At 33.3% G+C, this 108,105-nt stretch overlaps 4 protein-coding genes and 1 long non-coding RNA gene across 8 annotated transcripts; 2 read left to right on the top strand and 3 right to left on the bottom strand.

Annotated features, from left to right (window-relative positions):
* The first annotated feature begins 16,137 nt into the window (after positions 1 to 16,137).
* Positions 16,138 to 26,554, top strand: LOC147063760 (uncharacterized). The gene is made up of 5 exons (XM_085959328.1): positions 16,138 to 16,351; positions 17,252 to 17,386; positions 19,435 to 19,584; positions 24,056 to 24,168; positions 26,434 to 26,554. Exons 1-5 carry the CDS (start codon positions 16,211 to 16,213, stop codon positions 26,552 to 26,554), a joined length of 660 nt encoding a protein of 219 aa, XP_085815454.1. The 5' UTR covers positions 16,138 to 16,210.
* A 1,697-nt stretch (positions 26,555 to 28,251) lies between these two features.
* LOC147063759 (uncharacterized) lies at positions 28,252 to 29,665 on the bottom strand. Its single transcript, XM_085959345.1, has one exon. It carries the CDS (start codon positions 29,473 to 29,475, stop codon positions 28,366 to 28,368), a length of 1,110 nt encoding a protein of 369 aa, XP_085815471.1. The 5' UTR covers positions 29,476 to 29,665; the 3' UTR covers positions 28,252 to 28,365.
* A 15,538-nt stretch (positions 29,666 to 45,203) lies between these two features.
* LOC147063758 (uncharacterized) lies at positions 45,204 to 47,433 on the bottom strand. 4 transcript variants are annotated; one of them, XM_085959352.1, is made up of 4 exons: positions 47,289 to 47,433; positions 46,709 to 46,826; positions 46,477 to 46,620; positions 45,204 to 46,263 (listed from the first exon to the last, which is right to left on the bottom strand). In XM_085959352.1, exons 1-4 carry the CDS (start codon positions 47,297 to 47,299, stop codon positions 46,216 to 46,218), a joined length of 321 nt encoding a protein of 106 aa, XP_085815478.1. In that variant the 5' UTR covers positions 47,300 to 47,433; the 3' UTR covers positions 45,204 to 46,215. The 4 variants fall into 4 exon arrangements, 2 of the variants coding, with proteins under 2 accessions (XP_085815478.1, XP_085815479.1); XR_015072038.1 differs by having other exon boundaries at positions 45,205 to 46,263; positions 46,715 to 46,826; positions 47,210 to 47,433; XM_085959353.1 differs by having other exon boundaries at positions 45,209 to 46,263; positions 46,715 to 46,826.
* Positions 47,434 to 66,824: 19,391 nt separating this feature from the next.
* On the bottom strand, positions 66,825 to 75,593 carry LOC147063757 (uncharacterized). The gene is made up of 3 exons (XR_015072039.1): positions 75,360 to 75,593; positions 74,903 to 75,052; positions 66,825 to 70,359 (listed from the first exon to the last, which is right to left on the bottom strand). It is a non-coding gene; the product is annotated as an uncharacterized LOC147063757 (long non-coding RNA).
* A 409-nt stretch (positions 75,594 to 76,002) lies between these two features.
* LOC147063756 (uncharacterized) lies at positions 76,003 to 92,811 on the top strand. Its single transcript, XM_085959351.1, has 5 exons — positions 76,003 to 76,209; positions 76,478 to 76,630; positions 87,940 to 88,216; positions 89,853 to 90,005; positions 91,288 to 92,811. Exons 3-5 carry the CDS (start codon positions 88,100 to 88,102, stop codon positions 91,324 to 91,326), a joined length of 309 nt encoding a protein of 102 aa, XP_085815477.1. The 5' UTR covers positions 76,003 to 76,209; positions 76,478 to 76,630; positions 87,940 to 88,099; the 3' UTR covers positions 91,327 to 92,811.
* Positions 92,812 to 108,105: the final 15,294 nt, after the last annotated feature.

Below are 108,105 nucleotides of genomic sequence, written 5' to 3'. Positions count from 1 at the left end.
ATATCAATAATAATACTGCAGAAAGGCGAAACCCGGGTCGCAAAAAACGGATCAAATAGAATAATATAAAACTTAAATCCATTAGAATTTAAATTCAAACTCCATCAAGTACCTACCTTCGGTCGATAGTATTAATATAATAATATACAGTCAAATTGTAGACGCATATTTTTTTGATAGTTGCCTAACTGAGAAGGTAGTCTGTCAGGGATGTGTTTTATCTCCCCATTTATTCAATAATATGGAGGGCATATAATGCAGAAATCCCTAAATCCAATGGAAAGGCAGAATAACAATTGGTGGCCAGAAAATAAATAACTAATTATGATTCGCAGATAATACATAAATCGCTGCTGATGAAAGAGAATTCTCAGAGCTGCTACAGAAGAGTAAGAGTCACAAATACGGCCTCCTTATTAATTATTGGAATAAGACCAAGTCAATGGTTGTCGATCGGGCTAACCTTCTACCAACATCAAGTATATTCTAAAACTTAGAAACAGTGGACGAGTTTGTATATCAGGTATCGACCATTCGTGGAAAAACCGGATGTGAAGCGGAAATAAGAAGACGCATACAGATTGTGAAAAATGCAATGACACGTCTATAATATGGATGGATCGGGGAATTTCAATTCCTACAAAAATTATGCATGTGCAAATATTAGTGTTCACCAGATTGTTATACGGTGGCGAATCATGGACCCTGAAGGGAAGGGAGCGGAGGGCAATTGATGCCTTCGAGATGTGGTGTTGGCACCGAATGCTTCGTATTTATTGGACAAAACACAGGACGAACCAGTTAACCTTTCCCTTACCATGGTAAAAAAATTACGCCCGTTACCATGCCGTCCACTCAGTGGACCGCTAGAAATTTGGCATTTTAAGGCATTTTAAAAGCTAATTGATTGCTTCAAAAGGTAAAGTATGTTTTTAAATACTATTTAGTCATCGTTTAACATGTTATTCTGTGTATATCACATGCAATTATCTTATAATCGTGTATAATAATCGGACATCAATAAATGTACGTCATAACCAAACCACGGTGTGTCTCGATCTGTTTTAAATGGAACAACGAACACACGCTGTCATTTCACGGAGAGTGGGGATGGCTAATTCATCCGAAGCGGACGAGGGTGTTGTCAGGTAGAATAACACGTGTGCAGGCGTTCGTTATTACGTTCGCCACATAAAATAATAGATACCTAGCATATTATGAAATAATATTGGCTTCGATATATTTTAATGAACACATTAAGTTTTATTGCTTACATTTTGTCCAATATATAGTGGACAAAAACATATATCTAAATATATATCAAACTTAAAATTTTATGAAAACCTTTTTAGGGCTTCTGAAACTAGGCGCTTCACTTAAAGAGTTAAAAAATACCAACAACATGACGTGTAATAATAATATGTATTTTATATTTAACGAAAAGAGAAGTATGAATGAAAAAGTGTGCACAAAATTGTAGGATTGCCCAAAGCGTACCGAAACTATTATGGTTTTATTTCGGCCTGGGTTTATCTGATTTTTAAAAACTATATAACACCATATTATGTAAATTATTGTAGTATTAGTTCAATAAAAACAAATAGGTACGTATGACTCACAATGCACTATTTATGTCGGATCTTAACAGTCTACCTCCACACTTCACCACTGAGAAATAATATAATAGTATATTATTATGTATATACCTACATCAGATTGAGTATGATAATATTTATTTATATAATAATATTATTTGGTAAGTACTTATGAAATTAGAATGATTCAGTAATCTTAATATGAATTTCTTGTACCTACATACAATCCACCGATATTATGGACATATTATTATATATAGTTAATAATAATATATAATATTATAACACAATATCATGTAAACACAACAGGTTCACTATGATTATTTATTTACATATTAGGTATGTAAGTAGGTACCTACTTTATAATTTTATTATTGGTACTTGTAAAATTAAAAAATAAAAATGCTGCAAACACTATAAAATATTTTTTGCAACTGTGTGTCTACTTCATAAACAAAAGAAACTCCACGTGTACTACCTAGTTGCACTTAAATTGCATTTGCTGACTCATTATTATTTTCGGATGAAAGCTATTATTAGTGATTTACGACGACAATACAATTTATTACGGTTCAACCATGGACCAACAAAATAATGTCTCATTTATAATCTTTTATAATTAAAAAAAACTAATATAGGTAGGTATTAGTAATATCGTCAAAAAAAGGATATTTTAGAATATCGTATTAACCGCACCGCACCGCAATAATTTACAAAGCTACAGTTAACTATAGATACAAATATATTATTATTGATGCTAGTCATTAGAACATACCTACATTTTCTGTAGCTGTCTGATTTCAATGCAGGTATTTATTTAAACGGGTTTAATATTTGGGTTTGAATACAACATTTGAATGGGTAGGTACATCAATATTATGAAATTTATCGCATTGTATTATTTTCCTAAAATTCTAAAACAGAATGAAATAATATTACCCTTGCCAATATTTAACATACTGCATTGCCTAATATGATAATAGTATAAACATGTAGAACATGTGAATACGCCACGCCACATGCTGTGCTGTTTTTATTTAGCCCGCTCGAGAATTTTTTTCAATTGCCTATGTCCCACAAACTGATGTAATCTTTACAAACCTTGTAGCAAGGGTCTGTATTCTAAATCCGGGAAAAAAGGTTTTATGACTTGACTAGACAATGTTCAATAGCATTGGATCCTTTTCGTTAATTGTTTATGAATAAACGCCACATGTAGCGAACTTAACACGGTAAAATGAACACTAATAACATTGCGTTAAGGGTTGCTTTGGCGTTTATCGTCAGATGTATTTGAACAATGTATACTTCAAGGTTCGATATATTATGGGAGGCTATAACTGATTGCATTATTCACAGAATTATGTTGAACAAAGACATACATTTCTATCTCTGACTAACAAATGACATTTTAAAATAGTGTCTCATGTTTACATTACTATTATGCGCGTTTCTCTAACGTATATCTTTCTAGATAGCCCTATCACTGTCTTATCAAAATATTGATTAGACTTTCGAAAAATGATTAATTTTACATATAAAACATTCAATTCAACCACCTATATATTTTTCTTTTTATGCCTAAATATTTTATCTACAAATAGCTAAAAGTAGACGTTTATATACATAATAATAAGTGGGGTATCTATGATTTAAGGTCATTTCTAAACTGCGAGACCATCGTGGCAACGGGAGTGTTAATCATCCAGAGACTGCAAAAGGAACGGCTCTTGAAAATATTTCTGAGACGCATCCTGAAGTTTTTTGGACATTTTGTCCGGCGCAGACCAGACAACTTGGTGAGAATGGTGGTTTTGGGTGGCCTCCAGAGAAGAGCTGGAGTGACCAAATAGAGGGGCTGACTGGGGGCACCATTCATTCTGCTCTGAGAGCCTTGGTAGCCCTAAGGATGACGGTATTCAAAGGTAATCCACCATCCTCAGCCATGAGATACAACCGAGAAGATGTGTGACAGATGTGTCACCAAGTGTTGCTTATAGGGAAAAATACGCATGGAAGAAGTCACCAAAGTACTTCGGTGACTTTTTCCATAACACAAATATCTTTTCTTTGTACTTGGTGAATTTTTTGTATTTGTAATTTTTAACATAAAACGTATCTATAGTTAGAATTTTGGTGATTTTTTCTAAGATAGAGTTAAAAATTGCAAGATTTTCTGCATAAATAACTCATTTTGAGCAAAAACTGTATTTGGTGAGTTCTTCCTTGAGGGCGACGATTTATAACTTTTAATACCTAATCTTTTTGCATTGTATAAAATTATTCTGCATGCGTAATATTTTGATATCGCGCGAGAAAACTACAATAGTTCAGAGCGCTATGAGGTAGAGGAAGAAACCTCTGCAGTAAAAAAATCCATGTCTAGTGAGCGAGACACTCATCGGAATAAAATCAACTCCATATGTAATAAAAATATGTTATCGTATGAAGTTGTAATAAAAATTAAATGATCAGGTGGCTGCGTGTATCTAATGTAAATGATAAATTATAATTTTTGCTCGCAATAAAAGTACGTACATATTTAGTACATACTTATGTGGTAAATGAGTAGGATAAATGCGAAAAGTGCAATTGTAATAATGTAGATGTTGAGGTAGGTACTAATATTTTGTTAATTTAAAATTAACAATTATATCTTAAGTCTGTTAGCTAAGCCTTACAGACCGTTTTCAATTTGTAAAAAAATAAATTAAAACAGGTAATCTTTGGATTCCGTAAACTCACAAATATCGTGAAAATATCGTTTAGGTCTTAAACTTTATTGATGTCTTATATTGTGAACATATTTGTATAGATCGAACTAGTGTTTTCCCATTGAACGATGGAAAACAGTGCGGAAAATGTTGAGTATAAAAGACAACGTGAGTTTTAATTTCAATTCATTCCAGCGGCTACTGTAAGCTCGCGCGGTTATTTGTGGTAGGTATGATATTTTCGTACATATTAGCAATATATGCACTTTTTTAAATCATTAAACTCTACTTTTGTAATATTGTAATCCCGATATTTGAATCGGAAATTATTTACCTGATTTACGTTAAAACTACTAGTTGGACTTTTGCGATGATTATAAAATTAACCCCAACTGTAAATACCTGGAAAACCCTTGTTTTTAAGTAAGATGTTCATAATTTTCCGGAAAAGTGGAAAATGAACTGCTTTTCCGTGATTGGCCCGAGGATTTTGCTCCTGGTCTGGTGGAAGGACGTCATGTAACGTCATGTACGGCTATCTCCCGCTTTTTGCTTTAAACAATTAATATATATACAGCGACAGAGGGAAATGAGACCCTCATCGGCCTGTATAATTTTTTGATCAGATTTATTAACGATTCCCTAGATACTTAGTTAAATCCTAAGAAAGGAGAAGGGGGTCCTGTCCCTCTAAAGTCAAATTTTCAAAGAAATTACCGCCAGTCGCCTATATAAATTCGCATTTTTCTATACAAATCCAGTCGTCGACTCCTACGCCCATTTTCGCAAAGTTTTGCAGGCGATCGGTTTGAAAAATCTGTCGGAAAAGTTTTTCTTTATACGAAGTACTTGCAAATACGTCACGTGATATACGTAGTCGCTACCTACATACATACATATACATAAATATATGACGCCGCTGAAATTATTCATCTCGTGGATGAATACGTCATTAAGTACGTAGTTACTAAGTACCTAAAGGTACAGAGGAATAAATTAAAATAAAAATAAATACATAGTATATAGAATAATATTAAGTGACTAAAATAAGTTTATATAATAAATAAACATATTGAAATTATTTATAAATAAAAATATTATTAATAAGATAGGTACCAAATAAAATTAATTAGGTATAAAAATTGTTTTATTGAGGAATAATTAAATTAATAATTAACTATAATTACAAGAACTTTTAACTAAGTATAGATCCTTGATCCATATTACTAGTGTCATAATACGGCACGTGAGCTCGGTGACATTTAATTTAAATCACCAGCTGTTTTTTTGACGTTTCACGCAGTGGCCGTGAAACAATTTAAAATTAAATAAATAACATACCTATTACATTCTGACGTCATCCCCATATCTGGTGGCGTTTCTAAATCATTACAACGCAGTGTTGCTATGGTGTCTTAATAGATGTCGTTAAGAATTCGTACTTGACTACCCTTATCGACCCCGCGCTGAGCTAGCCTAAAGCAGGAGCTCTCAATCTGGTCTAGGGACAGGGCCGGTTGTGAATCTAACGCTCTTGCATCTTCACCAGGACCGTAGTATTGTCACTAGGTACTTACCTATTTGATAAACCCATGACCCCAACAAGGGGGGCTGACAGGGCTCTAGCCTGGTAGCCCGGTGAGACGAGTCGACCAGATAAGAGAGATAGACACACATCACAAATTTGCTTTATAGTAAATAAGTCGCCTGCGGCGCTATTTTTCTTCAGTTATATTAGATATTATTTAAAGTTCTGTGGTCGTACTGTTGTGTACACTAATAAGACATCACACCTATTTAATTTACAATGCTATTTGATTATAGCATCATACAAACTTTAAGCTTTTAAAGTAAACAATATAATATAATATAAACATTTATGCACCCACTTGACTGTGTCAACTTAAGAAATGTTCAAAGGGATCTCACAGTATTAAGGTCACCATCTAAAAGCAGTAAATTAACTAAAATAACGTCCTGAAACAAATGCACACCTGCAGTAATAAAGAAGATGATATATGTATCTCTTTATACAAATAGCACTTTAAAGTGCTATTAAGAAAATCTCTTAACAGATACATTTTTCTCACCCTCTTTTAAAATACTGACACGAGTTAAGAAATACATTTAAGTGATAATTATTAATATTGTTTACGAGCTCGTGCAATCTGTTCTCACCTTTTTGGGGTAAACACCTGCACCTAACTATGTTGATTTAAACAGATGCATCATTATGAAATTGCTCTCACGCTTTTGCAAGCGTTGCCAGCGTCATAAATAAACATCAAATTTTAAAGTGTGGCCATGTTATAACATGACACCTTAATAATTAAAATGGATGTATTAAAATATACAATAAAACACTAAACATACACATTATTAATTTTACAGCGTACCCCATTTGGAAAACGCTACTGTAGAGCTTCACACTGTCTTTATCCTTAGCGATAGGTAGGGAGGCCCCCCAAAGATCCTAGCCTGGGGGCCCGCTTCACAACGTTGAGCCCATGGATGAAACCAATTGCGTACGTATTTTTTTAGAATTAGTTTCCTTGTGCAGTCAATATGTCAATATATAATAAGGATGGTGTACATATGATTATTAATATTATTAGTTGATTAGTTTACAATAAAACAATCTTCAATAATTATTAGAATCGTATAATATAATTACAGCAAGTAGTTAAAAATAAAGACAAAAAATATAGATACTTAAGTAGGTACCTACCTACTCCAAGTAAAATATGCTTTGATACGACGCACCATTTAGTCACAAAAAATAATATATGTTTGTTCAATGTAATAACCGAGCAGTTTTAAAATAAATTATAGCGCGTGGGCTTTCGAATACTTTCTCTTCCACTCACCAGACGTCGTATACAGCACTGTCCGGGCGGCCCCACTATCAGGCGCACCAACCAAAGTGCGTCTTAGACGTTATCACACAGACGGCAGAGAAGGGGTCGCCTTTTTGACGAGGTACCTATAATATTAGAAAGCGATGGTTGGCCTTCAATTACGTGTGTCACTTGGAAAAAGTTGTAAGCAACAAAATATGACATGTAAGAAAACAACATTTATCTTATTTTTTGCATTTGGCTGCATGTGTTTTGTGAATAACGATGATGTCATAAGGGTACCATAGGGTTCGTAATAGAATGCATTGCAATAGAAAGCGAAGCTTGTTTATCTCTATTTAAATCTATCTTGTTTTTGTTAGTCTGTAAAATGTATAAAGGTAGATCGATAAATGCTGTTAGCCATTGCCGATCTAAAGATGGTGTTGTGCTAGCTCATTGTGGTTTCTCGTTAATCCGGCATTTTTTAACAACCAAATTCACATTAATGCAATTTTTCACGAGTATGTGTCATTTTATGATATTTGAGACCATTAATTTGTCTGAATTTTTTTAAACACACATCGCATTGATGTGGCGTTTCCCCAGTATGTGTCATTTTATGTTTTTTGAGATCACAACTTCGTATGAACCTTTTAAAACACACATCGCATTGATGTGGTTTTTCACCAGTGTGTGTCATTTTATGTCTTTTGAGTTTACTATATACGATGAACTTTTTAAAACACACATCGCATTGATGAGGTTTTTCACCAATGTGTGCCATTTCATGTGTTTTTAGATGATCAAATTTTAAGAATGTTTTAAAACACACATCGCACTGATGTGGGTTTTCATCAGTATGTGTAAATTTATGTGATTTTAATTGACCAATTTGCAGAAATTTTTTATAACACACATCGCATTGATGTGTTTTTTCACCAGTATGTGTCATTTGATGTGTTTTTAAATGACCAATTAGCAGAAATTTTTTAAAACACACATCGCATTGGTGTAGCTTTTCACCTGTATGCGTCATTTTATGTGATTTGAGATTACAAATTTGTGCGAATTTTTTTAAACACACATTACATTGATGTGGTTTTTCACCAGTATGTGTGATTTTATGTGATTTCAGAGAACTAATTTGTATGAATTTTTTAAAACACACATCGCATTGATATCTTTTCTCGAGAGTATGTGTCTTGTATGACTTAAGATGCTGAGACTTCATGCATGAAACATAGTGATGATTTAGATGTATTACAGTTTCAAACACTCCACAACAAACTTTGCAAATAAAGTTACGTGGATAATATGTTACTCTTCTCAACTTAATTCGAACCTCCTTTGGCAAGTATAATTTCTTAAATTCACGTTTGATGTTCAGTTTATCGATGGTGATTTCCGAATGCTGCATCATCATTTTTCTATTTTTATTAATTGCATGTGCTATTTTGTTGTAACCAAGGTTATTGTCAACCGTATCTTTTTCAACGATGTCCAATGGTTTACTCTGAAGAACTGCGAAATATTGCAGAGTGGAAATCTAAAAATGAATAAAAAAGAAAAGAATAAAAGAATGGGGCCAAAGCTCACGTTAAGGTCAATGGATATCCTTGTCGAACCATAATTATTATTTTGTTATTATTATGATCAGTGTTGCCATCTTTTCGTCACCGAATTATAAGACGCGGTTCAAGAAAATAATACCTATTTCGGCAAAACGTCATAATGATGAAAAAGATACGCTTTTAGCTTCTCGCCAAAAAAGAAAACTTTGAGATATTTTGAGACCCCTTTTTATTTAGGTACTTAACACCCACGGTGGCCGCGTTGCTTAAGCGTTGGACTATAACGCTATGGGTCCCTGGTTGGAATCCTCGGTCTGGCAAGTACACATATTGTTTTTCAACTTGTGTCTGTCAGGGTATGGATCTAATAGGTTGAGCAAGTTGCTGACATCCATTTCTCGTATAAAAAAAATCTGTTAAAATAAACCTCTACTCCGTAGAGGCCCATATGAATTTAATAAGGATCAGACATGGTCTAAAGAAAAGAAGAATATGGATTCATCCGAAAAAACGGTGATTTCAACAGGATGTGCCATACAGCGACCGCAATCATCGACTTATTTAAATCAAGATTTGGCAATAACTTGATATTGAGAAATGGAAATGTCAATTGGCATACGAGGTCGTGCGATTTGACATATCTGGATTATTTCCTGTGAGGCTTCGTGAAGTCACTGTAATATGCTGATAAACCATCAGCATTAAATGCATTAGAAGCCAACATTTCCAGTACTACCTATAGGACCATTAGTAATACAAGTATTTCAAATTGGGCGCCAGAATTTGCTTAATTGAGATTAGCTGCGGCGGCCAAATGCCCGAAATCATTTTCAAATGGTAATACAATGAAAGTATCAATTTTTCAAAAAATAAATATTTAAATTTAACTTGTACATTTTTTTTAAATTTCAACTTCCATCGGATTTAAAAAACCAACCTTTGTAATTAAACATACCTGGTCTAATGGCTTGTATTGTAGATTAGAGCAGCCATGTTGAATTATTTCAGCATTAATTTGGTGGATTGCATTCTCAACGAATTCTTCTTTGATGATAACTCCCTCTTCATCATTCTCATACTTAATATTCATCAGACCGTTTTCACACTTCTGAAAATAACAACATTATTAATATATATTTAACAGTATTCTTATTACGATAAGCCAGAAAAGGTCTCTCAGAGCTCTTCCTTCAATAATTGGTCACCTATGTATGACTTAATTTGGCAGGTGAATGTATAATCACCGAACGACATTCCAATGTTATGGGAGATCCGACCAAATAGTGTACTCTACTGGTCATACTTATTTGTTTTAGTTGAATTAAAAGTACATTTTACAGATGGCTTGGTAAGTTTTTTAAAATGCATAAAGCCTTGCCTATGCCGAACCGTAATTATTAATAAAAAATATTCTTCGATCTATAGATCATGTAATAACATAATATTATGGGTTGGTTTCGCAGGGTTTTTTTTAAACTAACTAACACCATCAGTAAATTATTGATTAATTAATTGAACAAATATTATGTATAACTGACAAAGTTTTGCGTGTACTATTTATGTCGGATATTAGCAGCGTATGTACACCCTTCGCCGCTGGATGACACTTATTGCGTATTACAAATAAAATATATATATTTTTTTGACCATGTCCGATCCTAATAAGATCATATGGACCTCCACAGAGTAGAGGTTGTATTAACAGATTTTGTTTTTTACGAGAAATGGATGTCAGCCACTTGCTCAACTTATTAGGTCCAAACCCTGACTCACATACAAATTGAAAAACAATATGTGTGCTGCCAGACCCAGGATTCGAACCTGGGACCCACGGCGTGATATTCCAACGTTTAAGCCACCGTTTAAGTTAATAACTTCAATTGTAATGGCTAAATATATTAGAAGAATTGAAGGAAGAAAAGAGGAAAACCTAGCTAAAGATAACGTGTTCAGACTTGTCTCGAAGCTTGTTTGGTATTTAGTGAGAGGTGGTGGGGGTCGCTACTTGACCGAAAAAATAGAAGAAAATGGATTGACTCGACTATATGATTTTACTAAATAATTACTCGACTAAATTTCTGTCCATACGTCATGTTTAGTTACTAAATTAGTCGCCACCCGACTAAGTTGCTCGACTAATACAAACCGGCCTTTAATTTGAGAGATACAATTATTATTTGTCCTTGTCGTGTTACTATACTCGCAGATTTAAATACAATATAATAGGTATGTTCCATTGAAATTCAATCAAAAAAATCAAAACGGACAGTTGGATTTAGAACCATTTGGCAAAATTTCCACGGGAACGCGATTTCTGAATACCTACTAATTAGTGTTGCCGATATTCAAAATTAATTCAATAACTTATTTGTCTCTAAAACAGTAACACATTTATTGAAATGTCAACTTGTTATGAAATTTGAACCTATAGCTAGGCGTCTACAATAACACAAATTTAACTGTCGTATTCATTAATTTTAAATGTACAAAATATAAATAATGCTTCATGAATATTGTGACTCTGACGACAATCGAACCTAAATTGATAAACTTCGTTAGGTAATATAAAACCGGGTTGATTTAACACAGTTTGTAGTTTAGAATCTCTGTTACAAAATATAAATAAAATGAAAATAAATTATTGGTCTGACATGATAACATGGGTGGTTACCTAATGATATTAAATCGAACTATTTGAATAGAAAATATGGCTGGAATTTTGGGATAATAAGACCAAAAGCGATTTTTTGTTCGCGTACCTATGGTAACTTATGAATAATTTGTAGGTATTGATTATTAAGATATACCTAATTCAAGTGAACTATGGTGTAAATGTCTAAAATATTAATATGAGCATCTCACGATATTTAAATGCCGAATAAGGCTTTTCATCACTTTAACGTTAACAGATCGTCATTAGTCTATTTAGGTATCGTAAGAATTGGTTTGACGTTTCATTCCAAATCATTTCTGACAGTTTGGAATGGTTTGATTTTCAATGGAACACTGAACCAAACGTCAAATCTCAAACCGTATCCGGTTTACTTTCTACCCACCTAAAACAAGTTAATGCGCTCACACAAACGAAACAGCTTAGGTATTTAACAAAAAAATAACGTACAAACTATGGAGTGATCGTGGGTTTCAAATGTGATATGAAAAAATCTTAATAAATAGTCATCAGCTTCTTAAGCACACACAGGTTCAACGATCAAATACTAAACTAATGCAAGTACTTATATGAAGGTAAGTACTTAAGTACCTAACCTCAATGAAGAAGTGACATAGAGTTATAGTTATAGCTGATCCAGAATTGAGATATAATGAAATTCAGTTGCCGACCTTCGACAGAAGACGTCAAGGAGGAGATGAAATCTTTACATCTAAATCGGACATACCTGTTGTACTGGTCTGTATTCTGAATGCGAGCATCCTGGTTGAGGATCTTCATCATAAAATGGATGTACTGTATCTTCGACAAGCTCGCACTTGACGTCAACAGATCTGTTGTAGTCAGTGTCAGGTTTTGCAGGGTACTGAAAGGAACATAATACAATACGATCACATTATAATATAAATAGTAAAGCCCATGTATGGTTATATATTTGTTATTTGTAGGAGAATTGGAGTACCTATAATATGTTATTACTTACTATTAAAGAGAAGTTAGCGTACTTTTCCTTCACAGAGATAAAAAATAATCACCTACCCATGCAATGCTTATTATTTTAATATAAAAAATTTAATATATTATGCTATGATATTATGATAGTTAAATAAAATCACGAAATGTGTTTGACAGTTAGCTGTATGCGTTTAACCCTTTTCTTGGCAATGTATCCTATAGTATACGCTGTATACATTAATTTTTATTTCCAACTTCCCAATCGGTAATGTAAGTGTTATGTGATAATATACTGGTATTGACTCTTGTTTTAGCCAAATCGTGTAACTACTGCCATCTACATTTTCTCCATTTAATGTTTCTTGACATTCAAAGTGACACATCTTTCAAAATGGCGAGAAATCTTGGCAACATGTTTCCTGCTGCTGTAAGTTTATATTATATTTATATAACTATAAGATATTTCTTCAAAAAATGGGATAAATTTAGTTGCATAGGTTATGTGGAATGTTGTAAATGTATTTTGTAATCAAAATATGAATTAGATCTAGCTTGTATTTCGCTGTGAAGTTATATGTATCTTCAGGGATACAATGCCAAGTTACGGTATCAAAAATTAGTACCTATGTTTTTTTATAATATATGTATAATTATTATTAGGTATATTATACTTATTATTATATGCTTATATATTTCTTGTTTATTTGCAGTCATCAAGAACTCAACTAATTATGACACTAGTACCTATACTAGGAGCTGATTCTGATATTGAAAGTGATGAAAGTGATGACGAACCTACCACCCCTCTTGCTTATATTCATGAAAAATATCAATAAACAAGGAGTTGCCCGAGAAATTTTGAGTATGCAACTGAAACAATCGATAATTCAGCAGTCGCTCAAGAAATTACAGTTATAGCTGATAATTCTAACATTGATGTAAGTGTTCAGGAATCGGGAACAACTTCACCAGCCAAAAGAACTGCAACAAGTACAGCTCGTGGAAGGCATTCTGTAAAACGTGCCGAGAAAATGAACTTGTCATGGGCTGATGATCACTTCCAATCAAAAGTAGAAGTTAATGAAAATAGTTTTACTATGCCAGACGATATAAAAACACCTTTGAAATATTTTCAATTATTTTTCACAGAAAACATTTATGATATTATAGTAGAAAATACTAACTTGTATTCGACACAACATTCCGGCACTTGTATAAATACAAATGTATTAGAAATTCGAGACTTCTTGGCTGTCGAACTATACATGGGAATTGTAAAGCTACCTGCTTACACGGATTGCTGGTCCCAAGATATGAGGTATGATAGAATAGCCAATATGCTACTCAAACGCTATCAAGCTTTACGACGGTTCGTTCACTTTATGAATAACGAAAAAGCCGATTTGAACGATATAAAGTAAGACCCTTACTAACAATTATACGACATAATTGTATATAATAGAAAAGGGGACCAAGAATTCGATAGACAAAATGATGATACCCTACAAAGGAACAAGAGTAGGTTCAAGACGCCAATATGTAAAAAACAAGCCGAAAAAATGGGGTTTCAAAATGTGTGTTGGATCAGGAGTGAATAAATAATGGTTGGCTTCTTTATCGCCGAGAACTAGAGTTGCTATAAAATGGAAAGGTCAAACCGTTACCACTTAAAAAATTTAGAATGAAAGTTGCCAATGCCCTGCTCCTCAAAAACAGGATGAAGCGCGGACGTCCTAGTACAGATGTCATAAGAACACCACCAAATAAAATAAGAAATCCTGTGAAACCACGACCAGACGATGATATTAGACTGGATACTATCGCTCATTTTCCAGAACACCGACAGAAAGGCAGATGCAGATATTGCAAATCTGGACAAACATCGGTATTTTACACCAAGTGCAATGTTAGATTGTGTTTTACTGAAAAAAGATATTGTTTTTTAATGTATCATACCCAATAACTCATGTATATTTAGATGTGTTTTTAAATTCTATTATTTGTTAATTTTATTATTAATTATTACTTTATATTAATGTGTGACTACTTGGCAATGTATCTTATAGGATACAGTCGTAAATAAGGAAAATGGAAAATCAATATTTTTTTTTAACCTGCTTCCTTGTTTCACACGCCACTTTGACATACAAACACACCAAGAAATATTTTTTTTTACGCAACACTAGTCTTGCCAAGATAAGGGTTAAAAACGCAGTATCTTTTAATAAGATACACATATCTAGCAGCATAGGTAGATTAATAATGCTTGTACACGTGCATCGATTTATTTGCAGCAATCTTGAGTATTTTAAACTGTCGTGACAATAGTTGTTTAAACGTAAAAGTGCTGTCTCTCTCCAATCTCATTTATGAAGAGTGAGCGAGACGCGATCTTATCATTTCACGGTAAGACTTCGGTTCACCTCAAAATGAGCGGTGAAGTTTGTTTTTTTGTCGCCAGGTTCGCCACTATCGTTCTACTGCGCTGGCGCAGATTTGTCGCATACAAATTCAGAAGCTTCCGAACTCTTTTGATTGATGCATGCAATATTGTAACATGCATGTCAATACGTGCATTTTCTTGTTATGGCCGCGATAATACGTACTGTCAGCAGTAAATCCATGCACGTGTAAACGAGTTATACGCCTAGCATGTAATTACATAATGATGAACAATTATTACTGAAATAAAATAATAATTTTCTACTGAATTGAATGTTAGGGTGTCATTGATAAACAAAATTAGAAAACATTTTTAAATAGTTTGTAAAATATAAAAACATACTATAGGTACTCCATACTGGTGTTTTGCAGTGGTATTTGACAGATTCTTAAAAAAAACTAACCTCAAACTTGTAACGTGAATCATCAGCATTCTTTTGCTTTATGGTGGAGGCGTCCGGGACGTTTGGGTTCGTAATTATTGGTACTTCAAACCAAGGCTGCACTTCCTCATCAGGATCGCGCTTGATAATAGTATCCATGCTTCAATATTTGGGCTTTGGTCTGCGTATATTACTCTACGGCCCTGCTCAGTGCCAGAAAGGAAAATGAAGGGTCCTCGTTCGTGTTGCCATAATCATGAAAATAATATTTTGTGAAACGAAGTATACCTACATGAAATACCTACATAAAATCAGATAATATTATTTTAATAGAGTTATTTATTTTTTTATTCATTTCTTTATCATTTATTCAAAAATTTATTCATATTGTTTATTAATTTTATTGTTAGATTCCTAAGAAAGGTTAATTATTATATCCTATATGTATACTATAGTAATTTTGCCGCCAAAAGTGACGTCCCTGGAGAAAATGCCGCTCCGGGGCATTAATATAATTATTATAGTATACATATAGGATATAATAATTAACCATAGGAATCTTAAAATTATTAAACAATAAGAATAAATTTGTGTACTGCTAAGCATAATTTTATTTTATAAAAATAACCGTTGAAAATATAAAGCCACGTGTTCAACAGAGAAAGACTTTTCATTTTTTATTTAATTTTGTGATTCCTGGGTTCAGCCAAAATCTTGAGAAGAAGCCAGTAGAACCCTGAAAATCTCAGTTGGTACTTATTATTTAATTATTTAACATGAATAATAAAATTATTCAAATGATTTTAACAACAACCACTTACATTGATTTTTTTGATATAATATTATATCAATGATTGTACCTAACTCTATTGAAATAATATTATCTGATTTTATGTAGGTATCTCATGTAGGTATACTTCGTTTCACAAAATATTTTTTTCTTCATTATGGCAACACGAACGAGGACGCTTTATTTTCCTTTCTGGCACTGAGCAGGGCCGTAGATTAATATACGCAGACCAAAGCCCAAATATTAAAGCATGGATGGTACTATTATCAAGCGCGATCCTGATGAGGAAGTGCAGCCTTGGTTTGAAGTACCAATAATTACGAACCCAAACGTCCCGGACGCCTCCACCATAAAACAAGAGAATGCTGATGATTCAGGTTACAAGTTTGAGGTTAGTTTTTTTAAGAATCGGTCAAATACTTAACTACTGCAAAACACCAGTATGGCGTAGGTACCTATAGTATGTTTTTATATTTTACAAACTATTTAAAAATGTTTTCCCTTTTTGTTTAATCAATGACACTCTAACATTCAATTCAGCAGCAAGTATTATTTTATTTTAGTAATAATTGTTCATCATTATGTAAGTACATGTGCACGTGCATGGATTTACTGCTGACAGTACGTATTATCGCGGCCATAACAAGAAAATGCACGTATTGTCATGCAAGTTGCAATATTGCGTGCATCAATCAAAAAAGTTCGGAAGCTTCTGAATTTTTATGCGACAAATCTGCGCCAGCGCAGAAGAACGATAGTGGCGAACCTGCCGGCAAAAAACAAACTTCAGCGCTCATTTTGAGGTGTACCGATTTTTTTTTACCGTGAAATGATAACATCGCGTCTCGCTTACCCTTGATGAATGAGTTTGGAGAGAGACAGCACTTTGTCACGACAGTTTAAAATGCTAACGATTGCTGCAAATAAATTCATGCACGTGCACAGGTGCTATTAATCTACATATACTGCTAGATATATGTATCTTACTAAAAGATACTGTGTTTTTAAACGAATATAGCTGACTGTCAAACACATTTCGTGATTTTTTTTGACTTTTTTTATTATTTCATAGCATATTATAACTACTCAAATTTTTGTGTTAAAATAATAAACATTGCATAGGTAGATAATTATTTTTTAACTCTGTTAAGGAAATGCACGCTAACTTGTCTATAATAACATAATATTATACTCCAATTCTCCTACAGATATCAGAAATATTACGATTCATGGGCTACCTATACTATTTATATTATAATGACGTGATCGTATAGTATTATGTTCCTTTCAGTATCCTGCAAAACCTGAGACTGACTACAGGTCCGTTGACGTCAAGCGCCAGCTCGTCGAAGATATAGTACACCCCTTTTATGATGAAGATCCTCAAACAGGATGCTCGTATTCAGATTACAGTCTAGTTCAACAGGTATGTCCGATTTTACATGTAAAGACTTCATCTCCTCGGTGACGTATTCTGTCGAAGGTCGGCAATCGATTGCATTCTATCTCAATTCTGGATCAGCTATGAGCCTAATGCAGAATTCGTACTTAAGGTAAAATTGGTAAGTAACCGAAAACCATCTGGTAACTATAGACTATAGAGTTAAGAAATCCTTAACCATAGACTACTTTGGTTATGATCGCGCCCCCTTCTGTATTATCATTTACCACTGACAGCTGCTGTCAAAATAAATTCTCGTATCTATAAAACAGTCCATACACTCAAATTCGTTTAACAATTGATTGATCTCAATATGGATACCTATTGATAGTGTTAATTCGCTTGCCATGTACCTACATGTAGAATATGCATGTGCACAGTTTGCAGTTATTGCGAACAATGATGTACGCATGGTAGAATACGCGCAAAATGCCGATAATGGACAATCTCGAAAATAGAGAACAAAGATCTTTTGTTTTCGATTGAAACACAATTCTTACAATAATATTATAGTGTGAATAATCGTCCACAGTATTAGGTAGGTAGTATATATTATTATAATGTTACGAGTATGTACAATTTCATAACATGTCGACAAAAGAGTACCTAATTGAAAAAGATTAGGTGCCTAGGTACGTTGGTAGGTATACGATATTTTAATTACCTATTGCAAATTAAAACTGTTGAACAACTATTAAATGTCCGTGACATTTAATTCGACATACTTTCCGTTACTTTCGTTGATTCTGTACATGACTTAATTTAAGGTTCGTATCTTTCAACCTGAACGAAACAAATCTAACTAAACCATAGACAATATATGTATAAATTGTATGAGTAGAAAGTAGACCGGACATGGTTTGAGATTTGACGTTTGGTTCAGTGTATCATTAACAATCAAACCGTTCTCGGACCATCAGAAAAGGTTTGACATGAAACGTCAAACCAATTCGGACGATCCATAGACTAATGATGATCTGTCAAAGTGATGATAGGCATTATTCACATTTATAAATCGTTAGATATTCATATTAATACTATAGACATTTACACCATAGGAGTTCACTTGAATTTTGTATATAATAGATTAATAATCAATACCTATTATTCATAACTAACCATACGCGAACAAGAAGCCGTTTTTCGTCTTATTATCCCAAATTCCAGCCATATTTTCTATGCAAAGAGTTCGATTTAATTATTATCATGTCAGACCAAGAATTTATTTTCATTTTATTTAGGTATATTTTGTAACGGAGATTCTAAACTACAAACTGTGTTTTAATTTATAAGTACTGGAAACACTAATTAGTCGTCAAAAAAGCGTTCCCATGGACATTCTGCCAAACGGTGACCGGACAAAACAGATCATGAAAAAACAGAACAGTGACAAAACTGAACAGCCAGGGGAAAAAAAGAAACATAATTTTTTATGGAATCTATTTATTAATTAAATTTTAAACGAAATATATAATATACTTACTTATATTTATAAATATTTCACAACAAAAAAAAATTTTTTAAGTGAAATTATCAAGGCACAATATATACTTTAATTTTTTTTTACAATACCGTTATTTTGAACATATTGCATTTTTTTATATACTTATAGAGTTATATAAAATTGTATAATGTAATCACTGCATGTCGGCCATTCGGCGTAAATTACTCAATTTGTTTGTTTCATTTTGACAAATTACCTCCCATTATCCATAAAGTATAATTTTATTATCAACACTAATGACGTGTGCGTTAGTGTTATAAAAAACTCAAACATTACGAGTAACTTCAACATAACATTAAGGTGCATGTTGGACATGATGCTTCACGACTTTAAAACGTATTATTCCTGAGACAGACAAACGTACCTACGCCATGTGGTCCAGCTAAACTGGTGAGATGGAATTGGGCCGGACTATCGCTCGTTGAGTTTACATTCATTTGCCAAATGCACTCATATATTGGCGGCCACTGATAGCAGTAGAAAGAGCTGTTTTACCGTTACATAATTTTAATAATGTTGTTATTTTCAGAATCGTGAAACCGCTCTGACTAATATAAAGTCTGAGAATTATGAAGAGGCAGTCAACATCAAAGTAGAATTTATTGACAACGCAATCCGCCAAACCGATAATCAGAATCCCCAATGTTCCTCTGATCCGCAATACAGGCCATTAGATCAGGTATGTTAAATTATAAAGATAGTCTTTTTAAGCCCATTCAAGTCAAAATGGATGTTTTGCTAGCGTTTTTCAATCGTGACTCTATTCATGTTGTTTTGCCAGTCTATACTAATCATTGATTAGTATGATTAATAATATGAGTGATTAGTAATCATAAATGTCAAGTCAGGGCAGTGTCAGATTAATTTGACAGTAAACCGTTTCGTAAGTTCTATTTAAAAAAAAAACAACCAGTCCTTATAATATTTAGGTACTTGATAAAACTCATTGCATCAATGCTATATGGGAGATTTTATTACTATTGAATTGAATAAACAAATCCTATTTTTTCTAGATTTCTATTCGGCAATGTTTCACACATAAACCACTGAACATCGTAAGAAAATATACAGTTATCAATAACCTGGCCACAAACAACATAACACCTGCATCCAATAAAATGGAAAATATAATACAGCATTCAGAGATAACTATAGATGAACAAAACGTTCAAGTTCTGTAATCGTACTTGCCAAAGGAGGTTCGAATTGTCTTGAGAAGAGTTACACATTTTCCACGTAACTTTATTTGCAATGATTGTTATGGAGTGTTTGAATCTGAAAATCATCTAAATAGTCATTATATTTCATGCACGAAGTCTCAGCATCCTGAGAAATACAAAACACATATTGGTAAAAAATCACATCAATGTGATTTATGTTTTAAAACATTCTCTCGAAGTAGTCATCTTAAAAATCATAAAAAACCACATCAATGCGATGTGTGTTTAAAAAAGTTTGCTCAAATCAGTACTCTCAAAACACATAAAATGATACACACTGGTGAAAAACCACTACATTGCGATGTGTGTTTTAAAAAGTTCATTGCAAATAAAGGTCTCAAACGACATAAATTGACACATATTGGTGAAAAACCACATCAGTGCGATGTGTGTTTTAAAAAATTTCTGCAATTTAGTTATCTCAAAATCCATAAAATGACACATTCTGGGGAAAAACCACATCAATGCAGTGTGTGTTTTAAAAAGTTCATTGCAAATAATGATCTTAAAAGACATAAAATGACACATACTGGTGAAAAACCGCATCAATGCGATGTGTGCTTAAAAAACTTTACTCAAATCAGTACTCTCAAAACACATAAAATGACACATACTGGTGAAAAACCACATCAATGCGATGTGTGTTTTAAGAAGTTTATTACAAATAGTGTTCTTAAAAAACATAAAAAGACACACATACTGATGAAAAACCGTATCGTGAGTCCTGTTTCAAATCTTGTAACTATACAAAATAATACCTTACTACCAAATCATTGAGATAAAAATTGCTTAACTAAAACTAACAGGATACGTGGCTTCAAAAATTAGAATGTCATACGACACACGAAATGAAACCTAATAAGAAAATAAATATTTGTGGTCATTGAAATATCATAATAGTGATACCACTTCAAGTATCACGTCCCAAAAAATGCGACTCTTCTCGATAAAAAGACGACCTAACCATTGCTATTAAGGATAATCTTCAACCTGACTAATGATTCCACAAACGACTCAGAAAGTGCCGCAAGAAAAATGAAGTCGTAATATTCCATACAAAAAAAAATCTGACATGTGCAAATGTGACTATTTGCAATGTTTTCATCGTAAAAAATCTCACGGAAAACGACTGAAGATGCTGTACCATTCCAAGCAAACTAAGAGATACGCGCCTAACTTTAAGTGGCCGATTTCGAGTTCGTAAGTTCGATATTAATTTAATAAACAAAAACCGATTGCCAAAGTAGCTTTATTTCGTGGAGCACTGATGAGCAGGTATTAAAAAGGCCAATGATTAAAATTTGTCGCAATTAGTACGTCGCCTTGTAGCATAAAAGATAAATGCGCGGACGGGGCGTAAACCCAAGAGATGGTGAGTTAGATCCCTGCCGGGGTGGTTTATTTTTTTCAAAAAAGATTTTTTCTCTTAGTTATAATATATTTTCTCAGAAGTGTTTTTCAAAATTATGTATGTTCAACATTTTTATTTATAATAATATTTCATTATGAGCATATGCGATGGACTGAGGGAAGTGGCGCGATTTTGTGATTTCTCTACTCTCTAATGCTGGGGTATTTCAGGGTGAAAGAAGAAGTAATTATAATTATTGCTGTTATATAGTATATACCACTGAATTCGCAAAATTTTAATTCTCTTATATAAGTATTAATGTAAAACGCAAACACGAAGAAACTAAAATGCCGTATGGTACAGTTTCTATGAGATATTTTTGTATGCGTTTTTATTATATTGTGATTTAAATTACCTATTTACTATGTATGCAATATTGAATACTGATATGAAAATTTCTAATATAATTATAACCAACATAATATAAACATAATACCTCGCTCTTTACTTGCATTCATTGTAGGTAAGTACATCACTCAAAAATAAATACGTGTATAACTTGAAATGTTTTTTATTTATATCGAATGTCATTTCAGTAGCTATGTTTATAACATTGTAGTTTGATTTTAAATAAATAAAAAGGATTGCGCTGCATAGAGAAAAAATAATAATTATGGTTTAATTAAAAACCACAAAAGAGATTGAGAAATAGAATTTCGAAGCGCAATATTATGCAGAGATATGAATGTGTGAGTCACATACGAAAATGAATCGCACATGATTGATGCGATATAGTGTATGTTCCAACCTTAAAATACACTAATATTGAATGAGTATCAGTGAATAAACCGGGAGCAGTGGTTGTCAGAACAAAGAACAAGCGTATTCTCGACAAGTGCTTAAGTTTTTCCCGTATTCTTCTACACCCGAGATCGGTTGCCTGTTACTCCACACCAGGAAGGTGTTTCAGTTCCCATTATTTGAGTTAGCTGTAAGAAACATAACGATAAAATAAAATGTATGTAATAATAAATGGTATCATTTAACAAATTCACAAGTACCTAATTATTTAATGTTATTCTTTACAATGTTTTTAGATACTTAATTATCTATTGTGTAATACAAAGTGAATCTTTGATTTTTTTCTCTTAAATTCTCAGAAAAAATATTTTGCAAATGTTTTCAAACATAATGTAGGTATGTTTAATATAATATTATATTGAATGTTACATTCTCAAATCTTATGTTTTATTCATTGAATAAAATTAAATAGGTTTATTCCATATTCTTCGACACTCTCGTTCGATTAGGTACCTGTTAGATTGATACTACACACCCGTTAGGTATTTCAGTTCTCTTTAATTCTGCGTTTCCTGATTTGCCCTTATCGATTTGTAAGGTTGGCAAGGTATTTCATCGGTATTGATAGGTATCTATAACATTTTGAAGCTTGAGAGTTCATAATATTATGACAGATCGATCACTTCACGGTGAAGAGAGGCGACTGGACTGTTTTTTGGATCTAATACGATAATACTGATAAAAGTACGATGAAATTAAATATGAGAATATCAGAGCACTTGGCAACACAAAGACTGGTTAGGATACTGCTACATTTGGCAAAGTAATGTAATTAATTTAGTGCTCAATTGAAATACAGTTAAAAAGAAATGCCAGCTAGTTTGTCGATAGAACATGAAAGAAATAGTAGGTACTTTTTAATCTCAAAGCGTATAGATTCGGCTTTTGGTGTAAGTACCTAAAAATAAGAAATATATAGAACCTTGTTACATATAAAGGGAGTATTTTTATAATGTCATGAATTGATATTAGGATGTAAGTGTAAAGAAATATTATAAAAATAAATGGTGAAAACAATATACGAAGTAAAGCTCATCCTGGTGTTTTTTTTATTTCTTGACCCGTGCTCCTTTATAGCACTAAATTACAAAGTTGAAACAAACAATTTATTTCACACCCCAAGTTAGTGCACACCAACACCCATAGCTAGCTTCGAACTTGAGGGTAGGTACATCAGTAGATACGTTACGTTATGGTCTATTGAGTCAAAGCCGATACGTTAAATTAGAAGAGGGTAAGGCTATCTGTGTGTGGCTGTAACGAGGACCATGAAGATATCCTGGGCTGATCACATTACTAATGTGAAGTTTTTAACAGCAGCAAATAAGACAAAATAACTTATAGGTAACTAAAACCATCATGCCACAGAAAATCTGTATATTTTGACCATATTATTTACCCCAATGAGAAGTAGATATTTGACTGCTACTCTTTTTTTCTGTTGCTCAGTTTATTGAGGAATGCATAGAATCAACCTCGTTTGTGTATGACCTACAACCAAGTAATAGTCGGTAGAGAAGTTTCCAAAGGCATTTAGATAGGTAGGTACTAACACCAACAGAACTGTCTGCGTTTAGCAGAATTGAAGAGAAAACAACATTTTTTCCGGTTTTCGTTCCGACAATAATATCGGGATTTCCGGTGTAGTGCCGGTTCAAAGCCCTGCTTTTGAGGCGCACTTGAATCAACATATTATTCAAATGCGTAAATGTCTGAAGGGGGGCATGACGCCAGGGGCAGGGGTGGTAAAGATTTCTAGGCAATCTGACGGTAAATTTGTCGTTGCTTGGGCCGGGGTGACTCCTTTTAAGGGAGATAATCTTGCCAGCAGGTAGGTTTTGTTTTAAATCTAAGGGACGTATTTACTTTTAAGATAATATTTATTTGTGGGACAGAGGCTGTGAACTAGCGGGGTCGAATAGTATGATTTAAATTATTAAAATATTTGATATTTAAATTATTACATTGGTTATTTAAATTTAGCAAGTAATGAACATGACAAATTATAAATTCAATACGTTCACATGACATAAACAGTAAGTGTAAACAATATTGAAATAAAAATACAGGGTGATATTTATTTATTTTATTTATTTATAAAAAAAGAGTATTACGGCATTACAGCTATTGGCCAATGCGCCATAATACATAATAAATACAAATGTATAAAAATATCTTAATTACAAATAACAATAAAAATAAAAAGGCAGCATGAGTAAATAATAATGAAATATGATAATTTATACAATTATAAATTTAACCTATTTAATACGTCCACAAATATTATAATATATTATAGTTAATAAAAAACAAATCAACCTTGATGGTGCCATCAAATAAGCTAACCGCACGATACACAGCATCATGAAACATAACATCTGTCCTGTGACGAGGTATCTTATATAAGTGAATAATAAGAGTACATGGAAGCACAACCGAGTGAACTAGATTGATAGACCATATCTTAAAAACACACAAAATACGCCCACCTAACTAACATCATGTAAGCGGAATATATCAATATCATATCGTCGGCTCATTATGCAAACCATCCACGCCCGTCTCATGCAAATGCTCAGGAGAGAGCTAAAACGTATTATTACATTTCTTTTATAAATAAAAAAAGTATTAAAATTATGATAATATATCAAAAAAGAATGAACTTTAATATCGTAGAAAAACCATTTTAACTCTCTCCTGAATATCCACACAAAACAAACACAGAAGCATGCATAGCAAGCTGACGATGTGCGATTTAATTGAACATAGTTATTGCCCTTTAAATTGGCATTACTAATGGCAAATAAGTTCTGCACCTTGGGAGAACAAACAAAGAATGCTTCCGATTCCTAACATTTACAACTTCGAGTCAGAATTATAATATTCAAATGTAAATATTTAATAGATTGCGTTCTTTAGAAACATTCTACCGTGGCACCATAGGCAATCCGCAGCAGTGGCGCACCCAGGGGGGGGGGGGCAAGGGGCCTTGGCCCCCCCCAAAACATTGAAATTGAAAGCCAATATATTAGACAAATAACAACACGGAAAAAAATGATTTGAAATTCTCCAGCACCCTCTTTCAACACAAACATTTCGAAAAACTAATGTCGGGTTTTTTTTGAAACTCAATATCTAATGGAAATATCAAAAAATTCTCGGTGTTCACCCGAATTCCGGAGTGGTGTACACCAGTGGCGCAGCCAGGGGGTGAGGGGGCAAGGAGCCCTGGCACCCCTAAACATGAAAATTATCAGAATGATTTTAAACATTGACATTGAAAGCCAATAAACTATACCTTTGAGCTTAGACAAATAAAAACACGGCAAAAAAATGATTTGTAATAATTCTCCAGCACTTTTTTTAGAAAAATTTCTTAGATTTTAATTTCTAACACAAAAATTTCGAAACACTTATGTCAGGTTTTTTTAGAAACCCAATACCTAAGGGAACTGTCAAAGTCCACCCGAATTCCGGACTGGTGTAGGTCATGGCTGGGGAGGGCTGACAGGGCTCTAGCCTGGGGCCCGGGACGTTTCGGGTTGACCAGATAAGTGAGATAAACACATATCATAAATTAGCTTTTAATAACATTTTCAATTAAGTACTTATATAATTGTGCAATATATTTTTTGATTATTACGTATCCATACTCGACAGCTCCATTATTAAAGTAGATGTATTAAAAATCGCCAATAATTCACTGTATAAGTACCCTTAATTTGAACTAAAACACAATTTGAAAAACGTTAATGTAGTGTTTCAGTAGCAGTTAGCGGTAGGTAGGGGGCCCACCAAATATTCTAGCCTGAGGGCCCGTTTCAGGATGTAGGGACCATGGTATAGGTACACCGAGTGCAATAGACAAAAGACAGATAAACGAGATATTAAGCTGTGAAGAAGAAAAAGAGCCTATGGGACTAATTTACATTCTCCTTCTTGGGCCCCCCCCAATAATAAATCCTGGGTGCGCCACTGATCCGCAGGTATAGTGATCAGTCACTGCTTAAGTTCTTGTACCTCGGTCATCTTTGTCATTCTCCCTTTTCTTTTTGTATTGACGGATCATTTGTTGATGTGTGAATCTCTGCGCCAGGATTGCCAGTGACTTCTCAATGCCCGACAAAATGGCCAGTAATGCCGTGCCACTAGATGATTATCCGATTGTCGATGCTGTAGTTGCCAGTGATGTTGCCATATTCACCACTGCTAATTAATTATATTAATAATAATATTAATTAATGCATTATTCTCCAAAATCATATCGTAACCTTCCCGATTCACGCTCAGCAATAAAAGACGAGGTGTCGCTGCTCTAAGGGACTGTAAAGGTGTGTCATTGAATTGCCGGATCGGAAGTTCGCCGGCCGAGTAATCATCATAGACTCTACGAGGTTGCAACGATGTGCTCTCAACCTGGAATCTTTTATATCTTCGAAATCCTCTCGGTTGCTAAATTCTGCCTGGTATTCAGGGGTAGGGAATTCAATCTCGAGCCAAAATTGTGATCTCGGGATTCGCATTTTTTCAACAGTTATTACAAAAATTTTATGTACAAAAATAACATTGATAAAATCAAGCAAAAATATTTATTGTTAATGTGTACGTTCAGTCTTATAATATTGTAATATAAATAATAATGTGAAAGTAAGACAGTTTTATTTATTTATGAAGAGATAACAAATACAAGTTCAATTAAAATAAAAAATAACATATTATGTTGACAATAAATACAATATAAAACATTTAAAGATTTAATTGTGTTATCGAACATAATAAAATTAATAATCGCGTAGCGAACGATACTGCATTGCAACCGAAAAGATACTTTCGTTGATGCCAAAATTAATGTGAGAAATTGCCAACAAGTGTGACGTTTCGGACCGCTAACCGACGTGGCTTCGGGCCTCTTGACCACTTCTGACTGCCCACGACGGAGGACTTAAGATGATTGACTAATATTATCCTTAATACTCTCATCTAAAATACAATGCATGGCGTTACACATATATGCCATTTCATTAAAAAATAGGTTTTATAATGATTATATCTAAATTCTTGTTTTACTAGGGGTATATTATAGTATTCTGTATTAACATTCCCCTTCATCGTTTACACAGCACAATTAATCACACACACTATCAAAATTATGACTAACATTTTATTACCTAAATACATATTTATTGATTTACAAAAAATAATCATTTTAAATCAACAAGGAATTTGGGCATACGTTTCGTTTACCCAAGTGACTATTGGATGAGGTGTAAAGTTTAGAACTTTAAATTGTTCCATTATGAACGCTAATGGAACAATTGCAACAACACTCCAGGGCTGTATCAATAAGTAATGTGAGACCCAATTATAACAAATAATCAAGGCTTGATACACACATTCGAAATTATGCGGAAAATGTTCCCTAGGATGACCCTATTCAGGAGGCACCCAATAATCACGTCATTTCGTCTACGTATCTATAATGTTCAAGGCAGAATCCATTTATGTACTAACCAAGAAATATCCAGAATATTTCATTGAATGAATGAACTCGAATGATGAAATTTTATGCTTTTTCAGATTACTGATCTGTCTACATTTATATAAGCATCCGTCACATTGGTGTGACTTCAAGCAGAATGTTCGTTTAATGTATTGTTAGATGACTCATTTAAGAACATTTTATAGGCAAGCGTCGCCTTCTAACAGCTTTTCTAGTGTATATCATTTTTTGAGATTCTGAAGCATGACAATACGTGCATTTATATGAATATATAAGGCATTGAAGTTGTATTTCACCAGTAAGTATGTGTCATTTTATGTCTTTTTAGATGACTGACTGACGATGTCGTTGATGTGGTTTTTCACCCGTGTCTGTCATTTTATGTCTTTTGAGTTTACCATTTGTGATGAACTTTTTAAAACACACATCGCATTAAAGTATTTTTTTACGCGTATGTGTCATTTGATGTATCTCTAAATTACAATTTAATTGAATTTTTTTAAAACACACATCGCATTTAAATAGTTTTTACCAGTTATGCGTCATTTTATGTCTTTTAAGTTTACTATTTGAAATAAACTTTTTTAAACACACATCGCATTGATGTGGTTTTTCACCAGTATGTGTCATTTTATGTGTTTTTAAATGATTATATCGCAGAAATTTTTTAAAACACACATCGCATTGATTTGGCTTTTCACCAGTGTGAATCATTTTATGTTTTTTGAGATCTTCATTTGAGGTGAACTTTTTAAAACAAACATCGCATTTATGTGGTTTTTCACCAGTATGGGTCATTTTATGTGTTTTTAAGCGATCAATACGCAGAAATTTTTTAAAACACACATCGCATTGATGTGGTTTTTCATCAGTGTGTGTCATTTTATGTTTTTTGAGATATCCGATGAAAGTAAATTGTTTAAAACATACATCGCATTGATGTGGTTTTTCAACAGTATGAGTCATTATATGACCATTAAGATGAGAAATTCGAGAGAATTGTTGAGAACATACATGACATTGATGTGGTTTTTCACCAGTATGTATCATTTTATGTATTTTGAGATCTCTAATTGAGACAAATTTTTTGAAACACACATCGCAATGATATGGTTTTTCACCAGTATGAGTCATTATGTGACCTTCAAGACGAGAAATTTGAGAGAATTGTTTAGAACATACATGACATTGATGTGGTTTTTCATTAGTGTGTGTCATTTTATGTTTTTTGAGATCACTATTTGAGACAATTTTTTTAAAACACACATCGCATTGATGAGGTTTATTACCAGTATGTGTAAATTTATGATTTTTAAGGTGGGCAATTCGAGAGAATTTTTTAAAACATACATCACATTGATGTGGTCTTTCACCAGTATGTGTCATTTTATGTTTTTTGAAATCACCAATTTGCCTTAAATTCTTTAAACAAACATCGCATTGATGTGGTTTTTCACCAGTGTGTGTCATTTTATGTATTTTGAGATAACCAATGTCCTGGAAATTCTTTAAACATACATCGCATTGATGTGGTTTTTCACCAGTGTGCATAATTTTATGTCTTTTCAGTTTACTATTTGCGTTGAACTTTTTAAAACACACATTACATTGATATGGTTTTTCACCGGTGTGTGTCATTTTATGTTGTTTAAGGTTACCAATTTGCAGAAAATTTTTAAAACACACATCGCACTGATGTGGTTTTTTACCAATATGTGTTTTATATAACTTAGGTTGCTGAGACGTGCATGAAATGTAGTGACTATTTAGATGATTTACAGATTCAAACACTCCATAACAATTATTGCAAATAAAGTTACATGGAAAATATGCAACTCTGCTCAACACAATTCGAACCACCTTTGGCAAGTATAATTTCGAAACTTCCTGTTTCACGTTTAGTACATCTATAGTTATCTCTGAATGCTGTATCATATTTTTCATTTTATTGGTTGAATCTGTTATGTTGTTATTGGTCAGGTTATTGTCAATTGTATCTTTTTTAACGACGTCCAATGGATTATATGTGAAAAATTGCGGGGAAGAAATCTACAAAAAGAATAGGGTTGGTATATTTAATTCAACAATATTAAAGCAAATAAAAATAATTTTTGTTTTAACAGTTGTAAATGCTAGGTCTTTTTTTTGCTTAGATATAACTTACAAAAGAGTTAACTGTCAAATCGTTGTGTGGTGTGTGACACCCGTTGACTTTATGACATTAATGATTGGATTAGTCTGGCAAAGCAACACGAATAGAATCACGTTGACAAATTTACCAAATCTACCTATAAATAATGTTGTCGATTCGCGCAACCTATAATTGCATTTTCTCGAGAAATTGCTCTTTAGTGATTTAGCTCATTGTAGCTTAACGGTTTTTGTTAGTATGGAAATATGCTGCATATGGCTTGAGACCGATCCTTAAAAATCCCTTGATTGCATTACCGGACAATATTTTTTCAAAATTAGACTGAAGATTGCGTTATGGAACATTGACCAATAATATTTTTGAAAATATAATGACAAGTATCCGGACGAAATATGCCATACCACAACAGCACTCATCGAATATAAAATTTAGGGGTAAGTTTGTTCCATAAATGGACCTGTTAATTGATCTCTAAAGTCATGCGATATGTTCTGTGGGGGTTTGTGAATTCACTGGCTGATGCCGATAGTTAACCAACAATTGGTGCATTGAAAGCCAACATTATTCGTGTTATACAACTGGCAGTGCACGAAAAAAGTGTTCTAAATTAGGTGACCAGTATATGCTTCGTTGAGAACAGATACGGTGGCAATATGCCCTAAACCATTTAAAAATGTTAATGCCATGCACGTGTCTTTCGAATTAAAAAAACTACCAAAATTAACTAGTGTTCTATTTTTACAATTTATTTATTTAAAGTTCTATCGGGCTAACAAAACAACCTTTATAAAAAATTGAACGAACCTATTCTAATAACATGTATTACTACTCCACAGCCCATAAATAAAACAAGTTCTCGCACGTATTTTAAATTACTTCATTAAGTAAGAGCCGTTTCAGACGAGATACTAGTATCTGGGCACTGCACATTTAATAAAAATTCAAATTTATTTTACAAAGAACATAACAATTTTTTAATTTAAAACGTTCATGATTGACATAAAATAAGTGTTACAAATGAAAATACAGAACAATGTGAATTAAAAATATAATGAGTAATAAAATAAGAAATAAAATAACAAAAATATAAAAGTATATGGAAGCACACAGAGTGAACTATCGATAGACACTATCTTAAAAATTTATATAATAACGTCCACCTAAATTCACTCCCACGTAAGTAAAATACATCAATATTCGAATCGATTTCATTAAACATGGTCATTGCCCTCTCAATTGGCATTACTAATGGCAGGTTAGTTTTGAACCTTGGGAGAACAAACAACGGATGCCCTCGACTCCGATCAGAGACACACAAGCCAGCACCACCCAGAATGTCAGAGTTTTCATTTACGCTTCGTATAAGTCGGGAAAACTATGTAGCTAAATAAAGATCCTTTCTTAATTTTAAGTTACAGTATGAAAGCATTCCTAAGAGAAAGACAGTCGGATAATATCCATCCATGCATCGAAAACTGGAACAATACTCGCGAGGCATTAGTAAACCATCTCCAATATAATATATTATCTATATCAAGTTAGAGTTGACGACAATCGTCCAAGGCGACAACTTTCATGAAGAGTTTCAAGTCATCAGCAAACAACATAAACACAAACATAGCATTTTTAATTACCAATTCTATGTCATTTATAAAAAACGTAAACAGCAATGGCCCTAAGTTTGAGCCCTGAGGCACACCAGAAAATGTTTTAAATGTCTGTGACTGATAGAGGCCGTATGTTTTCCACTCCGTGCCACTCTTATGAATAGGAGTATCCTTCGACATCTTCCATGCTTCCGGAAAGATACCCGTCTCCATTGTCAGATAAAATATATATGAAATTGGGCCCTTGACAAAGTCAATACAGCTCTTTAAAATAAATGTTGGAACATATTTTGCGGTCTCTTATTCTCAGTATTCTTCATTTTTTTAATAAAATCTAAACACGTCACCCTCATCAATTGACAAGATGTCAACGGATTGGGCACCGCATGATCGTTTTCTCTACATATATATGAACGCGACATACTTGCTACTCCGTCTAAACGCGACCATTCATGCAGCGTCTCGAGACAATGGTGTCGCGTGTGAAACGGCTCTAAGATTAAAACATGTATTGCTAATTCCAACCTTCAATATAAGACTGCACCGAGGGAAGAAAAATAACACATTATACAATTGAACGAACCTGATGTATTGGCCTGTATTCTGAATAAGAACAACCCGGTTTAGGATCTTCAACATCACATAATGGGTCTATTACATCTTCAATAGTCTCGCGCTTGATGACGGATAGTTGATCATCCGTCTCAGGTTTTATATTAGAGAGGTCCGCTAAAAGATACTGAAAGAAACCTTATGGTTAACACAATAAAACCACTTTCACTTGAATGAGTAATTATAGTCAAAATGAATTAGAAGATAACCTGCCCTAACCTAAATCACAAATATATCGTAGCTGTCAAAATGTATACTTAATCGAGTTATTTTTTAAATCAACGTTTAATATCATTGTGTCTCTACGGAGTTTATAAAAAAGCAGCATATTATAATAATATATTAATCGTTGTTAGTCACAATACAGAGTAATTGTAAAAGAAATCAGTTCCCCAAAACTAACCTCAAAATTGCAACTTGAAACGTCGGCATTCTCCTGCTTTACGTGAGTGCGAACTTCCGGGCTGATTGGGTGGCTAGTCTGCGTATCAAACAAAAGCTTGCCTTCTGTATCAGATTGTTCTCCATCACATTCTCGCTTTACGTCCATTTTATGGTAAAAATGGGTAAACATGTCAGGAAGAACGTGACAGATAGGATCCATTCAAGGTACCTACATTAATTTAAGTGTTGCCGCAATACGTAATCATTTATTATGTATGGCCGAAATACTGAATAGTCTATACCGTGGAAGCGATTAAACAATACACTGTGCTTTATTAGATTTATGTTTTGTACTATTCTTTTTGAGTAGGTAGTTTTTTACCACTCGGGTTTTGCCTTTCGATATTTTCAAGCACTACACGTATTCACCAATGGCAAATAAACACTAACAGCGTAGGTAGGTATACTGTCACACCTATGACTATTGGGACTCTCCCGATAGTCTTAATTACCTACGTAATTATTAGGTGTAACCGTGTCATCTGACCATAGACTAATGTACGGTTGCGGAGGCATCGTCTTAAACGGGCTCGGCTGCCCGCCGCGCATGAAGATGGTGGAGATATTCGCATACCCGTGCCTTTTAGTGAGAAGTGCCTGTGGTATGATTACCCAGAAAGTGTACCCAAGGACGTGGTAAAGGGAGGACTTACGAGGAGAACTCTGTCATCTCCGTCATGCCACCGCATGGCGGAACCATGTAACTATGTATTCATCATTGTCATCATGTGTTGTGTAGGGTAGGATTCATTGCTGGTGACGGAGATACTCATGTGAGGGTCTCCGTCCATTTATCTTCTTTATAAACTTATGCATATCATCGCTGGACCAATCTCTTGCATTAAATGTTTCCGCGTCACAGCGATCTAACTATATTCTTCTTTCAATTATCAACCTAGATTCCCACCAAACACATGGTCTTTTGCAGCTGTTTCCCTCCCAAAGAAAAGCTTGCTGGCGTCCACCCTGTTGGACGGAGGTACCTTAAAGGTTGGATGAAACATGCAAGCCTAACTCCTAACTCTATGTGAGTCTGGGAATCCACGCCATGGGAGATGCTTCCCGGCGTGGGTTTAGCTGCTCTGAATAGCGGCAGGATCCACTCCCTTTGATAAAGAGAATCTCATGCTCTACACCGGAAGGTGGCAAAGGCAGGTGGACGTGAGAGCGAGTTCGGCACGGGCAGCACCAGAATTATAAGTCCGACACTAGGTAAAGTCATTAACCCTCATTTAACAACATTCTTTACATATGAGTAGGTATCAGTCTCGTATGTAGGTAAGTATTTATCTTATTAACATTCTGTAGGAGAACCTTCAGTCTTTTTATGTGACAGTATGCTCATATAGATGTACGCAACTGAGTTATCTTAAAATCCATGAAATGACACACACAGGTGAATAACCTCATAAATGCAAGGTATGCCCATATAGATGCTCGAAACTGGACAATCTTAAAAACCATGAAATGACACACACCGGTGAAAAACGTCATAAATGCAAGGTATGCCCATATAGATGCTCGAAACTGGACAATCTTAAAAACCATGAAATGACACACACCGGTGAAAAACAAGATAAATGCAAGGTGTGCCCATATTGCTGTTCGTTACTAAGTAATCTTAAAAACCATAAAATGACACACACAAATTATTTTTGCAACCCTCTGAAAATATTTGATGCCAATGTCTATCAATACGAACCTATGTAATGTTTTTATTAATTAGTGTCAAGCATTATACATATATATTTATAAGCTATTTTTTGAAGTTTTATTAACTAATTACCTCACATATCATGTTAGATTATCTTACCATATAATTACAACATATTGGAACATAAGATGGCAAAACATGATAACTTGGAAAATCTTTTTTATACCAAACGTGGAGAATCAAAACTTTGAAATACTTATTATATATCTTAAACTCATTTTGAATAGATCATTACATTATATTATTTTCAAAAGACAAATTCACCAGAAAGTTTCAAACAATCTCAAAATTTAAAAAAGCTCTCCTGCACAATTAACAAAAGTGCATATATCAGGTTTTGCCATCTGAACACTGAATTTATAAAATGAAGTTATTATTTATTACAATTATTTTCTTCGGTAATTATGCTAAACATGGCGTATTATACTTATAAATTACAGTATTTTCTTAATGCTAATTTCCTCAAGGCATACATCTCAACCACGCAGCACGATCGGTCCATCCCTTACATACTTTATTAGTTACTTCGTTCATATTAAGTAATGAATTGCTTTTTTAAAACTAATATGACTAAACATTTTATTTCTTATATACCTATTTTATATAAAATAAACCCGTTACGTTTTGAGATTATTGATTTGCATTCGTCATCTCGCGTATTCTTACATTTTTTTAGATCTTTGTTCATGTGTTCATTCGTGTTACTTTTACACACCGGGCGAAGGACTTTAAGAAGGGCGAAGGATAAAACATTTACGTAGTTGAGCAGGGAATCAGATCAAGTGTTTTATTTAATCGTTTATAGAGATCAGGGTAATGGTTTATTTAATATTTAAAAACACCAAGAAAATCCTGTTGATGACAGGTAGGTGTCACTAGGTACCTATAAAGTCAAGGGTCACAATAACAAAATATTACAAAAAAAATATGAATTGTTTAAGTAGAATGAATAGGTAGTTGAATAGATCATTATAATTATTATAAACAATACAAATAGGTACCTATTACAATCAAAAGGTGTAAAAACGTCAATTCTGACTCATTACCGAGTTACCGACTAAACACAGCTGATTCGGCTTCATCAGCTTAGGTTCGCTCTTCACAAGAAGCACGAACATATCCGAACTTGACTGGCATGTCGACAAACCTAAATTTTCGCCGTATTACGAATTGGAGATAGCCGCCGATAACAGTTTAATGTATGGAATGCCTTCCGTATTAATTTGGACGATGAAAATAATGGAAACGTACTAAAGTGATGACCGTTAAGAATATACCTGCTGGAAAGATACTTCTACGTTAATAATTTATTCAAAAAGAGAGTCTCCGATTTTAAAAGAAGATATAATGTCACACTTCTCTGGAGGCCTGGAGAGGCCGGAACCATTTCTGAGATGACTCATAGTAATGGTCGATAACGAGAAAAAAAAATCCGGTAACGTTGTTTGTCAGAACGCAAAAAAATGCAACGCTGTATTTGTGATGGGAGTCGCTTGTAGCGCTTCTCGCTGATAGCGAGATCAAAAGCGAAAAAGTTTAGGCTTCCAGAGATTGCAATTAATTGTAAACATAATATACATCGCGCGTTCCGAGAAATTGATAAAAAATGTAATAAATAGTAAAAGTATAAGACAAATGAAAATCGCCGTTTAAACCATTCCGAGGTATTTATTTGTTCACTCCAAAGTCTTAAATAACAGACGTTGACCAGCAACCAGCATACCGAGCAAATAAAGGGAATGCGTATTCTTCGCTCTGACGCGAAATGGCAATGACAACATCTTGTTGTCCCAGATAGATGTAGCTTTTCACCTGCTCGAGCTGAGTGCCATTGATGAGGATCTCTTTTTGGCCTGCAAAGCAGTTGAACATGACTTTCGTCTTTGTTACATTTATTTTCAATCCTACTTTGTTGCTTACTTCAGCGAGTTCCTGCATTCTGCTTTGGAGGTCTTCTGAGTCTTGCAAGAAATTTACTATGTCATCGGCAAAGCGCAGATGACTCAGGTATTTTCCATTTATGGGATCCCTTTGTCATTCCAGTCATGTTGCCTAAATAAGTCTTCAAGGGTAGCTGTAAATAATTTAGGTGAGATTATATCACCTTGTCGGACTCCTTTGCTGATAGGAAATCTGCGTGATGGTTTATGGAGATTGACAGATGCTGTTGCGCTACTGTATATATTATTGAAAATATTTATATAGCACCCAGGGATTCCTTGTTTTCTGAGTGCGTCGAATATTGAACATATATGTTCTTTGAGACTACTAATTCGCGAGCATCTAGTATATGAACATACATTACATTTATAAGGTTTTTCATCAGTATGTGTCATTTTATGTCTTTTAAGATTACTAGATATCGTACATCTATATGAACATAGTTTGCATCTATAAGGTTTTTTACCATTAATTGTCTGTTTATGTACTTTAACATTACTTTGTTGCGAGACTACTATGCTTTGATTTTGATCAGGAATCACGTCCATGTGCACCATTTTGTGAGTTTTTAGAGCATTTCCGCATCCGAAAACTGCGTTACAAATGCAGCAAATCAAATTACGTGAGAAATGGTTTACTCTTCTAAGAATAAGTCGAATTTCCTTCGGAGCACCTCGTTCTAAGATTTCTTGTTTAATGCTATTCTCATCTATCGTCACTTATGAATACTGTATCGTTCTCTCCTGGATGCCATCGTCTGAGAATATTTGACTCTCATCTGTATCGTGATGCCTCGTGAAAAATCCCTTGGTAGAAATCTAGAAAAATCGTAATAATCGATATCAATATTATCAATAATTATGAGTTATAATATTCAATTTATTTTTTTGACGCTTTTGTTTTTCAGCACTTTCAGACATTATTAAAAAGCGAAGTAAGAGTGAAATATTGTTACGGAAAGAAGAAGTGGGTCAAAACAATGCACTTATATGTATATATACATCATCTTAAAGAACAATAATTGTATCATGTTCTGTTCTAGTGTGTCGTTGGAGAGTGTGCACAGTGCCTGCCATGCTGAAAGGCAAAGCTAGAAAATTATATTCAAAATTCATCAAGCAACCTCGATCATTGACAGTATTTTAATATTCCATACATCAGAATTCCACATGATTTAATAAATTATTAACGACAGGTACTATTCCGGATGGGAGAAAATAATTCCCAGTAGAAACCTTTACGGTTGGTTTCAATATATCGTGAATATGGAACATGATTATTAAAAATATTATCACTATTATTAATGTGCAAATTTAATAAATTATAACGTTTGGCTTGCCTACTTTTGCGGTACACTTCGCTTTTGTCTATAAAGTATTGGTTGTTTAACGATAAAGAGTTATTTGAACACAAAATTCCATTAACTTTTATTTGTCTAGTCTGCAACAGATTAGGGTAAGGAGTCCAATCACTTATCCACACTAAAAATATACGCTGCATTCAAGGAGAAGTGAACCGAGACCAAAGAGATCTCTAATCTCTTTGACCGAGACTATCTTACTTTAGAGATGAATCTTTAACCACAGCACAAGACTACACTCATTAAAGATGGTATTTGTTTTTATAATATTAATAATTTATAACAAAGCACATGGGAGACTTCAAATTTTATGTCAGGAGAAATATTGCTAGTTTCATGACTACTTGGTGCGATTTGCATTAAATGTCATTTACCTTTCTGTTTGTTGTGATTTGACAACTATTTTTTTTGCTTAGATAGAACTTACGAAAGGGTTAACTGTCAGACCGAGCTGTGATACTGCGCATACTTTTTGACATTTATGAACAGTATTTAGACAGGCAACCATGAATAGAGTAACGATCGAGAACCGATTCCAAATTCTCAAAATAATCTTTGACTAAACGGATTGGTTAATAGACAAAATTGGCGTATATGGAGTCCAATCTAGGTGAGACCCTACAGACCCTATTACATCAAAATAAATGCACTGCTTTTTGCGGTTCACATGCTGGTGAAATCATCAAACTTTATTTAATAAAAAATTAAGCCGGCACTCGCGTTACGGTCAATGTAGATCATTAGGCACTGGACATTGATCAATGATATTTGTTGCTGTTGCATGTATCCATTGATGCGGATAAGATGTACTACCTACAAGCTGAAACTACGTAATTATAACTGCTACCGAGGATGTTATACGTAGTTCAAATTTCAAGTAATTGATGGTTAATAAGTTGCTGATCAGCAATCACGTCCGTGTGAATCAGTTTGTTACTTTAGAGCCTTTCCGCATCCAAAACAGCGTTCCGAATGCTGCAAATCACATCACAACATCACAGAAGTTCCGGTAAACGGAAGCCGCGACAGCCTCTATGCAAAGCATAAAAGGAGATCTGCGGAAACCCCTACAACTAGCCCGCCTCGACTTAGGCCGACGATTCTCCCTACAGACGGACGCCAGCGAATACGGAATGGGGGCTGTTCTCTTCCAAGATAGGGACGACGGCGATCGACACAACATTTTATACGCCAGCGGTTGCCTATCGGCAGTAAAACGCAACCTAACTTCGCCCTTTTTTTTAACAGAAAGTCCTTTTACCACCAAAATATCCACCAATATGTAGTCGTATAGATCTTATGTAGTGCACAATGATAGTGTTAATTTTAATTTTTATTGAAATAATACCCTTTTCATACTAAATAATACAATAAATCACTATTTTTTTATATAGAAGAAGTTACGGCACGATTCCCTAACTTCGCCCAATGTGTTTTAGTAGGTCCACTAAAAAAATATTGTCTTTGGATACTCGAGAAATTTATTAATAATTGACCTTAAGCAAATTCAGGTCTTATGCTAGACAATTTGACATATTTTAAAGAAATATCTACGTTGGCGAAGATAGGAATCACTTCAATGACAGTTTCATACAACCTACCAATTTACGCTAGGGCTGTCAAAACCCAAAGCATTATAGTATCATTTTTTTGTATTGATTTAGGTACATAGTATTTTTTTAATAATGGAAATATGAGAAAAATTGTTAACTGGTGATTCAAAGTGATGAATAGTTTTTAGTCTAAAAAGCATAAAAATAAAAAAACTTTGTGACAACCCTAAAGCCAGAGGAAGTGTAGGAACAAGTAGTTCACAAAACATAGCCTGACATTGCATACTCAAAGAATTGATGTTTTATTATAAATATCGGAAATCGCACGTTACATTTGGCAAGCAGGCTATATCACTATATTATGTTAAAAATATAAAGAACCTACCTCTACAAGATTCGTGGAAATCAGCAAAAGTTCAGAGGTATTCCGAAAAAATCTCTTCAAACCGGACTCCAAAAAACGGCACTAACACAAACACGGTGAAAATAATGGCGGTTTGAAAATTGTCTGGTCGTCGCTATAGGATTTGTTTCCCGAATAGACCAAATGTCAATTTTACAGGAGACGAAAAACAAATTTCATTGTCGTATATTTTAATATCAGTAGATGTATCAATCATTCTTTCTATACTGTAAGATTGCAACATTATCTAAGAATAGATTCCAAGAATAATATACTGGTATAAATCATTAAATGCACAGAAAATACGTTTTATTTACAAGTACTCACTGTGGATATACGGGAAATTTTTAGCGCTCTCTCAGAATAATGGATATTCGGGACAAAACTTGGACGTTCGGGATTTAAGACCGCCGCGCATTGCTGCACGGCCCACAGATTACTGAGTGGTCAAAAAGTACGCGCCTCAAATGTTATATTTATTTACATGATAATTGTTAATAATTACATCTACTATTTAAATACTTAATGATCGTAATTACCCAAGTTCGTATGTAATAATAACATGCGGCAATCGCTTTTTCGGTTTTTTTCGGATTAAGTAATAAAATAGTTTTTAAGTACTTAATTAAATATTTTTTTATTGAACGAATAATTCACAAGATTTAAGAATGTACCATTCCAATAATTGAACATACTTACATAATTTTTTTTTAATCACTTCTGAGAAAATATATTATACGGTACTACTTCAATTAATAACCGCCGTCACGGTCATTTCTCCAATATTTTATGATGGTAGGTACTTACTCGTACTTGCTAACAATTTTATATTAATGCTTTTTCCAAAAAAAAAAAAAAATCTATTTATATATATCTGTATATTATTATATCTATATATTTCTATAATTGACAATTAAACTTATTACAAACCACCAAATAAATATTATATAATATTTTCTATTTTAAGGAATAACAACACAAAATAATAGCATGTATAAATTAATTACCATTGGCTGCTAATAATATTAGGTAGGTACCAATATCCTAAGTAGTTACTAACATATATATTAAATTAAATTAACTATCAGGGCATTTAAAAATAAATAATAGCATCGCCCTTTATTTTCATAGAAATACCTAGATTAAAAGTATAATAAAGACAAACAATGTTTGATTAATAATAATTTGAAATAATAATTATTTTTTACATCATAGTAGCTGCCGGGTCATACTGTAGAATTCATATAACCGTTGGGATTTTGTGTCATTTATCAAAACAAAATGCAGTTATTTAGGTTAAAATACTCACTTCCACAACTCTACTGTAAGTTCAGGACGAACTGGTGATGTATCAGCTATAAATGATCTCTTCAGATTTGATGAATTCACTATTAAAACAATAGTAACGTTAAAAACAATATCAATAAGACGAAATTTGAAAGAAGTCTCCAGACGGCCGAAAAATATGAAAGTGGGCGTGATTGTTTTGAGCTAGACAGCGTGAATGTGGGAGCGAGATGCACGGCGTGAGCGCGGTTTGATTGGCTAAAGTCATATTCGGGAAATAAACACTCAGCCAGAGATATATTTCGACCGAAATTAACTTGGATATTCAGGTACGAATAGTTGGACATTCGGGAGAACACCACGGAGTAATTGTAACTTAACATGGCGTTATATCTCTGTTCCTAGATAAAAATATATTGTTTTTATTAATGATTTCGGTAGAGATCCATAAAAGAAATTGAACTGCATTAAAATGTCGATTTCGACATAAATGGATATTCAAGAAACAAATCCTATAGCGACGTGGTGACAGGACATATATTATCTTTAAAATCGCCTTAGTGGCTGAAAGTGGTACGATAGTAAAAACATGAGTTTTTAGTGTTTAATTGATTTAGGTGAAGTTAGGGACACTTGGCGAAATTAGGGGGTTTTACGGTACCACAGCAATGAACAGGAGGCCCTCGAGATCATCTGGGATAATAAACGTCACAGGGTCTGCCTAGAATGATGAGAGTTCACCCTGGTAACCGACAATAAGAGGCTTACTTGGCTCCAACAAGCGAAAGACCAAAGAGCGAAACTAACCCGATGGGCGATCCTATTTTTCTTTCACCAACACCCACTCTCAGAAATTCCATTTTTGTTTTTATTAATTTTTAAAAACTGCCGTTTTTGTTTCCAGACACCTCATAATCATTCTGCTTCTTGCATCTCACCATTTTAAATTTAGTTCGTCTAAGACAATACACGTTCGGTATAGCAATAAATGTTGGGAACTTTGAAAAGCTTGGTATCAAAGTGGGATATAAGCCATTTTCAAAAATTTACAGTAGACACAAACATGGGTGTTAAGTGTCAGTTTTTCATATAAACTACCAATATTAAACTCAATAATCTATAATGAAAACTTCCTTTTTTGATATTTTTGATGGATTTTTTTAAAAGTGCACCACTTGCACTAACATAATCAATCAAAACACGAATTTAGTGGCACATAAGCCATTTACAAAAAAATACAGGAGACTCACAAACATGGGCATAAAGTGTCCGTTTTTCATATAAACTACAAACATTAAACTCAATCTATAATGAAAACTAGCGTTTTTGATACTTTTGGCGGATTTTTTGAAAAGAGCACCACTTGAACTACCATAATCAATCAAAACATTAATTTAGTGGGACGTGGTGCTTGTCCCACTTTGATATCAAGCTATTCTTATTATTTAATCTATGGTTGGTACCTACTTGTGCTTAAAATAAATAAAATTTGCTTGAAAATATTTTTAGTGTCTTTTTCCGGGAATAAATTGAATAGGAACCTATGTCTTAACCTAAACGTATTATTTGTATTTTTGTTGAATAATCGTGAATAATTTAGCTATTCCGCACGGGACAATCAATTTTTGCTTTTCGGGAAGTCCCACAAAAATCAAACGTCTGGATTTGCTGATCGTGATCCTGAAATTCGCCTAGGTCAGGGATGGCAAACCTATGGCACGCGAATGTTTCACTTTGGAGAGAAACGAAATATTACTATTTTATATATTTAAAAATGTTTTTTTTATAAAAAAGTTTTACAAATAAATATAATTATACTTAAGTACTTACTTATATAATATAAAACTTACTACAAAATAATAACGATATAGCCATGCGTATTTTCTTCGGTTTTTCATATTATGTTTAGGTACCCATGAGGAAACGGAAACGACGCATTTCATCCATAAATAATGACAAATCGCATTGTATAAAAAATTGCAGGCAAATCATTTAAAAGGATATACATTACTTTTAATGTAAATATACGATTGTCGTTAGGATCAGGGAATTAAAAATAAAAATATACAATCAACAAACCTTATGAAATTAATTATCGGCAGTCACTCAAATAATATAATAACTGCTTGTTATTTTTACTTCCAACATAATCTCTAAAAATGGAAAACCACTCAATGATAGAGAATATAATATGAAAGAAGAGTGGTTTAAATGCTTCCACCGATCTCTTTGAGTAATTTTAAGCCTCCCCCAAACCAAAGCGAATATTCGCGGCGAATATTCGCAGCGAATTATTCGCCAATCAAGCTCGTATTGGCTTACGGGACAGAGCACGCTTGCGCGACCGCCTTGCGTCTTGAGTGCGAATTTGCAGCGAATATTCGCTGCGATTTTCGGGAACTCTGTCGACAGCGAATTTATTCGCGGCGGACAATTTCGCCAAGGGAATTAGTAAAATCAAAATGGCGAAAACATTGAGCAGCTGATCGAGTTGGTCCGGAAATATCCAATCCTTTATGATTTCTCTGACAGTGACTACAAAACATAAGAAAGAAAGATAAGATATGGGATGAAATTGGCAGGGAAATTGTTGAAAATGGTATGAAGGTCGTCATAATAATATTATGTAGGTATCTTTGTCTAACCAAAGTATGTAAAGTTTTTTGACAGGATGAATACGCTATTATAAATAAATAACTTTAATCTAAGGTCCCGATATTTAAAAAATACAAATTATTAATTTGCGTCATGCACAGCCTTTAATAACAGAAACTTTATAACTTTGATTGTTAATGCACTGACAGTTCTTACTTATTGCGATCGTTTGACGTTTTGGTTTCGACTTTCGAGCAGTCATATCAATAATGTTACAATTAGGTATCATTTACAATACCTACTTCAATCATATTCGGTATCGGTCACGTAAATACCCATTTTATATTCGTTGATAATATTTTTTTAGGTTAGATAGGTAGTCTTTAAGATTGTTTTTTTGCATCTAACATTATGCAGCATAGCATTTCTATTGTAGCTAAAGATATAATATACCTACATATAGGTAGATAAGTAGGTACTCCATGTCGCCATTGTGGTATTTTGTAAGGTTTTAGACCAAAAACCTTACATACTACTTACTATCGGGTTATTTACAGTAGGACATACCTAGGTTGTGTTTGTTTTTTGATCTCAAGAGACCTCAATCACAAAAACGATATTATGTACCTATATACCTACTAGGTATATATTTCCTTCATTATGTATAGGTATATTGAGCTAATAAACTGGTTTTGCCCAGTGCCGACCGCGAACCAAGATAATATCTACATGTTCCATGTACCTACCTAACATAACCAATGTTTTCTGTTTCACATTAATTTTCATACCTACAAACATTTTAAACTTAATTGAGATGTTCTTAAACTTCTGTTCATGTAATATTATGTAGGTAGGTATATCTTGGTCTGCATTAGGCAATAAGATTAATAATTTTATGTGCATGTAAATATAAAGGTCAGGTACCTCCTCTAAGTACATAATATTATATTATCATCATGGATACCTACCTGAATGATGTTGGAGATATACTAATGCTTTGTGATGAATTTAATTTTAGCAAAGATCTTCAACCTTTCAACGTAGGTACAAAGCACCAGAAGAAATTAAAAATGAAACCCCCGGCATTAACAGGAATAAAATAATATTTCATCATAAACATCAGTCGGGGTCATTCCACTGCTAGATGAAAGCCTCTTCTAGCTCCTTCCACTATTTTCGGTCTCTAGTTCTTCGCTGCTACATACTTTTATTGTACTTCACGTGAACAAAGAGATCAACTAAGTGAAGTGTCAATCAACAAAAGTGGCATTTGTGCACAATGTTAATGAATTTTCCAAAACATTAAGTGTGATAATATAATATACAAGGATGAATAAGGCGTGGGCGAGGGCCAAGGTCCATTTTATGATTCCTCTATTGATGTACCTATTTTTATTAAGAAAAATGTTTGCCGTAGAATGGGGTGAATACTGAAAAGACCCTTTTTAAAATTTTTATTTTTCTGCTACACATTATTGGGACAAACATGAATGACTTAAAACCTGTTTCTATGGACATAATCATACCCTAAAATATTTTTCAACTACCATTTATTATCAAACAGCCAATTTTGTGTGATGTCTCTTTCTATCCAGCGTTGGGGTGATTATAGACATGGCAGGTGGATAGAATCGAATAATGGTAATTTCCTAATGTTAAAAATGTAATTAAGTACCTATTGTACATTACAAATTTATGTAGGTACATTTAAGTATGTAAATCAAAATCAAAAATATAAATTTAAATGTTATACAACACAGTATCATGTAAGTATTTAAAAAAACATATACTTACATAAACATCTATTTATCCAAGAATTGTTTGATACTTGAATCTGTATTTTATTTACCATATTCGATGGATGTATGTGGTGTATTTTGTAAAATATTTGGTACGTATTTATTATTTAACTAAGCGTATTTAATTTGCTACGTGACCTGTAGCTCTTTTATAATCACAAATTATTGTTGAATGTTCCGAAAATGAGTTTATGTGCCGAAACAGCTGTCAAGGTAAATGACTCAGTTAAAGTAGAATTAACAAAAATAACTATATTTCAAAACCATTATAATCCATCTACCATGTAAACACCATTTCAAGTAATAAAGAAATAAAAAGTCACCTAATTAAATAATATTATACTAGAAAAAATATACTATCTATATACCCACTTAATTTTCATTTAAAGTTGTAAAACGCCCGGTTACTAAATAGAGGAAGGACAGAGTCTTCTGGCACGACCGAATCACATTGGAACGGTGTTATTGTCATTTGAAAGTAACAATACTGACACCTAAATGAGTCGCCTGCACTGCCAGAATCATCTGAACCCTGTCTACCTATCTATGTACAATTTATTGTTATTTTTTTTCATATTTGTCCATTTTATTACAATATCGTGTTACTTTTAAAGCTCATTGTAATTCTAATAATTATATAAATATTTTTCTTGTATTCTGTGCAAAAATGATTATTAAAACTTTCTTAACCTAAACCAAGTATTTTTTATTGAATGATCCTGCAAAAATATTCAAGTACAGTTAAGTGACATATTTTGTTTCGGTGTATAAGCCATAAATAAATATACATAAATTATATTTAATATATACATGTATACTGTATGTATAGCCACGGTTGGTCTTGCACTTGTTGCTGTAGCTATGCGATCTGGTGTGGTCCATTATCCAAAAACACTCAATCACATCCCTGGTCAAACAGCGGGCAGCCGTGTAGTGAGTCTGGCTGGCCTATGGTGGCACTAGAATGATTTCAATATACACAGTCTGTTAATTTGAATATGTTTTCGACTGAAAGTTGTAAAAATATTAGAAATCAGGATTTAAATAATTAAAAAACTGTTTTATGCAAAATTTTGATTCCTTTGAAGTACCTATACAAAATACGGATGAATATAAACCAAACAAAAATATTTGTTACTGGTACTGCCATAGTAAAGTAAAGTTTAACATACTTCCCTAATAGAACAAAATTCCCAATTCTTGTCGTTCTGTAGATGTTTCATTTCAGTTTTTACCAACGATCCATTAAATATGAATTGGTCATAAACACTCAAAGGAAATCTGGCACTCACTGCCAGAATGTCCATGTCAGATACCTGCATAAAAATAAATGTCATGTTATGATATTATACGTAATGAATATGAATGTATCAGAAACAACATAGATTTTATTACGAATTTTACATTTACAGAAAATTTCCTGCGCTCATTTTTGAAAGTCTCCAAGTATGACGGGTATATTTGCACATGGGTGCAGTTAATGCACCCAATGATTTTCGGGAAACCTGCCCTTTCTTGAAGTCTGAAATTAAAAAATATTTTTACCGACACAAAATAATATTCCCGTTAAATTCTTATTGAGTAGGTAATTTACTTGTGTCTATGCGCAGTTACTCTAGTTACATGACATGTACATTGTAATATTGTATAAATTGATCAGAGGGTATCAACACAACACTAAAGACTGTCAGCGCTGTATGGCGACTGTATGTAAGTATTACTAAGCACTGCTATTATACGAGTAGCATCGGACACGTTTCCTATGCATCTGCTTACTGATGCCTGGCTCATTGCGCAGAAGACTTGGCCTACCCGTTTTTGGTACGCTCCCTCTGCGTAGAAACGCAAAATAGTCAAAACCTACAATTCAAATAACGGAGACATGTTATTTCAATAGCATATTACCTTCAAATCCTGTTAACCCTTCATGGTAAATGCTTATTTATAATATGTGCAGTTATGAAACTGAGTAAATCTATCTTACCTATGAGCCATGGCAATCTTGCCCTGTCATAAAGTAAGGTTATATTAAATGTCGATGTAATTTGTCGCACGCCATCTCATTATATCTTCAGCGTGTAATAAGCATTCAGAAGACGTGTACATTTTGTCAACACACAACTGTCACTTTGACATTCGTATATGTATTTCGTCTATGGCTGCATCCAATGCTGCCACCTTGTTTCAGATAATTAAAATACACTTTACGCAAAGTGGGTAAAAGTTGTAGCAATTCTGAAAGCGCTATAGTGTACGTATATTTTTCATATTTAATTCATAAAAATTATAGAACATTTGGCGTAAAATATTAATATTATTTACAATTTTAAATCTGGCGCGTAAATAAAATTATTTAGTTTATGGCTGCGTCACTGACGCTTTGGTGTGGGGCCAAACGCGAAATTCGCATCAAATCCAAGCGGTAGCGACAGCGACAGCGAGGGCGTTGCGAATTCGCTGCGAATATTCGCTTTGGTTTGGGGGACGCTTTAAACAAGGGAAAAAATATACAAAGCATCAAAAATATGCTTTCGGGTAGAGATACGCTGAAAGACAAAATATTTATAACTCAATTGTAATTTTGAAACCTTTTTAATAGAACTCTTAAATACTATTTCTTTAGAAAACTAAAAAAAAAATCACCAAAAAAATGCTTGGCACGTCAGACGGTCGAAAAATATTATTTGGGAAATTTTGGCACGCGTACGTAAAAAGGTTCGCCATCCCTGACCTAGGTTTTATATTATGCTTCTGCGTAATATTATAAAAATTAGCTCGTTTTTGCATTTAGTAGCTAATTATTCAATGAATCATTGCGTTATTAATTTCATACGAGTGACGTAAAAAATTACACATTATATAGGTAGGTATAATACTATAGCAAAGAAATTACTTATTAATTTTTGATCATTCAAAGACACTAATTCCTGTTTCAGACGGGACACCGGTGTCGCGCTCGTATATAATAAGGAGGTCTTTGTATTCGAATAAAAGGGTATTTGTATTATGTTATTACGCCCCGAGTTAATGAGTCAAAGCGTGTACGGTACACTTTTCCGTCGGCCGCTTCATTCTCAAACCGCCGATACACATGTTTTTATGATTGCAGCCAGTTTAATGTTTTAATTTATATCGCGAAATTATGCGTTGACTCATTAGCTCTGGGCGTTCATAAACATAATACAAAGTCCCCTTTATTCGAATACAAAGACCTCCTTATTATATACGAGCGCGACACCGGTGTCCCGTCTGAAACCGGGGTAAGCGACGTTTGGTGAACTTAACATAACTTAGGTACCTTGACGTGTACCTATAACAGAAAAAAACGTACATGTCAGTTTACTGGAAGGCAGGCGGGAACACCGGCAATTTACATTACTGAGTACCTACTTCAAAATGCTGTATAATTATTCAAGAATGATAACCTAAAGCTATCCTAAGATAATCCAACAAATAATCCAGTAATCGGCTCGGCTATTTTCATTTTATTCGCCGCTGGCTTCCACTAAATAATTGACAAAAACCGTTAAAGTCAATATTATCATTGTGTTCAAAATAATAGAAACAAATTCCACGACGTCGGTTAGTAATCGAAGTAATAGTAAATAGTTACCTACTTTGATTTAAGAAACAAAAATCGATTGCCAAAGAAGCTTGATTTGGAAGAGCGCTGATGAGTAGGTATTATAATTGAACAATAGTTAAAATTTGTCGTAATTAGTATGTCACGCCGTAGCATATTGGTTAAATGCGACGGATGGGGCGTATACCCGGGAGATGCAGGGTTTGATTCCCGGCCGGGGTGGCTTACTTTTTTTCAAAAAAGATTTTTTCTATTGGTTATAATATATACTCTCTCAGAAAGTATTTTTCTAAATTATATATGTTCAATAGAAACCAATGTCATTATTGTGTTTATACGGTTCAATATAGCAAGATGTCGACGGCCCCAGGAAAAACCATGATAAGTCTAAAATCATAAATGTTCAGGAGAGCGAAAAAACTAAAATATTTACGCTATTAAATTCATCATATAAAATGAGTAAGTTTTTTCTTATCTTATTTAAGTAAATCAGATAGACCATTTTATGGTCTATATTCCTATCAAAATTTAATGGTGATTCATTAATTACAGCTGAGATAATGTCCAAAAATCGTTTTTATTTGGATTAATATTACGCACTTTATATTTTGACTCGATTCAACATGCTTTTGCGCGGACGAAATAGATTACTGACTCCGCATAACACATTCATATTCTGAGATAGAAACCTTATTTTACGTCGCATTTTTCTTACTCCATACGATTTTATTAATTACAACTATAGTTATAACGCTCTTTTACGGAAAAATTGACATTGCGGAATATTTAACTCGAAATAGTACAGCGTGTCTATAAAATCTTAACAAGGGATATAGGGACATATTGATATATATATATTTTTATACGGAGTTTTTATAATTTAAATGTATTTAAGTATGACTTTTTATGTTTTTTTGCAAATTATTATTGATATTTTTATAAATAATCAGAATATGTACATTACGAAATAATAAACATTCAGGAAAAATGTTTATAATGGAATAATAAAGAAGTTATGAGGAAATTAGTACATAACACTACTTACTACAACATCAATAAAATATCTATTTTTTATACCTACTTCGTAACAAATTTTTCATTAAAAATATAGAATAGATAGAAAAAAACAATGTAATGTTAATGGTCATGTATATCGCTAGAACAATTTTAATTTAATTAATATTCAGTACAATTATCGAAACCAGAGAGATAATATATTTCATTAAATAAATCATTATAAGTTCGTTAATGGTTTACATAAAGGATATACTGAGTGAATTAAATTAGTAATTATCACTTTAGAACACACATAATTATTATTGTTCAATACAAAAATACAAAAATATTAAATAACTAGTGGAATATAATATTATACATAACAATTTGGCACAAATGTACCTACCAAAGCATCGAAATGTAGGAAAAAATATATTTAAGTAGGTTTATTAGTTTCAAAAATTTTAATACTAATAAACTTAAGGAAAGTGTTATTTATAACCTAATAATTATTATTTAAAGACAGCTGAATTCACTTTAGTTATCAAATTAATAAAATGTTCATCAGCAGAAGTTAAATTCATATAAAATTTATACTAGGCTTGTATTACATACACATTCTATAATCACGATTAGGTAATTACCTATCTAAAATAACATTGATACAACATTATGTAGTTCTGCTGTAGCAAGAGTGATGTGTGATGTGATAACCTTTTCAGTACCTACCTTCTATTCACTTTTTTCAATTCAATTTTTGCAACATAATATCTTTCTGTAATTGATCTTGTAAAATTGTAATTAAAAGCTTATAAATACTGATACAGTGATCATATTAACTTTCGTTTTGTTTTTCTAATGTTTATTGTTGATATGAGTTTAATTATCGATTAGTAAACATAGTTGAATTATATTTAATTGTCAACATAAATCATGAAACATCAGTATAAGTACGTCTTAATTGAACTCAGTTATGTTAATTAATACGAGGTGTCATGATTGCAATAATTTATTTGGAAAGATAAAATAAATATGTACCTCCCCAACATTGTAATATTTAGTTTAAAATTTAAATAATCGTGGTACGAATCTGCATTTTTCTAAACGGTTGGCTTTTAACTAGTATTTTCTTTAAATGATACATTATATTGTTATCTAATCTAATCAATTACGTAGAGTTTTATTAAATACTTTCTCAAAAAAACATAGTTTAATATCAATTATCATTCATAGCACTTTATTTAACTTACTATTTTGATCGATCTATATAACTCCGACCGATTTAACTTAGATAAAAAATAGTAATTACTATTTATGCTAGTTTTCATATTTTAAAACAATCATATTCAATAAATTAATACGAGGTAAGTATATATGAGAGTAGGTACTAGATTTTTCAAAACCAATTGATATTTTGTTTGATATTATACCTACCGGGGATACCACAATATGTTAATCCCATCTCATAAATATTATTTATCTAAATTCTAGACAACAATAAATGATTCATAAACTGACTATTATACACGTTTTTCGGCAAAATTCTATTGAAAATAATAGATAAAATAAGTTTTCAAAAAACCCGGCTAATCTTTTCTTTTAGGTGACCGACATGTAATAATAATTTATAATCCACAGAGCTCGTTTTCGAGAAACATTCAATGTACAAAGTAATAATAATATATACCCTTTTATATTATTGCAAACATAAAATTAACACGTCGGACGTATTTAAGTTTTACAATGAGCTTAAGTTGGTCCCAATGTGTACAAATCAATTAGTAAGCCTTTCGGAAATTCTCACCATTTGAAAGAGTAATAAAAATGATTTTTTCACTTTCTTAAGTCATAAATATTATTCCGTAATTAGTAAGAATTTTACTAAGAGAATAATAAAATAAACTCTCTTGTATTTGCTAGCTAGATAAGTCCCTCCTTTTAAATAATAAAATATTTTGTAATTTAAACATGAAAATACTGCCTAGTTGTTATTATCGATGTACAAGACTAATTTAATCAAAATGTGTCATACTATACCGAAAATAAAATAATTTTTTGAAGTTAAAACATAATATTATAGGTATAAGCATCTGCCTATAACATCGTGGGTTCCGAGTTTGAATCATGGGTCTGAAAAATAGATACAAATTGTTTTTCAATTCGTGGTCGGAGTCAGAGTACGTACCTAATAGGTTGAGCAAGTGGCTGACATCCATTTCTCGTAAAAACAAAACCTGTTCTCCAATCTGTGGGGGGCCTCATTATGATCGGACATAATCGGATATTTTAGGTGGGTACATTTTTAATTGCAAAACAATTTGTTTTCTAGTGATAGGTAATAATATTTAATTAAAATATGTCGTTTTCTGCTGGGTATTTATTTAAATTAAGTTTATTTATAATTAAGTACATACTTTTTTTACTCATCTAAATAATTGAAACAGTGAATTATTATAATGATATATCCATATCGTTTTCTATTGGATATTTGTTTAATATCAAATAATATAACAATTTCAAACTTAAACATTACCTACAACATTGTTTTTTGGGTATCTAAGTAGAATAGTAATTAACCGAAAATAGTCGAAGAAAGCTTGTGGAGGTCTTTATTTTGCGGTGGATTGAAATTGGCTGATGAATCAATATAATGAATAATCAATATTTAAACATTATTACTGTGTCCTAGTATAGTAAAAGTACCTACCTATATTAGTACAAAATAATTCTTTTCTATTTTGTTTGTTTTATATTCAATAATATAATATTTTGATAATAAAACACTAGTACTAGTGACTAGTGAGTAGCTTTTTAACTAAAACTGCATTTACCTACTGCAAATTCCAATATTTTCCGAAGATAAACCAATATATATTTCAAAACTAATGTGATACGTCAATATAAACCATGCCGTATATTAGGATCTCCGTTAAAGACTGTTATTGCAAGTATAACAACCTTCTTACTCGTAAAATAAAACGCAGTACACTTGTTTTATTGATATATGACTATACTCCTCGGATATTTATGTGAACACAAATTTGGTCGATGCGATATGTAGATATAGAGCACCATTGTCGAAAACCTAACTTTGTCAATTTTTATGCTAGAGACCTGAAATTTTTACAGGACATGCACAAAAAATATGATATTATAAAAAGCTAATAAAACTTAAAACGCTATTTTCAGACTTATCATGGTTTTTCTAGGGCACGTCGATGTATAGGTATACAAGATGTATATTTTGTAATAGGCGAAGTTGTGGTTCTGATTTATCTTCGTTTTCATTCACTTTTTATTGATAAACTTTGGTCAGGGTTGTGAATAAAACTAATATAATAATATACCTAGAATAAATTTTATTATTATTAAAACTGTGAAGGATGGGTCGATAGGGGAACGGGGGCTCGAACTTCGTATGTCTGTCGAACTCTATTTTCTGATAATAATAATGAATTAGGTAGGTACCTACCATTAATTACCAGCTTTAGACTAGGTAGGTAGGTAGGTACTTATTTTTTAATTATTTTATATGGTGAATCATTCAATTGATTTGAACAAGAGCTGCTTTGATTTTTTTAATCTATATTAATGATTGTACCTACTAAACTCTTTAAAATTATCTAATTATAAGTAACTGATGTATACTTTGTTTCACAAAATATTATTTTCTCGATTATGGCAACACCAATGAGGACGCTTCATTTTTCATTTTCCTTTCCGGCACTGAGCCTGGCCATAAATTAATATACGCAGACCAAAGCCCAAATATTGAAGCATGGATACTATTATCAAGCGCGATCCTGATGAGGAAGTGCAGTCTTGGTTTGAAGTACCAATAATTATGAACCCAAACGTCCCGGACGCCTCCACCATAAAGCAAGAGAATGCTGATGATTCAGGTTACAAGTTTGAGGTTAGTTTTTTTAAGAATCTGTCAAATACTACCTACTGCAAAACACCAGTATGGAGTAGGTATATTAACATGTTTCCATATTTTACAAACTATTTAGAAAGGTTTTCAAACTTTGTTTAATCAATTACCCTCCAACATTAAATTCGAGAGCAATTATTATTTTATTTTAGTAATAATTGTTCACGCTAGACTAAGGCAATCCTCTCACGCAGAAACTAAAATCCGACAAACTAGTTGCTGATGGAATTCATAAACTGCCCAGTGACATGCTTCGCACACAATGCCAAACTGTCAAACCCATTCATTGTCTTTCCTACTTCATCCTAAGATTTTTCCGTAATATCTTCACGGGAATATTGTGGCAGCCTGCAATTATACAGGCAGGAGTATTTCTCAACATCTGCCACATATTTTAAATTAAAAATCGGTTTGCCCATCTCTAAATTCTTTCCCCCAAATCTCATCTTTACATTTTGACTTGTTATTGCTTGTGTATTTCAGTTCAGTGGTACCAATTTTGGTAAGAAAATATGATTTTTCATAGAATCTATTGATGTTGGTACCACTGATTTATGGGTAACTGCACCGCCATCTTTTGAATGTCGGCAATGGTGACTGTCTACTGGGAGACTAGGTACATGTCGCGTCTCCTCGGTTTCAGTTGCGGAGATTTTGAAACTGAGAGATTCCAGTCTTGCCGCCATTGAAATACATTAGCTGAATACTGGAGTTTCAGTCTCGTCTTTTTTGAGTATCCACGTGAGAGGAAGGCCTTTATATGTTGCTCTACATTATCCCGAATAAACCCGAAGAGGAACGAGCACGAGAGTATGGTAGATCAGCTCAGTTTTCTTCTTCTCGCAGGAGCGCGGTCCTGTGTCAGTTTTTTGTGCCTATCGGCAGAAGCGTAGGGCAGATAAAACCGTAATGGTATATACTTACTATATGACAGAGATATAAATTTCACCGTTATTACAATGCCAATAGAGTTCACGTTGTTATTATGTATTGTGTAGGTACTGTCATAGAACGTCGGGATCAACTTTATATAAACAACTTTTATATTTAAACTGGTTTTATTAGAATGTAATATCTATATAAAAAAAATGAGTGTTTGTTTATTTGTCTGTCTGTCTGTCCCGTATGCGTTCCTATACCATTCGTCCGATTGCGATGAAACTTTGGTGAGTTATTGTGCGCACACCAGCGAAGGTTTCTGAATTAGTAAGAACATGCTTCTTTTTCTTCTTCTATTCGTATGCGTTCCTATACCATTCATCCGATAGCGATGAAACTTTTGTCAGTTGTTGTGCGCACACCCGCGAAAGTTTCTGAATAAGTACAACCATCTTCCTCTTCTTCTATTCTATCTTCTTCTATTCGTATGCGTTCCTATACCGAATTCGGAAAATCTATGCTTCTCACATGGACAGCCGTATGTGGCCTGCTCGTCGGCAAAGGACTGACCAATTCATTGGTGTTGGTATGACTTGCAGCCCAAGCATGCAACTTGTCTAATGCAACAATAGATTTTTTTTCAAATTAAAAAGTCGCATTCCACCAATATGCGGAGCTCCATTTGGCAACGTGTGTTTTGTGAATAACAATGACGTATTTGACACGTTGCAGGCGGACAAGTTTTTACGTGAGAGCCGGTTTAACGCGGCAAAGACTATGCTTTGCTCTGCTTCTTGGTCGTACACTCATGGCTGAAGATCGACATTTTTGTGTTTAAGATTTTTTCAGCTTTGGATAACGCTTATGAGTATTACAAAGGCCAATAGCTAAACTTTGTCGTAATTAAGCATGGCAGTCGTAGGATAGTGGTAATGCACAGTGCGCGACACCCAAGATGCAGTTTTGATTCTTAACCAACGCTAAAGCCTCGCGGCCACCGTGGGTGTCATGTCTAAATAATTGATGATAATTCAATTGGAACAAATAAATCGATGTGTGATTAACACAAAAACATATCTACAAACAATGAGTTTTTAGTTGAGTATTCAGAATTGTTCACTATAATCGGTTCTATCTGTAACACAAAAGCGTATCTCCGTATTATGAGTAAGGACATAATCTAAAACGTATCTCAACAAACATATCAGCTGATACATTTTTGTGTTTATGGATTTTTTCTGTTTGGAGAGCGCTTATGAACAGGTATTAAAAAGGCCAATAGTTAAAATTTGTCGTAATTAAGCATGGCAGTCATAGGATAGTGGTAATGCACAGTGCGCGATACCCAAGACACGCAGGTTCGATTCTTACTTTTTTTCGAAAAAGATTTTCTCTATTGGCTATATTTTCTCATGAGTGTTTTCAAAATGATGTGTTTTTAACATGGTAAGGTAAATACATATCGCACCCTGAGATCTATAGGGTCGTAACTGCAAAATAACCCAAAAAGACTTATGAATGCGGTTCGATAGAATTTTTTTTTTTTTTAAAGCTCTATGGCATTTACTGCTACTTGGAAGCAGTGGCCTCCTACACCATTGTGTCCATATGGTTATTTTATATAAAAAAAAAATTCTGAGCTATATGGCATTCGCTTACATGAGGTCCTTTTGCCTAAAAATATTTAATCTTTGGTGCAATATTTATTGTACTATATAGCCGTATTTGCAGATGATTTGCATTGATCGAGTAAGTACATTCGCACATATATTTTTAAAGTTATACATCTTTTGTCGCGTTTAGGAAATCAGATCAGAGTGTATTTTCGGCGTGTGATATGTACCACATAATTTATTTGTTCACACGAAAAAAAACACACTCGATTGGATTCGAACCACCGATTGTTCGGCTATTAGCCGAACGTACTACCTTCACGCCACAGTGCGATACTGCAATCATGATCGATTATACAGTATATTATTATGGTTTAGAAATGTTCCGTTGCCTAGGCAGCGAATCTATTATTTTTGGCCATTAGCAATTCCTTACCTAAACAAACTAATAAACGTCACAGTGACAGTTGGTACTTTGAAAATAAAACAACGAAAAATAATTATATAATTTAGTAATGCAAGTTAACATTTATAGAAATAAACCAACGGCGCTTCAATAAGCGGCCCGTTTTCTTACGTGTGTAATTTAACAAGATAATTAAGAGCTAGTCGAAGAATCTAGGTTATCACTCATTTTGTTTTTGTTTTATTACGCCAAAGAAGTATAACTTCTAACGTGCGTACATAAGTACACACACCGATTTTTTTTAATTGTCAGACATTGAAGTAAATTATATTTCGAATCCTATTGATGATTAAGTTATTTTTATTGTTCTCTTTTATTTCTCTATGTTTTATATATATTTTTTTAATTTCTATAATAAAAGAATTTTTATATAAAACACTAATTTTAATAAAATTTTATATGTTAAGGGTGCATATTGTTTTTTTCTATTAAAACTATGAAGCCGCATCTGAGAGTTTGTTTGACAATTCTCAAACTATATGGCCGCGACTGCAAAAATCCAGAATATAATTTAAAAAAATATATTTATATATTTAAAAACTACAGAAGGATAAAGTACATAAAGTTATTCTAACATGGTGCAATTTTCTGCAGTCCACCGCAAATAATTAAATTTTAGTTAATTATTTTACATTCAAACTCAAATTATTCAAGATCATGATATTTGCAGTGACGACCCTATAGATATCAATGTGCGATATGTTTACAAAAAGGCAGATTAAAGTACGCAATGTGCTGCAGTTAGCTGGAATGTCTTTCGGTGAGTATAAATTCATTTGCCAAATGCAGTCGTACATTGGTGGTCACTGAAAGCAGAGGATACAGCTGTGGCAGGTCTTATCCAGAAATGGATTGACTCTGGCTGATCATATTGGTGATACTGTTACCTAATATTATTAATCATGTTGTTATTTTCAGGAGTGTGAAGACAGCCTGATCAATATAAGGTCGGATAATGATAATGAGGATGTCATCATCAAACAAGAATTTGTTGACGATGCAATTCGCCAAATCAATAATGAGAATCCTCAACCCGGCCCCTCCGATCGACAATACAGCCCAGTAGACCAGGTACTTTCATTTACAGGTTCTCTAATAACAAAACTATTAAACATTTTTTTTTATATTCGAAAGATCGATATCTACATTGCATTAAAATTAGTCACCGCAGTTGTTCTCAACGAAAAAAATTCTGGTCACCCGATTTAGATGTCACTTATTTGAGCACTGCTGGTCGTATATCGCGAATAATATTGGCTTCCATTAGGTTTATCAGCATGAACCAGTGAATTCACGAAGATTTACAGGAAATAATCCAGATATATCATATCGCACGACCTTGGAGGGGGCCAATAATTTTATTGTCAGGTCCATTTTAGAAATCAACTAAAGCAATCGGTTTGCTAATGAAAACATATGACAATCGTGTCCTGTTTTCCGATTATATTTTCGTAGTAAAGTCCATTTGTAGCGGCGACAAGAGACCCACAGATGGCGCTGCCCATTGACTGGACGCCGCAAACGTTATATAGATGGATTAGAATTTAACCATATGTTAACTGCGTAATTTTTGTCTCAGTCTTACGGCCAGTCAGCTTAGCCTGATTAGGTCTGACCCTTTTGATTATACGTGCCCTCAATTTTGAAACTAAGCATTTGACATTATTAAGATTTATCTCTTATATTATCGCACTCACTTCATCAGGTGGCGGAGGAAGCCGCTCCGTAAAGTTATGATTGGGATCGATTTATAATGCTTGAGACCACTGTAGCGAGAGAATGCCACATGTGATCGCAGCAAATTCTGGTGTCATTTTGTGTATAAACAACCAAGCTAAGTAATACAGAAACAAACAATTTAATTGGTGCAAACAAAAATGCCTGTACCAAATAAGAAACAAAAACTTGGTGGAGCAAGTAGTAGTAATTCTGACAGACAGTGAAAATGGAAAACCGTTCAGTCTATAAAATCTATAAAAGAAGCGTGGTTAAAATGCCCCCACGACCTTGTTGAAAAATTTGAAAATAAGCAAATATAATATATTTAAAGAATTAAAGATATGCATTCGTCTAGAAACATGGTGAAAGATAGAATCTCTCATTGTAATATTTAAACTTTTTTTAATAGAATTCTCAAAATCTACTTTTTCATTTTCTCGCTATAAAAAACTTTTCGGCACGTCAGACACTCGAAAGATTATATTTGGAAAATTTCGGCACGCATGCCTATGTAAAAAGGTTTGCTTACACCGTGTCTAGGTATAATATTTCTACCTAAATCTGTTACTTATAATGAACTGTTATTTAAAAATCTCATAATTTATTTAATAATACTTTTAAATTTCTTTTTTAGATTATCGGTAGAACAACTGTAGCAGCCAATGTTGCGAGTCTCATGACGTCCTGGGACGTGACTGAAGCACAAGCGTCTAGCGAAGACCTACACATTGAGGAACAAGATATTAAGAAAGAACTCAAGGAATATATAGAAAGGTTCAAAGATGTCGCCTGTCGCAATAGTAAACGTGATATTTTTCAATCGACTAATATGGTTAACACAGAATTATTAGTGGCTGTTATACAACTGGAAAAAAAATCTTTTCATAAACAAAATTTTGTATGCAGTATCTGTTTCGATTTGTTTTCATCGTTCGACCGAATGTTGCTTCACAAAGCGATACACAAAACCACAATTGCGAAATCGACCGATTCCGTTGCAAGGCTGGTTGAATGTGACGATGGACATTTTTCAAGATTTCGTCCTGGTCAGGTCGTGAAATCACTCAAATTGACTTCTGATAAAAAGCTATTCAAGTGCGATAAATGCAATTATTCATGCAGACAGTCAGTTATCATGAAAACACACAAAATAACCCATTCTGGTGAAAAGCCATTTAACTGTGATAAATGCAATTATTCGTGTACGACGTCTGGTAGTATGAAAACACATAAAATAATTCATTCTGGTGAAAAGCCATTTAAATGTGATAAATGCAATTATTCATGCAGACAGTCATCTATCATGAAAACACACAAAATGAATCATTCTGCTGAAAAGCCATTTAAATGTGATAAATGCAATTATTCGTGTACGACGTCTGGTAGTATGAAAACACATTAAATGATTCATTCTGGTGAAAAGCCATTTAAATGTGATAAATGCAATTATTCATGCAGACAGTCATCTATCATGAAAACACACAAAATGACCCATTCTGGTGAAAAGCCATTTAAATGTGATAAGTGCAATTATTCATGCACGACGTCTGGTGGCATAAAAAATCATAAAATAACTCATTCTGGTGAAAAGCCATTTATCTGTGATATATGCAATTATTCATGCAAACGATTAGTTAACATGAAAAGTCACAAAATGACTCATTCTGGTGAAAAGCCATTTAAATGTGAAAATTGCAATTTTTCATGCACGACGTCTGGTAGTATGAAAACACACAAAATGACTCATTCTGGTGAAAAGCCATTTAAATGTGTCAAGTGCCAATACTCATGCAGACGTTCAAGTGACATGAAAACACACAAAATGACTCATTCTGGTGAAAAGCCATTTAACTGTGATAAATGTAATTACTCATGCACGACGTCAGGTAGCATGAAAATACATAAAATGAGTCATTCTGGTAAAAAGCCATTTAAGTGTGATAAATGCAATTACTCATGCAGACAGTCTGGTGGTATGAAAGCACACGAGATGACTCATTCTGGTGAAAAACCATTTAAATGTGACACATGCACTTACTCATGCACGACGTCTAGTAACATGAAAAGACACAAACTGACTCATACTAGTGAACAGTGAGAATGTGATAAATATAATTACTCGTGCATAACGTCCAGTAGCATGAAAATACCCAAAAAGACTCATTATGGTGATAACCTTTTTAAATGTGATTTATCTAATATTTACTCATGCATTTGATCTGGTAGCATGATATGGCATAAAAAGACTCATTCTGATGAGAAGCCATTTAAATCTTATATTTATGTAATTACTCATGCAAAAGGTCCAGTGTCATAATATCGCAAAAATTGACTCATTCTGTTGAAAGGTCATTTTAATGAGATAAGTGTAGTAATTATTTTGATAAGATGAAATTACATGAAAGGACACATTCCAGTGAAAAGCCAATTCGTGTAAATTATTATACGCATGCAAATTGCCTGTAAAAACACTAATAAAAGACACTGGCTTTGCTTTTCAGTGAACTGTATACTGTGAAGGAATGATTTGAATGTAGGGAGAGGAGAATATGTCTAGGATGCCAGTTACTGACCTTTTATAGGCTGGCTCTATGGTTTGGTTGTCAAGCCTGGTCGTATTATCAGTCTCGTTCGGTATTGTTCATTGGGTTATCCGATGCGTGCACTTGATATTCTAGCTTGGGTAAGTGTTTATATGCGCACGGTTGATGAATGACTGACCGTTACTTGTTGCGCCAGGTCAAATTGTCAGGTGGGTAGAAATTTATCTGTTGTATTAGGGCCACCCTAATTGGCGTATTCAGACAAGGCCAATTGTGTATGATATAATTACTCATGCATAACTTCTGGTAGCATATTTTACAACGACATATTTATTTATAAAAAATCCCGCATTTTTGGGACATTATTTCAATATAATATAATATTATACCAATAAAGATGTTGGCTACCCGTTCACTAATTAGCTAGGATAAAGTATCTGTAGTAAAGACTTTGAAATAATGGTCAGTCGAGAAGGGACCGAACGTGCGTACGTCATTTTTATCATCAACCGATAACGTAAACAATTTATATTTTTGTAGCCCATTCTATAGCGACATTATATTATGTAACCGTATGTAATATTATTTTAAACCATAAAATAATACTTATTGTGTCTGTGCTAAATACAGTTTTTGAATACTTCAAACCAATTGCTCTAAGAAATTTCGTTTGTTGTTTAATGTATTTTAGATTTGTGTAAGTGGTCTTAGAGACATAAATTGAAGTGTATCCACTACCGTAAGCTAGTTTTTTTTTTTTTTTTTTTAACCATATCCGATCCTAATAGGAACACATGGGCCTCCAACAGATTTTGTTTTTACGAGAAACGGATGTCAGCCACTTGCTCAACCTATTAACCTACACAAATTGAAAAACAATATGTGTACATGCCAGACCCAGGATTAAAACCTGGACCCACGACGCTATAAGCCGACGCTTAAGCCGCGCGGTCATCGTGGGACTGTTAGCTAGTTCATATTATTATTCATATAAAATATAAATATTATTCTACGAGTATCTATAAAATATCTTACTTTATGTATGATTAAAAGGCATAATTTCAGATATGTATTTGACAGATGAGTATTTTTTTCGAAGTATATTCTGTTATGGTTTGGTTTCGCATAGTTTAAGGCGATAGACATTTTTTTTTTAATTCACAATTTAAACTTAATCAATTCAATAATATTTAGGTATCTGAAAACATTGAAAAGAAAAATATTTTTTATTTTTAGTCAAAAGTAAACTTACAATTGTAAAAAAATGTTATAAAATGTAAAATTTGTCAAAGGACCCCATCTTATTATTAAGTAGGTAATATTTAGGTATTATTAAAATTTATTTTATTAAGTTTTCTATTTTGTACTTGAGAGATTTTCACTAATTCATAATTTTATTATTTTTTATAATTATTTTAAAAACCATGGATTTTTCTAAAAAAATAAATGTGTGCAAGCTTCGTATTTTTACGCTAAGTGCCTTTGCACATCTATTCTGTACACAAGATTGCTATCGAGGGTAGTTTTTCATTTTTATATTGAAGTATTAGCACGCATCGTAACAGTTACAATAAGTTAGCCTTCTAAACAGTCAAAACTGTCTATATCGCTATAAAATTTAACACAGAGAGGTGCTGTTAAAACATAACACTTATTGTAACAATAACAACCGACTTCTTGTAATTGTTACAATAAGTGCTAATACTTCGATACAAAAAAATGAAAACTACCTTCGATATTTGCCGATAGCGGCGGATATCAGTCGTGTGTATATAATAGATGCGCTGGTAGGTGAAGACATAATTGAATCGTAATACGTGTGACGTAACTAAATACAAAAAAAATGTACAACTGTCATATTATTTTGGTTTATGCCTGTAAATTGGTGTTATTTAATGTTCTAGGCATGCTCCTCTTAGTTTTTAAGAGTTTTCCTTGTTATGGTTATAATAGTTATGTCCAAAGATATTGTACTTGGTTCTGTCTAAATAAAATGTCAGCCGACGGAAGTTTTTGTTTTGAAGGAATGAACCCAACATTTTTATCCGTTTGACAAGTGGAAGGTACCTGCTGAATATGACGATAGCTTGGTTATTAACTGTTTTTAGTAACAATATGTATTATATTTTATATATAAATAAAGAAAATCGGACACTTATTTGGTTTTAATCGTTTTTATTCACACTATCCCATTCATAATTAGTAGTACCTGTTCGCACAAGCAAACTCATCATTGTAAACCATATGGTTATTGCCATCTCCCGTCAGAGCGAAGAAGATGCATTCTCTTTCTTCGCTCGGTATGCTGGTTGCTGGTCATCGTCTGTTATTTGGACTTGGGAGTGAACAAATTAATAAATACATAGGAATGGTCCAAAACGGCATTTTTTATTTGACTTTTACTATTTATTACATTTTTACGTTCATTGTTTATAATAATCTATTCAACTATTCTACTTCAACTACTCGTAATTTTTTTGTAATATTTTTTTATTGTGACCCTTGACCTGATAGGTAGTGACACCTACCTGTTATCACCAGGCTTTTCTTGGTGTTTATAAATATTAAATAAAAGCGGGCCGAACCGTTACCCTGATGTCTATAAACGATTAAATAAAACACCTGATTTGATTCCCTGCTCAACTACGTACCTAAATGTGTTATCCTTGGGTAAAGTCCATCGCCCGGTGTGTAAAAGTAAATATGAACAAAGATCCAGAAAAAAAAGATAGGTAACAATAAAGTACACGAGATGACGAATGCAAATAAATAATCGAAAATCGTGGCGGATTTGTTTTATATAAAATAGGCGCTAGTAATAAAAAATAAAATGTTTAGTCATTAGTTTTATAAAGGAATTAATTACTTAATATGTATGTAGTACTAATAAATTATGTAAGGGATGGACGATCGTGTGCTGCGTGTTTGAGATGACGTATGCCTTGAGGAAATTAGCATTTAGAAAATACTGTAATTTATAACTATAATACGCCATGTATTGCATAATTACCGAAGAAGGTAATTAAGTATATTAAATAGTAACTTCATTTTATAAATTCAGTGTTCAGATGGCAAAACCTGATATGTGCACTTTTGTTAATTGTGCAGGAGAGCTTTTTTAAATTTTGAGATTGTTTGAATCTTTCTGGTGAATATGTCTTTTGTAAATAATATAATGAAACGATGTATTCGAAATGAGTTTTAGATATAGAATAAGTAGGTATTCCAAAGTTTTGATTCTCCACGTTTGGTATAAAAAAAGACTTTCCAGATATTCCAAGTTATAATTTTTTGCCAGCTTATGTTCCAATAAGATGTTATAATATGGTAAGATAAACTAACATGATAGGTATGTGAGGTAAATGGATAATAAAACATCAAAAAATAGCTTAACATAATAATATGTTTAATGGTTGACACTTGATAATTAAAAATGTTACATAGTTTCATATTGATACCAAACATTGGCGTCAAATATTTTCAGAGGGTTGCAAAAATAATTCCTAATGAGAATTTTCCGTTCCATGAAATAATATGAATTTCATATTAGGTATGTTCTTACAGGTAGATATAAATACTAATATAAAGAAACGATTAAATCAATAAATATATTTTTTTAAATTTTAAGCCTTAACAATATCTTCTACGTCTACATTGCCCTCAAGTTCATTGCCATCAAAGCCTTCTAATTTTTTACAACTTCAACTTATTACATTCTTTATCTTATTTGCAATGAAATTGTGAATTTTTAAGTATTTTGAAAAAGCAAAAAAAGTATTTTGGGACATTTTTATCATTTCAAATAGCTTCCGATCTCTGGCCACTCTTACAAATTGGAATCGATTCCGGAGTACCATATTTTTTAAGTTCTTGTCGTCAACCTTTTTTTTGCTATCACTATTCTTGAATGGTCACTATTAGTATGATAGGATAGAAGAAATTTTTGGTCAATCAGCTTCTTCACCGAGGTATTTTTTATAATGCATAAGTAAACATACATGCCACACTAATATTTCTGTTCTGTCCATCTGCAGCATCTGAGTATGTGACAACTTGTTTGATTTCAGGTAAAAGATTCACGATTTTCTCAAATACACATGATGCGATGTCTTTGGAACCTCTCCACCGGTTGACTCGTGCCACATTGTACACATGTACCTTCGGAGAATTCTTGAGAAGAACTCACTAATAGTTAAATTGTACACAAACAATAATCTTTTATAGTAGGTACATACACAATAATTGTGGATATTAGCAGACATGGTAAAACCTGTTATAAACCACTATAACTAGTTGGTTTGATCTTTCCTTAGCTGTAGTTTTATCTCCTGGTTTACTGTTAGTAATAACATTTGTGTGCATCAATGAAATGTACATTTTGTTGTTTGGAGATTTCATTCCTTGCCTATTTGATAGACATATAACGTTTACATGTAATATATTCATCGCCTTATGTATCTAATAAGGTTTATTGAATTTGAAGCCCGTTTTGTTAAATACCTACATCATAATATCGTCTCTGTTCTGGCAGAACACACTAACTGAAGAATACTAGTTTTGAGTAATTTGACTTTGAAATTGTTAAAATGTTTGAAATGGTCTATCATGTGAGTTTGACTAGCTTGGGGAGGCCTTCATCCAGCAGTGGAATTACCCCGGCTGATGATGATGATTTATTAAGAATATTTCCAGACGGTAAAGTTTGAAATATGGAACATTTTAGTATAACTAACTCAATACCTATGTCATTTGTTTCGAATAAGTGTTTTCTGCCATAACAGTGACGATATGCAATTCTCATACTTCCATTTTCCAACTTCATTGTTTTATAATATTCACCATTACATATTTTTTATATTTAAATGACTTGGTAAGCATATTTTATAGGAACATCTTCATAAGAGTAATGGCTCTCGTGTTTTGGACGCTAGGTATACACTTTTCTCAGATAAGTAAATATCTAATTCATGAAGGGATGATAAAAAATACTGTATAAAAATGGAGCGGCATTCTAGCGCTGCCTAGGGGTGGCATTTTATCTAGGGATGTCACTGAAATCGACACTCTTGTTGGACTCTGAACAATAATAAAAACTGCTGTAATATAAGCGTCCGCAATGGCCGAGTAATAATGTATCCTCGCGGTTAGTCGAAGGTCTCGGGTTGAAACCTGGGTCTGACAAAATTCACATATTGACTTTCAATGTAACATACTATGTTTGAATCCAGAGGATGCACCTTTTGGTTGAGCAAAGTGATTAACATCCATTTCGCGTAAAAAATAATTTTATGAAACATCTTTGTGAGGCAGCCAAGATCCACACCGGGTTGTGGCGCCAATTAATAATAACAATCTAATAGGTATTCAAATTTTTTAATTATAAAGTATTATGTGATTATTATGTTAATTTACAGTGGATTATAATGAAAGAATAATATAAAATAGTAATACCAATTTTTATAATCCAAACCTTATAATATAACAGGGCTGCAAACTACATTTCCAAAACAAAAATATTAAAAAAAATCAATATACTTAGAATATTTTTTTTAATACTGAATATAAAAACATCGAAAACAAACCCATCGCGAGACCTCATGAGTTCCTTCACCATGGACGACCCTCTCTTTCCCCGCAGCGATGCTACATAAGAGATCTATGCGCTGTTTGTCTCACATATCGCGAGACGTGGCGATGGACCTAGGTAAGTAGTACGAAATTGTTCTTGCACTATGCCCCATCACTGGGTAATCAATGACATGGTGAAGTACATAGAAAACAGCAATAGTCAGTAAGTATACAAAATTTTATTTATCATATTTATGAGCAAATCCAACAATAATATATCTAGTTAAACTTTTTTATTAAATTTCTAAATAAAATGATAGAACATAAAACTAATAAAATCTTAATTTACATGTCAGCATATTTTTAAGTAGGTAATTATGAAAATATACATGTACACGATCCGATAAATCGGTGTGGTTAATTTCCAACTTCTTATAATTTTAAAATAATAATTCTAGTCTTAAAGTAGTTTGTCACCAGTATGTGTCATTTTATGTATTTTGAGATCACTATTTTCGATGAAATTTTTAAAACACACTTCACATTGATGTGGTTTTTCACCAGTGTGCGTCATTTTATGTCTTTTGAGAGCACCAATATCTGGAAATTTTTCAAAACACATATCGCATTGATGTGGTTTTTCACCAGTATGAGTCATTTTATGATATTTTAGAGAATTAATTTGTCTGAATTTTTTAAAACACACATCGCACTGATGTGTTTTTTTACCAGTATGTGTCATTTTATGATTTTTTAAAAGATTGATTCGCCGAAAATTTTTAAAACACACTTCGCATTGATGTGGTTTTTCACCAGTATGTGTCATTTTATGTATTTTGAGATCACTGTTTGCGATGAACTTTTTAAAACACTCCACACACACACACTCTTTTTCACCAGTGTATGTCATTTTATATCTTTTGAGAGCACCATTATTAGGATTTTTTTAAAGCACATATCGCATTGATGTGGTTTTTCACTAGTATGAGTCATTTTATGATATTTAAGAGCGTTATTATTTCGAAATTTTTTAAAACACACATCGCACTGATGGGTTTTTTTACCAGTATGTGTCATTTTATGACTTTTTAAAGATCGATTCGCCGAAAATTTTTAAAACACACATCGCATTGATGTTGTTTTTCACCAGTATGTGTCATCTTATGTATTTTGAGATCACTATTTGAGTTGCACTTTTTAAAACACACATCGCACTGATGTGGTTTTTCACCAGTATGTGTCACTTTATGTCTTCTGAGTTCATTATTATTGATGAATTTTTACAACACACATCGCATTAATGTGGTTTTTCACCAGTGTGTGTCATTTTATGTCTTTTGAGTTCACTATTGTTGATGATTTTTTTACAACACACATCGCATTGATGTGGTTTTTCACCCGTATGTGTCATTTTATGGATTTTGAGTTTACTATTTGAGATTAACTTTTTAGAACACACATCGCATTGATGTGGTTTTTCACCAGTGTGTATCTTTTTATGTATATTGAGACATTTATTTTCAGTGAACTTTTTAAAACACACATCGCAATGATGTGGTTTTTCAGCAATATGGGTCATTTTATGTCTTCTTAATTGACCAATTTGCAGAAATTTTTGAAAACAAACATCGCATTGATGTGGTTTTTCACCAGTATGAGTCATTATATGACCTTTAAGATGAGAAATTAGAGAGAATTGTTTAGAACACACATTACAATGATGTGGTTTTTCACCAGTATGTGTCATTTTATGTTTTTTGAGATCACAAATTTGCTGGAAATTCTTTAAACAAACATCGCATTGATGTGGTTTTTCACCAGTGTGAGTCATTTTGTGTATTTTGAGAGTACCAATTAGCTGGAATTTTTTTAAACAATTATCGCATTGATGTGGTTTTTCACCAGTATGTGTCATTTTATGTATTTTCAGTTTACTATTTGCGTTGAACTTTTTAAAACACACATCGCATTGATATGGTTTTTCACCAGTATGAGTCATTATATGACCTTTAAGATTTGAAATACGAGAGAATTGTTTAGAACATACATGACATTGATATGGTTTTTCACCAGTATGTGTCATTTTATGTCTTTTGAGTTCACTATTGTTGATGAATTTTTTACAACACACATCGCATTTATGTGGTTTTTCACCCGTATGTGTCATTTTATGGATTTTGAGTTTACTATTTGAGATTAACTTTTTAGAACACACATCGCATTGATGTGGTTTTTCACCAGTATGAGTCATTATATGACTTTTAAGATTTGAAATACGAGAGAATTGTTTAGAACACACATGACATTGATGTGGTTTTTCACCAGTATGTGTAATTTTATGTATTTTCAGTTTACTATTTGCGCTGAACTTTTTAAAACAAACATCGCATTGATATGGTTTTTCATCGGTGTGTGTCATTTTATGTCTCTTGAGTACACTATTGTTGATGTATTTTTTTAAACATACATCGCATTGATGTCTTTTTTCACCAGTATGTGTCATTTTATGTGTTTTGAGATGCCCACCTTGCGAGCATCTATATGAACATACATTGCATTTATAAGGTTTTTCACCAGTATGCGTCATTTTATGTGTTTTGAGATAACCAAGTTGCGAGAATCTATATGAACATACATTGCATTTATACGGTTTCTCACCAGTATGCGTCAATTTATGTCTTTTGAGATAACCAAGTTGCGAGCATTTATATGAACATACATTGCATTTAAACGGTTTTTCACCAGTATGTGTAATTTGATGTCTTTTGAGATAACGAAGATGCGAGCATCTATATGAACAAACATTGCATTTATAAGGTTTTTCGCCGGTGTGTGTCATTTTATGTTTTTTAAGATCACTAAGTTGCGAGCATCTATATGAACATACACTGCATTTAAAGAGTTTTTCACCAGTATGTGTCATTATATGTATCTTAAGACCACTAGGTCGCGAGCATTTATATGAACATACATTGCATTTATAAGGTTTTTCACCAGTATGTGTAATTTGATGTCTTTTAAGATAACCAAGTTGCGAGCATCTATATGAACAAACATTGCATTTATAAGGTTTTTCACCAGTATGTGTCATTTTATGTTTTTTAAGATCACTAAGTTGCGAGCATCTATATGAACATACACTGCATTTAAAGGGTTTTTCACCAGTATGTGTCATTTTATGTATCTTAAGACCACCAGGTCGCGAGCATTTATATGAACATACACTGCATTTATAAGGTTTTTCACCAGTATGTGTCATTTTATGTTTCTTAAGATCATAAATTAGCGAGCATCTGTATGAACATAAATTGCATTTATAAGGTTTTTCACCAGTATGTGTCATTTTATGTGTTTTGAGATGACCAAGTCGCGAGCATCTATATAAACATACATTGCATTTATAAGGTTTTTCACTAGTACATGCATTTTTATTTGCTTTAATATTACAATGTTGAGAAAATACGATGACTTGATTTTGATCATCAATCACGTCCATGTGAGCAATTTTGTGAGTTTTTAGAGCACTTCTGCTACCAAAAACTGCGCTACAAATGCAGCAAATTAAATTACGTGAGAAATGGATTACTCTTCTTAGAATAAGGAGAAGTTCCTTCGGAGTATCGCGTTCTAAGATTTCTTTTTTAATGTCTTTCTCATCTATCGTGACTTCTGAATACTGCATCATTCTATCCTGGATTCCATCATCTGAGGATTGTTGACTGTCGCCAGTATCGTGATGCTTTGTGAAAACTGCCTAGAAAAAATTCAATATTATCAATTGTTGTGTTATAATATTCCATTTGTATTTTTTTTTCCTTTTCAGCATCTGCAGACATTATTAAATACCGAAGTTAGAGTAAACTGTCAATAGTATCGTTGGAGGGTGGGCATAGGCCTGTGACACCAACACGTGAGAGAGCACTGACCTTCAGTTGGTGTTCGTGAACGTGAAATTTTGACGACATAACTGCATATTTCAGCCTTATAATAAATCCTGTCGCTAATAAAATGACGTTAACCACCTATAACAAATCCAAAGTAAGCACCAAGGAGTAAGTCCGGCAATTTATACTGACCGGTTTAGCAACTACTCAGGATGGGCTGTGGATGCCAAGAGTCGACCTCAGCGGTAAGTATTATAGATGTAGTATAAAGGAATAATTAAATATATTTATAGGTATTACTGGTATGCATAACGAATTAATATGTATTTAAATGTTTCATTGTATTGTTAACATAAGATCACCGAGCAAATTTAATATACCATTACTCAATGTATAGAATCGATTAAATTAATAATCATTATATGATTGCCATTATATTATATTCAAATGACGTATCAGAATACCTAGTTGTTATATAGAATCATGTAAAAAGCAGCATCTTTTAAATATGTATTATTATTATGCAAAGTTACGTAAATTAAATAATATAGTGCAAACTCTCCTTCTTATAATTGCTATATTACTCCGTATGTAAGATAGAGCCAGCGCTCGGGCCAAATTTCCACTCACGTTTTGTTTGAAGTGTAAGGTGCAGTGAGTGGAAAGAGCATACACTAGGTGGACAATTTCCCATAGATAAACACTATACGAGTGAGCAAGATAATACCGTAATGCTAAAACAGAATTAATCAAAATTTCCTAGCAGATTAATTATTTGTGATGCCATAATTGATTTATATAAACTTAGATATAAGGCAAACATCATATATTAACTAATAGACAAAGACAATCCTAAGCCTTCATAATTTTGTATTTATCCTTTAGACGAGTATGTTCGAACATAAGAAGAGATGAAAAATCATAGTTTGTAAAGTTCAGAAGTGGACGATATAACAATAAAGTTTAGATGCACATCCTTTCAAGTCCAGTCGATGAGCTAAGGGATCATTATGTATGTTAACCATTAACCTCTCTTATTCAAGATGTAACTATTTGAGAGGTAAAACTTTAAGCCGCGCAGCGAATCTCTTCTTTTTCTGGTCAAACCTGATGGCCGCAAGTACATCCTAATTACGTATGTGCTTCTCTAACTTTCTAATTAGAGACTCTATATTATTAAGACATTATTAAGACTTTTATAAGTTAATGAAAATTAAATAAATAAATATATATAAATAAATTTGGTCAATAAAATTCTACGAATTAGTTCCTATAATTATAACTATATATATTTTCTTTACAGTTTTTCTAAGAACTATATTAAACAATATATAAATTATATGTGACCTTGGCCATGGAATAATAGTAGAGCCATTAACAATAAATATCGTTATACTGAACGTGAGATTTATTCGTTAAAATAACTGTAGTGAAGCACCATCATCGAGTGTTTGCACTATGTACTCCAAGATCCTCACATAGATGACCCCCAGATCACATATCTGAGCTAGTCGAATATGGGAGACTGTCACCTGCCTAGCTTAAAGGCGAAACAAAGGTCACAAAAAATTTTCAAATCTCATCAAACAACTTCGATCAATTTATAGTATAAACAATATTTTAATATCATACTTCGAAATTCCACATGATTTAATAGAACACGTACTACATTATACTACTCCATATTGGAGAAAGTATTGTGGGGTGTGGGATCGACTATTAGACAACGAAACTCAAAATAACTATATCCAGTGAAAACTTCTACGGTTGATTTCAATATTTCGTGAATTTGGAATATTATTATTAAATATCACTATAATTAATTTGTAAATTAAATTAATAACGTTTGGCTTGTTCACTCTTGCTGCACATCCCGCTTTCGCCCATTAATTATTGGTCGTCAATGAATGAATACCTGTTTCATGTTTTCCATAAACTTTTAATTGTATAATCTAAGGTATAGTAGAGTAAGGGGTGCAATCACTGATCCATACTCAAAATACACACTAAATGCAAGGAGAAGTGGACAAAAAATATTTTACTTGAGAGATGAATTTTTATCCACTGCATATAACTACACTCGTTTAAGATGAAAAAGACAATCGACATTTTGTATTTTATGGCAGGTGAAATATTATAATTAGGTACTACATTAAATCACCGATTTCATGATATTTCAACTCGATTCGCATTAAATACCATTACCCTCTGTTTTCAAAATTCCACAACGGAAAAAAAGAGTTTTATTTTTTGCTTAGATATGACATACGAAAGGGTTAATCGTCAAACCGACCTGTAATACTGCGCATACTTTTTGACACTTATGATCAGTATTTAGACCAGCAAATCATGAATAGAGTGACGATCTAACAGCGATTCAAATATATAAATAATGTTTTACTTAAGCAATGACGCTTATTTTGGGCTAAACGGGTTTGATAATAAACAAAATTGGCGCATATGGGGTCCAATCTGGAAGAGATCCTACAGATTTCTTTACATAAAAATATTGCACTAGCTTGTGCGGTTTAGATGCTGGTGGAATCATCGAACCTTATTATTAAAAAAGAGGCGGGAGCTCACGTAACGGTTAATGAAGGTCATAAGGCACTGGCCCAAGATGAATGATATTTGTTGCTGTTGCATATATGGATGGCATTGATCCGGACAGGATGTGGTGTCAACAGGATGAAACCACAGGAAACGACCGCAACCACCAACTTATTGAATGAGGTTTATTTGTATTGTGAACCTGTCAATTTGCTTCCAAAGTCGTGCGATTTGACAAATACGGAATATTTCCTGAGTGGCTAGGTGACGCTGATAAGCCATACATAATTGACGCCTTGGAAACCAGCATTGTTAGTGCTATTTGTAATATACGGCCAGCAGTGCGCAAAAAAGTGGCCCAAAACCGAAAGTACAGAATGCACTTCATCAAGAACTCCGCGGTGGCCATATACCACAAATCATTTTGAAATGTTAGGCACTGGCACTGTCGACTGTCTGAAGTTAGAGCCTAATACCTATGTCCATTAATTTTAAAACTTAAATACGATACCTGTAGATATAAATAATAGCCAAAATTATTTGCCGTTTCACTGATGTATCGTCTTAAGTAAAGAAATTAGAGTAAAAATGATAATAGTAATTACCCTACCCGTACCAAGGTATTACATACAAATTCAATATTGTTACAGAATAATCCGTAAAAAGTTAAAACAAAATATGGAACTCAACATGTAACATCCAAAAGGAAATACATAAAACAGAATATTATGATACAATTATCGTGGAGTTCTTGAATATATTCATAAATTAGACTAATAATCTGCCGAGTACGTGAATTCGGCAGTAATTTTTCTGCCTAGTTCATGCATATGACAAATTAGATAGTAGCGCTATGGTGGTGTTTTTTGCAACTAAACTAAATGTGTCAAATGCTCGTGCATTGGTCAAAATTTACGTATATAATCTATGGTCAAAATAGATAAATAGAATCACCCTCGGGTGGTGTTTTTTGCAAATAATCAAACTAACCAAATATGTCAAATGTCATTACTTAATTATAATATAAAAATATACCAACCAATAACTACAATGACGTTCATATCCATTTACTATGCAAAAAAAAATCAAGAACTACAATATGATAAAGGAAGAATGTCATTAAAAGGTGTTTTCGCGATTTGATTCGTGTATGGGCATCAGTCATGCATGGTCGATTGCATGTTTGTGATAGTTTGTCGACACTTGTTAGCTAACCTCGAAATGGACATTAGGTTGAATTCAGAATTACAAGACCTAACCTAAACTAAACTAACCTAACCTAATAATAATAATATTATATTATGGCCAATTATAACTAATAAAACCATCCGTATTAAATTTACTTTTTCTACTGTCATGTTGACAGTTTAAGAACTCTATACCCTGGCGAATTCACGTAGTCGGCAGATAATTTAACTAATTCATGAATAAGGCAACAGGCTTGATTATTACATGAATTTTCCAAAATTTTGCCTATTTCATGTAATAGTCAATTTCGCACATTCGGCGTAACATAAACAATAGAACAAATTAACTTTATTTTTTTTACGTATCTTACCTTGCATGACTTAAAAGGAACTCGCGGGAGATTAATTTAACGTACAGTGGATCGCAATTTTAGATACCTATTCACATTAAAAATTTCTTTACATTTGAATGATTGTGATGTTGAAATTATCATAATTAAATACTCACGATTTAACGAAATATGTACAAACCTACACATATATTGTATTAATATATTATTAGTGTGAGCTAAAACCAACAAATGAAACAAGTTGGAGAGAATTAATAATGGTCAAAGATGCATTATTTGCAAATTCCAACCTTATATATATGACAGCACACATTATGTCTACTTACAATTGGCCTGTAATCTGAATGCGAACAACCCGGTTGAGGGTATTCATCATCATATATTGGGTGTGAAACATCTTCAATAATCTCGCGCTTGACGACGGCTTGTTGATCATCTGTCTCAGATTTTATATTGGAGAGGTCAGCCATTAGGAACTGAAAGAAGCAATTATTGTATTTTGTAAACACGGAAAAACCAGTTTCAGTTCTCGTAACATCCATATAAAATGTAAAATAATTATATTTAACATGAAATAGAAGATAACGTAACCTAACCTATAATATTACAGATGTATCGTAGCTGTCAAATTGTATATAAACATGTAATTTTTTGAAACAAAGTTTAATATCATCGCAAGTTCCTTCACTGTATGTAAAAAAGCAACATTTTATCATATTAGACGTATCGCTGTTATTGCCAATCTAAAGTGTTTGTAAAAGATATCATTTTCCACAAACTAACCTCGAAATTGCAACTTGAAACGTCCGCATTTTTTTGCGTTACATGAAAGCGAGGGTCCGGATTGTTTGGATGGCAAGTCAGCGCGTCAAACAAAGGCTTGCCTTCTATATCGGAGTGTTCTCCATCACATTCTTGCTTTACATCCATGTTTAGGGTATATATTCCAAAAGCAACGTGTTACGTGACAGACAGGATCCTTTCAAGGTAATGTTAGAATAGTGTTGCCGCAATACTGAAAAGTATTTTCGTGAGAACTACCTATAATAAAAATACACACTTGACACGTCGACACTTTTTAATAGGTAATATGTGTTTTGTTGTCTAAACAAAACAATGGTACGAAAATGATCGTCAGCATTTCCTCAATCATAACGAGAACAGCGCATCTCGGTATATAACAACAAATAAATCAAATTGGGTTTTTTCTCCATTAATATCAACACTGACGATATCTTTTCGTGACGGCTCCACTCTCTATTAGTTCCAGCGACAGGTTACGATAAATGTTCTACGTTTAGTCGGTGTTCTTGACATTAGCATCTGTACCATAATACCAACAAAATTCAATAGGTACATTCTTGTTTATCAGATAATAGCTACACGGAATATTATTAATTGTATTTCGGAAACATTTATATACAACACAACAGAAAGTTGTCAAGTTGTCTCTAGCACAATATTGCATACTATTCATTGTTGATACGCAACCATGGAAGTCAAGCGAGTATGTGATGGAGACCAATCTGGTACTGAAGACAAGTTTGATGTAACAACCAGCTACCACAACAGCCCTGACACGCGCACATATATAAAGCAGGAGAACACAGACGAATTCATTTGCGATTTTGAGGTTAGTTTTTATTTATTAAGTCCTTTCCTGCCATTTTTTATAATTATTTAAGCAGAATACCTAAACGATACGACCTACGATAAGTCTATATTTTTTACAAATTGTTTAAGAATATACGAGGATGTCAAATTTTCTTTCAAAAACCTTTTGACATACATTTAGACAGCTACCTAACTCAATTATATAAGTAAGTATTGTCATAAAATAGGTACGCGAGCTCAAAATTGTTTTTTTATATGATTACAAAAATGTATAACGTTTCTTTCAGTATCCAGCAACGCATCTCACTGAAATAAAACCCGAGATTGATCTCCAGCTGGTTGACGTTAAACACGAGTTCGTTGCAGACGCAAAACACCCATTCCACGATGAAGATCCAACACCTGGATGTTCGCATTCAGATAACGGACCAGTACAGCAGGTAATTGTATATTATGCGATATTTTTCATTGGCTATGTATCCTATCACAGCTTTGTGACTAAATTTCAAAAGGTACATATTATCCTCGTCTCGGTTAAATATGCTTCGTACAAGTATTTCACTAACCTATTTATCTGGTTTAGTGTGAGTGGGTGCATTGACCTACAGTATTTGAATGTAATGTCTAAAGGCCGGATTTTTCAAGTTTTTAACCGTCAACCCATAAAAAAACACATTAAAATGGTGGACGAATCCAATATCCTAAGGAGACTTTTGCCCAAATGATTCTTAGTATGGATTTCTACAATTAGTCAGTTGTTTTTTCTGGCAGCTTAGGTGCGATGGTAATTATTGTAATTAAAATAATCGTCTTGCCAATATTTTAACGCGACGTGCGGGCCACGTCAAACGAATTCAAATTCGCAATATGTAATTAAAAAGGTCGCATTACAAAATTGATGGTTTGTTTTATTGCAGGTAGGTAATGGTAAACCATTTTTATAAAATGCGTGTAGAATATGTTTTTTCATAATTACATATCGAATAACTTTTGCGTACCTACCACTAATATAAATACAAATATTGAAAGATTTTGTCCGCTGACCCGTTTTATGTTCGAAGTGTATCATATTGATACCTATTAGTATTACCAAGCAACAATACCGTACCTACATATCGATAAAAAAGTCACATACCTACTTGTTTATTTCTTTAGATATTTAAGTATTTTGAGGATGCTCTGCCCAAACTGGTCTATTTGATTATAAACTATTGAAATTGAAGAATTTCATCAAATCGATCGTAAGAAATTTCATCTTCAAAATACCAGTGGCGTACATCTGTAGATGCGACACATCCCTGAAAATATTCGTTTGAACTTACTATTATAATAATTATTATGTATTGCGTAAGCCGTAATTGCATTCTTCTAAAGGTTTTGCAATATAATATTGCTTCAGATTTTCACTTAGTCATTGTATTACGTTAATATTTATTGTTGTTTAATTTAATAAAACGCATTTTTTGTAGTACTTATTCCACTTTTAATTAATAAATGAGGACCGGTTTCGTTCGCATCAGAAGAACATTTTCAACTGAACAAGGGAAGATTCAGTTGAAAATGTCCCTCTTAGGCGGACGAAACCGGTCCTAATTTATTGATTAAAAGTGGAATAAGAACTACAAAAAAAATGGAGCCATTGTCGAAAACTACACAATCAAGACTCGTAACTGGACAAAATCTGACATTCGAATGAAATTTTCAAAATGGCGTCCTATGGTAGTTCGTAGTTCCATTTTTGTCCATTCTACAGGTAAGTTTGTAGGTGTGTAACGTTAAAAAAGTCCCGCCGTCCCATTTAATACATTGTACGCTAAAGGCGCGCCGATTAGGTGGCCATTCGACATAATTAGCATTATATTTTTATATTTAAATGTTGTAATTAAAAAGTAATTATCTGATTTATGATTATATTATGTATTTGATTTAAATACTTACATATTATAAAGTGTAAAGAACTATTCATCACATAAAACGACTGGTACCTAGATACATATTTCATTAAAACACTTTATATGTACTTTCGTACTTTTTCCACATTTATTTCATAATTTTGATATTTAACCGATTTTATCCTAATGGACATTTTCAATTGAATAACATTACAAAATATAGGTAGGTACATATTATTGCATAAAAAGTCAATTTATTATGTATAGATAACGTGGGAGTCGTTGTTTACTTGAACTAACTTGTTGGTGATATTTGTCCTTATTTATTAAATGACTGATTTATAATATACATTATGAAATAGCGTAAATTCATCACTGACATTTTTTCTGTGTTTAAAATTCACCTACCTCAGATATTAAAAAAGGTTCCCTACCAATGACAAATTTTGAATGTGGTTTTATTGTTTTCAATCGCATGATGAATACAAAAAGTCCACTACTTAAAAATTAATTATTTTCCATACGATAGTATGTATCATCATCAGCTGTAGTATATACCAATATTGTATATAAATTTATGTTTACCGTGGATTTACAAGAATAAAATTACAAAGCAAAGGATAATCTTAAAAAAATAACAATGCAATGTGCTTTTAAAACAATATTAATATCAGGTTTACATAGTGCATTTGATAGTCACGCAGCCTTCGCTATCGAGGCTTGATAATTATATATTGTATGTGCCATATTATAATTTTTAGGAATATTATATTTCATCCATTATTGTTATTTTTAAGTTAATAAGTCAAAAGAATAATATCAACTAAGATTTAATAACAATAAACAAAAATGCAAAATGTACAATAACCATCGTAAGTTGTGATAGTTGTGTGACGTCTCAATATAAAGTGATTTTGTGGACAAAAAATCAGTTCAAAAGTGTTTAAAAGTACCTTATATACTTTCTAGAGGAAAACGTGGTATAATGGTCCCTATATCTAACGGGTCGAGTGGCAAAAACATTAATCAAAAAATTCTAATTGATTTATGTTTTGTACTAGGTATTCTATTTAAGTCATTATTTACGACCCGGCGTATGCCTTCTTCGTGCACTATGCGCACTCACCAATCGTAAATGCACATTGACATCGAAAAAAGCTAATTTTCGTTTATATAGTAATTTAATATAATAAAAGAATGTGAAAACCTTCTTACCTATTAGGAAAGGATCAAGTAAAAAACAAATTTTGATTATCTGAAGTGTTTGTGATAACCCGTAATGAATATCTTACATACTATTAATACATTTATGTAAGCCCGTTAAATCGTCATTTCCCGTAAACAATGGAACCAGCTAATGTGAAATATCACGAAATATACCTACTCACTAAATAAAAAACAAATAAACAATTTTAAGCTATAATCCATAATCGTCAAAACTGAAGTGATATCGGATTTTAAGAAAATACGTAGATCAGTTAACAAGCGCGCAGGTTAAGTTTTTTTTGTTTTTTCTACCATATTACTATAACATCAAATTATAGTTTCATGTGTGAACTCCCAGATTGGATAAAGCAATGAGCTATTAGGGAAGGTCAACTTGTTAAGAAATGGTAGGCACTGCAACTGTGTTATACCTATTTATATCTAATATTTCTTGATAAAATAATTTATTATCAATGGTATTAGGTACTATATATACACAATATGTCAATGTCGACTCATTATGATTGTATCATTTTGATAACTTCTGAAACAATTCATTGAAATAATACTATGATATATAATTTAAAGCATTAGGGAGTAGCAATTAACAGAAAACGCATATACTTACATATTTCGCATGATGAATATAAAGTGTTTGAAAATGGCCTATGTCAAAAAACCATTACAACATCAGTACCTATACATTAAAATTGAATATCTCAACATGTCCAACCACTTGCTTGAAACACAAAAGTACGATTTGAAGTATCTTTCGTACGAAACTTTTTCTAAAGGGTTTCATTAACCACGTAGGTCCGATATTCTCCATTTTACCCATCCCTAAATCCAGCTGTTGCATTCTCGTATCACAAGAAACGTATTATATATGAAGTATACAAAAATAATTACTAGTTTGGCTTAAGTACTTAAGTAGTTATGGTAAATATAACAGACGTATCTTGATATTCTCAAGTGGCCGCTGTTGTGCATTGTGTAAAAATCTGTCCTTACTCAGAGCTGATAAGCATTGATTTGAATCCTCGTTGAATTGGTTTTACAATAATATAATAATATGTTTTATATTATATATTTTCGTAGTATCAACATAATATACGAAATCATTCAGATTTGGTACGATTTTAATAATACACTAGCTGTCTGGTCCTTCTCATCATGGGAGCAAGTTTGATTTGTTATTTGATAGTGAAAATAGAAGTAGTTTATTGGAAATTTTAAACATTGATTTCAATAATAGGTATATAAAAAGTGGAATATTATTAAATATTATAGATATTACTATTAACAACTAATTCTTCCACTCTATACGTAAGCGCTTCATTAATTTCTCTAAATAGTATAGTATTTCCACTAATAGCAGCGTTTCTATATAATTAAGTATCGATAAAGTCTCTTGCACATATTATCAATATCATTTATTTCATATTCCACTGTACCTACTACATCGTACAACTTATTTTTCTGAAATACATAGGTTCCATAAATTATTAACGCATTTTTTAATTAAAAAATGTTGTAATATTCGAGTCCGTCCCAAAAAAAAGGACTCCAGATGTCCGGTGTCTAGACTAATGTCTATCACTGATGATGACCGATCGACCTATTCTTTCAAAAAGTACTTTTGTCATAAATTATTGTTTGTAGGTAGCAGAATATTGCTGCGATGACATTATGCTCACGTCACATGCTGGCATGGCGACAAAGTATGTCTGTGGTTTTATCATTCCGCAGAATATTTTGAATGATCTAATTTCAATGAACTTTAACAGTTTATATGTATGCGTACTTTAAAATTACTTGCGATATTGCATCCATACATAATATTGTGAACAGGCCAGCGCCATCTTAAGATACAAAGCTTGAGATTATCTTTTTGTACACGCATCTCTCAAACGAGTGATCCCACTCAAAGTCAAACTATCTCTTCATGGAAAATCGGTGGTAACATCGATTTCCAAAACATGTCTTATGTAGCATTGAGCTATAGGTACATTACGTTTGTGGAAGATATTGTGTTAAGTTAGTGTAGTAATTATGATATACCTCATCTATCAAAATCATATCAATCCCATTTTCAAGACAGATGCAAACCAGCAGACAATAGATTAGGGATGGGCATACATGAGGTCAACGAAAACCTCATTCTCGATTTTCATAATTATATAAAGTACCACACCATAGTCACGTTCTCACATATATCGAGTAGGTTTATAGAAAGTGTTAAATAACATTTCAATAATTAATTTGTACACGATGGAATTAAAGATCTGAAAAAACACGGTTTCTGATAGAAAACGCGTTTTATAAAATTACCTATGTAAGTATCTATTTATAATTATGATATTTTCAAACTTTTTAAGATTCTGTTTGTTTTAAATTGAGGTATGGTCGAGACTCAAAAAATCGAAGTTATGTGTGTTATCCAAGATCGCTTAGCGTCAGTACCTATTGTCACCAGATAGAAAAAACCCCCGGTCCGCAGTTTCAAATCACATATCCACAACCTAATCATACGCCCTCGAATTAGGGTTCACCACCCCTGATTTACGAAATAACATCGCCACGGGACATTTCAACAGCGGCAAAAAGGGCGAATACCTAAGCCCAGCTACTAGGAAATGGTAACTTGCCGAGAGACAAACAAAAATTTACCGTAATTTTTGTTTCATCCCTTTGCCCCTCCCTCTTGCCTCATCACCCATAGATCCGTCGTAGATAATTGCGGGCAGTACAAATTCTCCCGGGAGAGTGGTAGGTGTCCAGGACCACGTGCTCGGCGTGGCCTGGCCACGCTTGTCTCAATATGATAAGTTAGTGAATCTCTTTCCCCGTTATTGTGTTACTAATAATCCCTATAACCACCTCAAAACCACGCGTCGCGTCCCCGACAAAACGTTTTCGCGCCCGTTTGGCCAATGTGTTCAAACACGTGCTCCCACATAGTGCTCCCACATAGTGACTGTGCCATAGCTAAATCTAAGACTCCTTTAAGTGTAATTAATAATGTAACCCAACCAATGTCTGGAAAGTTAATGTAATTAAACGTCCCTGCGCAGGGAAATTGTCAAATCAAAGACGTGTTTTATCTTGAATTATATGTCCTGATGTCCACACAACCCTCAATCAAGGTGATACTCGTGAAGAACGCTGCCAGCTTACACGTGAGTTCTCCAACCCATTCTTCTCCGTATCATTCTGGCCCCCGAACGTGGTGCGACAGGAACCGATGGGTTCCGCGAACGTACGCCCTGAGAAACCCAAGTGTGTGACATCAAAAACCCATAGTTTTGTGAATTTTATAAATAAAAATAAATTCTCTGGCGCCCTATTATTAAAAACCCTAAACAAACATAAAAATATAAACTCGCCCACGCTACATACCGATAAAACATAGTGAAAATGAAGAGACAAAGAAATCCGACAAGAATAAATTCGCGGGTAAACCAACGAAATAAAAATCAAAACCAGGGGTGTTCAACCTCATAAACAGTGTTTATAAAAATAAATGCGAGCCTTCAAAAATTAAAACGATGTTATAGTCCGTGAAAAGAAATCTAGTGAAACGAAACCCGAGAATGCCATGAACGTGGGTTCTCACAGAACGGACGTTCCTACGATGCTGCAGCCACCCCGTCTACTGGCAGCTGCCGGGGACCACCGACACCGGAGGTCCTGGAAAAGTCCAGGGTATAACCTGCCTGTCAAGGTCGCCCCCCTCTGCCCGACAACCCCTAGCACGAGAACTCAGCCCTGTCTTCGCATCCCCGCGTCAATCTTGCGACGGCGTCGCCGGACTCGAGCACACGTCCAGATTGCACCTCCCGCCGAACGACACCTGATCTCCGCAACCCTCCGCCTACCCCTGAATAGGCAACCCAGCCCCGACCACTGCAGCAGTCCGAAGAAGCCGATCATGTGACGACACCCTACCGAAACCGGCTACCCCTCCAGAACCGTTGGCACTTGCTGAGGGTATCTCGCAAGACGAACTAGAAACCTCGACGACATCACCCCATAACCACAAAACGTGCCCCATGAAAACATATCAATGTGTTACCAACGCGAACCATTCGAAACCCCCGCAATTTATTAGTAAGATTTTCTTTGTTTTGTCAATACACGCTCCATTCACATTACGTGGTTGCCGATATGAAATTTGAAACAAAAGATGGCAGGGTGGTTTGTCACCAGATAGAAAAAACCCCCGGTCCGCAGTTTCAAATCACATATCCACAACCTAATCATACGCCCTCGAATTAGGGTTCACCACCCCTGATTTACGAAATAACATCGCCACGGGACATTTCAACAGCGGCAAAAAGGGCGAATACCTAAGCCCAGCTACTAGGAAATGGTAACTTGCCGAGAGACAAACAAAAATTTACCGTAATTTTTGTTTCATCCCTTTGCCCCTCCCTCTTGCCTCATCACCCATAGATCCGTCGTAGATAATTGCGGGCAGTACAAATTCTCCCGGGAGAGTGGTAGGTGTCCAGGACCACGTGCTCGGCGTGGCCTGGCCACGCTTGTCTCAATATGATAAGTTAGTGAATCTCTTTCCCCGTTATTGTGTTACTAATAATCCCTATAACCACCTCAAAACCACGCGCCGCGTCCCCGACAAAACGTTTTCGCGCCCGTTTGGCCAATGTGTTCAAACACGTGCTCCCACATAGTGCTCCCACATAGTGACTGTGCCATAGCTAAATCTAAGACTCCTTTAAGTGTAATTAATAATGTAACCCAACCAATGTCTGGAAAGTTAATGTAATTAAACGTCCCTGCGCAGGGAAATTGTCAAATCAAAGACGTGTTTTATCTTGAATTATATGTCCTGATGTCCACACAACCCTCAATCAAGGTGATACTCGTGAAGAACGCTGCCAGCTTACACGTGAGTTCTCCAACCCATTCTTCTCCGTATCACTATTAATAGCGTTAGAATATGTACCAATTTACACAATCCAGTACCACAGTCGGTTTTAGTCGATCGATCACTCCGCGCAACGCCGACTCAAGTACAAGCCTAATCATTCGGAAACTTTCCGACAACGAGTGGTCTTACCTCTCCTGCGCCTTCCACTGATGACCAATCATTATTCTATAGCAGTGATGGTGAATCTATGGCACGCGAATGTTTTATATCGAAGAGAAAATATATTATTTACTAATATAACAATAAAAAAAAAATCCAAAAAATAGATACAAATAAAATAATGTAAGTGCTTATATTAAAAAATAATGACGACATAGCCATGCGTATTTTCTAAAGTTTTTAATTAAGTAGGTATATTATGGCTTTAAAACCGATACCTATTATTCATAAGTAACCATATATTATGCGAACAATAAACCGATTTTGGTTGTATTGTCCCATGATTCCACCTAAATTTTCTATGCATAGAGTTCGATTCGATATCATCACTTGTTTGGTATTTAGTGAGAGGTAGTGGGGATTGCTACTCGACCGAGAAATTAAACTGACTCGAGCAAATGATTTTACTAACGTACTCGTCTCAGTTTTTCTGTTCGTCACGTTTAGTTACTAAATTACTCGTAACTCGACTAAACTACTTGCCTGATCTGAACCGGGCTTAAGGGTTTCTCCATGAGCGCAGCGACAAAATCAAACCTCATTGACGTGCCTATTCAATCGTGAAGACTCAACACCTGAAGGAGCAAAACGCAACAGTATCTTCAAAGGAGGTTTAGTGCTTCGAACGGTGTCCAATAATGCAACAAAAATACTGAATGGACATTTATGATCGCGTAAGAGTTTGCATTATATTTTTGTCTATGCTCACATGACAGCTAGTTGGGGTTGTCATTAAATTTTCCATCCTAGAAATGAATATATCTGCCCATGGTTCCGATAACCGGAATCGTTTCACAAAAGCCTCGTCTGTCATTTTGAATGGATCCGTCCGGTTACCAAATCGCACCCCTAGTTTTAAACTATTACAAGTCAAAAAAGTGACATTTTGAGTTAATAATGCAGAATGGTTGAAAATACCATTGTTTATCTGGTAAAAGACTATCACAAGTCTAAATGAATTCTACGGAAATACAGGACAGAAAGAATAGTCTATAATGTTTATAAATAATATTATGTGATATTTAAAGACTATGCTATTTTGAGTTGTTATAGTCTTAAATTAGGATTCAAATTTTTAGCGAGTTTAAGACTATGACATCTTGAATTATCATATGTCAGGAATGGATAAAGTACATACAACTTGTGTTGTGGTCACACTGGTGACTAGCCATTCTGAAAACATTGACAATTTCCCAGTAGTTTGTTGATAAATACAATAATAAATAAAACAAACAGTGATGAAATGTGTACTTGCCAGTCCCAGGATTTGAATCTTTGGCCCACGACGCTACACCAGACTAACTACCAGAAAATTTATTGATAGCTCTTTAAATTTAGCAACACTATAGATAGGCTATACAAAGAAAAGTGTCGACAAAATGATCGACCTTTCGTGAAGTTATCTCAGTATTCTACGATCTTTGATACAGAATTTAATATTAGGCGCTTTCAGTCAAAAAAAGATCAATGGTCAGCACAGCATATACAAATTTGAATGATACACAAAAAGCAAAACAATTAATTGCAGTTCTCTCATAACCCTGTGGTGAAGTCTTAAATTTTTATTACACCAGAAAACTTGCAACATATTTCAGAATCTTTGATATTGGTGAGAAAAAGGGTTCTGTTGTGTCTGGAACGAAGTGACTGCTAAAAGAGGTTCTAATGAAATTGGTAGTTGTATTTACATGCCATTAATTGAAAAAGAAATTCTAAAAAATAAGAATGTGCATTTTTGGTCCGATAATTGTGCTGGACAGAATAAGAATAAATATTTAGTTGCGTTGTATTTATTATTGGAAACAGAAAATATAAAGTCTATAACGCAAAAATATTTGACCACGGGTCACACCCAAAATCAGTGGATTGCGATGCACTCATTCATTGAAAAAAAAAAAGAGAATACTAAAAGTGCTCCAGTCTTCATACCAGCTCAATGGATACCCATTATAGCCATGACTGAAAAGAATACTTAACCTTATACTTATAGAGTTAATGCAATGGGAACTGATGATATATTTGACCTGAAATTGCTCTCCGATGAGCTGGGACAAAATTACGTTATGACTACCGTAGTTACGAAGGTAACATGGCAAGCAATCAAAGTCATGCATTTTAAAAAAGAATCACCGTATAGTTTTTCATTATTTCCAATTTTATTGATTCTTCCTACGAGGAAATTAACATAAGGCGTCGCATGGCGGGTCGTCCGGTTCACATGAATAATATGATAATTTTACTGAAAGCTTATAATGAGCCACCAGGAATAACCATGCAGAAAAGGCAAGATCTTTTAACTATATGCAAAAAAATTGATATCGATGACGTACCACGATTTTTACAATAATTTGAAAGTCGCTAATTAATAGTACTCAAGTGGCAAGAAAGTTGGTTCACAAAGAGAGTGATGTAAATTACTCTGATTAATTCTAAATTATATAATAATTTTCATTACATAATGTGCAAGAATCTTGAATAGGTAATCATAATCTTCCACAAATATATATTTTAAAAATTCGGTAGGTATATGATGGTTTACCTGTTCCAGTTATTATATTTTGAAAGAAAAATTTCAAATAACCATTTCATTTATTATTTTACTTGATATGCATAATATATTGAAGAGATTTTATGTTGTTGCATATTACTTTGTATTGTGTGCATGATGGGTTATTTCAAAATTTATCAAAATAGTCCAATTTTAGACTATGACATTTCAAAAAAACTACCAAAAATATGTGTTCCGTATAATTTTTCAATATAATAATAATTTCATACAAAATTACAAGCCCTGATACACATTGAGCAAGAAAATCAGTTTGGTACATACATTTTTAGATTTAGTTGAGAGGGTTTGAATCTTTGAATCCAATTATCTCAGAATGCTGTTTTTTGACTTATACTTTAAAACTAGGGGTGCGAAATCTGAACAAAATTTCAGCATGAATCACTTCCATTTTGGGTACGTGTAAAATAACCTAAAATGTTGTAATGACATTATCATATTATTTAATCAGTACTTATTAGTTATCGCTGACTTCTTAAAACGATTAATTGTACCTACGAGAATTTGAACGAAACTTCCGATGTATTTTACAAACCTAATATTAATAAAATATGTATGTTTCTGTATAACAAAACACAATAAATACCTAGTTGAGATTTTAAATACTAAACAACACTTCCAACGGATATATGTAAAACACAAAAAACAATAAATTAAGAGCCTTTCAACGTTACGCTCCGACATTTAATCTGTTTACCATCTGACAAAATTAGCGTCTCTACAGCCAAAGCTTATGGAGCTCAAAAGCCTCCGCCACTTTCAGACGCGGTTATCAAAATCTATTCAGAAATTAAATTTCTCATACATTCTAATCACTTTCTCATACAATGACTTCGATACCGGATCGTTCAAAAATTGCCCTTCTAGGTGGTCATAGTCCAGACTTTTTGCATTCTTTATGTTGGTTGTTTTTTTTATATTGTTAGTATAAATGTTTTGATTGATTTATGTTTGTATTTTATTTCTTGACAGACTCCGCTCGTAAACCGAGACATGGATTGTATGATAGCACCTGATATCTTTGAGAGACAATCTGCACAGTCGTTTGGTGAACGGTGTGAACGAAGTGGTGTTTGCAACGTGTGTTGTATTTTTTTTTTCATCCGCGCACATTTTGAAGTACCATAAACGTATGCATGATGCGTCGCTGACTTTCGATGGAGTGGCTTTTCCATTCGCACAAGCCGTCGACCAAAGCAGTCACTTGTATGAAAAGTTTGATGCGTCGACGTTTGACGGTGATTCCCAGGTAACTCATATAATATACATGCTCATGTGATTATTGTTGTTAAGTATATAATGTATTATATATTTTCATCTGATACGTATCTTATACTATACTAAACTCATATATATATATATATATATATATATATATTTAATGTAATACAAAATGGGTATCATCTAGCGTCAAAGGGTGTACATAGGTTGCTAATATCCAACATAAATATAGTACTCACAAAACTTTTCTGTTGGTATCTACGTATTTGTTTTCATTGTACTAAGACTAAAATAGTTTACTGATTTATTTATATTTATTTATTATTAATTTACAAAAACCCTGCGAAACCAACCCATAATATGTTATTAAATCAAACAGAATGTTAGATATTTTATAGATGGAAGAATATTTTTTATTTATTTTGGTTTGATATAGGCAAAGCTTAATTATTTATAAAGCCATCTGTGAAATGTACTCCTAATTCAACTAAAACAAATAAGTATGTGCACTATTTTGTCGGATTGCCCATAATTTTGGAATGTCGTTCGGTGATTATACATTTACCTGCCAAATTAAGTCATTCATAGTGACGTCACCCCGGTCCTGGTAAAATCACAAGGGCGTTATATTCTCAATCGGCCCTGCCCTTAGCCAGGTTGAGAACCCCTGCTTTAGGCTAGCTCAGCACGGGGTCGGAGAGGGTAGTCAAGTAAGAGTTCTTATCGACACTTGCGAACACACCACAACAATATTGCGATATAATGATTCAAAAACGCCACCCGATAATAGGATGACGTCAGAATCCGATGAATATTTTATTTATTTAATTTTAATCCGTTCCGCACCCACGTACGTGGAACGTCAAAAACAGCTGATGGCTGTCACTCGGTTTATATACCGAATTGTACGCCTGGAATAAAGATCGTAGATTTATTTGAATTAAAAATCTTCGTGAGTATTGTTTTAATTATTTATTAAATTGTTCTTTCATAAATAAATTTGTTATAATTAATTTTTATCAAATATCTTAACACTATAATTTATTTACTAATAAATTAACAATAATATTTATATAAACTTATTTTAATTGCTCAATTTTATTTTATAAAACTGTAAGTACCTACTTTTATACTTATATTAATTTATAGGTATGGCTGCGCATTTATTATATTATTAAGGCACCGACTATAAAGATTAGAAACCGGCTGATGATGAGTGATGTTATCGTAAGATGATGCAATTGTTTACATCGAACGCGAGATAATCGTCACAATTACGATATCTTTACACTAAATGCCTTTCGAACTCTAATCGCGGCAAGAACTCTCTAACGGAAACAAATGAATGCATTAAATGCACTACTATTTACGCGGTTAAATCTCGGCTTTTCTTCCCGAGTGAATATCTTCAACTTTTTCCCGCAGAGGAATCGATCGGCACGACCTTCCTCTGCGGATTATTCTTTCCAACTATTTTATTAAAAATTTTAACTCAATAGCCTGGACGCTATCGGAAAAATGACAACATTTCTGACGAATCATAGTCCGGTTATACGATTACATTTACGGTGACCAATTATTGAAAAAAGAGCTCTGGGAGACCTTTTATGGCTAATCGTAATGATGATACTGTTACATAATATTAATAATGTTGTTATTTTCAGAAGCGTGAAAACGGTCTGATGAATATTAAGTATGAGAATAATGATGAGGGAGTTATCATCAAAGAAGAATTTGTTGAGAATGCAATCCACCATATTGATGATGAATTAACCCAACCTGGCTGCTCTAATCTACAATACATGCCATTAGACCAGGTATGTTTAATTACAAAGATTGTTTTTTTAAGTCCGATAGAATTTTAAATTGTAAAAAAGTGCACAAAATAAATTGTAATATTGTTTTTTTGAAAATTCGATACATTCATGGCATTACGAATTTTAAAATGATTTCGCGCATGTGGCCACCACAGTTATTCTCGATTAAGAAAATTATGGCTGTCCAATTTGGAAAACTTTTATTAGAGTACTAATGGCCGTATGTATAGTACTGGAAATAGGCTTATTGGCAAAAGTTGGCTTCTAATGCGTTAAATGCTGCTGGTTTATAAGCATATACCAGTGACTTCACAAAGCTTCACAGGTAATAATCCAGAGATACTCGTATCAAATCGCACAATCTTTTATGCCAATTGACAGGTCCATTTCTCAAAATCCAATTATCGCCAAATCTTAATTTAAATAAGGCGATGGTTGCGATATTATCTGGATGGCACATCCTGTTGAAAATAAATCACTGTTCTTTCAAATAAATCCATAATATTTAAATCAAAATATTAATCATGGTTCGACAAGGATTTCCATTGACCTTAACGTGAGCTTTGGCCCCATTTTTGAAGAATTGTGCGTCGATGGCACTAGCGTGTAAACCGCATGAAACGGTGCTTTTTTCTGGATGTTATGAATTCTGGGGAGTCTTCTGGATTAGTCTTTTTCCGTGTGGGCAATTTTCCTTATCAACAAACCCGGTAAGCAAACATGAGCGTCATCGCTAAACGTAATTTTGCGGTAAAATGCAGTTATAAGTTGCGTTAATCGACAACAGATTTTCCATGTTGAGGGGAGGGCAATAATTTTGTACAACCAGGTCACTTCAGATATTTACATATTTCAACTGCGTCAGGATGAGTATAAGTGGGCATTGTTTTATAAATTCTTAAATAAGGTTCTGCTTAGCTTATTCAGTGACTTCCTTGTTATTAATTTTTTCTAATGTCTACACTAATTCTTTTGTTCAATGCTCATCTTTTTCTTTTTTTAAATATATATGTGATACTCTTTTATTAATATATATTTTCTTCTAAATGTCATGTTGTGTATGTCTTATATTAATAATTTGTAATGTTCATAATAAATAAAAAAATATTTTAATCATAAATGTCAACGAGTGAGAAGCGCAGTGTAACGTATCGTTTTTACATAAAAAAAAACACTTTACAAACGACCTAGTATCAGTGCTATATTAGGGGACATTGGAACATAAGTATATTTTATTGATATTATTGCTTTGAATATATTAACATTCCTATTCTTTTTGTAGATTTCTACCCAGAAATGTTTTGCAGTACGTAAGAGTTAACCATTGGATATCGTTGAAAAAGATACGGTGGATAATGACCCGAGTAACAACAAAATAGCACATGCAATCAATAAAAACAGAAAAATGATTATGCAGCATTCGGAAATAACCATCGATGAACAGAACATCAAACATGAATTTCAGAAATTATACTTGCCAAAGGTGGTTCGAATTATGTTGAGAAGAGTTACATATTTTCCACGTAACTTTATTTGTAATAATTGTTGTGGAGTGTTTGAAACTGTAAAACTTTTAAATCATCACTACGTTTCATGCATGAAGTCTCAGCATCTTAAGTCATACATGACGCATATTGGTGAAAAATCACACCAATGCGAAGTTTGTTTTAAAAAATTCATCACAAAAAGTGAACTCAAAAAACATAAAATGAACCATACTGGTAAAAAACCACATCAATGCGATGTGTATTTTAAAAAGTTCATCACAAATAGTCAACTCAAATCACATAAAATGACGCACACTCGCGAAAAACTGCATCAATGCGATGTGTGTTTTAAAAAATTCATTCATAATAGTTATCTCAAATCACATAAAAGATAACATACTGGTGAAAATCTGCATCAATGCGATGTGTGTTCTAGAAAGTTCATCAAAAATAGTGATCTCAAATTACATAAAATGATACATAGTGGTGAAAAACGACATCAATGCGATGTGTGTTTTAAAAAATTTCTGCAAATTGGTTATTTAAGAACACATCAAATGACACATACTGGTGAAAAACCACATCAATGCGATGTGTGTTCTAAAAAGTTCATCCGAAATAGTGATCTCAAATTTCATAAAATGGCACATACTGGTGAAAAACCACATCAATGCGATGTGTGTTTTAAAAAAATCAACACAAAAAGTGAACTCAAATTACATCAAATGAAACATACTGGAGAAAAAACACATCAATGCGATGTGTGTTCTAAAAAGTTCACCGCAAATAGTGTACTCAAATCACATAAAATGACACATACTGGTGAAAAACCACATCAATGCGATGTGTGTTCTAAAAAGTTCATCAGAAATAGTGATCTGAAAAGACATAAAATGACACATACTGGTGAAAAACTTCATTAATGCGATGTGTTTTAAAAGAATTCTGAAAATTGGACATTTAAAAAGACATTAATTGACACACATTGGTAAAAGTTCAGTGATATGTATGTTTTAAAAAGTTTATCGTAAATACTGCACTCAAAAGAGATAAAATGACACACACTGGTGTAAAACCACATCAATGCAATGTGTTTTTAAAAATTTATTCGAAGTTGTGATTAAAAAAACATAAAATTCCACGTACTAGTTAATGACAACATCATTGCGACGTATGTCTTAAAGAATGACTGCATAATAAATATCTCAAAATACATCAAAAATGACGCAGACCGATGAAAAACCACTCAATGCAATGTGAGTTTTTAAGAAAATGTGCAAATATTCAACCCAAGAGACATTAAATTACACTTCTGGTGTAAAACCACGAACATCTTTCATTTGTATAAATTGATAATCAAGTTAAAATTGACTTCACTGACTTGTTAAAACCCATTACTAACTTCCCCCTCCCCCTCACCTTCGCCGAATACTTTTCTTGAGACACCACAATTTGGTTACCAGTTATCGATATGCGTTTAAACATTTTATAGAATAAAAACCAGATTAATTTAAATAGAGATAAACAAGCTTCGCTTTCCATTGCCTTGTATTGTTTTACGAGCGTAATGGTAGTCTTAAAAATCGTCAAGTTGTGTTTTTAAATATTTATATGGAGATAAGAAACATTTGAACAAGTCTTAGAAAAATATCAAAACACCTTGACAGGGCTGGAAAAATCATTGTTATCTTTCCTAGTTTCCATGAGAATAGCTATCGACCTACTATAAATTCCGACAAGAAGAAATTGATGATTACAGGAAGTCACTGTCGTTGAAAATATGAGATTTCTCAGTGATGTACCTGTCATGGCGGCAACGCGCGCACTGTATGCGTGTTTAAATATTATATCGACAATTTTTAGATACGACTCCTTTTCTTTGCAATAAACCAAAAGTTTCCTAATAATATTTCTAACATCACTCCTGATCGTTTTAGACATATTTTTCATGACACTACGGGAGTGTAAAATGAAATGATGGATTTGGGGGTGTTCCTCATTTGATAACAAAGTGTGAGCTGCACTGGACGGGATTGTTAGTTCACAGTTTTAACACGTGGACAAGAAAGTCTTGTTCGACAACAGTTGCAAATGTGATTCTCAGTAAAATATTCACAAAGTATTGATTTTCTATAGTTTTAATTACTCTTACGCTGATATTATATAGAATTGTTTATATGATAAAAAAAATTAATTAAGATAATAATTATTAGTGCCAGATACGACTAAGCCATAATACGAATTCAGTACGACAATATCATCTGTAAGCTGTTCTGGCAACTACGATTTTGTTTTTTTATGAAAACAAAAAACGACTAACCAACATTCAAAATGGCAAACAGTAACAGTTGTGATTCGTCTTTGTCCGGTTATTTTGGTGATAATAATGAAGATGGTGGAGATTTTATACCAGAACCTTCAACATCGTCCTCGGAAGGTAATATTTTATATTCAATTTATCATTCAATTCTTTAAATTCTTTGATTTATTAATATTTTTTAGCTTTTATATCACCATGTTGGATAGTCACTTGCTTCTTACAACATTTTTTTTTAAATTTTGCAATGATGTTTAGTCATTTTAATGTTTTATTTCCAGGTTAACCCCAACCTGACAAGGCTATGAACTCCATTTTCATCATTTCGGAAAAGGCAAAGACGTCCTTACACTCATAAGAAAAATATAACAAAAGAAAAGATGAGTGGTGAAGCCCATACATTGACTTCAAAAAAAGGTGTTTAAGCGAAGCATTTTGAACCTAAAATCTGTGAATGCAAATTAAATTTCAATAAAAAGGTGCCTACAGACCTAAGGAAAAGTATTTTTGCAATCTTTTATTGAATTAGTTGGGAATTAAAATCGGTGTTTATAATGGGTCATGTTGAAATAATACAAAAGAAGAGACAATATACTACTACTGCAACAACATTGTTGTATGTAAAAAAAAATAGAGCCATTACTTGCAAGAGATAGAAAAATGTCCATTTAAAAAAACACAAAGATCCTCGAAGACGATATAACCAACCGGAAGATTGCTGTTGACAGAGAGAAGGTAAAATGGCTTAAAACATGATGGATAAGGCTCAAAAAAAACATCCATGAAATCTTCAAATGAAAGCAACACTCCAAGAAGAATGTATCTTCACTGAAGTAAATTTAAAAAAGAGGAAGTATCCAACTGGGATTTGAAACTGAAAAGATATACTTCCATTTACATTACATACCAACTCCGCGATTCATCACAACTCTTATAACAATTTAAATGGCCACAATGCAGTTCTGGATCATGGTTTAGAATGTAATACATAACGGGGAAGAAGAACAACAATTATAATAGCTGTGGGTTCTCAAAATTCTATCACCAAAAATAAACGTGTAAAAGTGACCAACAGAAGAAAACGAAATAATATGTGAAATACCAAAAATGACTAACCCATGACTAACCCACATTATTTCATTAAATATAAAAAAAAAAAAAAAAAATACTTCAAAAAAAGTAAGTGACTTTAATGTTTTATAACTTTAAGTTTCTGTAATTATTAAAAATAAAAATACATATAAAAATTGTGTGGTAATTACACATGTATTACAATAGATTGCGTTGTTGTATCATCAATGGAGATTTAAAAAACAAGTTCTACCTTTAACCCCTATTATCTCAAAATCACTTTAATGTGGGATAGCCCTCGATTGAGTTGTCGAATAGGACAGCGGCGTATTCCAGGTCGCATAGCTTCACCGTGGGGGTAACAGGAATGCCTCGGTCGGGTGGTGTTGACTTCCGTAGTATGAAGTTAAAGAGAATGATGAAGAGAAACGGTGCGAGGACACAACCCTGTCTGACTCCGGTCGTGACCCCAAAACATTCCGTGACAGTGTCTCCAATTCTGAAACAGCATTCGCTATTCTCGTGCAGGCTTTTGATTATGGCAATGTTCTTGGGAGGGATCCCGTATGGTCCCAGTATCATCCAGAGGGAGGGGCGGTGCGGACTGTCGAAAGCCTTCTCATAATTCACAAAGCAGCAAGCTATCGGACTGTTCAGCTCATGGCTCTGATGAAGAAGACATCGAAGGTTGTGAATTTGGTCTGCACACGCTTGACCAGGTAGAAACTCGGAATAATTGGGTGCCTTATTCTCATCAAGAGGATGTTTGCCAAAATCTTTCCCGGAACACTGAGTAGCGTAATGCCTCGGTAATTGTCGCAGTTTAGAAGGTCACCTTTTTTTGTGAAGTGTGATGATTTTACCGTGCACCCAGTTCCTTAGATAGCGCACTTCTTCCCACACCTTTGTCATCAGATGAAACATAGGGTGCAAAATTGCGCTCATGCTGTACTTGAGGAATTCAGGATGAATCCCTTCTCCACCCGGTGCCTTTCCGTTCTTGAGCCTTTTCACAGTTGATTTTATCTCGGTGTGCGTGGGCGAGCAATCGGAAATGTCGGTCACTCGGGGAAAGTCCAAAAGTAAAGCTTCCGCAGATTTTATGTGATTTATTGTAATTTCAGATAACTATTTTGAATGGACTTTTTAGAACACACATCGCATTATTGTGGTTTTTCACCAGTATGTGTAATTTTATGTGTTTTTAAATGACTAATTTGCAGATTTTTTTTTAATCACATCGCATTGCTGCAGTTTTTTGTGCGTCATTTGAGTTGACTATTTGTGATGAACTTTTTAAATTACACATCGCATTGATGTGGTTTTTCACCAGTATGTGTAATTTTATGTTCTTTTAGTTTACTATTTGTGATGAAATTTTTAAAACACACATCGCATTGATGTGGTTTTTCACCAGTATGTACCATTTTATGAAATTTGAGATCACTGTTTCGGATGAACTTTTTAGAACACACATCGCATTGATGTGGTTTTTCACCAGTATGTGTAATTTTATGTGTTTTGAGAATACAAATTCGCAGAAATTTTTTAAAGCACACATCGCATTGATGTCGTTTTTCACCAGTATGTGTGATTTTATGTGTTATGAGTTGACCATTTGTGATGAACTTTTTAAAACACACATCGCATAGATGTCGTTTTTCACCAGTATGTGTGATTTTATGTGATTTGAGATGACTTTTTGTGATGAAATTTTTAAAACACACATCGCATTGATGTGGTTTTTCACCAGTATGTGTCATTTTATGTAATTTGAGATCACTATTTTGGATGAACTTTTTGGAACACACATCGCATTGATGTGGTTTTTCACCTGTATGTATCATTTTATGTTTTTTGAGATCACTACTTCCGATGAACTTTTTAGAACACACATCGCATTGATGTGGTTTTTCACCAGTATGTCTCATTTTATGTGTTTTTAAATGACAAATTCGTGGAAATTTTCTAAAACACACATCGCATTGATGTGGTTTTTCACCAGTATGTGTCATTTTATGTAATTTAAGATCACTATTTTGGACGAACTTTTTAGAACACACATCGCATTGATGTGGTTTTTCACCTGTATGTATCATTTTATGTTTTTTGAGATCACTACTTCCGATGAACTTTTTAGAACACACATCGCATTGATGTGGTTTTTCACCAGTATGTGTCATTTTATTTGTTTTTAAATGACAAATTCGTGAAAAAATTTTAAAACACACGTCGCATTGATGTCTTTTTTCACCAGTATGTGTCATGTATAACTCAACATGCTGAGTCTTCATGCATGAAATGTAGTGATGATTTAGATGTTTTACAGTTTCAAACACCCCACAACAATTATTACAAATAAAGTTACGTGGAAAATATGTAACTCTTCTCAACTTAATTCGAACCTCCTTTGGCAAGTATAACTTCTGAAATTCATCTTTGATGTTCTGTTCATCGATGGTTATTTCCGAATGCTGCATCATCATTTTCCTGTTTTTATTGACTGCATATGCTATTTTGTTGTAACTCGGGTCATTATTAATCGTATTTTTTTAACGATATCCAACGCTTCACTGTTACGTAGTGCAAAACATTTCTGGATAGAAATCTACAAAAAGAATTGGAATGTTAATATATCCAAAGCAATACTATTACAATCAATAAAATATACTTGTGTTCCAATATTCCCTAATATAGCACTGATACTATGACATGACATTTAGAAGAAAATAAATATCAAAAAAAGAGTATTACATATATCTTAAAAAAAAAGAAAAGATGAGCATTAAACAGTAGAATTAGTGTAGACATAAAAAAAATTAATAACAAGTGAGTCACTGAATGAGCTAAGCAGACCCTATTTTAAGAATTTATAAAGCAATGCCCACTTTTACTCATCCTGGCGCAGGTGAAATATGTCAATATCTGAAGTGATTTGGTTGTACAAACTTATTTCCCTATCAATTGGCATTACAAATGGAAAGTTAGTTTTGCACCTTTGCACAAACAACGGATACTTTCGATTCCTAAGATAATTATCAGAAACACACAAACAAATACCACCAAGAAGTGCAGAGTTTTCATTTACGTCGCGTATAATTCGGAACCTAAATAAAGATACTTTCTAAACTTTCAGTTACATTATGTGAGCATACCTAATGATTAGTCTACCTAACCCGGCAAATCTTCATGAACAGAACCACGCTGGAACAACGCTAATAAATTATCCAAATTTACTTAGAAAACTGTTGTCGTTTTACGCAACTTATAACTCCATTTTTGAGCAAAATTACGTTTAGCGATTTTATGCACGGGTTTGTTCATAAGGAAAATTGCCCGCAAGAAAAAAGACCACTTTAGAAGTCTTCCTAGATCCACAAAAATGCACCGTGTGGTGCGGCTTACACGCTGGTGGCATCGTCGCAAATTTATTAAAAAATGGGGCCAAAGCTCAAAGTAACGTCAATGGATACCCTTATCGAACTATGATTAATATTTTATTGTAACTTTTACGGATTTATTTGAAAGAACAGTGATTTATTTACAACAGGATGGACAGGCGTAAAAGGTTGTGCGAATTGATATCTCTACCTGTGAAGCTTTGTGAAGTCACTGGTATATGCCGATAAACCAGCAGCATTAAACGCATTAGAACCCAACATTTTCCGTACTATACGACCAGCAGTGCTTTAATAAAAAAAATCCGAATTGGGCACCCAGAATTTAAAATCATACTTTATCATATACCACATATACCATCGGACTTTAAAAACACCGCCTTTTTTTAAACATACCTGCTCTAATGGCTTGTATTGTAGATCAGAGCGGCCAGGTTGAGTTAATTTATCATTGATTTGGTGAATTGCAGTCTCAACTAATTCTTCTTTGATGATGGCTGCCTCATCATTATTCTCATACTTAATATTCATCAGACAGTTTTCACGCTTCTGAAATAACATTATAAATAGTAAGTTACAGTATCATCATTACGATAAGCAAGAGAAGATCTCCCAGAGCTCTTTCTTCAATAATTGGTCGCCTAAGTATGACTTAATTTTGTAGGTGAATGTATAATCACCGAACGACATTCCAATGTTATGGGCAATCCGACAAAATAGTGGATCCTCTTTCGGTTACTTATTTGTTTTAGTTGAATTAGGAGTACATTTTACAGATGACTTTAAAGTTTATTAAGCCTTGCCTATACCAAACCGTGACTAATAAATATTCTTCGATCTATAAAATATCCAAAGATCTGTATGATTTAATAACCTGAATTTAGATATTTTCTAGATAGACGAATAATTTTGCACTATTATTTATTATGGCTTGGCTTCACGGGGTTTTGTTGAATTTTAAAAACTAACCAACACGTCAATAAAGTATGGTCACCTTAATCTAATGAAAACAAATATGTATGACTGACAAAGTTTTGCGTGTACTATTTATGTTGCATATTAGTAGCCTACGCACACCCTTCGCCACTGGATAATACCTATTATGATTACAAATAAATTTATACATAATAGTATATTATTCTATACGTATCAGATAACAATATATCATACATTATATACCTAACAACAATAATCAAACGAGCATGTATATTATATAAGTTACCTGTGAATCACCGTCAAACGTCGACGCATCAAACTTTTCATACAAGTGACTGCTTATGTCGCATGGAAAAGCCACTTCATCGAAAGTCAGCGATCCATCGTGCATACGTTTATGGTACTTCAAAATGTGCGCCGATGAAAAAAAATTACAACACACGTTGCAAACAAAATGTCTAACGAAAAATGAAGCTCTGTTCAACCTCAGACGGACTTCTTTTGCAGAAGCAATCGCTGTTTCCTTTTTGATGGCCATTTCTTGCACTTCAATTTCACCAAACGACTGTGCAGATTGTCTCTCAAAGATATCAGGTGCAATCACACACTCCATGTCGCGGTTTACGAGGTATTTAAAATACAAACATAAATCAATCAAAACATTAATACTAACAATATAAAAAATCAACCAACATAAGGAATGCAAAGTTTCTGGAAGCAGTATCGAAGACATTGTATGAGAAAGTGATAAGAATTTATGAGAAATTTAATTTCTAATTAGATTTTGACAAACGCGTCTGAAAGTGGCGGAGGATTTTGAGCTTCATAAGCTTCGACGGTTGACGCGGTAATTTTGACAGATTAAATGTCGGAACCTAGGTAACGTTGAAAGGCTCTTTATTTATTGTTTTTTGTGTTTTACATATTACCGTTGGAAGTGTTTTGTATTTAAATTCTCAATTAAGTATTTATCGTGTTTCGTTATACAAAAACATACATATTTTATTAATATTAGGTTTGTAAGTTCCGTTCAAATTCTCGTAGGTACCTACTGAATATTGTAATTACACTATTATGAGGTAAATATTGAAGTAAATACCTTCTTTAAGGATTAATTATCTACGTACAACAATCAATCGTTTTAAGAATTCAGCGATAACTAATAAGTACTGGTTAAATATTATGATAATGACATTACCACATTTAAGGTTAAATTAAAAAATAGTAAAATTATGTTAACGCGCGTGTTTGAACATGTACCTAACCGATTTTTTTTTTATTTTTTTTTAAACGGTGCATGTTCAAACACGCGCGTTAATATCATTTTACTCCCTACTTTAATTATAGTTTGTCAATTTATGGCTACGGCCGTATGTTGTAGTTTAACCACTGGGGAATGACAAAAGAAATGGCATATTTCAAAAAAAAAACTACCTTATTCTTAGGTCAATAATTATTATAAAGCAATCATTATTCGTAGGACGTTTATCACATTTGAATGGTCAAAGACATAGCTTATAATAAATATCTTTAGAATCATCTTCAAATGTGTTAATCTTGCCGATTTCTTGAATAATAAAATGCCTAATTCTTGTCAAATTTGGGATCACAGAGATTATCAATATAATTTTTTATAGTAACTATTTTACTAAAATTATCTCGTCATAAATTATACTAATGGTTTTATAAATGCTATTAAAAATTAATAAATGTAAAAAATCTTAACACCACTGCACAGTTATGTACTGAAATATCACTTTATTCAAAAACATTAGAGCGAGAGGTTTAAAATAATACTATTTTATGTTTTAAAAATACTTTATGCAGTCATCAAATGTTTAAAATAAATACAGTATACGCTGTTAGTGTGTATTTGCCATTGGTGAATACGCGTAGTGCTTAAAAATATCGAAAGGCAAAACCCGAGTGGAAAAAAACTATCTCCTAAAATAGAATAGTACAAAACTTAAATCCAATAAAACACAGTTTATTGTTTGATCGCTTCCACGGAATAGACTTTTTAGTATCTCGGCCATACATAATAAATAATTACGTATTGCGGCAACACTTTTCTTAAATTAATTGGATGGATCCTATCTGTCACGTTCTTCCTGACATATTTACCATTAAAATGGACGTAAAGCGAGAATGTGATGGAGAACAATCTGATGAAGAAGTCAAACTTATGTTTGATACGCAGATTAGCCAACCAATCAGCCCGGAAGTTCGCACTCAAGTAAAGCAGGAGAAAGCCGACGATTTAAGTTGCAATTTTGAGGTCAGTTTTTTGAAACTGATTTTTTTAGATTTGAAATAAGAACGATTAGTGTGGAATAATAATATGTTGCTATTTTATAAACTGCGTAGTGAGTTTCAATGATATTAAACGTTGGTTTAAAAAAAAACTCGATTTTACGTTTTGACAGCTACGATACATTTGTGATTTGGTTAGGGCAGGTTATCTTCTAATTCATTTTGACTATAATTAGTCATTGAAAGTGAAAGTGGTTTTACTGTGTTAACCATAATGTTTCTTTCAGTATCTTTTAGCGGACCTCTCTAATATAAAACCTGAGACGGATGATCAACTATCCGTCATCAAGCGCGAGATTATTGAAGATGTAATAGACCCATTATGTGATGTTGAAGATCCTAAACCGGGTTGTTCTTATTCAGAATACAGGCCAATACATCAGGTTCGTTCAATTGTATAATATGTTATTTTTCTTCCCTTGGTGCAGTCTTATATCGAAGGTTGGAGACGCTACATGAATGGGCGCGTTTAGACGGAGAAACAAGTATGTCGCGTTCATATATATGTAGAGAAAACGATAATGTGGTGCCCAATCCGTTGACATCTTCCCAATTGATGAGGGTGGCGTGTTTAGATTTATTAAAAAAAATAAGAATACTCGCTCTTAGGGACCGCACATGTCCCAAGATTTTTTTTAAAGGGCTGTATTGACTTTGTCAAGGGAAACTTTTATATATATATTCAACCTGACAATGGAGACGGGTATCTTTCCGGAAGCATGGAAGATGTCGAAGGTTACTCGAATTCATAAGAGTGGTACGGAGTCATCAGTGGAAAACTATAGGCCGGTAGCCATTCTCTATGCACCAGCAAAAGTTCTTGAGATAATCATGCACAGCATGATTTCTCCGAGGATTGAGTCATTTCATTGACGACTCAAGTATTAATCTATAGATGGCGCTGGTCATTTATAATGAATGAGCAGCATGGATTTAGAGCAGGCCGTTAAACAGTTTCTCGCGTTATTCGGGAGTTATTTTAAGAATCGTCAACAATACGTATCGTACACCCTCTATCAGTCACAGACATGACATTTAAAACATTTTCTGGTGTGCCTCAGGGATGAAAGTTGGGGCCATTGCTGTTCACGTTTTTTTATAAATGACATAGCATTGGTAGGTAATTAAAAATGCAATGCTCATGTTGTTTGCTGATGACTTGAAACTCTTCATGAAAGTTGTAATGCAAGGATTTACTGCTGACAGTACATATTACCGAGGCCATAAAAAGAAAATCCACGTGTACACACGCATTATTGTGCAAGTTGCAAGATTTCTTGCATGAATCAAAAAAGTTCGCTTCTGAATTTTCACGTGACAGATAAGATTTGTTCGATATTCGCACCTGCGCAGTAAAGCGACAGTGGCAAACCTGCTGAAAAAAAACAATCTACACCGCGCAGGCTCATTATGAGGTTAACCGATTTTCACAACCTGTCAAAAAGTACCTACCATAAAATGACAACATGGCGTCTCGCTTACTATTTACGACAGTCAGCAATCTTACGTGTGAACAGTTATTGTCGCTAAATAAAAGCACAAAACATCTGTACATTTTCAATGTTTCCCATTAGTTCTTGGTCGTTCCCTCATGGAAGAGGATGGTGCCACCTTGGAATGTTATCATCTTTTAAGCGATCAAGAATTTCCACTCCTCTCAATCCTCTGCTTCTATCAGGACAGAGTGAAGGCTGCTCTCAGTCAGCTCTTTTACTTGGTCGCCCTTCTTCTGCTTCATCTGCCTTGAAGGCTACCCAAAATTACCAGTCTCTCCAAAGTATCCGCTCCGCGCCGAACAATTTGTCAAAAAACCGTATAATTCGTTTCAGACATAAATTGTCGAGAGACATTCCTTTATAAAATATCAACATTTTTATGGAATTTTATATAATATATGGAACATACATAATTTTGAAAACACTTTTGTGAAAATATATAACAAACTGAAGAGATCTTTTTTTGGAAAAAAAATACTTTAGGGGGCACATGCTCGTCATAGGTCAAAATTGAGTTTTTTTGTATTTTCAAACCATGATCCTGGACATTCCTAAAAGGTTGTAGATAATCTATTTATATAATTTTGAAGCCTTATTATCCTTTATATTTATTTTAAATATTTGATGACTGCATCAAGTATTTTTATTACATAAAATAGTATTCTTTTACACCTCTCGCTCTAATGTTTTAGAATATAGTCATATTTCGGTACATGAATGTGCAGTGGTGTTAACATTTTTCTAATTAACAAACTTTAATTGAAGTAGGGAGTTAAATTATATTAACGCGCGTGTTTGAACATGTACCGCTCAAAAAGAAATAAAAAAAAATTCGGTTAGGTACATGTTCAAACACGCGCGTTAACATCATTTTACTCCCTACTTTAATTATAGTTTGTCAATTTATGACTACGGCCATATGTTGTAGTTTAACCACTGGGGAATGCCAAAAGAAATGGCGTATTTCAAAAAAACACTACCTTATTCTTAGGTCAATAATTATTATAAAGCAATCAATATTCGTAGGATGTTTATCACACTTTTGCTTCTCTATTCGCCGATTTTTATCGAAGGTTGACGCTTAAGGGGGGACATGCTCGTCGAAGGTCAAAATTGAGTTTTTATTGTATTTTAAAACCATGATCCTGGACACTCCTTAAACGTTGTAGATAATCTAGGAGATAAGATGGTTCTAGTCAATATTAAAATATTATTTATACTATTGATCTAAGTTGCCTGATGAAATTTTAATATAAATTCTATCAATTTGAATATTTTTTATGACATTGGTTTCGCCTTTCGGCATTTTCCGACACTATGCACACTCTCCAATGACACACTGACACATAAATTACTAGTTACTACACGAAGCTTACAATGTTTTTTATCAAACAGTGTGCAAAATTGCCTCATATTAAATACGTTATTCTGGTGATCTTAAATTAATTTACCAAGAAATATTAGAAATAAACGCAGTAAAGTGAAACTATCTTATTCACATCAATCTAAAATTTTGCATTCGAAACTCTAATAGATTTATACATATCACCAAGAGTAGTACCACAATTGTGTCATAGTGTGTTTTGTGCATTTTCGTTTGATGTTACATGTAGGTGCATTTTTTTAAAACTATTTACGGATCATTCCGTAACATTGTTTGTACTTAATATCTATGTTGGTACTATTACCATTTCTTATCGTTATTTTCACTCTCACTACACTTTTAATGTCTGAAGATGCTGGAAGGCAAAAGAATAAAAAATAACTAAAATGGAATAGTATAAAATCTAATTTATAATAATATTGACTTCGATTATTTTTGTTTTTCTAGGTTTCTACTAAAGGCTTTTTAAAAAAGCATCACGATATAGACATTTGTCAACAATCCTCGCCTGATGGAATCCAAGATAGAATGATACAGTATTCAGAAGTGACGATAGATAAACAACTCATAAAACGCGAAATCTCTGGCCAAGATACCCCGAAGGAACTTCGACTTATTCTGAGAAGAGTAGTACATTATTCACATAATTTGATTTGCAGCATTTGTAACGCAGTTTTTGGATGCGGAAGTGCTCTTAAAAGTCACAAAATGGTTCACACGGGCGTCATTTCTGATCAAAATGAAGAAATATTCTCGCAACTTGATCATCCCAAAGTACATAAAATGACACACACAGGTGAAAAACCTCATAAATGTAATGTATGCCCATATAGATGTTCGCAACTAAGTAGTCTTAAAAAACATGAAATGACACACACAGGTGTAAAACCTCATAAATGCAAGGTATGTTCATATAGATGCTTGCAACTTAGTAGTCCTAAAAAACATGAAATGACACACACAGGTGAAAAACCATATAAATGCAAGGTTTGCTCATATAGATGTTCGCAAAGTAGTCATCTTAAAAAACATAAAATGACACACACAGGTGAAAAACCTCATAGATGCAAGGTATGTTCATATAAATGCTCGCAACTTAGTAGTCTTAAAAAACATGAAATGACACACACAGGTGAAAAACCTCATAGATGCAAGGTATGTTCATATAAATGCTCGCAACTTAGTAGTCTTGAAAAACATGAAATGACACACACAGGTGAAAAACCATTTAAATGCAAGGTTTGTTCATATAGATGCTCGCAACGTAGTCATCTTAAAAAACATGAAATGACACACACAGGTGAAAAACCTCATAAATGTTATGTATGCCCATATAGATGTTCGCAACTTAGTAGTCTAAAAACACATGAAATGACACACACAGGTATAAAACCTCATAAATGCAAGGTATGTTCATATAGATGCTCGCAACTAAGTAGTCTTAAAAAACATGAAATGACACACACAGGTGAAAAACCATATAAATGCAAGGTTTGTTCATATAGATGCTCGCAACTTGTCAATCTTAAAAAACATGAAATGACACACAGGTGAAAAACCTCATAAATGCAAGGAATGTCTATATAGATGCTCGCAATTTAGCAGTCTTGAGAGACATGAAATAACACATAGGAAAAAAACCATATAAATGCAAGGTACGCCCATATAGATGCTCGCATTTTGTAATCTTAAAAACCATAAAATGACATACAGGTGAATAACGTCATAAATGCGAGCTATGCTCATATAGATGCTCGCAACTTGGTAAACTTAAAAAACATGAAATTACACACACAAGTGAAAAACCTCATAAATGCAAGATATGCCCATATAGATGCTCTCAACTCAATAGTCTTAAAAGACATGAAATGACACAAAGGTGAAATACCATACAAATTCACTGTATGTCCATATAGATTTTCACGACGTAATGCACTATTTTTCTCGACCATTTTCGATCCTAATGAGATCATATAGGGCTCCACAGCGTGGAGGTTATATTGACAGATTTAGTTTTTACGAGAAATGGATGTCAGCCAGGATTCGAACCAGGGACCCACGACGCTATAGGTCGACGCTTATGCCGCGGCCATCGTATATGATAATTCATAATATATAATATATGTCCTATGCCTATATAAATGACAAGATTCATACTGTTAATTTCCTTATAAATGTAGGTTAGGGGTGATTATAAATACTATCTTTTTAAGTGACCATAGGCATAGGGGTATGGCATATTTTATATAAAGAAGTTATTGTTTTTTCGGACTGCGCCTCGAACGACTACCTTTATAATGCCATCTTATTTATACTTACTGATTTTGCCGCCTTTGTATGAAGTTGCCTGACTATAAAATCATCGTTGTTTTTCTTGTTGTGATATTGTAAATTGTATTGGAATTTCCTACCTAAATAAATTAAAACTACATGTTGGTTCCTGCCAAAACTATCGAACATCTCGAGAATAGAAAAAATAATGTAGTGACGTAACCTGGCTCGCGGCTAGCTCGTAATGTAAACCAGGGTGTCCATAAGAAAGCCAGAAATGAACGGGAGTGGATCTTTATTATGGCACTACATTTTTATTTATCCAGTAAATAAAACTCTCGGTAGTGTGACACCAAATTTATTCACGATAAATGTTCATAGTTATTTTTATCGTATTAATTATCATAGTTCTGAAAAAATAAAACTTATAAGGTTGTCTATAAACTGTTTATTTGATCATTATATAATCTCAATAAAACTCCCAAAAAGTTTCATAATGTTCACACTTAATTCGAGGAGTGTACACATACATTTTCGGTAAATACGTTTATTTCTTAAAATATTTTCTTATAAAAAGTTAAAATTAAATTCGTATTCACATAATATTAAATTTCTAAAATGTATTTTATTTTACAAACTTTTAGTTTCTAAAGTTTATTTATTATTTACAAACCTAATTTCAAAAGTTTATTAATTTTTTACAAACTTAATTTCAAAAGTTTATTTTATAATTATAAATTTAATTTCAAAAGTTTATTATTATTTACAAACTTAGTTTATTAATTTGTTTTCACTTAAACAAATTTTCACATGAATCTATAATGATTACGTCATCCCGGAAAAACGAGTAAGAATTACGTGTCATTTCCCGATACGTAATGCGGAGTAATATTTCGCGAGTGAGGTCACGCTTTTTTCGACGGTCGAAAAAATCTATCTTTTCATATCAAGAAACATGTTTTCCCCGGTACGATCGTTTCTCGATTGAGGACTTGATACGCGACGTTACACGAAAGCTTCTTGGGACCATGCCTTGTATTGAAGACTTGCTGCTGCGATGGAGATCTGTAGAACTGATTTTTCATAGGAAAAGCGTCGCCTTTTATACCCTCCTGGTTGAGGTCCAGTACGAAATAGTCCGTAAGGGACAGCGAAACTGTCGCTTTCATACAAAAGATAAACTTGTGTATATCTTTTATCTACGACACTTTTTCTTATGAGAAGATCTTTAGAAACGGTCAAACCGAATTTCTTATTATACGATTTTCACAAACCCACATACGTACCAATGTTATTTTGGGTAGCCTTCGGAACAAAGATCGTGACTACGCAGTTAGTGTGACGATTTTAAAACGATTAATTTTGTGTATTTTTATATATTATCTAAATGGAAGAAAAGGTTTTTACCTTGTCAATAAGCTATCGCA

The sequence above is a fragment of the Rhyacophila brunnea genome, unplaced genomic scaffold, assembly GCF_057557595.1.
Source record: "Rhyacophila brunnea isolate RB1 unplaced genomic scaffold, BYU_Rbru_1.0 scaffold_88, whole genome shotgun sequence".
Taxonomy (NCBI): Eukaryota; Metazoa; Arthropoda; class Insecta; order Trichoptera; family Rhyacophilidae; genus Rhyacophila; species Rhyacophila brunnea.
Note: the sequence above shows the minus strand (reverse complement) of the source record. Positions and strands in the feature narration are given on the sequence as shown.

Coding starts and splice junctions, on each gene's coding strand:
- LOC147063760 (XM_085959328.1), top strand. CDS start 16,211: ATGGATGGTACTATTATCAAGCGCGATCCTGATGAGGAAGTGCAGCCT. Junction 16,352..17,251: donor ATTCAGGTTACAAGTTTGAG/GTTAGTTTTTTT, acceptor TGTTCCTTTCAG/TATCCTGCAAAACCTGAGAC. Junction 24,169..26,433: donor GGAGATAATCTTGCCAGCAG/GTAGGTTTTGTT, acceptor TCTCTGCGCCAG/GATTGCCAGTGACTTCTCAA.
- LOC147063759 (XM_085959345.1), bottom strand. CDS start 29,475: ATGACACACACCGGTGAAAAACCATATCAATGTAATGTGTGTTTTAAA.
- LOC147063758 (XM_085959352.1), bottom strand. Junction 46,621..46,708: donor GCAGGAAATTTTCTGTAAAT/GTAAAATTCGTA, acceptor ATTTTTATGCAG/GTATCTGACATGGACATTCT. Junction 46,264..46,476: donor AATTTTGTTCTATTAGGGAA/GTATGTTAAACT, acceptor AAATCATTCTAG/TGCCACCATAGGCCAGCCAG.
- LOC147063756 (XM_085959351.1), top strand. CDS start 88,100: ATGCATGATGCGTCGCTGACTTTCGATGGAGTGGCTTTTCCATTCGCA. Junction 88,217..89,852: donor CGTTTGACGGTGATTCCCAG/GTAACTCATATA, acceptor TGTTATTTTCAG/AAGCGTGAAAACGGTCTGAT. Junction 90,006..91,287: donor AATACATGCCATTAGACCAG/GTATGTTTAATT, acceptor TTCTTTTTGTAG/ATTTCTACCCAGAAATGTTT.